General features: G+C 37.2%; 1 protein-coding gene across 1 annotated transcript; it reads left to right on the top strand.

Annotated features, from left to right (window-relative positions):
- The first annotated feature begins 27463 nt into the window (after positions 1-27463).
- PRMT10 (protein arginine methyltransferase 10) lies at positions 27464-130941 on the top strand. The gene is made up of 7 exons (XM_089791313.1): positions 27464-28029; positions 92814-93006; positions 93406-93511; positions 128441-128630; positions 129812-129997; positions 130119-130202; positions 130313-130941. The coding sequence occupies exons 1-7, from the start codon at positions 27811-27813 to the stop codon at positions 130487-130489; spliced, it is 1155 nt and encodes a 384-aa protein (XP_089647439.1). The 5' UTR covers positions 27464-27810; the 3' UTR covers positions 130490-130941.
- The last annotated feature ends 13238 nt before the right edge of the window (positions 130942-144179 follow it).

The following is a 144179-nucleotide window of genomic DNA, read 5'->3' as shown; positions in this document are numbered from 1 at the left end:
CACACTGAATATATTACAGTTAGGTCCTTCAACATAGTAAGCATTATCACATAAAATAATTTTTGTGATTTTGAAAAAATCTTTTCTTTTTATCAAACCTGGTGCATCATTACCAAATCTTACACTATTTCCATCATAACAGTTTAAGGTAATGAACATGCTTTTATCTCCAGTCATGTGATGTGAACATCCACTGTCAATGATCCATCTACCATTCCTTTTCATGCAAGACACAAGTGTAGTTGCCTCATCTTCACTAGACTTGTCCTTCATTACAACATTCACCACTTCATCATCATGTTCATCAAATTCATCTCTTATTTCCTCTTCAAAAATGTAGTAGGACTTCTTGTCTTTGTCTTTGTAGTCCTTGCTATCTTCATCTCTACTAATTTTTAATTTGTCACCACCTTTGTAATTCTTCTTCTCTGAACATCTAGCAACAATATGACCAACTTCATTGCAATTAAAACAAATGATAGGTAATTTACCTTTAAACTTGCCTTTACCTCTATGAAATCTCCTTGCCAGTAGTGCTTCAAGTTGATCTACATCTTCCTCATCTATATCATTGTCACTAGACACATATTTTATCTTTGTCTTCTTCTTCTTCTCATCAAGTTCCTTCAATGATGGCTTATCTTTGAAAGCAAATTCAATATTTTTAGGTTTCTAATTAAAATTAGATAGCTCAAAGGCACTGAGTCTGCCTAATAGACCTTCAAGAATTAGATCATTCCCTAGTATACATCTTAGTTCTTGAATTGCAGAAACTCTAATAGCATATATAGGTAGTAGTGTTCTTAAAACTCTGCTTAGTACAGTATCATCATCTATTTTACCAGTAGCTCTTCTTATTTCATTAACAAAAATTTTTATCCTTGAGCAATATTTTCACCTTCTCGCATTCTCATATCATCAAACTTACCTCTAAGACTTTTAGATTTGGCTCTTAGGATATTCTCGTCTCCTCCATAGATAGTGTGTAAAGCATCCCACGTTTTATTTTCATTGTCAAGACTTTTGATATCATCAAACTCAACATAGCTTAGGGCAGAGGCAATCTCCAGCATTGTCTGGTTGTGTTCTTTCTTCTTTTTCAAATACTCAGCAATTAGGGCTCCAGCAGTATCAACATGCTCAGTAGTAATGATAGATTGTGCATGATCTCTAAGTCCTCTAAGGTGTAGCTTCATCAAAATTTTCCATGTAGGAAAGTTATCTCCGTTAAGCTTGGGTACATCTCTTTTTGACATCTTGATCTTTGTGCTTCTAGTACCTTCAAACTAGTCATCTTAAGTAGATGGCTCTAATACCAATTGTTGGAATTCTTTAGAATAACTAAGAGGGGGGTGAATTAGTTATCCAAGGTCCAAATGTGTAAATAAAACTTTTCACATCTTAGTGAACCCATGAAACATTTATCATCATGCATGCATCCTTAAGATTATCCAATCACTTAAAACTTGTAGGTTACTATCAAATCAATTTGTAGAAATGTAAACATGAAACATAATAGATTCAACAACACAGTTGACATAGTGATTTACATGAAAACCTAATTTGGTGAAAACCACCAGTAACATTCTACTATTTTTCAGTCTTCTGAAGTGATGCCCTGTGAAAGGCCAAAACTATTAAAGGTTACAATACACACTGTTAAATATGACCCTATTAAAGGTTTTCAATCACCCTGTTAGGAGTGAGCCTTACCAGAGGACTTTAGACCAGTCACTTGGAATGTCACCCGATTAAAGGATTTACAAATGATTGTTAGGTTAACCTTAATCCAAAGGATTTACCCTAGTCTGATACAATTATTAGAGAGTAACAGTAAGGTTTGATCTAATAACAACTAACAACTCCACTTTCAAATTAAAAATCTATGTTTCAGTCCTTCGTTATGCTTGGCTTTCACATATTTTAGCTTTGATCACTTGTTCACACTTCAAGCATCCATACCCTTAAGCCTTCTTGCTTAACTTGCCAATGCAGACTCTTAGTGAGGTCACTTGATGAAGCAATACCCTAGACTCCTTGTCTTCCTTAGGTTCTCACACATGGCAACCCTTGCTTTTGACCAACCATCCCTATAAATAGAGAATTAAGATCTTTTTTCATTCATTCTCCATCATCCAATTTAGGGTTAGGACAAATTAGGTAGGATTCAATGAATCTACCCCTCATTTCATATCACTTCTAGAAACTCCTTTAATCTTCTTTGAATTCACCTCAAAAATAGTTTACCATGAATTCTATACCACCAGCTCATTAATTTTATCTTCCACCTGGTTCACACAATCCAAGAAAATAGACTCGTTAGCTCAAATCCATCGAATTCACAATCTTTTTAATAATGCTGACACTCGACATTAACTTGCTTCTAATGCTTGACACAAATTGTGTTGCTCAGAATCCTCTAAAAAATCACTTGGCATGAACTAAAGTTTATAGTTGCTTGGCATCAACTAAACTTTACTCGGCATCCTCTATTTTTCTCGGCATACACTAAAATGAACTTTTACTCAGCTCCAACTAATTTTATGCTCGACTTGCACTATCTTTGCTCAGCACTTACTATCTATTCAGTCAAGCTTTGTAGACAAACTTTTTTTAACTTGTTCTTCTAAACTTGCGTAGTGTAACCAATCTCTACAACCTTAAGTAGATTATCAATGCACTATGATATCACTATCTTAGCTAATTCTTGTACTCCATTTTTATATCATAACTCAACCTTTGCTCTAAGTGTTATTGTTACATCTTTTGATCAAATCCTCTTCATCAATCAAATAAGTGATAGTACTTAAATCATATAAGTAGTTGTCTTACTAGCAAAATAGTAGGTTTGACATTAGTGACAAAACAATAATTGAAACATAGTTATCATACTTGTATCAATCTATTTTCAATAATCTCCCTCTTTCAACAATACTTTTGCACAAATGTCTCAATAACATTGCACTAGATGGGAAAACTTGCACAATAAATTTGATTAGTAACTTATTTTTCTGAAAAAATAGGTGATTATTGACTTATAATGATTTTTTAAAGACTTTTAATTTGAAATATCTAAAAATGTAATCTTCATCTCTTTTGAATAACCTGTAACAATCGTGGAATGAAGCTTTTGTGTTTTGAAGCAATCTTTTTATTTTTGTCTATGAATTTGTCTCATATGGTTAAATGTTTGAGAATTTTCTTGAGATAATATTTAAATGTGAGAACATTCAATCATGTTTATGTGTAAGTTACCACTTTTGAGCCCTCACATAATGCTTAAATATGAACTAAATATCACTATTATGACAAGGGAGAGGAGACGATATGGAACTTTGGGTTCTCAAAATCTATGTGGAAGTCTCAAATTACTCTCAATCTTTTACACCATATCCAAAAAAAAATTCAAGTCCACATGGTCAAATATAATGTCACATCAACATGCTTTTTTGTAAAGGTGTCCAAAATAATCTCAAGAGGTGAAAAGACCAATAGTTACACACCAAGTCAGGTTTAATGGTGCATTGATGTTGCACCACATGAATGACTATTTTTAAAAATTTAGAGGCAAATTTTTGGAGATATGCATTAACGGGACATTTTTAATACACAATTATAGGCCTATCCTATTTACATAACATTTATGAGACTGAAGATGTATTATTAACTCCTCTCCCCCGCTACTATGAGACTTAAATGGTATATTTTTGAGAATTTTCATACGGAAGTTTTTACTAGTTGGAAAAGTAATGTTAAAGACATTAAAGATAGTGTGGTTCCATTCTCACAATAATTTCTATCATTTTTTATTGGGTTAAATAATATTTGTCTAGTTATATTTTTAAATAATTTTTAATGTATATTTTTCTAGACTATATATAGTTTTATTTTATGCTTTTAATGATCATATTTTATGGTACAAAATAATTAAAATATTTATCAGATTGTAATAAGTGAACTTTAATCACAATTAATACTTTATATAGATAATGTATATAACATTTCCAAATTTCATGGCCATTTTATGTTTTATTTTTTTGTCTTCTTTGTAAAAAATAAACATTTTATTGAAATTTCTCCACACTATATATGAAACATGCCCGACTTCTTGGAGGTGAAGGGTGGACCAGGGGTGAATCCATAAAGGTTAGTGAGACTGAATTAACAGCTACCTAGATCAAGACATGAGGGACCCATACTATTGAGTTTAGATATGTTGGTAGTGGCCTACCCCTTACTATTCTATAGGCTATACACTTCCATGAAATGCTAGAATTATAATTAATATTACATGTCAATTAGCATAGAGTTAATGTGAAGATTGTAAATTTAGTTTTATTTTTATATTTATACTATAATTAAGGTTGCATTTATATTTTATTTTATGACAGTGAGTTAAATGAATATAGATTCAGTTATAGTGACAATTACAATTAGATTTAGAGGTTGCATTTGTATTAGGGTCAAAGATACATTCAAACAAGCTATACTTAGTGTAAACATTAGTAGATTAAACAAATAGCCTAATCTCTAAACCCTACTTTCATCCTGAGCTTCATTCCACCTTATTCCAAATAGTAATTATAATTGAGCCCTTATCAAATCTCAACCCTAATGACACAATAGTAACTCTAACTTCCTAATAATAATCTTCTTTAAACTATGAATAAAATTATTTTAACTCTAAGCCTAACATCAACCCTTATGTTTAACTTTATTTCTTGAACTAACACTGTAATTGTAAACCTATTAATACTTCTAATTTTAATCCTACATGTACTTCTCATCCTAGAAATTAATACTTCTAATTTTAATCCTAAATGTACTTAATAAATGAGTAAATATATTATGCTATTGTTTGAATATGGAAATGTACATAAAATTTAGATTTTGAATACCTTAAGTACTTAAGTGAAATCTAGTTAGATAGAAATAGTTTTTCAAATAAAGTTAAGAACTCAATTAACAAACAAATTTAATTCTATACATAAATTCTAAAACAAAACATCCCTATAATACAAATTAATGTAAACCAATTATATTTAAATGTTTAGAATAACTGAGAGAGAGGGGGGCGTGAATCAATTGCTCAAGGTCCATAAGTACCAATTGAACAATCAAACAATTAAACATGATATGTTTTGCTTATCCTAGTATAACTCAATCTCTACTATAATCTGAATAATAATATTAACTAGTGGTTCACTATCCTAATATAACATACTTGCTAAATGTAAACATTTAAAATGTAAAACACCATAAAAAATTCAAAACAAGTTTGACACTAGGATTTAACGTAGAAACCCAATTTAGGAAAAACCACCAACAACATTTCACCACTTTTTCACTCTTCTGAAGTGAGCCCTGTAAGGAGCCAACCCTATTAGAGGTTGCAATACACACTATTAAATGTGACCTAGTCAGAGGATTTAATCACCCTGTTAGGAGTGGCCTTGCTAGAGGACTTTAGAACATTCCATTAGAATATCACCCTATTAAAGGATTTACACGAATTGTTAAGTCCTTAATGACTATTAGGTCAACCTTTGATTAAAAGGATTTCAATACAAATTATTTATAATAATTAGAAAGAAAATAATAGGGTTTGATCTGCATGATTACAACTCACTTTGAAGTTTCAAATCTTTGTTCAGTTCATGTGTTGATTCCCTGATAAGCCTTCATTGTCACCTCTATCCTCAATTTTCTTGGCAACACTTCAAGCATTCACCCTTCTCTTCTCAACAAACTTAAGCCTTTTGCTTAGATTTGTTTATCAACTTTAGTAGCTTTGTTCCATCTTACTAGAAATCTCATAAATACACACAACTTCTCTATTATTTTCTCTTCTTCACATATCTTATTCACGCTATCTCTCATGTTCACAAGAATTCTATCCATGTGCCTCCTTAAATAGGTAATTATGGTCCTTATACCATTTTTCATAATCACCATAGATCTTATAGTTTGCAATCTAACCCAACAAATTCATTGTATTTGTTCATCTCCTTCTTTTCTAGAAACTTCCCATGAAATTCATTTACCTAATCATCTCCTTGAATTAAATGATCCAACATGTCAATTTTTATCTTCAACTTGCTTTCCATATCCCAAGAAATCAATTGAGTCAATTGGAAATCATGATTTCTCATATGCATTCAAAATACTATCACTCAATCATCATTAAGTTCTAACACTTAGTCATCACTAATTTGCTTAGCTGCTATATAGATTCTAGCTCAGCATCAACACTATTCGCTTGGTGAATATTGATGCTCAATCAACATTGAATTTGCTTGACACTTACTATGGCTTGGTTGACACTAGCATCACTCAACATGAACTTCAAGTTCCTTAATCTTCTATTGTATTCCTTGGTCAGGCTCAAACAATCTAACAGTCTTTTCTCATGTCTTCATAATGTAAATAATCAAATTATCTTATCAAAGTCTAACTATCAATTGTAGCTTCCTTTTCATAACTCAACCTTCCTCTAGGTGCTTCTGTTATGAGTAACTTCTCAAATCCTCTTCATCAATCAAATAGATATGACATTTAGATCAGATAGCAACATGTCTCATTAGTAGATTTAACATCAATGACAATATAACAATTGTTTCAATTGTAGTTTCCAACACTTAATAAATGAGTAAATATTTTATGCTATTATTTGAACATGGTAATGTACATAAAATTTAGACTTTGAATACCTTAAGTACTTAAGTGGAATCTAGTTAGATAGAAATATTTTTTCAAATAAAGTTAAAAAGTCAATTAACAAACAAGTTTAATTCTATACATAAATTCCAAAAAAAAATCACTATAACACAAATTTATGTAAACCAATCATATTTCAAATAATATTTTTTATTAAAAATATGTATAAATATAAATTGGAACTTCATAAAAACTATGATCATTTTTTTGATAGGTAATGGGGTGAAGCCTAGATTATTTATTATTATTTATTGAAATTAATTATCATTATATGTTAAGCTTGAGTATATTCAAACCCAAGACCTCCAAATTGAGAGGTTTAGAATTTACCATGCTCTTGCTTTAAAACTATGATCATTTTAAAAACAAACAAACAAAAAAAAGATTTTCATTGGTGGAAATTCATTCACTAATTAACACAAGCGAATGAATAGTATTGCCTACGACAAGTACAATAACTAATATTAAAATATATTCATAAATCCAATTCAATTATCATTTGTAAAATTATTATCAAGCGTTTCACAAATATTGAGAATCTAGCTTATTTAACTTAATTAATTATTATTGTTTATTTAATTAAATATTTTTAAATATTATTTTATTTAAATTAAAAACTATTTATAATTTAATTTATTCATAAGATTTTTATTTAATTTATGAATTTTATTTTATCTCAACTTTTACCTCATATACTCCATGTTTATTTAACTTTTGATTTTAAAAATTGATTAAAGTTTTACCTTTGAAATTATTTTAATTTATTTTTTAAATTAGTTAATTTTTTCACTTTACTATTTTTTAATATTTCTCATATTAATTTTTTATCTTAATTTTTTTTTAAATCACTAAACGACCTAAGCCTTTAGGTTATATTAATAAATTAGAGAAATTTCAATGCTGAGTACCTCTATTCAAACATGCACTAGTAGGAAAGAATGGAGAAGAAAACCTCCAGTCTAGCCTGGGACCATAGTCCTATATAGAATTCAAGAATAAAAGGGGCATACCCTAGTTCTTTTTAAAATATTACATTTCTTTTAATTATTTTAAATATTTTTATACTTTAGAACTTAATAAATTTGTTTCTAAAAAGCCATGCTTCCTTAATGTTTATATGATCTTAGATTGAAGACTGAATCCTTCACCCTTCTTTCAGATAATCTAGTTGTTCCAATTAGGGGCAGTTTATAGAAATTATGCAATCACAACCACTACATACTTGTTTAGAAAGTTAGTACACTTTATATAAAAATTTGGACACTATATTACTTCAAGACTAGTAATCTAGTAGAAATTAAACTTAACTAGAGTACAACATATACAAATAAAGGAGTGAGGTAAGCTAATAGATCATGTAGTATGATCCAAAACGTTGATGGTAAAAAATGCACACAATCAAATCCAGAAAACAATTTATTTACAAATGGATTGTGGAAATTTGATAATGTTAATATACTCAATGCTTGCTAAATACTAAAAAATACTTATCTTGGATAAGAAACGCATAGGCAGATCTTAAAAGATGATATTTAGAAACCTATTATAAGTTTGAATATAAATTGAACTCAATTCTTCTAATAGATATAATTTATATTAGTATTGAATTTAGTATGCCTTAAAAAAGGCCTTATATTGAAATGGGTGTTTGTTCTTATTCTAATTTTGTTTGATCTAATTTGGAATAATGCTTTAAATAATTATATTGGACTAAATATCGATTCCCCTTCAAATCTTATTACAGCTTGTTAATATACTTTAATTAAGATCTACACACCTACAATCATTGACAAACAATCTCACATCTCTCCATAACAAGGACACGAGAGAGAGAGAGAGAGAGAGAGAGAGAGAGAGAGAGAGAGAGAGAGAGAGCAAAGGATGAAAAAACAAAGGAAAATGTCTAAACCTATCTTGAGTGATAGAGCCCCCATAAAGAACTACTAAAAACTACCACCCCTCTAGACAGAAAAATGGAAAAATGAAAGCAAAAGAAACTGAAGCTAAAAAACTAAGAGTGAATGGTTCCTATCCTACCTAAAGAGCAGAAAAAAAAAACTAAAAGATTGAAGAGAGTACTAAAAATTAGACCTAATGTAAAATAGAGGATATGATAGACTTAGTTAAAAACCCATTCCAAAATACCAACTAACACTGAAATCTTAGCTACGATCATCATGATTCCTCTAGTAGAAGTAACTTAGTTAGTGATGAGTTTCATTTAGTCTTATAATTATTCTAAACTGAACTAATAATTATAATTTCTAGAGCAAATTATACCATAAAAACTAAAAACTCATAAGGGAAAAGAGGTGAACAATACCAAAAGCATAAGATGTTTATATTTCTGATAATATTTGTCTCAAGAGAAGATGACCAATATATATAGTATAAATGGAATCAAAAGGGATGAACCAACAAGATGCCCAAAAGGCTTACAAAAACATCATGGAAGATAATAGTCGAAAACCCTAAAGAAGAAATAAAACAACCAGACGAAGACCAAAAAATAGGAAACTTCTAGCAGAAAAAAGGTCTAGGTCTCTCTGTTATCTTCCAACCAACCATAATGATGTCTGCAGCTTTATCCAAGTCATCTGCATTAGAATTTATAAGAAACACATATGCTAGTTGCTCTTTGCTGGATTTTATCATTTTAGGCAATATGAATTCTAGTTTATCAAGATCATCAAAAGAAACTCTAGGGTCAATGTAGGCCTCAAACACCTAGAGAAAATAGACTAACCACTCCTTACCCTAGTCTTCTAAAATTCCCCTCTAGCAAAGCAGGAACTAAATGCTAGCCTCCATTTTTGGCCAAGCAAAGAAAAATTGGACGTTATCTTAAATATATAGTGAAGGTATCCTAGCCACAATGGCAAGCCCAAGGCTATCTGAAGGATGAGCCATATAGACTTTTATAAGTGGGATTTTGAGTTTCTAATCAATACTGAGCACTACTTCCTCTAGTCCTACTAACCAAGTCAAGTCGAAAACATCATGACGTAGCCAAATAATCTCCCCACTGCCTATGTTTTCCCTAGAAAGACACTCTATAAAGGAGCTAATTACTAAGCTATTGGTGCACCATGTGTAATCATAGTTGAAAGCCTTCTCACCTATGACCCAGCTAATCACAAACCTCAACAAATTGTCAAGAGGGTTAAGGATCCTATTCCAACATTTAGGCTTTACAGACCCCCTAAAAGCCATGGTTCTAACCTCCAATGAGTGAAATAGTGAAATGTATAACTCCATGAAGATTCAAAAGGGAGGCAAAAAAAAAGACAAGATGCACAAATCTACAGAGCCAAAGAGACCCTTTTAAATAAACACCAGATCTAAAGGAGTGTCTAGATACAAAATCAAAGAAAAGGAAAAAATCACTCTTCCCATAAAAAAATCATGACCTAACAATTTGCAAACTTAACAACTCATAATTACCACATCACAAGTTAATAAATGTTATAGTACTTTGAAGTAAGGGGTCACCTAGTAATGATAATTCATTAACAAATAAAGAGGGCTAATAAATATTTTATTGAGAGAGAAGAAGCAGCCGATAAAAAAGGATAAAGTTGTCCAATTAAAAACTAGTATCTTATAATGTAGATTGGAGGATAAAATACTCACCCCTTCAAATATTGTGTGTGTGTGTGTGTGTGTTGAAATCTGATTTCATCAAATAGGTCTATTAGGTTAAGAACATCTTCAAGTTTAGAATTCATCAACCAATTTAGAGTTTGACATTTTCTAATAGCATTAATAATAATTTGGGAGTCTCCTTCTATAATTAGTTTGGATATCTTGTTATTTAAACTTAATTGTAATCCTTCCCGAAGGGGTTCTGATTCCACTATGTTGTTTGTAGCAATACCTAGAGCTTTAGATCTTTTGATAATCCACTCTCCTAATTCTCACCTAATCATACATCCTATTCCTACTTTTCTTGCATCACCTCTTGATGCTCCATCCAAGTTTAGTTTCATCCATCTTATTGGAGGAGCTTCTCATTTACAATCTTTCCTAGCTTTTTGTTTAAAATGGATTGCATCCTGAGTTCTGAATTACTAAAGATGTGCCTATTTCTATCATTCCAAATTCCACACATTAGTATTACAAGGGATATGTTCTAGAGTTTATCATCTACACTAAAATTGTTCTTAGTAGGCCACCCTAATAGGTGACTAGATAAATTCTCTAGGAGAGGAGAATACCAGATAAGTTTATGTCGAAGCCAATGCCAACATTCTTGAGTGAATGGGAAATTATAAAGGAGGTGCTCAGTTGTCTCAGAATTTTCTTTATAGAGACGACATCTAGATGGTCCTTCAAATCCCATTTTTATGAATGTGTCCATTGGTAGGATTCTTTTTTGTATCATATCCCATAGAAAGATGCCTGCCTTAGGAGGCATGTTGCATCCTAGGATAACTTCAAAGGTAAGTTGATGTTTTCCCACCTCTGTGAAATAATAATTAGATTAAATGTAGTGCTTCTCGTGTTTGTAGTCTATACCTTGTTTATTTTAATCCAAGAGATACTTGCTACTCATGTTATTATTACATTTGAGATGACCTAAGGGTTGAATGTTATACTTTGATTTCAGTATCATAGATGTTAGACTACTAGGTTGTTTAGTTGATCATATTTGCATGATGATGCCATTTTGAGATGACAGTAGGTTTTATGATGACAGATGGTTATCCGGTATTTGGATAAATCTCTAATTAGGTTATACATTGGATTAAATGTAATGGTTATTTACTTCATTCTTGCTTTGTGATGCTTTATGCAAACATGAGTGATGTAAATGGATTATTTCAGTATAATTGAGAAAATGGTTAAATTAGGTTATTTAATGCATTTATTGCTTTGACTATGTTATTATATGGAATTGCACTTGATCATGTGTTTTAGTGTGCAAGATTTATATCCCTGCTAATGATATATGGAGTTGGTGATTCAACTATTCATATTTACCAATGTCATCCCTGCATGGTTGACATATCTTATTTAAATTTTTTAATTAAATCTTACAGTGTTTTGATAAATCCAGACTCATTTGCATTATGTGATTTGACCTATGAATGTGTCTCTGCATTTTTTGGTTCACATTGTCGCTAAAGTTGTTAAGGAAATTTCCATGATTTTTGGGTTTATGGGCTTTATTTTAATTGATTTTTTTAAATTTTTGGCAGCTTTTCCATAGATGAATTCCAATTACTTGGAAGGAATAGCCTATTTTCATTTGGGTTGATTTAAGATTTAACTAGTCTTCCTGGTTATTTTCCCTTATCAGTTATTCAATCGAAAAGTGAATAAGTATCCAAAGAGGGAATTAATTCCAAACTTCTCACTTTTAGAAATTGAGAATTTGAGCACTTTTTCCAAAATCCTCTTCTAGAGGATTATGTTTATGTTCATTGTGAGAGCTATAGGCATGGAATCTTCATGAGATCAGTCTCATTGGATCTAGCTTAGGGAGACCTTTGCTTTGCCACCACTTTCATTTATCTAGCAGTTTTCTATTTCTGCCCCTTTTGTTGTCAGGTAGGGCTCTCTCATTTTGTGTTTTAGCTTCATTTCTAGTTTTTTTTCTAGTAGTTATTTGTTAGGAGGCTGAGAACTAGCATTCCCCTCTATTTCTGTTTGTTGGTTCTACCCAGTTGGTCGGGTATGAACGTTTTCCTAGTTTTTGAAATGAGGGTTTGGGGTTTCACACTATTATGCTGGCCATTTTTGCATACAGTGTCCAAACCTAAATTTTATTGGATTTTCATGGCTTTTGTGCCTTAAGACCAATTGGGTTTTATTTTTGAAGTTTTGAAGTTTTGGGTTGTTTACCTCGATTTGCATGCCACCCAATTTTCTCAAGTTTTTCTAGGCATGATGTTGGTCGTGGACTTGGATCATCCGTAGGATGTCAGTCAAACTATTGTTGCACTTTTATGTTGCATTGCGATGTGTGTCACAACCGTCCTCTTGAGCTTATATTTAGTTGAGTGTTATTTTGCTTGTGTTCTCATCCAATACTTGTGTTATACTCTTTGTGATGGTGGTACACCACACACAAGCACATGTATGTGCAATTATTAGGTGACTCACGAGGCCTGATCTTCCATGATATTTTGGGAGTTATGATCATTAGGGTTGGGTTGGGAATATGTATTCCTACAGATACTCATCGTTGGATGAGCGTGGGGAGGGCAGGGTAGCACCATGGAGGGGGCTTTTATTTCCACATCCTGGTGACTATTTCTTGAGCATTGGGGTGCAACAATTTTAATCAAGTGATAACTGAATAAAATATTGAGTTGTAATAAAACTAAGATAAAAAAAAGATTTTGGATTTTGCTTCTTTCATTGGGAAGTGTGAGTTGCCAATACTAGCTTGGGCTTTTTGATGCCAAGTGACTCTCCATGCAGCGAATCCCTACATAGTTATCCATTGAGTGTCTAACCAGGACCTGTAGTATTTTCATTTTCTCATGATCTTGGTTTTAGTCATTTTATTGTCTAGCATGAGTGTTAGCCATGGATGTCTGCTTTATGTGTGTTTTTGGTTGGATCATTATCTCCATCAACACAACAGGAGTGGACCTATGGGTTTCATGTGGTTGGGAGGCATAGCTACCTATACCATTGCTAGGAACCGATGTACAAAGATAGTCTATTGTTCTAGTGTGACTGTTGCTTGATGATTTATTTGGTATTTTAGGATTTTAAAGTATGATTCCTTTTGATTTATGCTTTCATTGGAATGTATGGATATCTTGTTTAGATGATGTTAGTTTATTTGATGCATTCCTGGATTATGATGTTTGGCATATGATTATATGATGGATCTTGATTAGTTGGAATATCTATTGCTTTACTTGTTAGCATGTTAGATTTCCTTGTCCTTATGATGTTATTACACTTTAGTAGTGATGCCCTCATAAGACAACTCTGACTATCTAGTTTGTAGTTTGGGATGTTACATATAGGGGATGGCTAGGGCCTTCATGGTCTCATGATGCTATAATGGTTAGGAGGAACTATGCATGAGTTTTGTTATGTTTATTTTGTACATTGTGATGTTGCTTTCAATATATTTCCTTTACTGCTCTGTTTTAGATGGTTAGATGTAGTTTCCATTTTCAGTTATTAGGTTTGAGTGCTTTGACCTTGATTTGTGGATCTGGTACTCCTTAGTGTGGAGGAATTATCTTTCTGCCTTTTCATCTCTTGGTTTTCTTGATTATTGTAATGGTTCCTTACATGGGATTGTACTTCCTCATGTGAGAGTTTGGGAGTTTTGTGTGGTTTTGTGCATTTCTTCATGTGGCTTATTGCACTTCCTTATGCAAAACACAATGCCAATACAATGTATTTTAGTTGTTGCATCAAGGGTTTCTTTGTGTGAAAGGCAAATTCTCGCATGGCTTGTTGCACTTTCTCATGTAGAAGGGTACTTCCTCATGTAAAACTATAAGTTGGGATTCTCTCATGTGGAAAATAGGGGGTATCTCCATTATTTTCTAGAGAATGCATTTTGGTGATTTGAGTACCTTTTGGGATTGCTTGTATTTCCATACTTTGACAGATCTTAGATTTTAAGTTCTATTGTCATCTTTGGATTTTGTTTTCTATTTGAGCATGTCAGTTTGGTAATGGTATTTGGAGATTCACTGGTTATCAGGATTGTGTTTAAGTCTTCCATTGTGATCTTTGTGATCCTTGTATGTTGATTGTCATGTGCATCCATACTTGCTAAAAAAAAATATTGGCTTATATTGAATCCTTGTTCCAAGGATTTGTGGGTGGAGCATTACATCTGGTATCTGAGCCCATGTTGCAACATTGAGATCTCTATGTTATTCTTCCACTATGTTTTGTTTATGTGTGTGTATTGTTATCTTATGTTTATTATTTTGATATCTCATTGTGGTTTATGCTTTTGACTATATGCTTGTGATGTATCATTCTAACCCTTATCTTGTGATTCCTTAGTGATACCTCCTACACGTGGACCTAGTGGTTGGGTGGTAACCGACAAAATAACCATGAAGAAGAGCACTAAGAGGAAGGACGCCAAGTTGGTGGGGGAGAACAAGGTGACAATGATCAGGGTCATTGGGGTATTGATTCCCTTGCTATAGGAGATCATATGTTAGTTGGGCCCTTATGTAGAGGAGAACCAATGTGACTATAGTTAGGAGGAGGAATCTCATCATGGAGATTCCCACATGTCTGAGCATAAAGAGGAGTTTGAGCATAAACATTCTCATACACCACCTAGTGGTAGAGGGCACTTATGGAGAGGTCGTGGTTAGAAGGATGATGAATTGACCCATGTGGAGATGATGCAAGGACTTCAAAGGTCTAAACCATCACTATTTGATGGCCAAGGGACATGACTCAAGGTTGAGACCTAGGCACTAGATATGGGGCATTATTTTTCGTTATTACCCTATGAAAGCAACTTGAAGGCCCATTGTGCTATCACATAGCTAAGAAACCATGGATCTATGGGGTGGGATATGGAGAGTGAGAAGCTCTATATCGATGTGGTGGATCTCACTTGGGTGATCTTTGAGGAGAAGTTCAGGGAGAAATTCCTTTCTCTGTAGTACTATGAGGCCCGTACTGATGAATTTCAAGAGCTCAAGCAAGGGAATATGATAGTGGATCAGTATGAGAAGTAGTTTCTTGGGTTAAGGAAGTATTCAAGTTACCATCATGATGAAGCACTCCTCACCCAACATTTTGTTAGGGGCTTAGAGACTCTATCATTAGAGATGTTTATGTTCACCAGCTAAGAACGCTTGCACTTGCTATGGAGAAACCATCCTAAGAACAATGTGGCTAGGGGGTTCAATGGTAAATCAGGTTCTTAGAACCAACGTTCATGGAGTTCAGGGTAGCCCAGTCAGCACTCTCTCAGGGTGGACATCATCGTAAGCATCAAAATGGGTTTTGGACCAAGGGTGGACAAGATTAGGTACCTCAAGGAAGAAAGGAGATGAATAGAGGCATGGACAAAAGTCTCAGCAAGATCGCCTTCCTTAGAGTATTCAACAGAACTCTAGCAAAGGAAGTGCACCATATTCTAGTGTTGTGCAGGGTGGTTAGGGAACTAGTTCCAGCTTTGCAGGAAATTATTATTCTTGTGGCCAACCTGGCCATAAATATTTGGGATATCCTAATAAACCATCTTTAGGACCTAGTAGAGGTGTAACTAGATTAGATCCTACTATGGGAGATGCAAGTCATAGTCATCGAGTGTTTTTGGCAGTTGATAACCGTCAAGCTGAGCATCAAGGTATCATAGTCAAGGCTACATGTATGTTGCATGGTATTTCATCTTCAATATTATTTGACTTAGGTGCTTCAGATTCTTCTATTTCACCATCTCTTGTTTAGTCATGTGGGCTGGTGGTGGCACATCAGGTCAATAGGTGGCAAGTTGGGTTAGTCATAAGATCCAAAGTGATTGTTGACTCCTTGGTCAGTGGTTATAGTTTGAATTTGGGCACCTTCACCACCACAGTGGATCTTCGCATCGTACCACTAGGATCATATGACATTGTGTTAGGAATGGATTGGTTAGCTTCCCATCACGAAAATATATATTGCCACCATAAGTCGGTATAGTGTGTTGATGACACAAGTGGGCAGGTGGAGTTGTTAGGAGTCCAAAGACTAGTCTCACTTTAGATGATCTTAGCTAATTAGCTAAAGCATAGTGTATGGAATGGATGTCAAATATTTGTTATTTCTGTTAGTGATCTTGAGGAAGTCGAGAGTCGTACAATGACACTTGATGATCACCCAATTCTTCATGAGTATACAGATGTGTTTCTCGATGAGATACCAAGTATGCCACCATAGTGTGACATTAATTTTTAGATCAATCTCATACCAAGAGCAAAGTCGATTTCACGAGCTCCTTACCACATGACTACTCAGGAGTTGAGTGAGCTAAGATTACAATTGGAGGAATTGTTGGCAATTCATCCTAGTGTATCCTCATGGGGTACACCAGTCATCTTTGTGAAGAAGAAAGATGGATCATTGTGTTTATGCATTGACTATTAGTAATTGAATAAGGTGATGGTGAAGAACCAATATCCTTTGCCGAGGATTGATGATTTGTTCGATCAAATGAAGGGAGCACGAGTGTTCTCGAAGATTGATCTTAAATTGGGATACCATTAGCTTCATATTCAGGAAGTTGACATTTATCAGACAACTTTTCGTACATGATATGGGCATTATGAGTTCACGGTTGTACCCTTTGGGTTAACCAATGTGTCATCGGTGTTCATAAGTTTAATGAATGGAGTATTTCTTACGTACTTTGATCAATGTGTTATTGTATTCTTCAATGACATAATTGATCTATTAGAAGATTGTTTGAGGAGCATGAGGTCCAATTATGCCAAGTGTTGCAAAGCTTGTGAGACCACCAGTTGTATGTCAACTTGGGTAAATGTGGATTCTTCCAGTCAGGGGTAAGTATTTGGGGCATATCATCATAGGTGATGGTCTTGCGATAGATTTGGAGAAGATTTGAGCTATTATGGATTGGTCAATACCCACTAATGTTTTTTGGGTTCATAGTTTCATGGGATTGATGAGCTATTATTGTTGCTTCGTGAAAGATTTCTCAAGTGTGGCTCATCCCATCACTTCTCTTCAATGAAAAGGGAAGAATTTTGTTTGGTTAGACTAGTCTGAGGAAACTTTTAATGCTCTTAAGGAGTGTTTGACTAGTGCACCAGTCCTTGCAGTGCTCAATCCTTTAGGTGACTTTATGGTTTGCACAGATGCTTCGTTGGAAGGTGTGGGCACAATGTTGATGTAGGATGGTCAAGTGATTGCCTACGAGTCTAGAAAACTCAAGGACCACGAGCTTAACTATCCCACTCATGATTTGGAACTTGCAACCATGTTGCATGCTCTTTGTTGGGTAAAACTAAGGTTCAATTGGATGGTCTTTATATGGATATAGTTGAATCAAAAATTACCCTAAGAATGTCAATCCGAGAATCATAGACTTATGAGAGATATCATGGCTATTTGCTCAAGCGGCGAGGATAATAAATCAAGAGGTTTATGAATGCAATTAATACTTGCCAATAAATTGAATTGTTCAAAATTCCACATATTTAAGATTACTTTTTGCAGAAAGAACTCTAATCTAATGTTTACACTTTAATAGTTGCACACAATGTCTTTATAAATACTATGGATATTATTAACACACCTCTAAATAATTCACAAATACTCCTTTAATTAATTAATTATAATGTCTTCACAAATACTATTATAGAGTTTTGCCCGAATAAAAAGTTGGTCTGATTTTACTTGAACTGCGACAAGAGGTTTAGTGGCAGCAAGAAGTTATTTGCAATAAACTGAGTGCAGTAGGAAGTATGATAAGAGTAATAGGGAGTATGCTTAGTGCGACAAGAAATATGGTGAATAGGACAAGAAGTGGTTTAGTGAATGGATGGAGATTCAAGTAATGATAAAGCAATGATAGGTGAAATAGATACAAATGCTTCAACCAACTTTTCGTTGAGCAATAAAATCTTTGATTAACAATAATAGGCATCAATGAATTCTAATAATTGAGAAATATGTAAATACACACATTCAATTTAATCTATAGAAAGATGCATAAAGAATTTGTCACTACAAAATACTCACAAAATAAACTAAAGTGATCTCACCAAGCTTCCCAAAAGGGGGCCCTCCTCTGGTTCACAGGGTGAGAGATGTCTAGAAATCGGCTACTGCAGAGACTACATGTTCTCAATATCATAGATTTCCAAAGATAATATAAGGAGAGTATTTTTCATATATCATGCGTTATCTGTCTTTGCGATTTACATTCACTTATATAGACTTAACAAGTTTTAACCGAATCAATTAAACTGGAATGACAAATGGCCTATTCCCTAAATATAGAAGATAATTTGTTTTGGCCACTAGCCATATAACTGCTTTACAAAACAATCTTGGCCCAAAATAATATACAGCCAGAAACTATTCTGTTTTAAACATTCAAACTATTTACTAAAAATATCATAGTAAAACTATAATTTTCAAATTGTTCCTCCAGTCAAATGGTTGGCTCCACTCTTACGCATCCTTTTTTTACTTAGCTCCTGTAGCAACATCAATCACAATGTATCATTTTCATAAAATTAATAACTTTTTAAGAACTATTCTTCCCTCTTTAAAGAAGTACTTAAATATTCTAATTTCCTATCAATAGTTTAGCAAAAAGGGAATTTTATGCCAAAGAAGTGGGAAATGTATGAGGCAAAAGATTAACAAAAATAGAGCATTGTCAGGACTCATCACTCTTTTCATTGGAGGCATTTCCTTTTGGGACACAAGTTTGAGTTGCATAGCAATCATAGAAACTTGCAATATATCTTTACTTAGCCAAACTTGAATGCACGATAGCATCGTTGGATGGATTTCCTCTCTGAATATGACTTTGATGTTCACTACATTAAAGAGAAGGAGAATGTCATCATGGATGCCTTGAGTAGGAGGTGACATGAGATAACAATCTTGTCATTGGGAGTGGACTTGCGAGGTCGTACCATGGAGGCCTTGCTTAGTGACACATGGTATTGAGAGGTGAGGGTAGAGATCAAGTCTAGATGTACCCTTGAGGGGAGGTTTTTAGGTTATTTGCTTGAGTTTGATGGACTATTATGACACTTGGGGCATATTTATGTACTAGTATTGGGTGATCTTCGTACCTTGGTTTTGTTAGAAGCACACTATACACCATATTTTGCACATCGTGGCATCAAGAAGATGCATGCTAATCTTAAACAATTGTACTTTTAGATAGGGATAAGGTGTGATGTTGTTGATTTTTTTGCTTGATGTCTCGAGTGCCAAAGAGTGAAGGTACAACACCAGCATTCAGCGGGTCTTTTACAGCCGTATACCATGTGCCAAAGTAGAAGTGGGATACAATATCTATTTATTTTATCACTGGGTTGCCTATGTCATCACAACGACATGACTGTATCATGGTGATAGTGGACAAGTTGTCCAAGGTAGCACATTTTTCACCCACGAGGACATCCTACACAATTACTTTTGTAGCTCATGTTTTCTTGGTGGACATTGTTTGTTTGCATGGGATCCCTTGTTGAATATTTCAGATAGAGATTCAATGTTTACTTCAACACAATGGACGTCTCTCTAGCATTCTTTGGGTGCTCAACTCAATTTTAGTTTGACTTATCACCCAAAGATTGATGGTCAAACAGAGAGAGTGAACTAGGTTCTAAAAGACATGCTTCACATGCATGTGATGGACAAGCAAGTGAAGTGGGAGGATTATTTATACCTTGTTGATTTTTCTTATAACAATGGGTATCATAGTTCTCTTGGTATGACACCTTTTTAGGCCTTGTACAGTAGACCATGTCATACCCCTTTGAGTTGGGATCATTTGGAAGACCATGTACTTTTAGGGCCAACAATGCTTCAAGATATGGAGCAGCAAATTGTTCATATTAGAGAGCATTTGGTTATTGCTAAGGACATGTAGAAGAAGTATGCAAATGCCCATAGGTTAGATCATCATTGAGAGTGTGTTCGAGGAAGAATACCATCCATTATGGGAAAGGCTCTAAGTTGGCGCCATGTTTTGTTAGTCCATTTGAGATCCTCGAGCGGATCGGTCCTATTACTTATCAACTAGTATTGCCACCTAGCTTATTGCACATCCATGATGTTTTCTATGTTTTTGTTTTGAGATAGTATATTCCCAATGTGACCCATGTTCTTGATTGGGATGCCTTGCAGGTGGAGGACGAGCAACTTTTTTTGGAGCCCATATGTATCCTTTAGCATCAAAGACTGACTTTAAGACATCAAGGCATAGAGTAGCTAAGGGTCCAGTGAGACTTGAGCAATGAGACTTTTGCTACTTAGGAAGATGCTACATGGTTGAGATATTTGTATCCTTATCTTTTTGCAAGCTTCTAGGAGTAAGCTTGTGCCTAGTGAGGGAAGATGTAGTATTTCTCATGTTTGTAGTTTGTACCTTGCTTATTTTGATCTGAGAGATACTTGTTACTTATGTTATTGTTAAATTTGAGATGACCTAAGGGTCGAATGTTGTACTTTGATTTCGTTATCATAGATCTTAGTCTACTATGTTGTTTAGTTGATCATATTTTCATGATGATGCCATTTTGAGATGATAGTAGGTTTTATGATGATAGCTAGTTATTCTAGTATTTGGGCATATCTTTAATTAGGTTATATTGTGGATTAAATGTAATGGTTATTTGTTTCATTATTGCTTTGTGATTCTTTATGCGAACATGAGTGATGTAAATGGATTATTTTGGTATAATTGAGTAAATGGTTAAATTAGGTTATTTAATGCATTTATTGCTTTGACTGTGTTATTATATGCAATTGCAGTTGATCACGTGTCTTAGTTGGCAAGATTTATATCCTTGGCAGTGGCATATGGAGTTAGTGATTTAGCTATTCATATTTACTAATGTCATCCCTGTATGGTTGGTGTATCTTATTTAATTGTTTTAATTAAACCTTCAAGTGATTTGATAAATCTGGACTCATTTGCATTATGTGATTAGACCTGTGAACATGTCTGTGCATTTAGAGGTTCACATTATTGCTAAAGTTGTTAAGGGAATTTCTATGATTTTGGATTTTTGGGCTTTATTTTAATTGATTTTTTAATTTTTAGCAACTTTTCCATAGATGAATTCCAATTACTTGGAATAACCTATTTTTATTTGGGTTGATTTAGGATTTAACTAGTCTTTCTAGTTATTTGGCCTAATCGATTATTCACTCGAAAAGCGAATAAGTATCCAAAGAGGGAATTAATTCCTCATTTCTCACTTTTGGAAATTGAGAAATTGAGAGTTTTTTTCAAAATCCTTTTCTGGAGGATTATGTTTATGTTCATTGTGAGAGCTATAGGGGTGGGATCTTTACGAAATTGGTCTTGTTGGATCCAGCTTGGGTAGACCTTACTTTGTTGTGGTTTTTGATAATTTTTGTAGGATATTTATTTTATTTGGTAGTTTTTTGTTTCTACCCCTTTTGTTGTCAGGTAGGGCTCTCCCATTTTTGTGTTTCAACTCTATTTCTATTTTTCATTTATGGTAGCTATTTGTTAGGAGGTTGAGAACTAGTGTTCCCCTTCATTTCTATATGTTGGTTCTACTCAGTTGGTCAGGTATGAATGTTTTCCTAGTTTTCAAGATGAGGGTTTGGCATTTTGCATCGTTATGCTAGCCATTTTTGCATATGGTGTCCAAACCTACATTTTATTAGATTTTCATGGCTTTTGTGTCTTAAGACCAATTGGGTTTTATTTTTGAATTTTTGAATTTTTGGGGGTTTTACCTTGATTTGTGTGCCACCTAGTTTTCTCAAGTTTTTCTTGGCATGATGTTCGTCGTGGACTTGGATCATTTGTAGGATGTCATTCAAACCATTATTGCACTTTTATGTTGCATTGGGATGCATGTCACATCCGTCCTCTTGAACTTGTATTCGGTTGAGTGTTATTTTTCTTGTGTTCTCATCCAGTCTTTGTGTTATGATTTGTGTGATTGTGGTGGACCACACACAAGCACATGCATGTGGAATTGTTTGGTGACTTACAAGGCTCGATCTTCTGTGGTATTCTAGGAGTTATGATCATTGGGGTTAGGTTTGGAATATGCATGCCTATGGGCACTCATCATTGGATGAGCATGGGTAGGGTAGGGTAGCACCATGGAGGGGTCTTCTATTTCTACAGCCTAGTGACTATTTCCTGAGGGTTGGCATGTAGAAATTTTAATCAAGTGATAACTAAATAAAATATTGGGTGGTAATAAAACTAAGATAATAAAAAGATTCTGGATTTTGCTCCTTCCATTGGGAAGTGTGAGCTGTCAATACTAGCTTGGGCTTTTCGATGCCAACCGACTCTCTATGCAGCAGGTCGCTACATAGTTATCCATTGAGTGTCTGACCAAGACCTGTAGTACTTGCATTGTCTCATAATCTTGGTTTCAATTATTTTACTATCTAGCGTGAGTGTTAGCCATGAATGCTTGCTTTATGTGTATTTGTGGTTGGATCATTATCTCCATCAGCATGGCGAGAGTGGACCTATCAATTTCACATGGTTGGGAGGTGTAGCTACCTATACCACTACTAGGGACCAGTGTACAGAGACAATCTATTGTTCTAGTTCGACTGTTGCTTGATGATTCACTTGATATTTTAGGATTCTGGAGTATGCTTCCTTGTGATTTATGCTTTCATTGGAATGTGTGGATATCTTGTTTAGATGATGTTAGTTTATTTGATGCATTCCTAGATTATGATGTTTGGCATATGATTATATGATGTATCTTGATTAGTTGGAATATCTATTGCTTTACTTGTTAGCATGTTAGATTTCCTTGTTCTTATGATGTTATTACGCTTTAGTAGTGACGCCTTCATAAGACAATTTCGGGTATCTAGTTAGCAATTTGGTATGCTATGTGTGGGGGATGGCTAGGGCCTTCGTGGTCTCATGATGATTTTGAATTAAAAGTAGCCAAAAAGTAGGGGGTTGGCCCATTAAATAGTCAAACTGGTGAACCATTAGCAGGTTACCACCAACCAAAATTACCTCCTACCAATTTAAAACACAAAAGCATAGTTCGGGAACATAACTAAAAGAGTTTCAACAAGAATAACATAACTACTGCCTATACTAGAACTAAAAAAAAGTTAAGGAAATATAAAAACAAAGGCAATACCACCTTAAACTCAACCAAGTTCAATAACCAGTAGAAAAAAAACATAAAAAAACCATAAGGAGAGAGCCCTAAGGCTTCTTGGTCTTCTTCCTCCCCAGGAGGATATTGGCCCAGTCTTTCGCCAAGAAGTGAAACAACATTTTGGAGTCCTCCTTTGGCAAATCACCCCCCTAGTCTTTAAGTAGGTGTAATGTGGTTGTAGCTACATGTGTCAACTTGATAGTAAATTTTGTCATATGGTCTCATGATGTTATTATGGTTGGGAGGAACCGCACATGAGTTTTGTTATGTTCATTTTGTACATTGTGATGTTGCTTTCAATATATTTCCTTTACTACTATGTTTTAGATGGTTAGATGTAGTTTCCATTTTTAATTATTGGGTTCAAGTGTTCTAACCTCGATTTGTGGATCTAGTACTCCCTAGTGTGGAGGAATTATCTTTCTACCTTTTTATCTCTTGGCTTTCTTGATTGTTGTAATGGTTCCTTGCACGAGATTGTACTTCCTCATATGAGAGTTTGGGAGTTTCACATGGTTTTGTACATTTCTTCGCGTGGCTTATTGCACTTCCTCACAAAACTCAACACTAGTGCAATGCATTTTAGCTGTTGCATCAAGCATTTCTTTGCGCGAAAGGCAGATCCTCACATGGCTTGTTGCACTTTCTCATGTGGAAGGGTACTTCCTAGCTTGAAACTACCGATTGGGATTCTCTCGCATAGCAAATAGGGGGTATCTCTATTGTTTTTCAGAGAACACATTTTGGAGATTTGAGTACCCTTTGAGATTGCTTGTATTTCCATGCTTCGATAGATCTGAGATTTTAAGTTCTGTTGTTGCCTTTGAATTTCATTTTCTGTTTGAGTGTGTCAGTTTGGTAGTGGCATAGGGAGATTTGTTGGTTGTCGGGATTGTGGTTAAGTCTTTCTTTGCGATCTTTGCGATCCTTATATGTTGATTGTCATGTGCATCCATACTTGTTTAAAAAAAAAAAATCTTTCTTTGTATTGAATCCTTGTTCCAAGGATCTCCTGGTGGAGCATTACATTAAATCCTAACTTACCTTTGTATATTCCATGTTTAGAAGCTCCCCATATAGGTTTATCTTCCCTAATTTTATGATTCACTTGCCAATCCTTGAGGATGTTTTCCACATTTTGTTTGTCTATAGGAGAAATATCTACATTCTCTAGAGATTTCTAGGCCCAAGTGTCAACCCCATTAACCTTTTTTAGGTATTTGTAGTCTAAAACCTTCAAACCCTATATATTGATATGCACATTTTTGACCTCTTCAGTTATAATGGTATTAGTAAGAGGGGGTTGACCATCCCAGGAATCTTCCTAGAAGAGAGCATCATCTCCTCTTACAAGATCCCAAGTGACAAATTTACTAATCATTGATTGACATCTTACCATGAAATTCTAAGTTTCTGATCTAGCTAGTGGGTTCCTAACTTTAAATAAAGATGTTGGATCATTCGGATTTAAGAATTTATTATACAACATTTTAGCCCATTTATTTTCCCTTTCTTGATACATTCTACATACTACTTTTGCTCCCACCACCTCATTTTTCCAACTAGAGTTCTTAATACCTAATCCCCCTTGGTCTTTCAGACGACATATCTTATCCCACTTTATTAATGCTAGTTTCTTTTTTTCTTCTGTACCACTCTAAGAGAAATTTCCAAGATTTCCTTCCAATTTTTATTTACCTTATTAGGTAAAGGATGACAAGACAATTGATAAGTAGGAATAGTTAATAGAACTAATTTAATTTTAGTTTCTCTACCCACTTTATTTAGCCATTTTCCTTTCCATGTCTCTGTCTGTTTATCAATTTTGTCTAAGATATTGTCCCATCCTTTATGCTTCCTTACACCTTTTTCTAAGTGAATCCCAAGGTACTTGCAAGGGAAGGTACCTTTCTTATATCCCATTTGATTACATATATACTCTTCTATTTCTCCTGATGTGTTGAGGAAGAATATTTTTGATTTCTCCACATTTACTTTCTGTCTAGAGGCTGTAGTATATTCTAGTATGATTTGTTTGAAGGTTTGTGTTTCTTCCTTAAAACTTACACTAGGGAGAATGATGTCATTCACAAACTATTGATGAGTTATATTTGGAATGTTATTTGCCATAGTGACTCCTCTGATTTTACCTACTTCTTGAACCTTTTTTATTGATCTCCCAAATGCTTCAACCATAATTATAAAAAGGAAGGGCGACATTAGATCACCTTATTGGATCCCTCTTGAAATATTAAAGTATCCTTTTGGGGTTCCATTTATTAAAAGAGAAATCTTGGGTGTTGATATACAATTGAAAATTACATTAATCCATCAACAAGAAAAACCAAAAACTTCTAGAGATTTACATAGGAATCTCCAATCCACTACACCATATGCTTTCTGGATATCTAGTTTCATGAACATGCATGCTTCCTTGTTGATGACTGCTAAATGGATAGTTTCCTATATTATTGATATCCCATCCATAATTGATATTCCTAGCATAAAACCAGTTTGTTCTTCTAAGATAATTCTTGGAAGAATTATTTTAGTACGATTTGCTAATGCTTTTGAATAGATTTTATAGATAGTGTAATATAGTGCTCTGGTTCTAAAGTCACATGGTGAATCTGCTATTGATGTTTTGGGAATCAAAGCAAGAAAAATATGATTAATTTTAGTTAGCATTGATCCTTCATTTTTGGAGGCCTCAATTGCCCTCCATAGTTCTTCTCCTAGGATATCCTAACATTTTTGAAAGAAGGCCTGAAACCCATCCGACCCCAGAGGTTTGTGTGGATTAAGATTAAAGAAGGCTGACTTAATTTCCTCTTTGGTGGAAGGTTTCTTAAGAGCTGTGTTGTTAGCTTCTCTTACCACTTTGGGGATAAACCTTAACACCTTTTCCTAAGCAATTTAGTTGGATAAATTAAAATTGTTGAGTAAATTTTCATAATAAGTTATAAATATATCCACTATTTCTGATGGGTTATCTTCCATATTTCCATCCCCATCTTTGATTTTAGTTATTGTATTGATAGTTCATTTTTCATAATAGATTTTTTATGAATATTTTTTAAATGATTAATTTATTCACATATTTAAGCTAATCTACTTAAATTGGTTTAATTTTTAGTTTTTATAATTATTTTACTTTATTTTTTACTCTTCACTTTAAGTGTGCTATATTTTTCATATTATTTTCCCATTAATTTTTCATAATAGATCTTTTATGTGAAGATTTGTTTAGATGATAGTATATTAATATGTGAATAATTAAATTAAATATTTATTTAATTTATTAAAAAATATATTTTAAACTTATCTAAAATAGACTTTTAAAAATCTTTTTATTTCACAAGAAAACCAAAGATCTATTGTCATAACTTTTATTTTTATATTTATAATAATTCAATTAAAAAAATTATTGTCATAACTTTTATTTTTATATTTATAATAATTCAATTAAAAAAATATTTTAAAATTATTTGAATAAAAATTGAATTTCATAAGACAAGAGCCTAACATGTGAGAGGTTGGTGTTTAAATGCTTTAACATGTATAAACCCATTAAGATCCTCACATGAAAAAAGGCATTCCAACATTCCTACTAATGGAAAACATTCTATATTTAAAAATTCAAAAATTTAAGTCACTAATGCATATTCAATTACAAAACAAATATCTTTTAAATTATTTATATAAAAATTGAATTTGAATAAAACAATTTAGGCAAACACGAAAGGAAAAAACAAAAAAATCTCCTTAGTCGTCTACATAGAAAAAAGCACATAATTGATACACTCATAAAAATAGGTGACGTTTCCTCCCACTGCAAAAGGCACGCGAACATTCCCACTGATGGAGAACACCCTCATTATATATTTATAAATCCAAAAATTTAGGTCAGTAATGCAATGCCCTTCATTGACGCTTGATTCCTAATGTTGCAAACTTCAACGCTCGCAAATTTTCTCGCTGATTTTCTTTCCTATCTTACTGGTTCGGTCTTTCCTCAAGAAAACCCTGTTTCTTCATTACAGTCAACTCGACCCATTTATGATTACAATCAGCTTGCACACTATATTTTGCTTGGAAGAAGTGTACTCTTAACTCCTCATTCAACAATTCCTAGAATCCATTTCAGTTCTCCTTTGCTGTAGAGACATTGCCCTCCAAGTATCTTAATTTCTTATCATCTCATTCTACTCCATAGACATTAATACTGCAAGGAAGCTCTGTTTTATTTGAAGAGATGAGTGGGACTTTCAATATGGCCGACCAGCAACAAGCTTTATCATCAGGCCGGGCAGGAGGAGGAGGAGGAGGTGTTGTGGACAAAGGTGCAGACTTTGCCAATTATTTTTGCACTTATGCATTTCTATATCACCAGAAAGAAATGCTTTCTGATAGAGTGAGGATGGATGCATACTACACCGCTATTTTCGAGAACAAGCATCACTTCGAAGGCAAGGTAGACTTCAGAAACTAATACCATTTTCTTCACAATGAGTTAGTGTTGAGAAGATGAATGTTCACATGTTGTTCTACGTTTATGATTGGTGCGGGTCTTTTTGTTCAATGTCACGAATTATTTAACCTAAGCTTGGTACACCTATAAAGGTTTAAAGCTCGCAGATAAAATGGTCAGGGTAAGTACTTTCATTTCCCCGCGTTTATAACATTATGAGACATACTTCTGGAAACGACCATGTAGATTTTCTTAAATTTCCAGAAGCACGCTTTATAATCGTAACGACGAGGAAAGCCTTATGGCTTTGATAGAATAGTATGTTTTATCTGGCGTGCTAAATGGCGGGTAAACTTATTGATGGCAGCTGTTACATGGTGGGTGAACTTCTTTGTTAAGATTTATAAATTTAGGTTGCACCTGAATGTGCGACCTAACTGCAATGCTACAGCATATCCACTGCAGCGACGGACGACATTAGTACGAAAATATAAAAGTCTAATGCCTCTAACATACTAAATTTTTTTCATTTGGCATGGTAAATGTTTGGTGGGGCTATTGAGGGGCAGCTTTGACACGGAGTGAAGTAACCTTGAACTCAATTTTTAAGATTATTAAATTTAGGTCATACTCGAGTCTGCCTCTAATCATTGCACTGTAATGTCACAATCCACAGCAGTAATGAACGACTTTTGTATAATATAGAAATCTGTATATTTTGGCCAAGCTTGAATGTAATCCATGATATTCACACAGCAACTTGACGGTCTATCTGGTGAAGTGATGGATTGCATTGCTCTATTGAGCTGGATTTGTGAGGAATCCTTTCTGCAGACTTTGAGTTTAGGTTACACCTGATTGTATATAGTTTTTATAACGAGGCCTCACCATGTGCCCATTGGAGGGACAGATGGCCTTATTGAGTCAGGGGAATCTAGGCCATGCTCTTACAGATACTCCCAGTACCAATAATGACATTTCCTTGGGACATAATAATCACCTTTGAATAGCATAACTTTGTTTTTTCTCTGTCTGATAGACTGGTTCAGAATAAGGAATCGTTGGATTCTGTTTAGTTCTGAAAAATGACAATGTACTGTAAGTAGATAAAATAATTAAATAACTACCTTTCTCCTTACATATGAATATTTGGTTTTCATATATTTGATATTTTTCTTATGTTCTTTGTGTACCGTCTTAAAATGGACGCTCTTCATTTTGAGACCTTTTATCCCTCCTTAGTGTGGTTTTGGTCTCTTTTTCTGCTCTCCCCTTTTATTCCATACTTCTTCATCATCTCTAACTTTCCGACATGGTATTCTAGGTGTCGCTCTGCTACCCTCTTGACCATATTTCCTGGCAGGCCTGTTATCTTTCAGTTTTACTTGCACCTCCTTCTGGACCTTTCTGTGGCCTCCCTGGCTTGTCCATTGGGACCAGGTCAACCTGGTCTAGGCTAGGTTGATCTAAGTTGACCTAGTGTCGACCTAAGTTGATGTATTCCTTGGTGGTTGTGGGGTTTGGGACCCGAAAGTCCTCCAGTTTACCAATTAGTTTATTTAACTCCCCAGTCAGCCTGGGTTATTTTCCTGCCCGAAAACTACTATAAAAAGAGGCTTGGGGGCTTCATTTTCATATCTCATGTTCTCAATATCATGCATTCTCAAGACATCCACAAGCAAGCAAGTAATCAAGACATTCTTCAAGCAAGCATCTTCAAGCATTCAAGTCCAAGCATCTCCTTCTTGCATCAAGCTTCTTTGTTCAAGATGGTAGTGGAGTTTGGCTCTGAGGAAAAGATTCATCATTCCAATCCATTCAAGCTCTTCTATTATTCATCCATAGCATGTCACATACATTTCCATACACGAGGTTTTGGCTTCTTTGATTCTTTTATGGTTTCTTTGAGTCAAGGTTATTACAATTACATACTTGATCACATATCAAAGTCAATTTGCATCTTCAAAGGTAATTGTATCTTTTATTTGATATTATTCAGATCTACTACATGCAAGCATTTCCTTTATCAATTATATTTCAATTAGCGGTTAATTCCTTAACGTAGGGCTTGACCAAGGCAAACCCTTGTCCAAGCCAATGTTGTCAGTAAATTCTATATTGTAGTCGACGGGTAGAAGTGTATCTGAAAGGGTGCGTGACGGTTGAGTCACCTATTCAGACAAGTATATGTACACCATTTGAAAGGGACTATTGAGGGATCATCATAACCATATTTTAATCATTGGAGTGCATTTTTCGTATATGAATAAAGTATCTGCTATGTGTTATATCCTATCATACTACATGAGATAACTATCCTTTTACCCTGTACGGTAAACATTTGGCATTGTTGCCACTCAAATCTGGAACAAGAGAAGTGTTATGAAGATTAATGCTGAATTTGCTTAATAAAGATAGGAATAAGATAAAGATAAGGATGAAATACGCACAACACAAGAAGTTTTAATTTTAGCACAACAGGTGGAGTGCAGATAGAAGCTTCAGCAGCTTATCGATGGACACTCAGGGGGTGAAGGAGTACAAGCGAAGGGAGTGTATTCACCTAGCAGATTGAGGAGTGCTGAGGAATTGCTAGAAGAGACTCGACAACGATTGAATTTGGTGAAAGAGACAAGGGAGGAGTTCCTTAACTTGTATACGCCAAGGGTAAAGAATTCGAATGGAAGGGAAGTAACTCGCATGGCTCGAAGTGCCGAAGGAGCACAAGCATAGAGTGAACTCTTCATTCTCGATACACTCGATGAACAAATACAGGCAGAGAAACGAACAACTTTGTTTGGGGAAGATCTTTTCTCACTGGGTAATGCGGTTGTCCAAAGTAGGGTGGTTGTTCAAAGCAGCGTGGTTGTGCAAAACAACGCGGGTACTCAGAACAACACGGGTACTCAGAACAACGCGGGTACACAACAAGTACCATAGAATCATAAGAAAGTAACAATGGCAGGACCACAGGAAAAATTGCCGAAGTTCAACGGTGATGGGATGGTAGATCTAATCAGACACTGCAAAACATGCGAAACAATATGGATGACAAATAGTGTAAAGGACCAGGATGACTAGGTTTGACAGTTCCCAACTATTGTGATTGATTGGTTTTTAGATGTCGATCTACAAAAATTAACTACATGGATAGAAGTCAGGAAGGAATTCATATCAGAGTTCCGACTATTAAGGGACGATAATGAAATTGTGGCAGGAATATATAGTACGAAGCAGGAAAAAATGAAACGATCTGTGGGTCTGCAAGAAGGTTGAAAGAGTTGGTGGGAAAGATGGAGAGCCCACTAGTGGACGAATTAAAGAAACGATGGTTTGTTAAAGGGCTACGACCAACACTAAAGAGAAAATTAAGATTGTACCTCCAACATTGTACATAGATGCATATAATCGGGCGATGGATGTGGAGAGTGAGCAAAAAACAAGCAAGAAGAAAAATCACAAATCGTCAGACTCAAACAATTCATCTTCTGAAAGTAGCAATAGTGACGAAGAATCAAGTAAGAAAGTTCGAGCGTTGTAGAAAGATATGTTACGGATGATGAAGGAATTTAAAAATCTGAAAAAAAATCCTGACTTGGTGAAAGGGGAATTGCGGTGTATGGACTGTAAGGAGGAGGGCTGCACAAAGGGCTCCTGCCTGAAAAAACAATTTTGCGATATTTGCCAGATTGTAGGACATTCCACAAAGGAATGCCCATTCAATATGAAGTCAAAGGGACACCAACAAGTGTTATTGACGTAGGAAGTGTCCACTGGAACGAACACGAACAATGATGCAACCTTAGGAGGATATTGTAACAATAACTAGCGTGGACGAGGTGATAATGATAATAACAATAACAATGGAGGCCGAAGTCGAATACAGTACGACTTGAGTGGACGACCGATGATACAATGTCGTGTGTGCAACCTCTAGGGGCACTTCGCTAGAGATTGTACCACGAAGGAAATGCCACAACTGTTATGTAGATGGTGTGGTTTAGGAGACCATAAGGATTCGAAATGCTCGAAGCAAGGGGTGAACTTGTCAAGCATCGAAACATGTGACAAGGAGATACTAGCCATCACTCGCAAAGAAGCAAAGAAGATAATATACCCAGATGCAGAGGAAGAAAAGAAGAGGTTGTAGCAAGCACGCACGGAGTTGGAAAAATAAATGGAAATGGAAAAATTACAAGCAAAAGACACTGTTGACATTTCGAAGAGAAACCTAGTAGAACAAAACATGATAAGGCAGGTAATGCAAATATAAGTACCTATCCTTCTTACAATGCCTCAATTGCGGACAGTGATATTGAACATGACACCACTCCCGAAAGCAACGGAAGAGTCAGGAAAGGATGGCAACAGAGCAATTGCAACAAACCCAATGCTACTGGCACTCACTACAGGAAGACATTTGACAATAGTAGAGATGGGTATCTTGGAAACTATACTTACGGACACAATCGTCGACAGAGGGTTAGGAATAAATGTACTATCGGAGGATATATGGAAAAAGTTGGGACAACCTATGTTATGGCCACCTATATTTCAATTAGTCACTGCAAATCAGCACGGGATCAAGCCCTTAGGGACCCTGATGGCACAACCTGTAACTATCGACACACTACCATTCTTATTAGATTTCATGGTTATTTCGTTAATTAGAAAAAGGTATGACACCATCCTCGGACGGGACTGGCTGGTGCAGGCAAAAGCGAAACATGATTGGAAGTGTAATACCCTGTCCATGGAAGGCAAAGGCTGGAGATTTATAATTGACCTGCACACACAGATGGTAGGTGAGGAAGTAGCGTCGTTGGATTTTGAAGGCAAAGGCGACGACAAGGGAAAGAAGAGAATGGAACTTGACGAGAAAGGAGTATTGAGATTAGAAGGAGGGTCGAATGATGACGACTTGGACTCGATGAATCACTTACTCTATTGGCAGATGGGGGATTACGAGCTCTTTTCGAGCTGTAACATGTTGGGAGTCAAAGAGGGAAAAGAAGGGAACAAGTTTCCAACAGAGTATAGCAAAGTGAAGGAGGGAGAAGCACATGTAGATGAAACACCAACGCATATGTTTAGTGATGACAAACCTATAAAGTATGAAGAGCCTACTGTAAAAACAATGAACTTAGGAGATGAAGCCAATCTGAAAAATATCTTTGTGGGAGATGACTGGAATCTAGTCCTGAAAGCAGCAACATTCAAAAAATTTATGGAGTACAAGGACATCTTTGTATGGGCGTATAAGGATTTGAGAGAAGTACCACCGGAGTTATGTGTCCACTGGATATTGTAAGGTGCAGTACTTGTATGGAAGTGATTGTATAGGATGAACAAAAATTATGCCACACGAGTCACTGATGAGATTGACCAGATTTTGGAAGTAGGAATTATTTTTAGGGTGCAGACAAGTGGGTGGGTATCACCAATTGTGATATCTCTGAAAAAAGACACCACACAGATAAGAATATGCGTAGACTTTCGATGCCGAAATGCAATAACAATCAAAGATCCATTTCCGATACCATTCACCGATAGAATTCTGGAAGAAGTTGCGAGGCATGAAATTTATTCATTCATGGATGGGTTCTTTGGATACAACCAGATATCCATCGCGGAAGAAGATAGGCTGAAAAAAAATTCATGGTGGAAGATGGAGCATATGCCTATAATATGATGCCGTTCGGATTGTGTAATGCTTTGGCAAAGTTCCAGAGAATTATCTTACACATATTTGATAAAATGTCTATCGGAAACTTTAAAGCATTCCTAGATGATTGTTCAATTTTTAGCGCAGAGGATAAACATATAACAACGCTCGGAGAATGTATGGAGAGATGCGGACGGGCGAGACTGGCACTGAATCTGAAGAAGTGCATGTTCATGGTACCACAGGGAAAGCTATTAGGACACATAGTTTGCAAAGTAGGATTGAAGATGGATCCTAACAAAATTTGTGTAATTTTGGATATGCCACCATCGATAGATGTATTAGAAGTAAAATCATTCCTCGGACATATTGGATACTACCGGAGGTTCATCAAGAACTTTGTGAAAATATCCTACCCGCTGGACAAACTTACCTGCAAGGGTGAACCTTATAAATGGGAAGTGGAGTAGAATGAAGCTTTCGATGGACTGAAAACGAGGTTGGCCACAACACCGATTCTAGCTTATCCGAACTGGGATAAGGAGTTTCATGTTCATGTTGATGCATCGAACTATGTGATTGGAGCAACACTGGCATAGACAAGTGATCATGGATTGGATCATCTCGTATACTTTGTGAGTAGATTGTTATCTAAAGCAGAGAAAAATTACAGTACGATAGAATGAGGAGCACTCGAAATGGTGTACGTAGTACAAAAATTTAGGCATTATCTACTGGCGACACCGTTCGTGTTTTATGTGGATCATCAAGCATTGTTATACCTTGTGAATAAGCTGATAGTCCATGGAAAGATAAGCAGGTGGTTGTTACTATTGCAAGAATTCACATTCAAAATTGTGGTATGGCCAAGAAAGAGTCATGTGTGGATCATTTGTTGAGGATAAAATTAGGAGAGCCATCGCAGGAAGTCAACGATGATTTTCCTGACGCGCAACTATTTCAGATTGTCATATTGCCATTCTGGTACACACGTATCGGAGAGTATCTCTCGACGGGATAGTTTCCTAGCGAAATGTTGCCGAACGAGAGGAGGAAACTGGTGCTAAGGAGCCGAACATTTCAATTGATCAACGGGTTACTGTACAAAATGGGACCTGACTAGATTTTAAGGCGATGCAAGAAGAAATACCGAAGGTGTTGAAGGAAGCGCATGAAGGACTAGTAGGAGGACACATGGGATCGGATACAACTATTTGGAAGATACTACTAGCAGGGTTATGGTGGCCAACTATGCACAACAACGCCAGGGAGTGGGTCGTTGCCTGCGATACATTTCAGAGAGCTGGAAAACCATTGAAAAGAGACTTCATGCCTTTGAATCCTTCACACGCACAAGAGTTATTTGGAAGATGGGGGTTGGACTTTGTTGGACCTCTCAAGGTAAGTAAAACTAGAAGATGCAGGTACATTGTGGTGGCGATAGAATGTCTAACCAAGTGGGTGGAGGCACGGGCACTACCAAACAACTTTATGGTAAGCACAACTAAATTTATTTATGAGCAAATAATCTTAGGTACGGGATTCTGCTAAAATTGACAAGTGATCGTGGGTGACAATTTGTCAATCATGTCATCCGACTACTCACTATGTAGTTCAAAATTTATCATTCACTGTCGAGCCTGTACTACTCAAGAGCCAACGAACAAGTAGAAACTATGAACAAGATCTTGGTCGGGGTGATTTACAAATCTTGTGCAGTCGAGGGAGAAGGTTGGGAAGGAAAACTACCACCAGCATTATAGGCGTACCACACTTCATATAAAGTAACTATGGGACACACTCCATTTAAGTTGATGTATGGGCAGGAGGCTGTGGTACCGATCGAACTTATGGTATCGAGTCTAAGGATCGCGGTCGAAAACAAATTGGGAGATATGGAAAGTTTGAGAGAGAGGTTGTACAATTTAAATGAACTTGATGAGCAATGACTACAAACGCAATGGGCCACTGAAGTTTCACAAAATAGGCATAAGGTATGGCATGACAAGTATTTAAAATTGAATAAATTTCAACCAAGCCAATTAGTTTTGAAGTATAGTGGGTGGAACGAGATCAGACCAGGAAAGTTCAAAGCGAAGTGGGTAGGACCATACAAGAGACGCGAAGTTGGCGATAATGGAGCAATCAAATTATGGACGCTCAACAGGAAGGAAGTAGCCGATGCAATGAATGGTTCGAAGCTAAAAGTCTATCATGAGAAAAATAACGTGTCTTGGTAGACGAACACTTCAAAAACAGTATAAAAGGGAATAAAAAGCAATAATGTATATATGTAAGATAAGTAGATGTAAATAATGTATAAACATTAGTAAATATAAAAGAAAATTATAATATAAAGCTGTAAGATAAGTAGATGTAAATAACATATAAAGTTAAACATTAGCAAATATAAAAGAAAATTTTATATAAAGCAAACTGAAGGCTATATAAGGTACTGTATGACCATGGAAGACTGGAGATAACCATACTGTACGATTGCAATAAATCATATGCATGAATGTAGGAGGAGATTGAGCGCCACCGTATAGACACCAAGGAGAAAAATGACAACAAGGAGATATAGCATATTGTACTGTATGATATGATGGAAGCATGACCAATGGAAGATATATAATACCGTACAGTCCTAGGAGTGTTTTGAATTGCTTTTAAATGACATTGCATGGCTAGTAGTTGGAGGAAGAGATCACCGTATAGCTCGTGCAATCTCAGGAACGATACCATTCATAGAAGCAATCATTGTACGACCACACGGACAAGAGAATACTATTAGAAACACACCGTACGACAAGCAATTTACTGGAGAACATAAAACAAAAGTAGACGTATGGACTTAGGAAGCACAAGAAGTTCACTATACACTATATGGTAGAGAAAATAACACCGTATGGCCGAGAAGGTTGTAGGAGGGCTCGTAAGCACACTGTATGGCCGTACGGTCAAAGTAATACAAAGTGCATGAAGATTGAGGTGGGGGCCGTTTTTGTTCCCAAAACCACAAATTGGAATCCTATGAGCCTTGCCTGCTCGATACTGGGATATGCAATCAGGTTTGGAGCTTCAGATGGAGGCTAAAGTAGAATTGAAAGTACAGAAGGAGCAAGTGTATAAGCTATGAGTAGAGTTGAACGAGAGGCACAAACGACTACTACACCAGGGATGCATCCCTCTTATTAGTGTTTAAATATTGATGTAATTAATTGTTTTGGTTGTAATGTTGTCTCTATTTTGTCGTTTGGAGACGACTTTACTTGTTGGGGGGATGATGTTGTCGGTAAATTCTATATTGTAGTCGATGGGTAGAAGTGTATCTGAAAGGACGCATGACGATTGAGTCACCCCTTCGGGAAAGTATATGTACACTATCTGGAAGGGACTATTGAGGGATCATCATAATCATATTGTAAGCATTGGAGTGCATATTGGGTATATGAATAAAGTATATGTTCTGTGTTATATTTTACTGTACTACATGCGATAAGTATTCTTTTACCCTATACAGTAAACACCCAACCACAAAAACCCTTCTTTTTTGTGTGTAGAAACATGATATAGTTGCTTGCTTTGTGGGAGCTTTCTGGAGAAGTTTGTTGCAGTGTCGTTGGACTATGTTAACCATTTTGTAAGACGTCATTCCAACAGGTCAACTTAGTCCTTTTTGCCTTCTTGCTGAACAATTTTTGGGTTTATTCCTTTCGTCATTTCATTTCGGGAGTTGCGGTTGGATATTCAGAAAAAGGTTCAAATCTGTGACTCTCGGAGCTAAAATACATCTTCCTCTATGTATTTTAAGGTGAGTCTTTCATATTTCGTTTCCTTTCATATCCTTACCCTAGATCTATATCTTAATTGGGTTAATTGTATACACATAGCATCTAGATTTACATTATTTAAGCGATTGGTTCAATTTTACATACACATTATCCTATAAGGGCCAAAGAGTACATTTCCTTCTATTGCATTATCTTTATAATTCAAATTTGGTATTAGCACCCTTCTCCCCTTGGGTTAAAGCTAAACTAATTTGGATTGCAAGTGGAATCATATTTGGAAATCACTCTCTTTCCCTCACATACATATATGAATGGCTTAGTGGCCTGGAAAGTGGAGATCTACAACCCTATTAAAGTGTCTTCCTTTCCCCCCTAAACACTTGTCCTTAATTAAATTGGTCCTTTCAAGGACTTATATTCTTAGTGAAGAAATATGTAGAGTTGGGTGCTGTAACATCTGGTTTTCCCGGGTCTAAATTACCATTCAACATACTTAAAGAATACAGTTATACTAGATTTCATAGGAAGGTAGTTACATCATTTATGTTCATGTGAAAGATATCGTTAAAATCAGTTAGACAAAATTTCTTAACTAAAAACTTGGGTTACCAGTAAATGAAATAACTAGAGAGATTAAAGTCCACATACCTCGGGAACTGAGATTGAAAACATAACTAAGGATGCTTTTGCAATCACCTGGGCTAGTCTACAAATACACTACAACAATTTCACAAGTCGACTGTCATCTAAAAACCGCTATCTTAAAAATCATATGATGATTACAACTAAATACCTCTATAAATTTAAATTAGGGCATCACAAATCATTGTACCAATTAGGGCATCAATTACCATGGGTTCATTTAGGGCTCTTAATACCGCTTTACCACTTAGGTCTTCCACGACCACAGATTCATTTTAGGGCTTCCGCAACGACGGATACAACTAGGGCTTTGATACCATAGATCCAATTAGGGCTTCCAATAGCACTGTATCATTTAAGGTTCGAGCTATCATACAATCAATTAGGGCTTCGGATTTCTTTTCCTTCCAATTACTTATTTGTGATAGTAACTCAAGACTAGAAATATATTTATATTCGATATTTATATAAATGAAAAATAATTTATGAATCTATAACGATAACAATGAAATAACTCAATTTAATCTTACCTCCTCATAAATAGATGTGATATTACCTATTTCCGATAAACAAATGAATGCATAGCTTATCTCTTTCTGACGCCTAAGGCGAAACATTGTTAGGGGCTTTACCACCCAACTGCGAACCACAACTTATCCCCACACGATCTCTCTGACGAGAAAGGCCCTCCCTACCCGGAATTGACAGGGGTCATCTTGCCATCCATTGGGCTTCCTGACTCACCACATGACTCGGTAGCAGAAGATCACAATAACAGGAATGTGCATGAACTATTATTTCATTTTAAATGATAAATATTGGAGTATCTTTTCTGATACAGATTTGATTATTACAGAATTCCACTTAAAGATCTCAACAATTTGACAACATTTTTCATGAGTGAAACATGCATGAGCTAATGTTATTATTTATCATATTTTATCTTATGCTGATGACAATTTTGATTTCTGCACCTCCTCACCTTTCCCAGGCCAACAACCGGTGACTCCCTGATGCTAACATATTAATTTACTGTGGTCTCATAAAGACTTGCCTCATTTTTCTTACCATGGTTGATTGGTATTCATTTTGTATGTTTGTTGAAAAACTCTGATTTATTAACTTATCTCTGATTTAAACATGATTTCAAATTGCATGATATATGCTATACAAGAAGATGGTCTTTTAAGATAAAAGAAATTTAAGAGAAATTGTCTATTTGGGTATCATGTAGTTATTGATTTGAATAGAAAATATGACTCAATGAATCAACTGATCTTCAACAGGATTTATATATAATAAATTGAGAGGGATAACTGTGGACGGCTTCATCTGGGACTTAAATCATAACAAGAAATAAAGACAAAAAGGATTTACATTTGGCTCTTGAACAGTTTGATGATACAAAAACATTGGTTATATGGTCGGCTTATAGGAATGATTGCATATTATTATCATTAAGAAAAGGAAGAGAAAGCGTTTTTTCATAAAATACAAAAGATATCTCATCTGACCTAGCCCTGTGATAAAGTGACTCGAAATTCTGGAATGACTACAGTCAGCTTTATATATTACATCCATTACAAAATAAATTAAAACGCTGAATAGAAAAACGCATGGCTTCATACCTTCAATAACAATGCAAATCGTATGCCAAACCTGCATAGGTTTAAACGTGTCTTAATGCAATATCAAGTGGGCGGATACTTGGGGTGAAAACGTCTTCCTTGCTCTGGTTTCCACGTCTAAGAACCTAGGTAAATGGTATGGGTGTGAACTGTCAACAAGAAGGATTTAAAACCGAGTTCTGCTGATACAACACACAGTTCAAAAGAATTTCGGACTTGAGGATTATCAATTCGACCAGAATGTAAAAAAGAAAGCCGTAAAACAAAAGGTAAAATCGCTGAGATATGACAAGGTTTGCATATAAAATGTTGAGCCGACCATATGGCTACCCAGCAGTTACGAAGATCACTCAAATTTTCAATCAATTCGGCTAAGGCAAGAAAGAAAGAAAAGAAGATACAAGGTTTTAAAAAGTTATTTTTTAAAATTATTAAAAACTAATAAGCAACATCACTTATTAAATAAATAATAAGAGCACGACTCTATGGCTTCCATTAGTTACAAGAAAATTCCAATGAAAATCAAGATGACCATTCGGAAATCAAAATATTAAATTGACTAAAAGAAAAGAATAAGAAGTTGGAAAGAATTGGAAAAAATTAAAATTCGAAGATTATAATTATACAATTATTATAATCCACATTATTATTAAGTACAACTATTAAATTAATGGTGCCAAATCAAGGTTATATTTAGATGAACATTTATAAACAATTATAAAAAATACTACAACAAAAGATAATTTAAAATCCTTTAAGATACAATTTACAAATAATTTAATTAATTATTAATAACTCAATTATTTTAATTAAACTATTTATTAAAATAACTCATGCGATTCCACAGATGTATTCTGTTCCAAGTTGCTAGGTCCTCTACTTGTCTACCTAGTGATGGTGATGCCTTGCCTAATTCTTTTCTGACAATGCTTCCACCTCTTCGGCATGCTCCCTGCAAGAATTTTCTCCGTAATTAAATTATAAATTATATAACCATAAATAATCATAATAGTTAACCTTTCATCCTAATTCCATGAATTCGTGATTATCGATCAACTAACATGTCATCTGTACTTGAAATCATAACAACCAAATAACTTACCATTTCGCGAGATTATATCAAATTAAACTGCCAACTGACTTCATGTGAACCTCAACGTCTATATTCCAAGCTAGGTCAAAAATTGGGATGTAACAGGGGCTTCTCACCATTTAGATCTGTACTGGCATTTGGATAACCCTTAGTTCTTTAAGGCACATAAATGGCTACTAATGCCTACACAAGCTTAGGGTCATCTACATGCAACATCCAGGTAACATGGCGAAGGGGCTGGTTAATGATAGCAATTACAGTTGCTGAAATTTTCTTCATGCATGTGTCAAAGGATAATTTTGGTAGACACAAATTCCTTGTTTACAAAAGTCAGCTCAACTGCTTACAACAGCCACTTAGTTAGTGGGAGGTCTTGGAGGTCTTGGGTTCTAGACTCTCAGCTGAAACACTGTAATGTTACACATAGCCAACAGGGTATCATATATATGCTTGCTGGTTACAAAAGATGCAGAATGCTTCTTTGTTTTGCCTTCAAGGAATTAAGCAGATTCACAAAGTTCAATTAATCCCAACTCTTTTACGGGGTCAGAGACTAAGCAGGTGCAAAGTATATTTGTGCATGTGGGTGTTGTATTTTCGTTGTGTGTGCGTGTCCTTTTATAACAGTACTAGTATGAATTTCATTTATATTTAATGGGTATAGCTGTTTGCTTTCTTTATATATCTACTTAAACATTTGTTATGCTGTCTTTTGGAACAGTTGAATTGGACAGACCTGCTCTGGCTCTAGTAAATTTAGTTAGGGGAAGACTGACTTGTACAGTTTTAATTTTCTCTGTTTGAAAATTGATTATATTGGACTTTGGAGAAAGTTAAGGATTTGGGAAGGGAGCAAATTTTATCATTATGATATTTTTCTCTGACTTCTTGACAGCATCTTGATCCTTTTGCTTCATAATTTGCTATAACACTAATTACTAATCTATGGCTAGTGCTGCCATAGGTAGAGTAGTATTGATGAACCATATTTTTCTGAAACCAGTGCTCACGGCATTGCAGATACTCTTTTCCAGCTTTTTCAACTTCACAATTATATAATAAATAATTTATGTCCTGGACTATATTCCTCAATTATACAGTGTGCAACTCTGCTCTCATCAGCAGTTATTTACAGAAAATGGCTACCTGGAAGACTTTTCACAGTGTAAATGTAAGTGTTAAGAATCTATGCAATTGTTTGGGCAGGTATGAGATCTCTATTATTAGTCTCATCTTGCTTGCTTTTAAGATGTTCTTATTTTACATCAGGATCGCACAAAGGTTTGAAATGAAATCAGAAAAAAAAAATTAATCCCTAGAGAACTGGTTTTTTTTTGGTGATATGTTTTAAATCCATCTTTCTTTTCATATTTCTTGATATTTCATTAAAACAATACATTCCAATACTGGGTTGTATTCAGAAGCAGTTTTCAGAAAAGCAGACTGCTATTTCTAGTTATTTTGTCTTAAGCTGTGAAAGCTACTACCTTGGACTTATTCTTACAATTCATAATTCCATCTCTATTCTTTCTTTTAGATAAGTTAGCAGCAGTTCTATTGGCCCCACTGCAGATGCAGAATGTTCTTATCACATTCAGGATTGCAATGCCATCAGATAGACAAACACATACAATTAAAAGGTACAATGACAATTTAATATGCAGACCAGACTAGAGGAATGCCATCATAAATGGCACAAGATTGATATCCATGCAAGAACTGAAATTGCAAAAAAATCAAAATGAACAACTAGCCACAATCGAGCAGCCCCAGAGATTAAACAACATGCTAGATCATTCTTTTGCTACTCATCTCCTCAGCAATCACATCCATGATTGCTTCTGCTACACCCCCAGCTCCTCTTGATGCACCCTGCTCATTCCTGTACCTAATACAACCTGCCACAGAGCGAAAACAGACACCCCTCCCAAAAGTGATGGATATATCCTGTGTGCAACACTGGGATGGTGTATTCTCTTGCCACCTTTAACCGCTCATGTTCTGGGACACATGGAGCCTTATTGATATGTTACCTATATCACTACATCATGCACTCAGAAGGCACCAATTCTCAATTTATTGCTTCATACTTTTCCATTCTGTATATGTGTTGTCCCACGAGAGACAATGAGGCTGCTGCATCCATTTTCAATAACCCGCAAGATTTGAGACCAGCATCTCATTTATGTCTTTTGCTCTTCCCTATATCTTCAGGTAGGAAAATTTTGAGTAATTGGAGGCAAAGGTAGCCATCCACAACTGCAAAACCCAGGTTAGCCAATAAATCGCCCTTTATAACTGACTTCGGCTTTATGCTAATTTTAATCAATCCCCCCCAGCACACCATGCTCAAACCCTAGCACTGCCATTGGTATCACAAGAAAATATTTATCTAATTTAGTGATTTGACATAGCCTGTCTCCTGATCTTCTCCTTACTCTTATGTACCGTGTTGGAGCTAGCTGTAGTGGCCCACACAAGAAGCACAACACCATTTACACAGCTCTATTTCTGACACCAAGCATTTCTGCAATAACCAAACAGAAACTGTTGAGACTTAAATGCTCTTCCAGATTAATGACACATCCAAAACTTACCATTCAATGTGTAATTACTCTCTATATCTCCAATGCCATGATTTCTTCCTACAGCCTTGTACTGGGCATTTAAACATTCTTGATATGTAATGCCCTGCCAAGAAACCTGTTGTGAGGTTTTCAATCCATCGCCCCTTTGCAAATGGGAACCCCCTCTTTTGTTTTAGCAAGTAGGAGTCTTTGTCTTAGGTGATTTTAGCTGGCAACATTTTCAAGTCTCCAAGTCCGGGATGAGTTTGAGTGATTTTGACCGTTTAGGAAGCAATTATTTTGTCCTAGTTTTGTGCGAGTATTTTGGTGCTATTTTTAGGAATTTTTGTGGCCCAAGTCTAAGTGGACGGTGGAATTTTAGTTCAAGAGAGAAGGGTTTGCATGTTTGAGAAATGGGATGACGTTTGTGAGCAAACCAGGTGCAGGGGGAATTTCACATCTCTCAAGTATTTCCCTCCTAGGGAAATTTCACATCTCTCAAGAATTTCCCTCCTGGGGCAATTTCACTTCTCTCAGGAAATTCCCTCTTGGGGAAATTTCACATTTCTCAGGAATTTCTCTCCTAGGGAAATTTCACTTCTCTCAAGAATTTCCTTCTTGGAGAAATTTCACATCTCATTAATTTCCCTCTTGGGGAAATTTCATATCTTTTGGGAATTCATGATGCTTAGAATTTTCCCCAGCCAACTCATCCTTTATCTGTACCTCTCCTCAAAACAAAAATAAATTGAGAGAGAGTGACGAAAATAAAAAATAAAAAATAAAAAAATTAATAAAAAATGGTTTTGGATTGAGGTTAGATAAAAATTTGCCTCGTCTTTGCAATATGGTTGGCTCTGAAATGGGATGAATATTGTTTATTATTCATGTGATTTTATTTTCAATTTTTTTCCACAAGATTAATGCTTTTCTCCTTTGTTTTTGCAAGGTGAACTCAACAAGGAGAAGGGTTGAATTGAAGCTCATTCTCGGAAAATATTAGAAAATTAGAGCATTGTAATGTCCCCATTTTAGCAGTTGACCAAGTGTGTGTGTGTTAGCCTTGTTCTACATGGTCCCGAGGGCTAACAAAGGGTTTAATGGGACCCGGGAGTGTTTTGGCCTAGTCATTTCCAGTTTGGGCCAAAACGAAGTTGATTTACTCAGTTTCAGGCATACTTACTATTTTTAGTAAGTCGGCAGGACACAGTGCAGGTCAATTTTGGTGATTGGATTCGATACTCCTCGGTGAGAGCTTTTCGATGAGCTATCACTCGCATTATTCGGAGTCCGATTGCTAATACATTTTAATGCCTGAAGTTTTATTAAAGTAACGTCTAATTTAATTGTAAAATATTAAAGTGTTACTTTAATATTTATTTTATGGTGATGTGTACCCAAGGGAGACATAAGGGGTATTTTAATATATGTTTTATATATTACACATCTTTTATCCCACATTGCCCATATGAGTTGAGCGGACCCTTGGAAATAGAATAAAAGGAAGCATTTGTGGCTTCATTAGGCAGGTTGAATATGAGAAGAAATTGGTGTGTGAGTTGCAGCTCCGTTCTTGGCATTTGAGGACGTTTATCCTCTCTTGTAACATTCTAGACGTCATTCCCTTGGGGTTTGGCGTTTGGAATTCTTTGTTATCGGCTTCCTTATCAGGCAGTTTAGTTGCATTTCCGACTACAGGCGGATTTGGTATTTTGCTCATATCTTCTTCACTATTTGTCCGATGCTTATGCCGCTTTGAGAGAATGATATTATGAAGGTAGTGGACTGATTGAAGGACAAAGTACTATAGCAGCAAGTTCGAAAGCATGGGCTGGAGTATTATGTCAATAATGCTAAAGTAATTAGTGAGTTGATAAATCTGCCATGTATTTGGTTTTATGAATTCTAAAAATAACATTTATTTGGCTGTAGTTCATTTCCACTTTGCATATTATTGTAGTTTCTTTCTTGTTTATGTTGTATGATACCAATTCTATGCACAAACACAACAAACAAATAAACGTTTGATTTCTGGAGTTATAAGGGGTTTAAAACATTAAACGGAGAAATAAGAGGTTGAATGCAAACTGTTTGACATAATTCTTTTCAGCAATTTGGTTTAGTTTTTGGGACATTCAGGGGTGCCCACTATAGTGGTATCAGAGCTATAAGTCCTGCCATCCTGTGGAGGTCTTATAGGGAATTTGGAACAGCCGGATAGAGGGAAAAAGTGTTTGACGAAATGTCAAAACACTAAAATCAGAAATAAGTAAAAAACACAGGCTAAGCATTTATGTTTGAGCATGCGACAGGGGTCTTATAATTTCTGCGATACCAGAGCAAGACAAAATAGGATTTCAGACTTGCAAAGCAAACAGTCTTGTACATCCGTGTAGGTGGACATTGAATCCAACCATACAGACACAGAGGAGATATTCTTTGATCAGGACAATAATATGGGTGATCGAGATGACAGGAATACAGGATTAGGCGGAGGCGGAAATGTTGGTCCAGATCAGGGGGAGGTACTGTTCAGACAGTTACTGGATATATTAGAGCAGGGGCAACGTATTCAGCAGGAGCGGAATAGGCGAATGGACATGATGTTGCAGCTCATGGCTAGATAGATGGGTGTCAATATTAATCCAGGTGATGCCAACAACAGAAACAATAACAACGAGGGAAACAATAACAACGGGGGAAACAATAACCATGGAGGCCAAGGCAACAACAATGGTCCTGAGAATAACATTAATGGTAATAATGGACACGGCAACAATGGGAATGAGGCTGATAACTTTAGACACGTTGCACGCCCAGCACGGACTGCGAGCTTGAGACCTCTTCTACCCACTTTCCCACCTAGAGATCCGGTTCAACCAGTAAACGAACTGCAGATTACCGAGTTACAGGATCAGTTCAGGAGGGACTGGGAGGCTAGTGGACCGGAGTTTTAGGCGGATATTTCCCTTAGAGATTATATGGACTTGAGGATGAGACACATGCCTAAAGCAGGAGGGAGGAATCAAAACTTTGAGCTGAGGAAGAAAGTTGGAAAACTTTCTTTACCTTATTATGATGCTTCAGGGAAGATGACTGCATGAGCTTGGGTGCAGAAGGTAGATACATACTTGCAGCTAAATCCTATGCCTGAGGAGGAGGCTATCAAGTATGCGGCTATGCACTTGGATGGCGTTGCACATGAATGGTGGCATCATGGCATGGTGACTTTGGGGCATAATCAGATTACATCCTATGAGGAATTCACCGAAACATTGATTGAGAGATTTGACACTAAGGATCCGAGTTACATTTCAAGGAGCTAGCACAGTTAAAACAGTCAGGTTCTGTGGATGCTTACATTGCCGAGTTTTAGCGCTTGTCTGTACTTGTTACTGATATCTCTCCTAGGAGATTGGTGGTGTTATTTTGTGATGGTCTTGCTGATCCATTACGAGGTTGGGTGAAGGGACATGATCCACTCACCTTAGCTGAAGCAACTAAAAAGGCACGAGATTTAGCCCCTCCGGTATACAAAGGAAAAAACCATTCCATAGATTCTTCCTACCGCAAGGACAAAGACAAAAAACCGTTTCAGAAAGAGTATAGCAAACCCAAAGAAGGATCAAAAGGACTAGACAATGAAACCTTGAATGAACTTCGAAAGAAGAAGCTGTGCTTCCATTGTAGAGAGCCTTGGGACTTATCTCATAAATGTTCTCTCAAGGCTAAGGCAAATCAAATGGAGTATTTTTCAGCAAAAGAGTCAGAGTCAGAAGGGGAGGATCAGCACTCCGATTCATATGAGGGTAACACTATAGAGGAGAGCAACATTCCTAAGGATGATAGATTGTTGGCACGCTTGACAGGGGCCCAAAAGGCAATCACATTTAAGGTCAGGGGTACTATCCAGGGGCAGAAAGTGATATCTCTTATTGACACTGGGGCTACACATAACTTCATAGATGCACAGTTGGTAGCCAGGAGAGGGTTACAGACAGAGGAGCATGATGGGTTTAGAGTCATGGTGGCTAACGGTGATAAGTTATTATGCACTCGGAAGATATCTAATCTTCGCATCAGGTTTGGAGATGGCTACGAGTTGGAGGATGAGTTCTATGTTGTGGACATGGGAGATTATGATGTCATCCTCGGGATGACATGGATGGCTTCACTAGTTGAGTTCACACTCAATCTAGCGAAATTGGAGATGAGATTCCAGCATGAGGGAGGGTAGAACTGTGGTACTTAGAGGACTTTCAGATGGAGGTTGCAGAGCAGTGTCCTTGAGGAGAATGCAGAGACTTTTTCGTCATGATGACATAGAGTGGGCAGCAGAGTGCTACATTATGCCAACTTCACCAGAGCCACAAGAAAAGAGTCATCCACCAGATATCCAGAAGATACTTGATAGACACGCTAAAGTATTTAGCGATATTCCTCATGGGGTTCCTCCTGACAGAGGGATGGAACATGTTATTGAGCTCGAGGAGGGAGCCAAACCAGTTATGATTACTCCCTATCATCATCCTAAGAAACACAAGGATGAGATAGAGAAGGCGATTAAGGATTTGTTGGAGATGGGGCATGTCAGGCCCAGTAAGAGCCCCTTTGCTTCAGCAATAGTATTGGTAAAGAAGAAGGACGGGACGATGCGCATGTGCATCGATTACAGGGCACTGAATAAGAAAACAATTAAAAACAGGGATCCCATTCCTAGGATTGATGAGCTGATTGATGAGTTGCATGGGGCATGCTTCTTCACCAAAATTGATTTGCGATTCGGATACCATCAGATCAGGATGAGAGCAAAGGACATTGAGAAAACAGCCTTCCGATGTCACTATAGCCACTTTGAGTTCATGGTTATGCCATTTGGTCTAACCAATGCACCTGCTACATTTCAGAGTTGTATGAACCAGGTATTCAGGAAGCAGCTGAGGAGATTTGTCTTGATCTTCTTTGATGACATCTTGGTCTTCAGTAAGACCTGGGAGGAGCACTTACATCATTTGGAGGAGGTGTTATCTATTCTGGAACGAGAGTCATTGTATGCCAAGGAATCTAAATGTGAGTTTGGCATGACTGAGCTCCTTTACCTTGGGCATATCATTAGTGCAGATGGCGTTCGGGTTGATCCCGAAAAGATTAGAGCTATTGTAGAGTGGCCTACTCCCACAAACCTTACATAGCTTAAGGGATTCTTTGGTTTATGTGGTTTTTATAGGAGGTTTGTTAAGGGATTCTCACAGATTGCTACACCCTTGACAGATCTTACTAGGAAAGGAGCCTTCGTGTGGACAGGGGCAACACAAAGGTGTTTTGAGCATTTCAAGCAGGTAATGTCTTCATGTCCAGTTCTAGCTCTACCGGATTTCACGAAGCCTTTTGAGCTTCATTGTGATGCATCAGGTGATGGGATTGGAGCAGTATTGATGCAGGAGAAGCATCCCATTGCATTCGAGAGTAGGAAGCTTCGGGGAGTTGAGAAAAGTTATTCTATCTATGACCGGGAGATGTTGGCCATAATTCATGCATTGGCCAAATTTCGATCTTATTTGGTAGGTGGCCTTATCTCGAAGATCTCATTTATGTGCTCTGGCAGAGATTTCAGGAGATTGGAGAGATTGGATTATAGCAGAGTATGTCGGAGATGCTTGGGCTTCTGGATTGATTTCAGGTACCATACAGGATGATCGCTATGAGGTGATAGATGGGTTGATCAGAGTTCAGGATAGGGTTTATTTGATTTCGTCATCACATTTGAGAGAGGCGATACTGAAGGCATTTCATGATGCACCCACAGCTGGACATTCGGGGGTCTTCAAGACCTACAAGCAGATCCGAGAGCGGTTTTCATGGAAAGGGCTCAAGGATGATGTTCAGAGGTATGTCAGGGAGTGTGTGGTTTGTCAACAAAATAAGGGAGAGCACACATTTCCTGCAGGTTTATTACAGCCCTTACCCATTCCTGATAGGAAATGGGAAAGTATTTCGATGGACTTCATCACTGGTTTACTATGAGTGCAGGGAAGGGATTGCATCTATGTGGTGGTGGACCGCTTGACGAAGTTTGCTCACTTCTTTGCTATTCTGTCCACTTACACAGCAGCACAGGTGGCAGATCTTTTCTTTAGAGAGATATTCAGGTTACATGGGCTGCCCAGATTCATTGTCAGCGACCGGGATAGTAAGTTTATGAGTGTTTTTTGGCAAGAGTTGTTTAGGTTGTGTGGTACAGATCTTACACCTAGCACTAGTTATCATCCACAAACAGATGGGCAAACAGAGATTGTGAATAAATGGGCGGAAGGATATTTGAGGAACTATGTAACTACACAACAAAAGGCTTGAATCAGATGGTTGCATATGGGAGAGTATTGTTATAACACCACTTATCATATGTCCATCAAGATGACTCCTTTCATGGCACTCTATGGTTATGAAGCACCTAGCTTCATGGATTTAGTTTTGGGGGACAGTAGAGTGCCCAAAGCCAAAAACTTATTGCAGGATAGTCAGGACATCCTGAAAATGCTCAAAGAGAATATACAACAGGCCCAGAATCAACAGAAATTGTATGCTGATCAACACCGAATAGAGCGTAGCTTCGAGGTAGGGGATATGGTTTACTTGAGGCTACAACCATATAGACAGTCATCGCTCAAGAAGAGCGGAGCTGAAAAGTTGAAACCTAGATTTTATGGTCCCTACAGGGTGATTCGCAAAGTGGGCAAAGTCGCCTATGAGCTTGAGCTTCCAGAGGGCAATCGAGTGCACAATGTGTTTCATGTGTCTAGGCTTAAGAAAGCCATTGGTCATAGTGTAGTGCCTTCTGCAAATTTACCCCCTTTGGATGAGGAGGGGAAGCTTGTGTTAGTACCTGAGGCTATTCTGGACACCAGAGAGAGGAAGCTTAGAAACAGGATAGTGAAGGAGTATTTGGTCAAATGGAAAGACCTACCGGAAGAAGATTCTACATGGGAGAGTGAGCAGGTTATTCAACAGGCTGGACTGAGATTGCTTGACGACAAGCAATTTCAAGGGGGGTGGACTGTAATGTCCCCATTTTAGCAGTTGACCAAGTGTGTGTGCGTTAGCCTTGTTCTACATGGTCCCGAGGGCTAACGAAGGGTTTAATGGGACCCTGGAGTGTTTTGGCCTAGTCATTTCTAGTTTGGGCCAAAATGAAGTTGATTTACTCAGTTTCAGGCATACTTACTATTTTTAGTAAGTCGGCAGGACACAGTGCAGGTGAATTTTGGTGATTCGATTCGATACTCCTCGATGAGAGCTTTCCGATGAGCTATCACTCGCATTATTCGGAGTCCGATTGCTAATACATTTTAATGCCTGAAGTTTTATTAAAGTAACGTCTAATTTAATTGTAAAATATTAAAATGTTACTTTAATATTTATTTTATGGTGATGTGTACCCAAGGGAGACATAAGGGGTATTTTAATATATGTTTTATATATTACACATCTTTTATCCCACATTGCCCATATGAGTTGAGCGGACCCTTGGAAATAGAATAAAAGGAAGCATTTGTGGCTTCATTAGGCAGGTTGAATATGAGAAGAAATTGGTGTGTGAGTTGCAGCTCCGTTCTTGGCATTTGAGAACGTTTATCCTCTCTTGTAACATTCTAGACGTCATTCCCTTGGGGTTTGGCCTTTGGAATTCTTTGTTATCGGCTTCATTATCAGGCAGTTTAGTTGCATTTCCGGCTACAGGCAGATTTGGTATTTTGCTCATATCTTCTTCACTACTTGTCTGACGCTTATGCCGCTTTGAGAGAATGATATTACGAAGGTAGTGGACTGATTGAAGGACAAAGTACTGTAGCAGCAAGTTTGAAAGCATGGGCTGGAGTATTATGTCAATAATGCTGAAGTAATTAGTGAGTTGATAAATTTGCCATGTATTTGGTTTTATGAATTCTGAAAATAACATTTATTTGGCTGTAGTTCATTTCCACTTTGCATATTATTGTAGTTTCTTTCTTGTTTATGTTGTATGATACCAATTCCATGCACAAACACAACAAACAAATAAACGTTTGATTTCTGGAGTTATAAGGGGTTTAAAACATTAAACGGAGAAATAAGAGGTTGAATGCAAACTGTTTGACATAATTCCTTTCAGCAATTTGGTTTAGTTTTTGGGACATTTAGGGGTGCCCACTACAAGCATTGTTGGTGCACATGCCGTCCATCATTGCACCAACAAAAAATGGCACTAGAAAGGGAAGCTTGAGGGCAAGGGTGATGATCAAGTTCTCAAGACTTTAAGTGGATACTACAAGGAGATGGCTTCAACCCGAGGATTCAAGTGAGGAGGAAGGATTCATGTTCAAGCTATCAACCTGCAAATTCAGATTGCAATCAAGTGTAAGGAAACTTGGCAATAAAGAATATAACCGTTTCCACATAACCCATAATAGATCTGAAATAAACACGGAATTAAAATCCACATGCAAGAGAATAGACAACATACCCATAAAATGTGACACAAGATATACCCTGGAAAACTCTCATTGAGGGAAAAACCCAGCCTCCAAAAGCATCCATCACCATGTATTATTCAGCAAAAATATCATTGCCATACAACCATGGAAGCCTTCATGGCCATAGCCACAATCGAGCAAACTATGTGAACAAGCATGAATCCACACATCCCATGCCATGCTTTCAAACTTCACAAATGCTCCCTTGGCTAATCTGTCAAGCCTTGTCCCGCTCAACTCTTTTCTTTTGTCTTCTCCTTGTCACTCTTACTCTCTCACCAACAACTACCCTTGTGGCTGCTTATATAGTAGTAAGTCCCACAAAACCACCAAGTGGTATTACATAAATCATGTGCTACGTAACCCACTGACCCCACATTTAATATTGGGCATTTAATTCTTTTTTTTTCCAATATTAAATAATTACATGAAATATTATTACAATGTTATAATACAACTCGTCAAAAAATATTCTATGGGAATCTTTATATGTTGCACGTCCATCTAGGCACAACATTACATAATAAAATAAAATAATAAAATAACAATATTATGCAATGTGTGCAACACCCATTATCTCAACAATCTCCCACTTGTTGTATACATTGTATAGGGTCAATCTGTAGCCACATAAATGAACAAGGGAACAATCCCTCCTAGCACATCCACCGTCATGGATCAAAATACACCAAGTGCTCCATCCTGGTACCTGCAACAAAATCAAAGTATCTAGCATCTCAAACATGAATGATCTCACCTCCTATTATGCCACTACCACTGGACATACATAGAAGCCATCCAAAGAGAAAGCCACCCAACCTGTCGCATTAGAAGATCATAAAATCCTGTACCAACTGAAATTCCAAGCACAAAAACTTGATCCAAAGGTAATCACATGTATCCGTAGTTGTCAAAATATCCATAACTGAAATAGCACCCACAGCAAGTGCCAAACCCATCCAACTATCCATACCTCAAAGGTATAACAAGTGAATCTCATATCACTGACATATCCAATCTATAACCTGCAATCACAAGCCTCGAGCAATACTTGCCACATATATACCAAGAAGCTCCCACTGCAAAAGATAATGTCAAATCTATAACCAATCCACTCACAACATCTCAAAGAAGTGAATCCATGTAGTATCAAGGACATCCACAATACATAAACTGATATCCTGCAAGAACAACTCTCATAACAAGTCTCCAATGCTCTCCCAAGTTCTCCACAACCAACAGAAGAAAGAGATAAAGGAATAACCATGTCATCTCTCACATGACATACATGAACACAAACCAGTGATCACAATCTCTAACCAATCTCAAATCCAATGTAGGCAAAACTGAACATCTAGGAAGATAACCAAGACCAGAGAAACCATGCAAATCATAACCTGTATCATGTCCTTCTACAGACACCTCTAGATGTAAACTGTGCAAGTATGATCTCCTCCATAAAACCCCAACAAGAAGCCTCAACAACACCCAAACCATACCATATAACTAATCATGGATGTAAGCCTCTCACAAGAAGATCAAACTCATAAACCCATTCCTAAATCAAGGAATAACCATTCCTAATCCAAGGAATATGCCCAATAAAACCATCTCCCAAACTCAACCAGCATAACAACATATGCACATGGAGATAACTAATGCTAAACCATCTCTCAAATGAACCCTCCTGAACTAACTCATGTACCATAGCTCAAGATCCATATCCATGAAAGACAAGCATAAATATAATGCACTTGAGAAAAACAATGGGCTATACCTCTCAAGTAGCAAACCGCTGAGTAGATCAAGAGTGGGGAATGAGAATGCTCATCAAGATACCCAAGTCTCCAACCAAGACTCATCTAAGAACAATCCCCTCTCAAGTCCATATCAGGTGACTGCCCCTCGGACTTCCTGCTGAAACCATCAACTGTCCCAACAAATAATTCTCTATTCCAAGAGAAATCAACGTCACCACCGTCTCTAAGTATCCATGAACACCTGTAACCAATCAATCCATGCCAACTCCAAATGCAACATAGCAATATCATGAAGTATCCAGCTTATGATCAGTGTACTCAATACCAAGAAACTAAACCAAGATCAATGTCAAAGTTCCAACCATGGCCTCAGGAACATAAACATGACAACATGATCTTACCATCTCAACAAAATAGATAACATGCTCCACATGAACATACTATAACATGTCACAACTCTAAACGCGTATCAAGAGTATACCATGACATAATAATGAAACCATCCCCATACCAAGGATAACATGCCAAATAAAAGCATAAACCACACTTTTGCCAAGAACCCTGTGAGTCCTCAAGATGCAACCATCTCCACACACCATGAAGAAAACCATCTCCACATACAATGAAGAACCATCTCCACATACCATAAAGATAACCAAGAACTCCATGAGTCCTCAAGATCTAACCATCTTCAAACACCATGAAGATAACAAGTGCACCATGCAAATGTCAAAGACGCTTCTGCAGCAACAGGATCTAAGACAAACCTCCAACATCTGCAAACACTCAATAAATATATCAATGCCAACAACTCCCACTCAACTGTGGTACTAAGTCACCTATGGCACCATAAAAATCTATCTCCTATATGAAGATCCAAAACAAACCAGGAACTAATCCTACACTGTCTCCCCATCACTATCACAAGCTCCCACTAAACCATGTATCCAAACTATTCATGACATAATGATGAAAAATACCATCTTCTAACCATGAGAATCAACCAAGGCATCAAACCATCAAAGAACTCAAAGTGCACATCATGAGCTCCTCAAAAGAAACCAAATAACCATGATCCTCAACCAAGAAGATATACCACCATAACCAAATAAGAAAATCCAAGCTAATGAACATCAAGGATGTACCTGTATAACCAATCATGTCATGCCAAAATCTATGACACCATGATCACATCTATGAACCAAGCATCTGGCTCTCAAAGTGTTCAACCTGTCAGCATAAAATAGTCAACCACAATCCTCCACCATGACTATACCTGGTAACAACATCTCATCCCTTCTACATGAAGATAAAATCATGTGACTTAGGGCATAGACAACCCAAATCCAAGCCACCAATCTGAATATGCATCAATAATGAAAGATCAATGGGCAAAGACAACCCATAACCAAGCTATAAATGCAACTTGTAAGTATAGACCGCTTACAACACTGCACAACTTGTAGACCCAACAAGTCATCATGCATATCCAAACCAAACACTGATAACCATATCATCATGAGACCAATCTGAATATGAATTGAGTATACAATGACATCAAATCTTAAATCTTCCAATGTCATAAACTCACAATGTTACCATAGTCAAAATATACCTATAAACTGTTCAGATCAATATATCATCAAATAAATCATGCCAAACTTGCACCAAATCTGAATCAATGTGTAGAGCTCTCCAATAGCTTTCCATTGACTACTTGAAGTCCAAAATCCGACTTCGTATGCCCAAGTTACGCCCCAATTCGTGCTCAAAATAAACAACATCTGACTTTAGGGCTCTGAAAACCTGACAAAAACTCAAAATCACAGAACCAAACCTACACCATGTTGTAGTGCTCTGAATTAGCTTTCCAACGCCTATAAGAACTCTAAAATCCGTTATTCCGAGAGAAAGTTATGGCCGTTTTACTAAGACAGTCTTTTTACCATTTTCAGTACGATTTTTTATTTTTTATTTTTTCAGTGACGAAAATTCTGACGGGATTAAATTTGACGGCCATCATGGGCTGTAACCAAAAAATTTTTTCATTTCCTCTGAACATGGCCAAACTAGGGCATATTATATATCAAAATTTATGGAAATGTCGACCCGGATCCAATGGTGAGGTCTTTTTTTACCTAGGAGGTCATTTCTGCAAGCTACCCTCCAAAACCCTCATTTAAATGAAACATCCGAAAAACTCTTTTGTCCAACAATTTCACATGCCCAAATATTTTAACATTCCATCATAATAGCAAACCCAAAACCCTTAGATCTGCAATAAATTATTCATATATCTTGCCCTTTCTATTATCCTCTCATGCATTCCCATGGATTCAATCTAGGGTTACAATAATAAAATCATAGCTCTGATACCACTTGTAAGGAAACTTGGCAATAAAGAATATAACCGTTTCCACATAACCCATAATAAATCTGAAATAAACACGGAATTATAATCCACATGCAAGAGAATAGACAACATACCCATAAAATGTGACACAAGATATACCCCGGGAAACCCTCATTGAGGGAAAAACTCAGCCTCCAAAAGCATCCATCACCATGTATTATTCAGCAAAAATATCATTGCCATACAACCGTGGAAGCCTTCATGGCCATAGTCACAACCGAGCAAACTATGTGAACAAGCATGAATCCACACATCCCATGCCATGCTTTCAAACTTCACAAATGCTCCCATGGCTAACCTGTCAAGCCTTGTCCTGCTCAACTCTTTCCTTTTGTCTTCTCCTTGTCACTCTTACTCTCTCACCAACAACTACCCTTGTGGCTGCTTATATAGTAGCAAGTCCCACAAAACCACTAAGTGGTATTACATAAACCATGTGCTACGTAACCCACTGACCCCACATTTAATATTGGGCATTTAATTATTTTTTTCCCCAATATTAAATAATTACATGAAATATTATTACAATGTTACAATACAACTCATCAAAAAATATTCTATGAGAATCTTTACATGTTGCACGTCCATCTAGGCACAACATTACATAATAAAATAAAATAATAAAATAACAATATTATGCAATGTGTGCAACACCCATTATCTCAACATCAAGAGGAAATTCAGGAAAGCAAAGAAAATCCAGCTACATGAGGACATATTCAAAGAAATCAAGAGAGATCAAATTATGACATTGCTATCAGGATTTAACTATGTGATAGCAATATCATAATTTGATTTGCTGTGGAAATTATCTTCTACTTATCAATTGATGAGCTTAAGGGGCTTTCTAATAAATTGTTCATAAGGCACAACACTTGGTGAAGGTTTTGCAAATGGGGTTGCAAGCTTTGGGTTTAACTATGGAGGAAACTCCATAGTTAAGCGCGCTCAGGCTAGAGTAGTACTGGGATGGGTGACCTCCCGGGAAGTCTCAGTGCTTCACCCCTGTGAACATCACCTAGATCCAATGAGTGCTAAGTGTTCCATTTATTCTCATGAGAGATGGATTCGTGTTGAATCACTACTCATGAAATATGGGTCAATGAGCTTGACTCAAAAATCACACAGTTAGATCCTGATAGCAATATCATAATTTGACGTGTTGTGGAAATTATCTCCTACTTATTAAGAGAGATCAAGTTCACAAGTTCATGCAGATGGAAGCAATTCAAGTCAATTCCATGAGGGAGAATTCCAAAGAATGATGACGTGGCAATGGATTGCCTCCTCCAATTCGAAAATATCAGTTTCAAGCAAAATCAATCAAATCATGCAAAGTGTCCCATTTTCTCATTGGCTATCAAAATCATTGTAATTTTCTAATTGGCCCACAAATTGGTGCTTTCATGTAATTGGTTGCAAATTTGGCAACCCTAATTAGGGTTTTTGGGAGAAATCTTGACCCTTGATCTTGGCCCTTCGTTGTAATGGAACTACTATAAAAGGCCTAGGCCTTCTCATTTGTAATTCATGAGATGCGCTTAGGAGATTAGATTGGTTTAGGAAGCGAGATTATAGAGCTATAATAGAGTAGGATAGTTAAGAGAGAGACTTGATGAAGTTGTTTCTATAATACTTGTTAAAGTAATTGATAATTCATTGTTGGCTCTTCAAGGGGAATTACTTCTTTTTGCTTTGGTTCCATGGTTTCTTCAATCTTTCACTTGGAGTAGATTTCTTTTCATGTTGAAATTAGTTTGGTTGAATGGAAGTGTTGTAGAAGTTTAGTTGTTTGACTCAAACAAATGGCTACTATTTTCTTGCCGATGGTAAGGGTGCCTTGTGTGGTAAGCCGATGATTGAATGCACTTAACTCTTAAATGATGTTGAATCTTTAATTTCCATCCATTCTATGATAGCCTCTTGTCTATGGTAAGGGTGCTTTATGTGGTAAGCCGATAATTGAATGCACTTAACTTCAATTGATGTTGAATCTTTGATTTGCATCCATTTGATGAGATTGCAAAGGAGATATTGTTTTGAAAACTAGTCGAGTGTTCCTTAGAAGCTTGCCACTAGGTGGGTGGACCCGTTGGTGAGATTACACCTAGTAGAGTCCAAATCATCCATGGTTCCTTGCATTCGTAGTTATAAGTAAAAGTAGGAGTAGAAATGCAAGTTAGAAGTTTGAGTTGGAATTGAAGTGGAAAAGTTGAGCCATATTTTCATTGTAGATTGTGAAGCTAAATCTTTAGAAGTACAAGAGTTGATATCCATTGGATGAATAGTGTAAGTCCTTTTGTAATAACCAACATATTACATCACAAAATTGAGTGAAGTCCACAATTAAGAAGGAACCTTGAAGTCATTTTATGATCTTACTTTGCAAGCTTAGCATGAAAGATGACCTTATATCAAGAGAGGATTGAGTGTTTGGTGTTTCTCCTTGAAACATTAAGTATTTGATTTTGCATGTTGTAGTGGAAGAAAACTCACATTAACGGAACCCTCGGAACGAAGGATCAAACATGCATTAATATTTCTTGTTAAACAATAAGAACACCATCAATGACAAGTGCATCATCAAAACACCATTGCAATATAAATAAGGAAACACACAATAGTCACCACATGATTGAACACAAGTGAAAGTCTTACAATCACTTCCAAGGGTTCTATGACAACCCCATACACTAACAAGAACAAACATTCATGTTCTTAAGACACCTTGTGAGAGCTCGTGCAACGTTAATAAACCTCTAGGGATAGAAATGGACCATTGTCCATAGTTGGCAATCATGGAGACAAGTTCTATCCTCGATATAGTCTATCACTAGGTCCATTTAAAACCAAATCAAAAGTGAGTTAGACTATATCAAGCCATATTGGAAAACATAAAGTGAATACATGAAAATGACCTTGAGAGAATAGCGAAACCTAATCCAACGTGCATTTTTACACACCCTTGGGAACTAGTCTTTGGCACAAATGTGCAAGAATAGAGTAGTTTGTTAGAACAAATGCATGTGAAATTTGAATGAATGCACAAGAAATTGTAATAAATGTGTAGTTTTGCATACATATTTGTAGGAGTAATAAATTTAGGCGAAGAACTGCCTAGAAGGTGAAAGTTGCAAAAATACAAGTTCAAGTACGAGGCCTCATGCCTAGGCAATCAATGATGCAATTATGAGAAGCCACCCTAAGTATTGCATTTTTCCTAAGGAGATACACAAACTGCTTTCTTTCACACAATTAATGGGTATACCAGATGACAACGACGATGATTTGGTTTCTGGAAGTTCACATCAGTAGCAAAGAAAGAAAGAAGAATTAAAAGATCGAAAAGAAAGCAGATAGAAGAAAAGCATGTTGAAGATGTCATTGAAGCAAGTGATTGGGAAACAAATATTGAACCAATAATTGAAAAAGAGCCAACAAATAAAGACAAACTTAATTCACAGGTTACAGGGTATCCCAAAAAGAGCAAGAAAGAGAATGAAGAACAAATAGTTTGAGCTGATGGTCTAATTCAAGGAGGAATCATGTTAGTCCCAAGATGCAATGGCAACATGCAACTGTTAGCATCATAGTATAACTTTTGTGGAGGATGCAATAAGGCGGGACGAGAGGGAACACAATTCTGATTTCCTGAATGCAATCAGTAGCTCTTTATCAGTAGATGAGCAATCTACTGAGGACAACAGGTTTAGATTGATAAACACACTACAAAAGTGAGAGATGTTGGCTACTTACACTCTTGTTAAATTATTTCATAACAAGTAAAGAAGAGTAGGAACAAGGTATGGTTACAAATCAACCTTAGAAGAGCCACAAATTACATCCTTGGGTTTTTGTCATGATCACAAAGTTGAAGAATATGCACTAGAATTTGCCGACCCCCTGCATCTTAACGGCTTGCTTCATTAGCTTGCTTTCAGAATATTAAAAAGGGGCTGCCCTGGAGAGTTCTATTCTTCTTGTTTGAATTGCTTATGAACCAAATCGAGAAAGTTTTTCTGCATCAGATTGTGCACTTTAGTACTCTCCACCCGTTATATTGCCCACTCTTGCATTGGTGTGTGTAGAGTTCCCCACCCAATAATGCGGTGAATGTAGGGGGACCTTGCATGTGAACAGGTCGAAAGGATTTTCTGCACCGGTGCAAATGCAAGAGTGCCATTGGGGGTGTGCAATCACAATTGAGCATATTGACTTTATAGGTTTTATTCCTAGTGGATCAGTCACTCATGAATTTCTTTGGAGTGTTATGGAAAACATCTACCTTACAAACTTGATGTGGGTACACATTCCTTATGATATGACAGCCTTGGTACATGGTGATAGTAGTGATATAATATCTTCATGTTATGATACTTCATGCTTGGCTATGGGACTTAGTAAAAGTATGCATTCAAAAAATTCATTGGTAGCAAAATAGTTGCCTCCTCACTTGATAACCTTAGTGGATACATCACTTGAAGGAGCCCTTGATGTAGCAAATATGCTTGATGGTTCTAGATTAATTTGACTATATGGGTATTTGTGCGGGGTCATAGCTGATTAGTATTCTTTATGGTGAATGGTTTATACATGTTGTTATTAGCTTGCAATTGAGTATGCAAGAGTGTCATTGGGGCTGGGTGTTGGGAGGTTCTCACACCATCGCTCCAAAACTTTAGGGACCCCCTTTTTTCAGTGGCCTTGGCAAATTTTTGAAGTTGTCCAAAAATTTTGATTTGATTTTTGAAAATTTTAAGTTTTGGACACCTTTAGGGCCAGTGGGGAGAGGGTTAGATTTATTTTCACCCGGTTCCAACTTGATTTTCTAGAACGACCAATTTCATCCTTAGGTCAGACAAAAATTTCAAAGAACAACACTTGGCAGGATAAAATTGTAAAATTTGTACTTAGATGATTTCTTTTGAAAATTTGGATAATTTTCAAAAGGTGAAATTTTGGATAATTTTCAAAAGGTGAAATTTTGTTAGATTTGAATTTTTTTGGAAAATCTTGAATTTCTTTGGTTTGAAAATTTTTTCTTTTGTGAAGATGAAATCAAATTGCAAAATCGATTTTAGACTCTAGAAATGATTTTATTTTTGTCAAAAACTAAAATTGCTTGGCAAAATCGATTTGAATTAAATTGCAAAAATTGGCTTAAATGGATTAAAATTGCCTTGAAATTTTTTAAGTCTTTAATGAAATTAGTAATTTAATATTGAAAAAATGGCTTTTGGCTAGCCAAAATCTGATTTTAATGATATATTAATTACTAAATCATCATTAAATGGAAACATTTAGCATCTCCAAGGCATTATTTACTTTATTTTTGCAATCTTGCTCTAATTGGCAATTTAAAAAAGTAAATTTCATCTTGGCAAAATTAATTTTAGGCTAAGCATGTAATTGGGGGCCATGTCTTGTGTTCTAATTAATTTATTTTTTCTCTCAGAGTCCCAGTCGGCCAACTAGGAAGGAGAGGCAAGTTGGGTATAAGAGAAAACTCTTTCCCTTTTTCTCCTCATTCCTCACTCCTCTTTGGTGCTTAGGCGATTTTTGGCTTGGAGCAGATTTTCCCTTCCTTGAGCGATTTTCCTAAGGCAGATTGGCATCTTCTTTGGGTGATTTTTCTAGCTAGGCCAGATTGGCATTATTGTTGGCAAATTTCTTCATGGTAGAGATCTCTATGTTTGGCGATTTTCCATGATTGAGGGCAGAGCTGCGCTCTTCTTGCTTGGCGAATTTTGTGGGAGCCGAATTTTGAGGGAGCTGAAATTTGTGGAAGACAAAATTTTGACTTTTTTGAAAGGCTATGATTCTTCTTCTAGAGATTGGGCGATTTTATTTGGAAGAGGTTATTGTGATCAAAGGTCTGATTTCTTTGGGGCAAATGGTGGACAAGTCCTCGAGCACTAAATTTTGATTTTTCCAGCTAGGGCATCAAGATTTGCAAGGGATTTGAAATTCTCAAGTCTGATCCTCAATTCCAAAAGGGAGATCTGGCTATTGGTAAAGGTAATTTTAAATCATTTAGAGTTGAAAGGGGTCCTTAAGCTGATTTCCTTCTTTCATTCTTGTCTAGATATTGTCTCCCTTGGTTATTCTTGCATTCATTGTCCACCACTTTACCATCCCGTAATAGGGCGACGAGATGGATGGTAGTGCAAGCAAGAATCCTAAGGGAACAAACACTAAGAAAGACAGAGAGGATATGATGTCCAAAACAACTTTTTTCTCAAAAATGAAATGAATAACCGATACCAATGTCGGTATACTAAACATGATACAGGTAAAAATCCAAAAGAGACCTGGCTATTGGTAAAGGGTAACTTTAAATCATTTAGAGTTGAAAGGGGTCCTTAAGCTGATTTCCTTCTTTCGATCTTGTCTAGATATTGTCTCCCTTGGTTCTTCTTGCATTCATTATCCACTGCTTCACCATCCTATCATAGGTTGACAAGATGGTAGATGTTAGTGCAAACAAGAATCTTAAGGGAACAAACACTAAGAAAGACAAAGAGGATATGATGCCCAAAACAACTTTCTTCTTGAAAATGAAGCGAATGATCGATACCAATGTCGGTACAATAAATATGCTATAGATAAAGGATAGACTAAAGGAAGGACAATCCCTCTTGGCAAAGAAGAGATAAAGAAGGCGGTTGCACATCATAGCGCAGGCGTCAACACTTCCATGTCAACCATGATGAGCGATGTTGGGGTGGCACTTGATTTTGAAGACATCAGAGAAGAGGATATCAATGAGACAAGATCTGGATCAAGATTGGATGAGTTAGGAAAGGTTGCTATCAAGAAGAAACATTTGAACACTCTTTCCTCCCTCAATGCCTTTATCGGATTTGCAAAAGAATATGAGAAGGAACATGAGAAGACACTACAGGCAGCAAGCAGCATGATGAAATCGGTTGAGCTCAAGATAAAGCATACACCTTGTCCTCCCATGGAAGAAGTCAATGAAAGACTAGTTAGCTGAAAGAATGAAAGAGAAAGGGAGATTTATATTAGAAGATCATTTGATGTAAGCTCAAGTGGCAATTTCCCTTTCTTCTAGGATAGGACAAGTGTCTAATTCTGATTGGCCACCATTTTGGTGCCTTCTCATTGGTTGCCACTTTTCCACTTTTTTCATTGGTCCATTGACAAGGTGGCATCTTCTCATTGGCCGATGGGGTGGCAACCCTAATTTGGGTTTCTAAGATTCAATCTAGATTGTCGATTTTGCCTTTTGATCTCTACCGTCGGTTGTAATTTTGGCCTCTATATAAGGCCATTTTGCTCTCATTTGTGAGGGAGTTATGTTGGAGAATTGTTGCCAAAATACTATCAAAATTGTTCCTTATTCATTGTTGTGGCTTTTATGGTGGATAGACATGATCATTTTGGTGTATTGCATGGTTCTTCTCATCTCTCAAATCAAAGTAGGGTTTCATTTTATGTTGTTAGAGTAGAAGTAGATGGCTAATTGTATGGTGATGTTAGTGAATGTTTGATAGGGATCTACAACTAGGCCACTAGCATCTTAGCCGATGTTTAGGGAGCCTTGTGTGGTAAACTAGTTCTCTTTTCTTTTGAATTATTGCATTTATGGAGGTGGAGCTGCTGGTTAGCTTTCATTAGATTCGATCCCTGTCCATTTGCTAATCTTTCCATTCATAGGAGTAGGAGTAGAATAGCAAGTAGTTTGATGGTTGGAGTTCATTCTTAGAAAGTTAGAAAGGAAGGTTAAAGTCATCGAAGCGTTATTGCCTCCACCTCGCGCAATCAACATCATTGGCAAACACACCCTCTATCACCATCACCATCACCATCAACATTATCTATCACTCGCACATTTCACAAAATCATCACCATCTCACCAAAAACCCAAGTCATCCTCGAATGAATAGCGTAAGGCCGCCTACTTGATTACCAGCAAATCACATTGATAAAACTGAGTTAGTATCCACAAGTGTAAGGAACATTGGAGTTATTCTCATATCTCATGAGCATTAACTTTTCAAGAGAGGAATTGTGTGTTCGATACTCCGTATCAGATATTCAATTGCTAATATGTTATGTAGTGGTATGAAACTTACATCAACACTGTGCAATCACAATTGAGCATATTGACTTTATAGGTTTTATTCCTGGTGGATCAGCCACTAGTGAATTTCTTTGGGGTGTTATGGAAGACATCTACCTTACAAACTTGATGTGGGCACACATTCCTTATGACATGACAGCCTTGGTACATGCTGAAAGCAGTGATATAATATCTTCATGTGATGATACTTCATGCTTGGTAGTGGGACTTACTAAAAGTATACATTTAGAAAATTCATTGGTAGCAAAAGAATTGCCTTCTCAGTTGATAACTGTTGGCTATTTTCGCCCCCATTCAGCCCAACATTGACAACCGATCTGGGAGATCTCCAGCGGGCTGAATGCCTTGCAGACAAGATCCGATGACGCTTGTGTTTTTGCTAGCTATTTGCCCATCTCCCCGAAAGTGCGAGATGCTTCCATGCGTCGCCATTCCAGTGTTTCCTCATACCTAAATGCTTTCTTGAGGCTCCAAGGTCTGTAACTACGTTACTTATGCTGAGTACTCCAAGTAAGCTAGCTCCGGTTGGTTTGCGGGTGACAGAGTCTTGTTGTCCGCGATTGGTCCACGTACTTCCATATCAGCAGCTGGCGGGGTCTAGAGTTTCATACGCATGCAAATGAGATGCTGCCACGCGTCTCCATTCTGACGTTTCTTCATGTTGTGGAGTCTCAGCAAGGCTCGAATGTTCGGAATTGTGCCACGTGCTGGAGGGTCCCATGTTCGACGCTTGTTTTTAGCCCAATATGCACATACGTAGATTGATGGTGGAGATTCAACGGAAGATTAAAAGATTGCCATCCGTTCTGTCAAATGGCAAGGCACATCAACGACCCACGTGCTTCGGTGAGATGGTCTTCTCGTCTCACGAAAGTGCAAGATGCTGCCAAGTGTCGTCATTTTGGTGTTTCCTCATACGCCAGTTTCTCCGTGAGACTTCAAAGCCCGACATTGCGCGAGATGGTGCTACGCGTCACCATTCCGGTGTTTTCTTTATCCTGCAGGGTTCTGCTAGGTTCCAAAGCTTGGAATTGCATGACAATCATTGGATTTGGCGCATCTTTGGGCTCTCCTCCTTGCATCTCAACTGTCCATTTCAAATGAAAGATCTACATTGACGGTTGCGACTTAATCCTTCGTTGGGAGGAGTTTCCTCGCTGCATTTGGGCCGTTCATCTTGAGGGGAAGCTTTGCATTGATGGTGGCGACTTAATTGTCATTGGGGGAGATTCTCGTTGCATTTGGGCGGTTCATTTCAATGGAGGATCTATATTGACGACCAACATTCAATTTCAGGAAAATTAGATTTTCCCTTGCGGTCAACCTTGCATGTTGTGGGTGGGTAACATGTCCTGTTATCCCTCTCTGTGTTTTTTGCCAGTGGCATGAATCAGCTTCGGCGCTAGTTCTTCAATGCCGACTGACTTCTTGGGCCTTGTTTGCATGACGCCAATGCCCTCCGTGCCTCTTTAATGCATGAAATGATCAGATTTTCGGTGATTTGATCCCTTGCCACCGAATGCTTTCTTTGGCCCTTCTTGTCACTTCACTGAATCAAGTGGTAATGGAAATCAGATTTCTTTCTAATTCTTCATTTATTATGTTCTCTGTAACCTCAACTCCATTGTTGTTGGTTTGAACCCAAGGTTATATTTGGGTTATGCCTGCACCCCATAAAGGCAAGTTTTGTAGTTATTCTCGACAGTTCTTTTCTCCGATCTTTTCCAGATTTATACTCTATAAATGCTTTTGCCTCTTATTCAATAGAAATTACTACTGTTTCATCCATTCTCAGCCAGTTAAATTTGTGCAATCTGTTATGCCTCGTTTTCTTGGATGTACTTTGGCAATTGTAGCACCTTATGACTATGTTCATTTCAATTAATTGATTTGTTAAGTGAATCTATTGCATTCCTTGCATGGTTATGTTGATTTCTTGGCTTATTTTATGGTGTTAAGGTTGAAAGAATACAAATAGTGGTATGTATTGTAGGCTCTATTGGATTTTAGTATAGTTATTGGAAGAAGTAGATCAACAATCTATCTGGTGCATCACCACATTTTCCCCTTCTGCATTTTGAATTTCTGTTTCCTTCTCCCTATTCCCAAGTCTTAGTTAGGTGCACCCTAGATTGTGGGCAAGCCGACCTTCTCTGGAGATTCAATCTCTGATTGCAAAGTCCTACACTTATTGAGATTGTTTCCATGTTACACAAGGTCATTTGAGGGTCATACCTCAAGTAGGGGTGCAGACTTTTGTGTCAACAATAACCTTAGCGGATACATCACTTGAAGCAGCTCTTGATGCAGTGAATATGCTTGATGGCATTGCTGTTCTAGATTAATTTGACTATATGGGTATTTGTGTGGGGTCATATCTGATCAGTATTCTTTATGGGGAATGGTCTATACATGCTGTTATTGGCTTGCAACTGAGTAATTGTGCATGGGATGATGGTTTGTTTTTACGGATAGTAGATGTTAGGACATATTTGGGTGACCTTTATCATCTTTTCTTTTTTGGAAAGTGGTATAGTGTTCGAGCTAGATCACTTCTTGACTCGAAGAGCTTTGGCTTGGTCATATGGAGGAATGCACTTCTATGGTTATATGCTGTTCCAATTATACCAACAATGTTGGGTAGATGATTCATGGTGACTTGCTGATATATTACTTCTTCATCCTATACAACAGGTTTATATTTTGTTTTGGAATTGGGGTATTGAATTGTTGGATGCATTGTCACACATGCACCCTACCATATTGCTTCATGGTTTGGGGAGCTTGGACATTTATAGTAGAGTAGAGTAGCGGATTGTTTGGTGTTTGCTCAAGGACAAGCAACCCTAGGAAGGGAGGACTGTAATGCCCCCTTTTGCTTGATAATTGACCCGGATGAATTTTTTAGCTTCTTCTATTCGTGGAGGAGGTTAGAAAATAAAATAAATAATAAGGGAATACTGAGAATAATTAAGTATAAATAGCAAAAAGCTAAAGTTATTATTCTTGTCACTTAATCATTCACTCTGGGTCATTAAAGAGGCCAATTTAGGTTATATTGTTATCATCCCTAGGCCATGGTGGCGATTTAACTAATATGAAGTAAATATTAATAAATACAGGAGTCAAAACGCAAGAAACAAAGGAGGTCTACTGTATTATGGGCCGGAGATTATGATTGATTGGGGTTCAGTGATGGATTCATTCTAATCTGATCAAATAGCTTTATTTCTTCAAATTTTTCCCAAGAAAGCTTCCTAGGACACCAACCCTATGAAGAGAATCTTATGGACACAATGCTAGGAGACTTAGAATAATTATCACAGTGAACAAGGGGTTCGAATCTCGTCATTCTGGTGGTGAATTTACATATTGTTGAAGGCAAAGAAACAACTTGAAGTTATTATTGACAATTTGCAATAACCCAGGATACTTATGTGACTCAAGACATTTCTGTGGTCTAATCTATACGCTGGCAATCAGTATGTTTTTCTCAGCACCGGGAAATGGAAGTCGCAGCATGCATGAGGGTCTAGGACCCAAGAATGAAGAAGCATGAGGTCTGCCATAAGTCCAAGACAACCATTGCAGACAGCAATCAGGACATAGTTAGTGGTATGTTTGACATAGTTACTAGTATGTTTGAGGTCTGGCATAAGTCTTGTTGTGAGGTTTTCACACATCGCCCCAAAATCTTGGGGACCCCCTTTTTAATCGCCTTTAGGGCCAGTGGAGAAGGTTAGATGTATTTTTCACCCGATTTCAACTTGATTTTCCAGAAGCTATCAGTTCTATCCTTAGGCCGAATAAGTTCAAAATTGATTTCAACTTGGCAGGATAAGATTGTGAATTTTGTACTTAGACGATTTCTTTTGAAAATTTGGATTTAATTGTAAATTTGAATGATTTTCAAATAAGGAAATTTTTCGTTAGACTTAGGTTCTTGGAAAATCTTTTTTTTTTTTTTTTGGTGAAATAGAATTTAATTTTGTAAGATGAAGTTAAATTGCAAAATCGATTTTTACTCTAGAGGCAATTTTTTTTTTTGTCATAAAATTTTAATTATTTAGCAAAATCGATTTAGAGGAAAATTGCAAAAATTGGCTTTAATAGATTAAATTTGCCTTGAAAGCTTTTGGTATTTAATGAAATTGGTAAATTAATATTAAGGAATGGCTTTTGGTTAGCCAAAATTCAACTTCAAGGATGTATTAATTAGCAAACCCTCATTAAATAGAAATTTTTAGCATCCCCAAGGCACCATTCAATTTCGTTTTGCAATTTGTGGTTAATTAGCAAATTAAAAGTGCAGTTTTCATTTTAGAAAATTAAAATTTTGGCAAAGTATTTAAAGTGGGCCACTAACTTAGCTTTAATTTTGGTTTTTTTGTCCTCTATAGGACCAAGTCGGCCAGCCTGGGAGGAAGGTGAAAGCGGCTATAAAGGGAGTCCCCTCCCATTTCATTTTCATCAATTCATTTGCTCCTCATGCTTGGGCGAATTTGAAGCAAGGGCAGATTTCCAGACTTGGCCGAAATTGGTGGAAGGCAGTTTTTTGGCGATTTTTGGGCAATTTCTCCATTGCCATTGTTGGGCGATTTGTCTAAGGGCCAGATTTTTTGCGTTTTTGGGGATTTTTGCTCCACTTTGTGGGCTGCGATTTGTGCCCTAGGTGGCAGATTTTACAGATTTTGCTCCTCCTTTGCTCGGGCGAATTTTGTGGAAGGGCAGATTTTTTTTCATGCTTAGCCGAATTTTGTGGGAGCCGAATTTTGTGGGGGCCGAAATTTGTGTAAGACAAAATTCTGATTTTCTAGAGGGGCTGCAATTTTTATATCAGATTTGGGCAATTTTGTTGGGAGAAGAGATACATATGAAAGTTTGATTTTTGCATAGAAGGCAAGTGTTGGATAAGCTTAGAGGCTTTGTTTTCTAATTTGCAAAGGGATTTGTAATTCTTTGATGTCATATCCCGGGTTCCGAAAAGTTGCTGTAAGATTATTAGTTAAGGTGAAAGTCATCATCTAGAGTTGCAAGGAGTGCTTAAGCTGACATCCATTCTTTCGCTCTTTTCTAAGAATTGCACTACTTGGTTCTTCTTGCCTTTTGGTCCACCACTCTACCATCCCGTAATAGGGCGACGAGCATGGAGGATGATAGTGCAAGTAAGAATCCCAAGCGGGCAAACGCTAAGAAAGACAAAGAGGATATGACGCCCAAAACTTCCTTCTTCTCGAAAATGAAGAAAATAACCGATACTAATATCGCTACAGTGGACATGATACGGATGAGGGATAGACTAAAGGAAGGACAATCCCCCTTGGCAAAGAGGATATACAAGAGCGGAATTGTACATGCAGCAGCTTTTCCTCCTACTTTGCCTTGTCCGGAATTGATTATGGAGTGCATCCAGATTTGATCTAGACAGTAAATCCATCATTTTTGGCGAAGGGAAGAGAGTGTTGGCCAACATTGGCGAACAAGCAATTGAAGAGACATTTAATATTCCCCAGAGCAAGGGCATGACAGTTGTAATGGTGGATCAGGCAGCCAAATCATTTCAAGGTAACCAAGAGGCCTACTTCTCACATCTAAAGCGGAATTGGATACACGAAGGAAGGAAAGGAGTTAACAAATCAACAAGGCTTACAGTGGCAGATTTCAAGCCGGAATATGGCGATCTCATTGTTCTTCTCAGTCGGATCATGGGCCTAGCTCAAGCTATGCAATTCGAAAACTGGATGTACTTCTTCATTTATGAAATTGAAAAGGGAAAAGGAAAATTTGATTGGGCTAGGATCATAAGTGAAAATTTAGAGTTGCAACTTAGAACAGTTCAAAACCAAAGGCAATTCTACATGGGATCCTATCTGTTTTACTTAATTGCTAGATTGTATGAGAGTCCGGGACTTAGGGCCTTAGGAGAGATTGGTAATGGGCCGGGGCAATATTTGGTGCATGAATGCTATCCGCAGTTTCATTTGCACAATAACAAGGATTACAAGATGTTTTGCGATGCATTCGCCATGAAGACAGTAAGGGTATTACAAGGGGCGCCTGCTAAGAGACTTTCATCGGAAGCAGAAGCAAGGATTAAGAAGTTTGGGAGTTGGTTCATCCAATTCCCGCAATTCACATACATTAGAGTGGTAGGAAGTACAGTTTGTCCCAAGAGGCTTCCAAGATACCCGCCCGACAAGGTAGTTTTGATGGAATTGGCTAGGCAGCTTGAGCACTATGATAGAGTAATGAGGAATGAGGGGAAAACAGGCGTTTCCTTCTCAATTATAATTGGCAATGATAGTTGCCCAAATCGGGCCGCCTTTGAGGCTGCGGAAAAGGAATTGGAGTGGTATCATCTAGAATGGTACAGAGCAAGGCAAGGATTCGACCCTGTTGGTCTTATCAAGGCATCTCATGAAAGCGAATTTAAGCATGTTCCCACTATAGAGGACTTTTGGGCCAATGCAAAGGATGATTTTCACGTGAGAAAGCTAGCTTTCTCGAGATTGTCGGTGAACATGATGAGAGATATCAGATGGAGAGGCCTTGATATTCCCGATCAATTGGAAGATGATCGTAGTGTGTTGAGAGAAGACTATGAGACAGTAGTTGGAACAGAGTTGAATCCAGTGGATTGGGACGATCATCAGGATCCTTCCTTGGAGGCAGTCACAAGGACAGTAGATTTGCATACCGAGTCGTGGTATAATGCCAAGTTGAGAAAGCTACAAAGACAAAAGGTTCTCCTTACTTATGAGATGATGAAATCGAAGGAAGGTCTAGTAGAATCAATCGGACAGAAGGGTGAAGGAAGTGGCCGGCAATCGGAGGCAGTTAGAAATAGCAAGAAGAGGGCTTTGGAGGTAGAGAAAAGCCAAGAACGTTCGGAACCTCCAGCCAAGAGACAGCGGGCAGCGCCGTCAAGGGAGAGTATAACTAAGGCTAGAAGCCAAGAGGTCAATTCGAGTGATAAAGGGGCCGCAATGGAGGTGAGCTCTGATTCGGAATCAAGTGGCTACAGTGAAAGTACGGAGTACTCCCCTCTCTCGGAGAACCAGCCAGGAAATATGGCAGAAACTAGTAGAGAAGAAGATGGGCCGATTGATATTGAAGAGATAAGTCAGGCGTCTAAGGCCGTTGGTGATGCTTTGTTGGTCAAACCGAATCCGGATTTGGGGAGATGCACTGCACCACTATGGTTAAGGCAAATGCTTATGCCGAGAGGCGAGGTGGTAATGGCTCACGCAGTTGATGATATCCAAGGACTAATAGAAAAGGATGATAGCGAGAACCAAAAACAGATGGCAAATACGGTGGCAAGGGTAATCAGAAGCCACAGTGATGGTCACCGAAGGGTTCAGATTGCTATACCAACAGTCAATAAGGCAGCGGATGAGATTGCAGCCCGGGAGTACGAAATAGTAGAACATAATTTGGGAAGAAATACAGATGATATGGAATGTGAGGAGGTTCAGGAAGGCATAGCATCAATCAGAGAAAGATTGAGGAAGGCAAACGAAAGGATAGTAAAGTTGGAGGCCGAAAACAAATATTGGAGAGATTGCCAGCCAATCCAACAGCTGCATCAGGCAGCCCTTCCTCAAGACAGCGGGAGCAATTCAGAAGAGGTATCAGCTCAGTTACATGAAGTAAGGGGTTGGATCTATGATACAATCCAAGATGGGCGAAATTTCTTGCCCTCCTTCATCTCAACATTCCAGTCATTGGTGACTGTTAGAAACAAATTCAGATTATTTGAAGAGGAATGGAAGAATTTTCTTCCCATCAAGGATTTGGTTATTCCTAGGCTGCAGGCGTTCATTAGGCTACCGGAGGCATATTTGGAAAGAGCTCGGTTGGTTGATGAGAGAGGATTGAGCATAGTTGAATCTTGGTATGTCGCATTGACTACCAGATTCAAAACACTTGAAGAAATTCATGATGAGATTGCACAACACGGCCCAAGCGTCGACACTTCCATTTCGACCATGATGAGCGACGTTGGGGTGGCGCTTGATTTTGAGGGTATTAGAGAGGAGGATGTCAGTGAGACAGGATTTGGATCGAGATTGGATGAGTTAGGAAAGGCTGCCGTCAAAAGGAAACATCTAAACACCCTTTCCTCACTCAATGCTTTTATTGGGTTTGCAAAGGAATATGAGAAGGATCACAAAAGGATACTACAAGCAGCAAACAGCGTGGCAAAGTCAACAGAACTCCGAGCGAAGCACACACCTTGTCCTCCTATGGAAGAAGTTAACGAAAGGCTAGCTAAGTTCATTGCCTTAGCTAAAAGAACAAAAGAAAAAGGAAGAATTATATTAGAAGATCATCTTATGTAAGCCCAAGTGGCAACTTTCTCTTTCTTCTAGAATTGGACAAGTGTTTGTTTCTGATTGGCCACCATTTTGGTGCCTTCTCATTGGTTGCCACTTTTTCACTTTTTTCATTGGTCCATTGATGAGGTGGCATCTTCTCATTGGCCGATGGGGTGGCAACCCTAATTAGGGTTTTTGGATCCAATCTGGATCGTCGATCTTGTTTTGATCTCTACCGTCCATTGTATTTTGGACCTCTATATAAGGCCATTGGCTCTCATTTGTAAAGGAGAGGGGTTGGAGAAATTGTTGCGAAAATAATACCAAAGTGCTCTCTTTTTCATTGCATGTTGACTAAGAACATTGGGTGTTATTGCATGTTTTCTACTTCCACATAGTTAAATTTTCTTTTCAAGTTGAAGCAATTTTATTTCAAGTTGTTAGAGTAAGAGTAAAATAAAATGGATTGTTGCATGGTAGCTTTGGTAGATGTTTGATAGGGGTCAACACTAGGCCACTAGTATCCTAGCGGCTGGTTGGGAGGCTTTGTGTGGTGATCTAGTTTACTTTCCTTTGAAGCGTTGCATCTATGGAGGTAGGGCCGCTGGTTAGCCTTCATTAGATTCGATCCCCGTCCATCTGCTAACCTTCCATTCTTAGGAGTAGGAGTAGTTGAGTAGCCAAATTTCATGCTTAGAAGAGGTTAGTTAGAGAAGTAAACCAAAACATCGGCATTCTCACCTTCCATCGCCATTCACCCTACATTGCCATCATCACGCTATCAACATCATCTAGCATTCACACCGAACCACCATCTCCATTTTCTCACCAAGATCCAAATTTTTCTCAAACAAGAAAACGTAAGGCCGCCTACGTGATTACCAGCAAATCACATTGATAAAACTGAGCGAGTATCCAACGGTGTAAGGAACATTGGAGTTATACTCATGTCCCATGAGAGAGAACTTTTCAAGAGAGGAATTGTGTATTTGATATTCTGTATCAAGCATCCAATTACTAATATGTTATGTAGTGACAGAAAACTCGCATCAACATTATCTGGCGCTAGAAGGAGGGCAAGAAATTTTCCCTTTTGAGAAACTTTCAAGATAAGTATGAAGAAGAATGGTGCTTCCTAGATCAAATCAACCTAGAGCAACTTGGAGAACACTTCAGGATCACCTTGTAGCCAGTTTGGGCTCAATTGCTTGGGAGGAAAGTGAAAACACCAGAGAGTATTTGGACACCATTGAAGTATTGAATCAAGAAGAAAGGAAAGCAAGAGCTATTGAAAGGAGAATTCAAAGGAAGTTGGAACGCCAAAGAGAATTGGAAAGGAAGCTTGAGAGAGAAAGAAAGGCGCAAAGACAAGCTCAAGCTATTATCAAAGAAAACTCGAATTAGAGAATCACTTGAGTCGGGTCTGAACTATATTCAAGCTGGATAGAAAGATTGGATCTTTTTACCCTGAAAGATTTGAGAGATTGATATCGGATAAGAGACAGAGGATATTGAGAAATACACCACACCAAGAAGAAGACTTGTGTTAGAATCTCCCAAAAGGTCAAGGAATCGTTAGGTAGCTGATATCTCAAACTTAGCTAGCTCCTCAAGTGGTCAAACAATCCAAGCTTTGGTTAATTCGCCAGTTCAAGTTCAAGTTCAAGTTCAAGCCAATCAACCAACAATGGCTCAACCACCATGGATTCAAAACAATGCTTCACCCATTTCATTCCAACAGTACCATGATCTACCTAAGAATCCTGAGGTTTTTTGCTCCAAGTTTTTTGTCAATAACCCTAACCGCACAGCAGAAGAGCATATCAAAGTGTTTCAAGAGGCATTATGCAACAGAAGAATTCAAGAAGAAGATGTTGCATGTAGGCTTTTCCCCTATTCATTGAGTGAGGAACCATATTACTGGTTTGTCAATTTGCCAGCATCATCAATAACGGGATGGGTTCAACTCAAGGAAGCCTTTATTGCAAAGTTTGGTATGCCCACCACACCACTGGAGTTACATAGAATGTTTGTGGACATCAGGAGACATGATAAAGAGTCAATAAGTTCCTTCAATGATCGTTTCCATAAGGCTTACACGAGATTGCAAGCTCCTTACACAATAACAGAGGCGGGTGCATTGGAAGCATACTACAGTGCCTTAGATAGCCAGACGGCTATGTTCACAAGGATGGCGAATCCTGCTCCTACAACGCTAACTGAGGCTTACACTAAAGCAATTAAGATTGGGAGGCAATTAGGCCAACAAGGAATAGAACCTCAAGGTGTAAGTTATCCGAACAATCCAGTTCCACAACTTGCTTACCAAGCTCCTACAAATCAATTGGTGGTACACCCGGGACCTCCATTATCTCAAGCACCACCCTCAGTACCAGTTTATCTACAAGGTGCAGGTTCCTCCACGAGGACACAAGAAGAGAAGGATGAGATGAAAGAGTTGATTGACCAAGTCAAGAAGCTATCCACGGAAGTCACCTATTTGAGAAATCAGAACAATCAACTCCAAAGTTCCCATAGAAACAACCAAGGAAGCAATTATCAGAACCAAGGGAATAATTACCAGAATCAAGGTGGAAGTTATCAAGGAGGGTATCAAAGAAACCATCAAGAAGGGGGATACCAAAGAAATTATCAGGATAGAGACTACCAAAGAAACAATCAAGGTGGTGGTTATCAAAGGAATTATCAAAACAACAACTATCAAGGTAACAATCAGTCACAAGATCAAGGATATAGCAATCAGTCTAACCAAAGGAAGACTTGGAACACAGGCCCGAACAATGGAAATGTGGTGTCGCCACTTGATAATCAGGCCTCAGCGGACAGTAGACCGGTAGATAGAATATTTCTAGCTGAGTCCGCTATGTCCAAATATTGCAGATTTCATGAGACTGATTTACATTCGGAGTTAGGATGTGCTGAGTTCAAGAGGGCATCTAACCTGTTTCAAAACATAATAGATGAGGCAAATAGTCAGGAAGATGTGAAGGTCACGGGGTATGAGATTGTTCCATCCCCGGGATATGATCAGTGTTTGACTTTTGAGGAGTTTTTATTCCCGCCAGAATTTGAAGCATATAAAGAGCACCAAGGAAGATTTCCACCCGAATCAGCCAATGGGCCAGTTAGCGAGGTGATAAATCAAAATGAATATAACAATGAGTCGGATTTTTCTTTCCCACCTTTGGAGGATACTGTTCTAGTTCAAGGAACAGGTGGGAATCAAACATTTCAACAACCGGCTAGCAACGCAAGATTTTATCAGAGAAACAACAGGAGGAATGACGGACCCTTCACATCCTCCATTCCCCCGAATAATTTCAATACACCTCCACACCCCAATGCGAGCAATGTACCAAATGCTTCAAGGGATGCCCCTGAATACAGACAGAGTAACCATAGCAGTGGGAATGGACAACAGAATTTTCAACAGGGTACACAAAAGAACAATCAAGATGTTCAAAGATCACAGAATGTCCAGTCGACACAAGAAACAAATAGAGGAAGAACGGGAAACAACACTGTCAATAACGAAGAATTGAAGAAGTTGGGACAAAGTGTGACAGAGGAGATGAGGAAGATCAAGATCAGTCTCCCTTTGTTCGAATTACTGAAGATAGCAGAGGTTAGGGATACGTTCCTTAACAATTTGAAGGATAACAAACCACAAGGATCTCAAACTCAAAGTACAGTAACACATACTCAAGGGAGGTCTCCTCCTAATTCGGTGCATGTAATCCAAGACGCTCTAGGAGCGAATATGACAAATTCATCTCAAGAAATTTCGTATGGTGAGGGGGAGAACCCTACACAAGAGGTTGCATATGGCGACATTAGCAGTTTCAATGGCCAGTTAGGGCCTCGACCAATTTATGTGGCTCAAGGATCGACGCCTATAGAACAACAAACTCAAAAGAGTCAAAATCCGGTGAACAATAAAGAAAAAGTGAAGAAGGAAGAGATTACTCAAACAATAGATTTCGGAGTGAAGCCAAAGCAAGCACATAAGACACCTGTGGTATATTATCAAGGGAAAGAGGAACCAGCCCCATTCTTGTTGTCAGTAAGGATGTTCGGGAAGTTGCTTCACAATTGTTTGATAGATTCAGGAGCATCAAGCAACGTCATGCCTTTGAACATTTGCAGAAGGTTAGGAATCACGCCTTTGGACTCCAACAGAAGAGTTACTCAATTGGATAAAACGGAAGTGCCAGTGGTAGGAGAATTACACAATATACATATGCAGTTGGCATCTGATCCGAGGATGGAACACATGGTAGACATTTCAGTAGTGGATGTAGCCGATACCTACGGATTGATCCTAGGGAGAGATTGGGCTAGAAAATTGAATGGATATATGGCTACTGACTTCTCCCACATGTGGCTCCCATGGAAAGGTTTGGCGAATCAAATTAGAATTGATAGCACCCCAAGGTTGAGATTGACAGTGACCGAAAATGGGGAGTCAAACGAAATATTGTTTGTGGAGACAAATATGAGCACCTACAGACCAAAGAAAGTAGAACTATTGACAATGAATATCATAAGCAAAGGAAGGGATTCCACTGAGATTCTGATTGAGGCAGATCCAGATGCTTCGTCCGATGAGGGTGAAGGCATGTTTGAAAATTTCAAGAATTTCGTGACTAGGACCGTGCAACAAGGAATGGAGTTGGGTAACCGAACACCAGTAAGAGACTTATTATTACCCAATTGGTGCAGAATTCACAATGCATTCCACTCGGAGTTATCTTGCTCTCTGTGTACAGTAGCCTTAGAACAAGTGGAAAAGAGAATACCAGGGGCTCTAAAACGAGAAGATCAACATGGTAAACAGAAGGTTGAGATTCAACAAGTTGAGAAGGTTGAGATTCAACAAGTTGATGAAGCAGAAAGCAACATGATGGGTGAAACAAAGAACCAAATTACACCACCCAGTGCGGAAATAAAAGAAGATGATGAAATAGACGAGTCGGAGAGTCTCCAAAGGGAGAAGCATCTAGAAAGAAATGGAGTATGGACTCTAAGATTCGATGGTTCCAGAACCAAACAAGGAGCTGGAGCCGGATTTGAGTTAGTCAGCCCAACAGGGACAACATATTTAGAGGCACATAGATTGCAATTCTCATGCACTAACAATGTGGCAGAATATGAAGCTTTGATTTTAGGATTGTTATGCGCTATCAAGAAAGGTGCCAAAATACTACATGTTCTTGGGGACTCCTATTTGATAATTGAGCAGATAAAACAGAAGTTCGCCTGCTATGACAAGAGACTGAAGAGATATAGAAACAGGGTTTGGGATTTGATAGAGGACTTCGATGCCTTCAATATCAAGTTTAGCTATAGAGCGAACAATCAGGTGGCAAATGCCCTCGCACAGACTGCAAGCTCGCTGGCACCAATTAAGTTGGATGGTTTGAAGAAATTCAGAGTTGAGTTGGCATCGGTTCCATCAGTACCGGACAATGTCAAGAATTTCCAAGTGTTTGAAGATGATAGACATATCCTCAAATTCTTGACCAATTCAGATGTTTTCACAGCGCAAATCATAGATGGTGAAGTGGATGAAGAAGCAGAGATTGATGCAGAAGGAATTATGAGCTTAAAAGAAAATACTATTCCAAAGGGGATTATTGAGTTAGAAAGGATATTTGACATGGACCAGTTCCACAAAATGCAGTATCAACCCACGGGGGGCGATGAGTGTGAAAAGGTTAATTTGGGGACAGAAGATTGTCCCAAAATAGTTCACATTGGGAAAGTTTGCACACCTAAGGAGAAGGCAGATATATTGAGTTTGATGAAGGAATTCCCAGAAGTAATCGCTTGGGGATATGGAGATTTGAAAACATATGATCCTTCTATCATCACACATACAATTCCACTGAAGGAAGGGAGTAAGCCATTCAGGCAGCGGCAGAGGCCAGTCAATCCTTTGTTAGAACCATTGATATATCAAGAAGTAAAGAAGTTGCTAGATGCGCGGATCATTTTCCCAGTGAGACATTCAACGTGGGTCGCCAATCTTGTCCCAGTAAGGAAGAAGAACGGAGAGATAAGACTATGTGTAGATTTCAGAAATTTGAACAGAGCCTCAGAAAAAGACAATTATCCATTGCCATCACTAGACGAGGTTTTGCAAATTGTAAATGGAGCCCAAATGATGTCATTTATGGATGGATACTTGGGATACAATCAAGTGATAGTCGAAGAAGAAGATAGGTTAAAAACGGCTTTCACCACGAAGTGGGGAACATTTGCATACAGAAGGATGCCTTTTGGCTTGATCAATGCAGGCGCAACATTTCAAAGAGCCATGGATTATGCTTTCAAGGACTTAAAAGACAAGTGCATTATAATCTACATGGATGACATAACCGTATTTTCAAAGAACAGAGAAGATCACATTCTGGATTTGAGGAAAGTTTTCAGGAAATGTAATAGGTATGGAATTTCTCTGAACCCGAAGAAATGTATGTTTGGAGTCACCGAGGGTAAATTGCTAGGACATATAATTTCAGAAAGAGGTATCATGATAGATCCAGAGAGGGTGGAAGCAATTTCCAAACTTGGCATGCCAGGAAGTAAGAAGGAGCTCAAATCATTCTTTGGAAAGATCAACTTTGTGAGAAAGTTCATATCTGCATTTGCTGAGATCGTGAAGCCAATGAATGACATGTTGAAAAAGGATGCAAAAGTGGATTGGACTCCAGTAGCTAAGAAGGCATTTGAAGAGATAAAACATGCTATCATCAATGCACCAGTTCTAGTGAGTCCAGATTATGAGAGGCCATTCAATATATATTCTTTCGCCTCTGATCATGCATGCGCGGCTATTTTAACACAGAAGAATGAAGAAGATGAAGAGCACCCGATAGCCTTCATGAGTGCACCTTTCAGAGAAGCTGAATTGAATTATCCAAATGTGGAGAAGCAAGCTTATGCCTTGGTGAAGGCAATGAAGAAATTCAGGCACTACATCTTGAGAAGTAAAGTACGTGCAATTGTACCTGATATAGCAGTGAAGACGCTACTGATGCAGAGTGAGCTTGGAGAAAGAAGAGGCAAGTGGGTCGCCACTATCCAAGAATATGACATAGAAATCCTACCAATGAAATTGGTTAGAGGACAACAATTGGCACAGACCATGGCATCAGAGGGGCCTGGACTTGTGCAACAAGTTTATGAATTGGAGGATGTACATCCCGATGAATGGTACCACGACATAACCAACTATTTGTTAAATCATCGGTGCCCTTCACATTTGAATCCAGTACAGAAGCGAGCATTGAGATTCAAGAGTTGAAGATATATGTTACAAGGAGCAGTATTATACAAGCAAAATCATGAAGGGATATATTTGAGATGTGTCGGAAAGGAAGAAGCCAGAAATATTTTGGAACATTTTCATGATAAATGGGGAACAGGACACGGATCAGACTTGGCCACAGCACATTGGATACTAAGAGCAGGATATTATTGGCCAACTTTGTTCAAGGATACTCACGAGCACGTAAAGATTTGTCATGTTTGCCAAACTTCGGCAAAACGACAAAGGAATCCGGCAATGCCTCTGCGGCCAATCATTGAGGTGAGACCTTTCGCGATGTGGGGACTTGACTTCATCGGTCCTATCAATCCACCTTTCTCAGCACAACACAGGTATATTCTAACCGCAACTGACTACTGTACTCGGTGGTCAGAAGCCCAAGCTTTCAAGAATTGCACTGCTGAGATTGTTATCAAATTTTTAGAGGAAAGAATCACTACCAGGTTTGGGTGTCCTTCTGCTTTTGTTTGTGATAATGGTTCTGCTTTCACTTCTTTGAAATTTCATACATGGGCATTTGATCACGGGATTATTTTAAAATTTTCATCAGGTTACTATCCCCAGGGAAATGGCCTAGCAGAATCCACAAACAAGAACCTTTTGACTGTGATTGGAAAACTTTTAGACAGGAACCCAAAAGATTGGCACACACAACTGAGATACGCTTTGTGGGCAGATAGAACAAGAGTTAAAGAGTCCATAGGGATCACTCCTTTTCATATGGTTTATGGACAAGACCCTGTATTCCCAATTCAATTGAAAATTCCAACTTTAAGGTTCATACAGGAATACTATGATGAGAACGAAGACAGAGTCCAAGTCAGGTTGACTCAACTGATGCAGTTAGATGAGAAAAGAGACCAAGCCCTGGAAAAATTTGCAAAACATCAAGGGGTAGTAAAACGTTGGTTTGACAGAAAAGCACAAAACAAGGCCTTCAGGATTTCTGACTTGGTCTTATATTGGGACAAAGCCCATGAAAAGAAAGGACAACATAATAAATTCGACAAACTTTGGAAAGGTCCTTTCCAGATTGCTGAGATCATCGGAGATAATGCATTTAGACTCAAGACACTCATTGGAGGAGATGTCCCATTGCCCGTCAATGGGCAATTCCTCAAGCATTATTTCCAAGCCTAGGACTCTGTCCGAAGCCCTTTGTACATAGTTAGTTTAGGTTTGCTTTTAGTTGTTAGTTTAGGTTTGCTTTCAGTTGTTAGTTTAGGTTTGCTTTCAGTTCTTTAGAATAGAGTTTATCTTGGACCATTTGGCCCAAGGGTTAGAGTAGTTTCCCTTTCAATTGTTTAGAGTAGTTTTCTTTTAGTTGCTTAGTTTAGGTGTTTTGAGGGAGCTTGAATTTGATTTGCATCAAGTCATTTGACTTGAGATCTTTTTGCTTCCCTCAGTCGGAGAGTAGTTTTGGTTTTGGACCTTTGCAAGTGCAAAGGAGGGTTCCATGTTATCACTCATGGGTGAGGTGTGTAGATTTTATATTATATTGGGACAAAACGGAGTCTGTCTTGTTCATTTCTCGAGTGCATTTAACAAGGTTCAGAGATTAAAGGATGTGTTTAGTCGTTGGTCTATGGTAGGACTTGTACTAGATTTGGGTTAGACTCTATAGAGGTTCTTAAGTTATCTTTTGACATGGTTACAACATTCTACTCACACTTAATTGCTCTGAGTTCTTGGTGTTTTAAAGTGAAGTTGGACTTAGTAAAAATCATACACTTGCTTCAGCGCCACTGTGGTCTTCCAAACCCTCCGCAAGCTTCATTGCCTGCAAACCAAACAAAAGATTGAAAAGAGAGAAGAAAAAGAGAAAATATCAGGAGAAAAGAGAAAAGGCAATATTAAAGTGAAAATAAAGATAAAATTTGGTTAAAGGGTGTGCAGTCATCTCTGCCGGTGCTATAAAGATAATCACTAAAGGCAGAACCGTGATTGTGGTGCCATAGCGATAACTCCGTCGGGGCTATAGACGCCTGACTGGCAGCGGAGCTCTATCCGGGTTGCTTTTGAAGTAAGGATATTTATAATAGCTAAGTTTAATGGATCTGAGAGACTATCAACTTCTTGTCGAGCGGGTAATAAATCAATTGCACACACGTGAGTAACTTATGGTCAGAGTGCTTAGGTTCAACTTGAGAGTCCTTTCCCTTGTTGAGTGCTCGTCCTTAAGTGATTTGCGGATAGGCCATCCTGAGATTTTGTTCTAAGTTACTTGTTTCTTGAAATGTTCAGGAACATTTCACCCGTCGAGTCGCCAGATGATGTGAGGTTTTCACACATCGCCCCAAAATCTTGGGGACCCCCTTTTTAATCGCCTTTAGGGCTAGTGGAGAAGGTTAGATGTATTTTTCACCCGGTTTCAACTTGATTTTCCAGAAGCTATCAGTTCTATCCTTAGGCCGAATAAGTTCAAAATTGATTTCAACTTGGCAGGATAAGATTGTGAATTTTGTACTTAGACGATTTCTTTTGAAAATTTGGATTTAATTGTAAATTTGAATGATTTTCAAATAAGGAAATTTTTCGTTAGACTTAGGTTCTTGGAAAATCTTATTTTTTTTTTTTGGTGAAATAGAATTTAATTTTGTAAGATGAAGTTAAATTGCAAAATCGATTTTTACTCTAGAGGCAATTTTATTTTTTGTCATAAAATTTTAATTATTTAGCAAAATCGATTTAGAGGAAAATTGCAAAAATTGGCTTTAATAGATTAAATTTGCCTTGAAAGCTTTTGGTATTTAATGAAATTGGTAAATTAATATTAAGGAATGGCTTTTGGTTAGCCAAAATTCAACTTCAAGGATGTATTAATTAGCAAACTCTCATTAAATAGAAATTTTTAGCATCCCCAAGGCACCATTCAATTTCGTTTTGCAATTTGTGGTTAATTAGCAAATTAAAAGTGCAGTTTTCATTTTAGAAAATTAAAATTTTGGCAAAGTATTTAAAGTGGGCCACTAACTTAGCTTTAATTTTGGTTTTTTTGTCCTTTATAGGACCAAGTCGGCCAGCCTGGGAGGAAGGTGAAAGCTGCTATAAAGGGAGTCCCCTCCCATTTCATTTTCATCAATTCATTTGCTCCTCATGCTTGGGCGAATTTGAAGCAAGGGCAGATTTCCAGACTTGGCCGAAATTGGTGGAAGGCAGTTTTTTGGCGATTTTTGGGCAATTTCTCCATTGCCATTGTTGGGCGATTTGTCTAAGGGCCAGATCTTTTGCGTTTTTGGGGATTTTTGCTCCACTTTGTGGGCTGCGATTTGTGCCCTAGGTGGCAGATTTTACAGATTTTGCTCCTTCTTTGCTTGGGCGAATTTTGTGGAAGGGCAGATTTTTTTTCATGCTTAGCCGAATTTTGTGGGAGCCGAATTTTGTGGGGGCCGAAATTTGTGGAAGACAAAATTCTGATTTTCTAGAGGGGCTGCAATTTTATATCAGATTTGGGCAATTTTGTTGGGAGAAGAGATACATATGAAAGTTTGATTTTTGCATAGAAGGCAAGTGTTGGATAAGCTTAGAGGCTTTGTTTTCTAATTTGCAAAGGGATTTGTAATTCTTTGATGTCATATCTCGGGTTCCGAAAAGTTGCTGTAAGATTATTAGTTAAGGTGAAAGTCATCATCTAGAGTTGCAAGGAGTGCTTAAGCTGACATCCATTCTTTCGCTCTTTTCTAAGAATTGCACTACTTGGTTCTTCTTGCCTTTTGGTCCACCACTCTACCATCCCGTAATAGGGCGACGAGCATGGAGGATGATAGTGCAAGTAAGAATCCCAAGCGGGCAAATGCTAAGAAAGACAAAGAGGATATGACGCCCAAAACTTCCTTCTTCTCGAAAATGAAGAAAATAACCGATACTAATATCGCTACAGTGGACATGATACGGATGAGGGACAGACTAAAGGAAGGACAATCCCCCTTGGCAAAGAGGATATACAAGAGCGGAATTGTACATGCAGCAGCTTTTCCTCCTACTTTGCCTTGTCCGGAATTGATTATGGAGTGTGCATCCAGATTTGATCTAGACAGTAAATCCATCATTTTTGGCGAAGGGAAGAGAGTGTTGGCCAACATTGGCGAACAAGCAATTGAAGAGACATTTAATATTCCCCAGAGCAAGGGCATGACAGTTGTAATGGTGGATCAGGCAGCCAAATCATTTCAAGGTAACCAAGAGGCCTACTTCTCACATCTAAAGCGGAATTGGATACACGAAGGAAGGAAAGGAGTTAACAAATCAACAAGGCTTACAGTGGCAGATTTCAAGCCGGAATATGGCGATCTCATTGTTCTTCTCAGCCGGATCATGGGCCTAGCTCAAGCTATGCAATTCAAAAACTGGATGTACTTCTTCATTGATGAAATTGAAAAGGGAAAAGGAAAATTTGATTGGGCTAGGATCATAAGTGAAAATTTAGAGTTGCAACTTAGAACAGTTCAAAACCAAAGGCAATTCTACATGGGATCCTATCTGTTTTACTTAATTGCTAGATTGTATGAGAGTCCGGGACTTAGGGCCTTAGGAGAGATTGGTAATGGGCCGGGGCAATATTTGGTGCATGAATGCTATCCGCAGCTTCATTTGCACAATAACAAGGATTACAAGATGTTTTGCGATGCATTCGCCATGAAGACAGTAAGGGTATTACAAGGGGCGCCTGCTAAGAGACTTTCATCGGAAGCAGAAGCAAGGATTAAGAAGTTTGGGAGTTGGTTCATCCAATTCCCGTAATTCACATACATTAGAGTGGCAGGAAGTACAGTTTGTCCCAAGAGGCTTCCAAGATACCCACCCGACAAGGTAGTTTTGATGGAATTGGCTAGGCAGCTTGAGCACTATGATAGAGTAATGAGGAATGAGGGGAAAACAGGCGTTTCCTTCTCAATTATAATTGGCAATGATAGTTGCCCAAATCGGGCCGCCTTTGAGGCTGCGGAAAAGGAATTGGAGTGGTATCATCTAGAATGGTACAGAGCAAGGCAAGGATTCGACCCTGTTGGTCTTATCAAGGCATCTCATGAAAGCGAATTTAAGCATGTTCCCACTATAGAGGACTTTTGGGCCAATGCAAAGGATGATTTTCACGTGAGAAAGCTAGCTTTCTCGAGATTGTCGGTGAACATGATGAGAGATATCAGATGGAGAGGCCTTGATATTCCCGATCAATTGGAAGATGATCGTAGTGTGTTGAGAGAAGACTATGAGACAGTAGTTGGAACAGAGTTGAATCCAGTGGATTGGGACGATCATCAGGATCCTTCCTTGGAGGCAGTCACAAGGACAGTAGATTTGCATACCGAGTCGTGGTATAATGCCAAGTTGAGAAAGCTACAAAGACAAAAGGTTCTCCTTACTTATGAGATGATGAAATCGAAGGAAGGTCTAGTAGAATCAATCGGACAGAAGGGTGAAGGAAGTGGCCGGCAATCGGAGGCAGTTAGAAATAGCAAGAAGAGGGCTTTGGAGGTAGAGAAAAGCCAAGAACGTTCGGAACCTCCAGCCAAGAGACAGCGGGCAGCGCCGTCAAGGGAGAGTATAACTAAGGCTAGAAGCCAAGAGGTCAATTCGAGTGATAAAGGGGCCGCAGTGGAGGTGAGCTCTGATTCGGAATCAAGTGGCTACAGTGAAAGTACGGAGTACTCCCCTCTCTCGGAGAACCAGCCAGGAAATATGGCAGAAACTAGTAGAGAAGAAGATGGGCCGATTGATATTGAAGAGATAAGTCAGGCGTCTAAGGCCGTTGGTGATGCTTTGTTGGTCAAACCGAATCCGGATTTGGGGAGATGCACTGCACCACTATGGTTAAGGCAAATGCTTATGCCGAGAGGCGAGGTGGTAATGGCTCACCAATTGATGATATCCAAGGACTAATAGAAAAGGATGATAGCGAGAACCAAAAACAAATGGCAAATACGGTGGCAAGGGTAATCAGAAGCCACAGTGATGGTCACCGAAGGGTTCAGATTGCTATACCAACAGTCAATAAGGCAGTGGATGAGATTGCAGCCCGGGAGTACGAAATAGTAGAACATAATTTGGGAAGAAATACAGATGATATGGAATGTGAGGAGGTTCAGGAAGGCATAGCATCAATCAGAGAAAGATTGAGGAAGGCAAACGAAAGGATAGTAAAGTTGGAGGCCGAAAACAAATATTGGAGAGATTGCCAGCCAATCCAACAGCTGCATCAGGCAGCCCTTCCTCAAGACAGCGGGAGCAATTCAGAAGAGGTATCAGCTCAGTTACATGAAGTAAGGGGTTGGATCTATGATACAATCCAAGATGGGCGAAATTTCTTGCCCTCCTTCATCTCAACATTCCAGTCATTGGTGACTGTTAGAAACAAATTCAGATTATTTGAAGAGGAATGGAAGAATTTTCTTCCCATCAAGGATTTGGTTATTCCTAGGCTGCAGGCGTTCATTAGGCTACCGGAGGCATATTTGGAAAGAGCCCGGTTGGTTGATGAGAGAGGATTGAGCAGAGTTGAATCTTGGTATGTCGCATTGACTACCAGATTCAAAACACTTGAAGAAATTCATGATGAGATTGCACAACACGGCCCAAGCGTCGACACTTCCATTTCGACCATGATGAGCGACGTTGGGGTGGCGCTTGATTTTGAGGGTATTAGAGAGGAGGATGTCAGTGAGACAGGATTTGGATCGAGATTGGATGAGTTAGGAAAGGCTGCCGTCAAAAGGAAACATCTAAACACCCTTTCCTCACTCAATGCTTTTATTGGGTTTGCAAAGGAATATGAGAAGGATCACAAAAGGATACTACAAGCAGCAAACAGCATGGCAAAGTCAACAGAACTCCGAGCGAAGCACACACCTTGTCCTCCTATGGAAGAAGTTAACGAAAGGCTAGCTAAGTTCATTGCCTTAGCTAAAAGAACAAAAGAAAAAGGAAGAATTATATTAGAAGATCATCTTATGTAAGCCCAAGTGGCAACTTTCTCTTTCTTCTAGAATAGGACAAGTGTTTGTTTCTGATTGGCCACCATTTTGGTGCCTTCTCATTGGTTGCCACTTTTTCACTTTTTTCATTGGTCCATTGATGAGGTGGCATCTTCTCATTGGCCGATGGAGTGGCAACCCTAATTAGGGTTTTTGGATCCAATCTGGATCGTCGATCTTGTTTTGATCTCTACCGTCCATTGTATTTTGGACCTCTATATAAGGCCATTGGCTCTCATTTGTAAAGGAGAGGGGTTGGAGAAATTGTTGCGAAAATAATACCAAAGTGCTCTCTTTTTCATTGCATGTTGACTAAGAACATTGGGTGTTATTGCATGTTTTCTACTTCCACATAGTTAAATTTTCTTTTCAAGTTGAAGCAATTTTATTTCAAGTTGTTAGAGTAAGAGTAAAATAAAATGGATTGTTGCATGGTAGCTTTGGTAGATGTTTGATAGGGGTCAACACTAGGCCACTAGCATCCTAGCGGCTGGTTGGGAGGCTTTGTGTGGTGATCTAGTTTACTTTTCTTTGAAGCGTTGCATCTATGGAGGTAGGGCCGCTGGTTAGCCTTCATTAGATTCGATCCCCGTCCATCTGCTAACCTTCCATTCTTAGGAGTAGGAGTAGTTGAGTAGCCAAATTTCATGCTTAGAAGAGGTTAGTTAGAGAAGTAAACCAAAACATCGGCATTCTCACCTTCCATCGCCATTCACCCTACATTGCCATCATCACGCTATCAACATCATCTAGCATTCACACCGAACCACCATCTCCATTTTCTCACCAAGATCCAAATTTTTCTCAAACAAGAAAACGTAAGGCCGCCTACGTGATTACCAGCAAATCACATTGATAAAACTGAGCGAGTATCCAACGGTGTAAGGAACATTGGAGTTATACTCGTGTCCCATGAGAGATAACTTTTCAAGAGAGGAATTGTGTATTTGATATTCTGTATCAAGCATCCAATTACTAATATGTTATGTAGTGACACAAAACTCGCATCAACAAGTCTGTGTAATTAGCTTCCTGAAATCTCAAGAAAAGTTAATAATGATTACTCAGCATTGTCGTAGTTTTTTATCTGTTTGGAACTGTGAATCAATTTCTTATTGCTGTGAATCAATTTGATTTAAGTGAATAGCAGTATATTGCATAAGTTTGAAATGAATAGAGAAAAGGATATTTTACTGCCCCCCTTTGGCAGAAGTGGATCATCCAATGATAACCACTAGCCACTATGGTCAGCGCCAAATAGTAAACATTTTTCAAACTAAATAAAGTACAATCATATAAAGAAACAAAACAGTGCATTTGTTAATTTCAAAACTCAAAAATGAAAGCTTTCTAGCAAAATATTGAGACTTGGACTTTGCATGACTCAGAAAATTAAAGAGATGTGACTTCTAATTGTGTATTTCATTGATTATATTTGTTTCTCATACGTTTCAAAACAGTATAGCTATTTTGATTCTCAGACATTTGAAATTTGAGTATATTGTTTTGATTCTCATATGGAGATCAGAAGCAAACCAAATTAAAAATTCATTATTTTTTGTTTTTCTAAGCAAGGAAACCTCCCGTCATTTGTGGACGACTAGCTGTCCCCTTGGTGTGCCCTAGCTGTTTTTTGGGGATGACTGGCAGTCCGAAAATGGAAGGGTATGTTTCTTGGCATTTTGGAGGGTTGAGCAGTAATCAAGGACAACAGGGGACATTCCCTTGGCAGCCCCCCATCCTCAAAATGGCTAGGGATTGAGTACAAGGACACTAGGTTTTGGGGCAGGAGATGTGCCCCCATGTATCCTTGTTATTTTATTTATTCAGTGAAGGGACTGTAGAAGCCAGATATCAAATCAAAGGTAATTTATTTTGACAGTTGTCCCTTAATTATTTAATGCGACATTAGGAGGTTAAAAATGGAATTGATTCTTATTAAATGGAATCAAAAAAGCATTCCTAAATAAATAGCAAAAGACTATTCCTCAAAAAATTGCCAAAAAAACATTACTGGAAAAACTGTGGAAAAAATATTCTTGAAAAAATAGTGGAAAGAAAATCCTTCGAAATATATCTGATAAAAGCATTCTCAAAAAAATGGGGAAAAGCAAATTAGGTTTTTTTTTGAGAAAAGCAACTAAAAAACTATAAAAGGAGGATTGGGGATCTTATTTGGACATTTTGAATGTTTTCCCTGCTTATGCTTTTGTTCTTGAAGGGACTTTGCTTCTTGCTGGTTTCTAAGGAGGAAAGCCCTTGTAGGTGACATTCTCCACATTGTTGAGAGATACAATCTGGAGGATTGATTGGGTAAGAGTCACATTGGAGAGCTTATTCGGATTTTTTTTATTCAATCTTCACTGGTGAATATGGCAGATCTGAATTATTTCGTGACCATTGTGAGGAGTTTGGCAGGTGTGACCGTTGCCGTATTTATTGCTGTTTCTACATCATTCGTGGCACTTTGGTGATTTATTGATGTGAGCTAGGTTTGAAGCTATATTTGCTGATTATAATTGCTGCAGACATTTATATTTATTTTTACTATTTTAGCAAATGGATATGTTGAATTTATGCTTATAATCTGATTTAATCATCTGAGTTACAGTGTGCAATATTATTTCATCTTCAGATTTTTATCAGATTTTGGGTGATTAAGGGTTTTTAGCATATTATTTCTATATTTCTTTACAATATAGATATGCCCTTATATTCTAGCTTCCCTCTTTAAGTATTCTTAAGAAACACATGAAAACATCAAATTCAAAAAATAAGACCAGAACAAGGCTGCATACTACAATGGGTATCTGAGCTAGTATCATACCATCCTGGAATGTTTACTATGATAGAACCGTGACATGAAAGATCTCAATCACCATATACATTTCATTATTATTGGAATAGGCCAGCCCAAGATTTGAGGGATGAAGAACAAAGAGAACACACCATGGGATATAGGGATGCTAGACAAGGAGAAGAAGGTTTTCATAGGAATGCAAGAGGAGGACCAAACAGATGATTTGTAATTCTGTTGGATGTTCTTGTTAGGGGACAAAACACAATGAGAGGGTGGATTTATTGACTCAGATGACAACTTGATGGATGAGATTGAATGCTGGCACAGATGGTAATAATAATAGGGTTAATGGAGGCAACAATAGTCATGGAGAGAATTCAGTTCATGGTGGACATTCTAATCAGCACACTAGAACTATTAGTTTTAGACCACTATGCCCACCTTTCCACCTAGGCCACCCATCCAAGCAGATAATTTGCTAGACATCATCGAGTTACTGAACTAGTATTGACAAGATTGGGAGAGTGGAAGCCGAGAGTTCAAGTGGCCATATTTTTGAGGATTGCATGGATGTCAAGATGAAACATAGACCCCGTATTGGTGGTAGGGTGTAGATTTATGATTTATGGAAGGTAGGCAAATTCACATTTCCTTTAAATGATGGGTCTAGAAGACCACAACTAGAGCATGGCTATAGAAGGTGGATACATATTTTGAGCTCAATCTGATGTTGAAGGAGGATACTATAAAGATACAACAATACACTTAGATCGTATTGCACACGAGTGGTAGTATCATATGATGATTACCATGGGTCATGGTAGGATGACTTCTCATGAGTAATTTACGAAGAGATTGATCAGGAGATCGAAAACTCCTTTTGAAGGAGTTAGCATACTTGAAGCAATGGAGCTCAGTGGATGCATACATTGCAGGCTTTTAGAGGTTGCTCATCTTGATGACATATATTTTAGTGCTCTTTGTGGATGGGCTATCAAATTTGTTGAAAAAAGTGTTCAAAGCTCTCGAACCACTTCTTTTGAAAGAGACCATTAAAAATGTAAGAGATATGAGGCTTCTACATCTAGAAGCGATTCAAGCTAATGACTTTCCCTCAAAGAAAGACAAAGATAAGAGGCCACTCCACAAGGAATTATGTAAGCCATTGAGTGATTCAAAAATATTGGACGATGAGTGGTTAAATGACCTCAGAAGAAGGACCTTGTGTTTCCAATGTAGGGAGCTTTGGGACCCTTCCAATAAGTTCAATGTTAAGGCTAATGTCAAATAGTTGGAATACTTTTCTGCCAAGGAGTTTGCATCAAGAAATTCAAATCAACAGTCTAAGTTTGATGACGAGGAAGAGGAAAACAAGTGGGAAGCATTGCCCAACACATGAGTACTGAAAAAGCTATTGAATTTAAGGTGAGAGGAGTAATCCAGCTGTAGGGATTGGTAGCATTGATAGGTATAGGTTCCAGACACTTCATTGATGAGAAGGTTGCAGCAAATGGAGTGTTGCAGACAAAAGAACATGGGGGATTCAACATGATGGGTGCAGGTGGACAATCACTCTCTTGTGTGCGGAAGATTCCAAATTTAAGTATTTAGATTGGAGATTATGAGTTGAAGGAGGTCTTTATAGTGGACGTGCGAGACAATGATGTCATTTTGTGTATGAGATGGATGTTGTGACTTGTTGAGTGTGCCTTCAATCTATAGAGTTTAGATATGAGATTTGGGCATTAGGGAATAAAGGTAGTTTCTCAGGGGAATTTTCGATGGAAGTCCAAGAGTAGTATCACTAAAGCGAATGGAAAGATTGTTCAAGCATAATCAGGTATAATGGGTCAGAGAGTGTCTTGTTATGCCTTTAGTGCCTACCGAGCGACAAATGGCCAGTTACCATCGAGATGTTCAAAAATTGACATCCAAATCTAGTGTGTTGTTTGGAAGCATTGTTCACCAAGAACCTTGTGAGAGAGGGATTGAGCATGTGACAAAGTTGGGGGAAGGAGCCAAACCAGTGACTATCACCCTATACAGACATCTAAAGAAACATAAGAATGAGATAGAGAAAGCAATTAAGGAAATACTAGAGATGGGTCAGATTAGATCTATTAAGAGTCCCTTTTCATCGATAATTGTATTGGTGAAGAAAAAAGACAATGCTATACTGATGTGCAACTAACCACAGGGGTCTAAACAAAAGCACACCAAAAAAAAAAAAAAAAGGTATGTGATTCCTGGGATAGATGATCTTATAGATGAGTTGTATGGTGCATATTACTTTTCCAAGATAGATTTGAGATTGGGGTTCCACCAGATACAGATGCCTGTGGAGGATATTGAGATAGGATAAGATAAATTTATTAACGTCCAATAAGAAACCAACAAGGGTCTAAGGGACTGCAGACAGTAAATCAGGGCTAACGGCAGCAAGGAGAGCAACAGATGGTGTCCGCTGAAAGAACAGTAAAGAAAAAGAAACAGAGAAACAAACAAGAGAAGGAAACTAAGTGCTCCTCACAGATGAGTAGTTGTTCATAACAGAAGGGTACAGTCCAGGCAATGTGTGAAAAGGTCAGCACAATACATCCTGTTCATAAATACCTGGTAAAATCAGAGTCTCATTGTGTAGATGATAAACTCTTATCTGGTGAGGGGTTAAAATGGAGAAAGTTGGAGTGGGGCATCACATCTTCACTTCATTTGTCATCTACAAATGTAACCCTGTCAGTAATATATTTCTAATATTATATTATGTGTCAATGAACATAATGATTGATGCCGTAAAATTTAGAATATCTAGGTTCTAGCAACCCTTTGTAAATTAAATTATTTTCAGTGTATAAATTGGCAATAATCTGAAATGTGGCATTAGGCCTCTCCATACTAGGAAAGAAACTCTGGTTGACCAGTTCTGCTATTTTAAGTGAAAAACATATTTTCAATATTCCTTTTCAGTTGTATACGAGGAAGTCTAGGAAAACAATTGTGCCTGGAAAATCCAGGCCAAATTTATCTGGCAAAGATAGGCTGTACCTTGTCTGTAAGTTGAAGTTCATTGTTCTTGAATTGCTTTAATTTTGTCAGAAATGTAGAGCTTTGCAGTATTTAATATTAAAGACTGTATGTCTGTATAATTGTTTTGGGATGAAGACTGTTTTGGATGTAGGCACGGGTAGTGGCATCTTAGCGATTTGGTGTGCGCAAGCTGGTGCCAGGAAAGTATATGCTGTTGAAGCAACCAAAATGGCAGATCATGCTCATCAACTTGTGGCAGGAAATGGCATGACTGATATCATTGATGTAATCGTAGGATCAATGGAAGATATCACCTTACCGGAGAAAGGTTAGAATATTTGATTCCCAAAATTCACAGAACTTATGCTAAAATGATCTGTAGGCTGCTTTGTCCTAGATACATATTTGATTTCTTATTTTCAATAATCGTTCATCCTGCTTCTTGTAGTCTCATGTAGATGCACATTCTTCCTTTTCCTCTTTATCCTCCTTTCTCTCTCATTTGCTTGATTTATGAATTCTTTGCATCTGTTCCAGCGACCTTAAATGTTGTGGGTGTTCTGGACTTGGCTTCAATTTAAATAAATGATGGGCTACCTTTGTTCAATTCCAAGATCATCCAATTAGAGTTTTAATTTTATTTCATAGTGAACAAGAATATCTTCATCATGATGCACGATTGGTTGTCCATGTTCTCTGATAATACTGTGGGATCCTTTGTTCACAGTTGATGTTATTATCTCTGAGTGGATGGGATATTTCCTCTTACGCGAGTCTATGTTCGATTCTGTGATTTGTGCCCGTGATCGGTGGTTAAAACCTGATGGAGTTATGTATGTTTCTCATACTTCTTTTGCCATAAACTATACATTTTAAATAGCTGGATAATTTGATTGCTTATTCTGATGAATTTATCTACTTTATTTTGTATCTTGAAACCAAATGAAAGTTGTTGATTGATGATTCAAGAGCTAATACATTAGGAAAACCGATCAGGTTTGCAATGTTAGGCTGAATGTACTTCTAGATGTGAACTACTGAGTGATTAGAAAATTAAATCCGTCTTTTAAAAAATTTATACCCCTTTAGTATGTTTTTAAACTAAAAATCACACAATGATCAGATTTCCATTGTTTAGGTGAAAACTCATTTATGAAGTTCCATTGCACTCTGATATTAATTGTTTCCAACTTTGCATAGAAAATTTGTTCTGGCTGCACAGGTATAGCTAACTTGTTTGACAGCTGGCATTCATGGATTTGATCTTTTGTTTCGAAATGACACAATATGCCAATTCCTTGGAGACTTCCTTTGCTTAAAAGTAAACTTCTTGTATTTCAGTTAGCTGTTTTACTTGATCAATCTACAATCTGAATTCAATAATTAGATAGATCTGGAATTTGAGTTGGTGAATTCATTTGTGGTCTTTGCAATCCCTAACCTAATTATTGCCCTTTTTTCCTTTCCTATATGCTGTTATCCCTAAAACTATTCTGAAAAGTTAAATTTGGATTTGAGAGAGTCTTTAATCAATTTTTTTCCCTCTTGGTTTTTTGTGGCTGGCAAGGATAGAGTTTTGAAGATTATTCATATTTTGGTAATGCCAATCTTGTAGTTGCTTGATCATGTCAATACATACAATGCAAAAGACATTTGTATAATTTTCACTTACCTTTTACAATCATTCTTGCTCTTGGTATTCGTATCAGTTACATTTTACAAACGGTGAGGAGTCAACTGATACTTGCTGGTATAAAAGCTTGCTAAATGCATTTCAAATTGCTGCAGCATTGTCTGCCCTTGCCTTGTTGCTTTATCGTTTTTCTGCCTTTTGTGCAAAAAGCACTACTGTAACTATTTGGCTGTCCCACTGCAAATTCTGTGGCCTGAAGTGACTCCTTACTGTCAAACCTAAGATGGCACTTGAACTGTCACGTACATGCTAACAGTGGAGGTGGAGTCTGATGCTACAACACTCTCCTTGCCTATATTTCGTGGTCCTAATTCTACGCTGCACCCTCACCCCTCTCTCCCTGCTACACACCATCCCCCACACACACATGCTTCTTCAACTTTATTCATACGGTCTATTGTGTCCGCCATTGATTCATTCATTCATCTGGCGTTGGACTTAGAGGACAAACAGGAATCACTAAGGGAAATCCATGGACTAATATCAAGTTTTCAGTCTCTAACTCTCATGACTTCTGTCTGAAAAGAAATCAGTCAAATCTGAAGGGATGAAATACATGTAGCAGTAGCCTCACAAAACCATACTTGGTCCCACATTGCCAGAAAAAATAGAAAAAGAAGCAATATGAATAGAGATTCCTCCAAAATTACGGTTCTTTATGGATGAAATGGAGTGAGTGGTCAATTTCACATGATTTGGGATAAACATTGCACCTAGGATTGACTTAAGATACAGAAATGTTAATGTTAGTGAAAGGAATCAATGCTTGGATACACGGGTTAAAGTTAGACATGATAAATGGGTAAAGAATCATAGTATATGTAATGCCCTGCCAGAGAACCTGAAAGGATAAGTCTAAATGTTACTAAGTTTGGTGAGTAATTTTTTTTTAAAACATTCTTTGTTTGTTAAGCTCATTAACCATAAATGTAAAGTCCTAACAGGTTCCCTCATATCACCTTTAACACCATTAGTGTCCAAGCTTAAGAGTTAAACTTTTATTATCTAATCAACTCAACAAATATTCTTCATTCATTGCTTGCTTAATTTCTTTACCAACATTTATCCTTACTACTTAAGTTAATCCATCTATTTGTTTTACGTCTACTTGTGATTTGATACATTATCCATCCTTATTACCATTTACAAATTAGGAACTAATGTCTTAATCCATATAATCAAATACATCTATTTGAAATGCAATAAAGACATATGAAATAGATTTAAACCATCAATCGTACATGTAAACCTAATCATCTTTTATTCACTAATTACTTAGATTGTTAATTTGATAACATAATGATGAGTATGTGGTTCATCATACTTTTATCTAGATACAAGGAAATATTCTATGTCATGGCATCATCATAATTTCTTTTATCTTTTGAAAAAATACAATATGTTCATATTTCCCTTTATTTCTCCTACCTTTTACCCTTTTACATAGCTTTTCAATTCATGGTACACATACATATGATCTTTTACTTTCTTCAAGAATATTACAATATTATGTAGATTTCTTCCAAAGAGATGCAACACATAGACTTAAAGAATTTATCTTTAACAACTGCTCAACAAGGATCCATATAATCCATCCATGAAAACTCAAACAATACCTTGAAAATATTTACCACCCAACTATGTGGAGCCACAAATGGTCCACTTCCCCGAGCTAGGAGATAAGACCATGATCCACATAGGTTCTAAGGTAATCTAAGGCTTACACCCCAAAATCAAAGTACGGAGGTAACATAAAGCCACACAAGTAATAAAGCCCGAAAATGAAATCACAAGGCAAATGAACAACCTGAGGCAAAAGCAGAATTAGGGGTTCAACCGCATCTAGATGAATGTCATCGCATACCCCTCAAACGTTGGGATCAACCTCAAGAATCAATGTCATCCTGCCGCATTCAGGCCTTATACAAAATGACATATGGTCCTAGTACTTCAATAGGTATATGCAACCTTATCATACTTTCCTTAATGTTGGGATCAACCTTCTGAACCATTGTCACCTTGCCGCATCAAGACATTATATAGGATGACATATGGCCCTAGTACTACAAGAGGACAAGTGTGCCCAATATCACTTATCTTGATTAATGTGTTAACCCAAACCCCCAATAACCCATTTATTTAATTAATATTTCCACTTGATTACAAACTTGCATGTCGAGCCAGCCTACTAAAGGCTTTGGTCTCTACTACATAGGATCCTCTAGTGACCACTTTTGTGTCCCAACACCTATGGCGAGCTACTCACCTAGGGCCTCTACCCTACTCAAAAAATCTAAAACCAAAATCATAGAAAATTTAAGGGCACAACATTGTTAGGGTCCCATATCACCTAGTTTAACAAAACCTTAACACATTATATAAGCATCGCAATGCATAAACAATAAAAAAAGGAACAAAGAATACAAGCATATGCATTTACAAGCATTTTCAATGCTAAACATAATTGGTATATATCACATAAAAATTTGACATGCCTCTGGTGTCTTAAACAACAATTGGGAGCATGAAAACCCAAGAAAAAGGTCAAATTGGTTAAAAAACCCCAAATCAAGTATATAATTCCAAAGCATATAATAGAATCATGTAGCATGCGCAAGAAACCATGGGTAAAAACACATGAAAGATATCACAATACAATAATTCATGACTTGAGTTACCAACAACAATCTAACAGAAAATAATATATCTCCAAAAACTAGTGACTAAATACCATAGGAAAATACATAGAATTTTTTACAAATAGATACTCAAAACATCTAAATATCTAGAAATTAATTATACAGTTACAGTACATAAGGAGAATATATAAATAGATCTATATTTAGTCAGATAAATAATGCAATTAATAATTTCAATCCATACCTCAAGTCCTACGAAGATTCAGCAGAAGCTAGAGCAAGGAGACAAATAGAGTAAAATAGATCCACTTGAGATGCATCTTTCAAACCCACTCTAATTTCACAAACCTCCATGGCTGAAGAAGAATCCATCCCACAAAAATAAGTCCCTCTCTCAACTCTTTAAACTCTCTCTCCAAAAGAAAATAAACTTACAAATCCTCAAAGAATTATATTCATAAACTCCCCCTCACATATCATCAATTTTTCTCCATAAAAATATTCATAAATAGTACAACCAATCTCTCTTTTACTTTTCAGCCATCCCTCCCCTTCACATTTACATTTGACACCACATATATATGTTCTTGAATAGCTTTCAGACCCTTTTAGGGGAAAAGACACCACCCTTTTAAATAAAAATAATTCGAAAACCCGAAATTCCTTTATTTTATGTAATTAACTACTATTTTACAACTTGTTTATGCATATTAGGGGTAAATGAAGGCTATTATAGGGGTATATAATGAATAAATGGTCCAAAAATGATGTAAATACCTTCTTTGGTGCTTTGTAACCCTTTTTATGCCGGTCATAGTATTTATGTTTTGATATCATATTCTTCCACATGGGTAACACAAATTACCTTTTTTTATCTTAAATGCATGCTATAACTCCCCTTCTAAATACTTATGCTATTTATTTTATTCCTTTTCATTTATTTATATATTCTAATAAATTTCTTTTTATATCTAAGTGTATAAATAATTCACTTACAATCAATTTATAACATACACAAATACTTAAATACATTAACCATGTAACGATGTATATTTATATAGGTATATATGCGTACTTCCATATATGCTCGTATATATTTACCAAACAAATATCATGGACAATTTATATAAAAATACAAATATCAAGATCATGAACACATAATTCTAAACAATAGAGTTAACTAATCAAACCATAAAAGGAAATGATAAAAACATAATGCTCGGACTAGGTGGCTGACTTCCTATTAGATTTTTGAGGATATAAGGATGCCTGTATGGATCATGGTTTCATCTCCTTTTAATAACAACTGGTTCGAGGATTTTGAGGTATGCTCAGACCTTTGTAGCTAGGTGGAGTTGATGCATGGTACTTGCACACACTTGCATCACAAATTGACAAGATACAATACAAAAATACACACACACACACACACACACAAACAACGATAGACAAGGTGGAGTGCAACATCATGTAGATCTCCCAAAGAAGTGACTCCGATTACCTCCACTCATCCAAAAGACACACCAAGCAGAGCAAATGCACACATATATAAGCTATCATGGGTTAGATGGGTTAGCTTAAGAAGAAATAATAATCAGAACATTATAAACAAGGTATTGAAAGCATAAATAATGAATTTAGAACAACATATAAAGCATGATATAATTCAACCACATACCTAATCTCCTAAAGACATTATATAGAATATATGATCAAGTGTCTAATGCAAAGTAATATCTAACATCATAAGTAAGAAATAATGTGTATGATAAGTATAAACATATTATAGCATAAGAACCTAGTTGATTACCGGTTTTAGAGTAGTTAGGTACCATTTTTTTGTGTTAAGTACGTGAGATGTTATCTTAGTTTTACCTATGTATGAATTTGTAAAATTGTGAAGTCAAAGAGTACCAAAAGTAACCTTATCACCCAAACTAGTTCAAGTTTACTTATACTATCTTCTAAACCCCTCTTAATACTTGTTAAGATAAGAGGGGTGTTACATCCTCCACCCCTAAAATTTTACTTAAAGTAACCTTATCTCCCAAACTAGTTCAAGTGTACTTATACTATCTTCTAAACCCCACTTAATACTTGTTAAGATAAGAGGGGTGTTACATCCTCCATCCCTAAAATTTGACTTACTCCTAGAAGTCATCATAATCTGGTTATCAAATTTCATGTTAACCTATTTTAATTAAACCATCTGATCATAATTAAATAGAGTCCTTTATTAGGAGGCAAGGTTTCTTAGTTTATTTCTACGAGTTAGTTGTCTAGTTTACCTAATTAGATTCCAGGGTTGGAAAATTCTTTATTCTTTGCTATATCTGAAACCCTAGTTCATGTATTAATGAGATTTATCTAGAGACCTTTACCTTTCCTAATCTCTCGTGTCGAGAAGGAAAAAAATAGTTAAGTAGGTACTCATACTTGATTCACATGATAGAGCATCAAAATCTTATATTCCTATTCTACCTTCTTTATTTACAATTTCCTTAAATGAACTTTTGGGAGATTTTTAATGTTTTTTGTCTTGAGTTCTATGCTGTAGTGTAGACATTGATCTATAATCCACAAGTGTAATAGGCTGCTAGCAGTCTTAGAATAAATAAAAGGAGGCTATTTGACAACTTCTGGGCTAGGTCAGAATGCATAAGATCTATGGTCTACTATGAATATGTGCCTGAATCAGAAATTAATGGACTTTTCAGCTTTTTTAACTGGTTTTTTTGTATATATGGGAGCTCGACTGAATGTTTTAATGTTCTGTATAGGCTTGGGGCCTGCTTTGACCTCTTCACACCATCATCCCATTGCAAATGGGAATCCCCTCTTCTAGCTCGTTGTGCTTAGGTTAGCTTGGTTTTGCCAGTAAATTTGGCTGCTCATAGCATTAAAAGACTGATGGATGGTAGAGAATTCAAGTGGTCCAATTGTGTCTTTAGGGCAGGAATGTTAAAATTGATGTCTTTTGGGGTCAAGTTATAGTCGGTTCCACGTAAAATCCAAATATATTTAAATTTTGGCTAGTCAATTAGTCCAAAACATGTTACAAAGGCATATTTTGTGCATAAGGGCCTCAAAATCCTTATATAACTTGATTTTCCATACTTCAAATTGCCGAAATCCTAAGGAAAATAAGATTTTCTTTATAAAAATACCAGTGTTACTCAAGGTTGCATTTCCAGCAGAATTTGATGTGTTGCAGAAATAGGGATGTCTCGCGAATTGGAAGACCCATCCTTTGGCTGCCCCATAATTAAATGTTTGAATTTTGATTATTTGTTTGACTTCCACTCTCACATGAGCTCTCAATTTAAATTATTTGCACATATTGTGTATGAGCATTCTTTATCCATGTGTCCATACAAATATTTAAAATTTCCCTATATTTATATTAAACTTTACCTATTTTTTATATAGCTGTTCCCACTGCCGTCCCCTGCCATCCCCTAGTCTGAGGAAAAAATTAGTCCTAGAAACTAGTTTCTTAGTCTCTCCATCTCGGAAACTTGGGGTAACATAGAAAAATACACAAAATCCGGACTTAGAACAAATTCCCCCACTTAATTTGGGCAAAATCTGGAATTAATATGAATTTCCTCACTTATTTTGATCAAAATCCGGACTTACTATGAATTTCCCCCTTATTTTGATCAAAACCTGGACATAGCATGAAATCCTCCACTTTAATTGACATTTCCTTGAAAATTTGAAATGTTGGGGATAAAATCTGGACATGCTATGAGTTTCTCCACTTATTTTGATCAAAATCCATATTTAACATGAATTTCCTTGCTTATTTTGAACCAAATCTAGACATAGCATGAAATTACCCACTTTAATTGACATTTCCTTGAAAATTTGTAAATGTTGGGGATAAAATCTGGGCATACTATGAATTTCTCCACTCATTGATCAAAATCCACACTTACTATGAATTTCCCCACTTATTTTGATCAAAATCTGGACATACATGAAATTCCCCACTTTAATTGACATTTTCATGAAAATTTCCAAGTGTTGGGGATAAAATCTGGACATACTATGAATTTCCCCACTTTAGATGGCATTTACTTGAAATCGTTAAGTGTTGGGATTATGTAGACATGGTTTGTTTTTCACCACTTGGAATCTAGAGATAGAAATAGAAAATGAAGAGTCTAGTACAAGACAAATTTTCTACTTGGTCAAATTTTGGAAAGCAGAGTATGAACTTGTCTAGACCCAAGTCATTTTCCCCTTTGAAGATGACTAATGAAAGCGGAATTTTTTCTAATTGTGGAATTCAATTGTCCACTGATGGGTTGAATTTCCCCTTTAAGAGCAAACAAGATAAATTTTTTTAAAGTGTGAAAAATGAGTGCTATCCTTACAATGGTCCACTCCCTTCTTGGGATGAGTGAATACAATGTGTGGATGTCCCTTTTGATCTATGGATGGCATGTTTGGAATAACAATAGGGACATTCATTTTTGGAAGGATCCATCCATGGATCGATTTTCCCATTAAGGCATTTTTTATTAATAAAAAAATTAAGCATTGGAAATTAATTAAATAAAAGAGGAAGCTAACCTCAGGCAATACATGCCATTTAAAAAGAACGTTTTACATATATATTGAAATGTATGAATATATGCTAAGTTGCTGGTTCGAATTCCGGTATAGGTACGGATGCAGGTTTTCGAATTTGTCCAATTTTTTTTTTGGGTTGGGTTTGGATTTGTTGTGGGTTCGTTTGTACAAGATTTTTATTTTATATGTGTATGTGTGTGTGCAGTAGCAAATAGTTTGTACACTACTATGCCAATAAGAATGCAACATAGCCAAATACACTAGAATATATGTGTGTGTGTATTAACATTTTAGTTGACATAACAAGATGCCAAAAATGCACCTTCATTTCAATGTTTTGGTTCAAATCTTTAAAACAATAATGTCAACATGCCATTGCACTTCTCATGTGGGAAGATATGATCATAACGTTTGTAATTGCAAACATGCCAAATATAGACAAGTGTTTAAGATCGTTGGAAGCAATGTCGTGTTGGGTAATTGGATGCCTACTAATATGAGAAACATGACGTGGACTTTTTGCAATGCTTGGGCCACTTTTGTGATAAGTTTTATCTCTAATGTTCAGTGCCTTTTCTGTTTTGTTTTATTGAAGGAACTGAATTGACCTTCAATAATGTATTGATCTTAATCTTGGGTTGTTATTAGTTTTGTAAGAAGACATTGACAAAAGGGAGTATCATACCAGGACAAACCAATGGTGGTCAACTTTGATAGGGAGAATAGTTTGTGTTGGGCACTAGATAATGACCATAACCCAACAATGCTTAATGATTATGCCAATTCTGATTATATGGAAACAATATTTCGGAAGGTGTCTTGCAGTTATGATTGTCACTCCACCATTGCTTTCTTTGTCATAGGGACGATCTTGGGCCCTATTCACCAGGTTGTGGAATAATATAAATCTAATCATGTAGTGCACTAAGTTGGCAATCTTTCTCTAAGTTTGTTGATACAAAAATAGTTTTATTCTATTGATCAACATAGTATAGGGAGTACACCAAAACTGAATTTTATTATTGTTCAGGCGGAAAATGGAAGTAATCGATTAGTTAATGTAAAGTAGATGTGATATGTTCATTAGTTAAACATCTTCACCCTAAGCCATTTAATACAAGAGAAAGAGGGAATTCCAAATATAACTCTCAATACAACCCAAGTTAGAATAGCACAATCCAGGTGAGGTGAAGGGATGCCAACAATAAACCCAAATTATACCAAGGAAGTACGCAAGCAAGTCCTCTTTCATGCATGTTTATTAACTTTAGATTTGCAATGTGATTATATTGAATTGATTGATTAAATGCTAGATTGTTTAACTTTCCTAGGGCTAGTTGATTTAAATGCAAAGGATGCATATACAACCTATTGAAGCAAGAAAATCAAATTTGAGACACAAGGACAAGAGAGAGAAAGTGTCTAACCTCGAAGATGTATAGTGGAAGACACCTTTTAGCTTTGAAAACAACAGAGTGGAAACTACAAGACAAAAAATTGAAACCAGATCTAGAATTAGGACGAAAAACCTAGAAATCTCATAAAATTGCAGATCTATAGGTATATGTTCCACCAAGTCGACATGGTCTCAGAAATGCAATTGACCTTGAATCTCCCAAAAGCTTTTGACAATATGTTTCCAATTTCGAAATTGTAATTCTTTAAATTGTTCTTGCATGCAAGAAAAATGGTATTTTCTTAGGGGGGAGGGGCTTTCCTTGATCAAGCCTTTGTTTAGTAATTAACCTTGAAAGAGACAAGTATGTAAAAAAATAATTCACCTTATTTGATGAAACCCTTTTTAGGAAGAGCTTCGCGATGCCAGATGTTGTTGATGTTGAGTTTCAATGAGAAATGCAAGAAATTTTCACAAATACAATAGATCTAATCAATACCAAATCATAGAGCCATGTATGTAGATGTGCACAAAGGAAGAAGAAGAATGCCAAGATGTAGATCTTGTCTGCTGATGGACAACAAAAATGCTAGATCTTGAAGACAAAATGCTCACAATGAATCCTTGAACCTTGAGAAATGCTTGCCAATACTATTGCTAAACCCTTTGATAAATGTTTTGTAAAAGATAACCAATCAATGAAAATATCTTACCTCTGTAGCACTCCTTGGAGTAGGCCATTCAAGGATAGCATTCACATTCTTAGGGTCCACTTTCAAACCTTCTACTGAAACTACAAATCCCAACACCAATTCCTTCATGAAACTACACTTTTCGGATTTATCAGCAATTATTTTTCCCTCAACTTCTCAAACACTTTACAAATATGCATTATATGATCCTCCATTGTCTTTCTAAAGATCAAAATATCATTAAGGTAAACAATGACAAACTTATCTAGAAATTCCTTCAGTACCTTATTCATGAGGTGCATGAAAGTGTTCGGTGCATTGGTTAGCCCAAAAGGCATGCTTTGAGAACTAGATGTATGCTTTGAATGGTTTCCTTGCATGTGTATAATGTGTGATTGATATCTTATGTGTGAGTGTGGCATGAAAATGAAGTGCACAAGCTCTCTTATATACTAGTTTTTGAGGTAAAAAACAAGTGAGCCGACTGGAGCACCAAATAAAACAATTTAAACACCTAAGGCAATCCCGGTCCCAAGACGAAAAAGGGCCTGGGTATAGGTCTACCTATACCAAGGTTATCTCGAGGAGAGATAATTTTGGGGTCTTGGGGATGGAAAAAAAAAGAATTGGGAAAAAGATGAGTAAAAGAAGAATGCATCCATAGACCATGAATCACTAAATGGCGGGAGCTAAAATGTCTTAAATGATTGGGCGCTTTCATTTTAAGATGCTACATTTTGTCTCCACTTTAGCGAAAGTATGAGCCTACCTTATATACTCATTTTGAAGTAGATAAAGAACAAGAGCTGATCTGATGCTCCTGCATCATGGTTGTAAGGGCAATCTTGCATCACCCAAAATATTTTAGGTTTGTTTTTTCAACAAGAGTTATTTCAGTGCATAGTTGCTACTTTTGGAAGCTTACTTTTTTTTAGTAATTTGGTCATTTGAGTTCAGATTGTTCTAATTTCTTCCTTGGAGGTTCACTTTTGGATAGATTAGCCTTCCAGTGAAGTTTCATTGCAAGATCAAGTCTATTTTTGAAGATATTGATTTTTTGTTATTGACAACAGGGTATAAAAACTTTGAACTCAGTTTTGAAGGCTTTAGAGGCTCCAAAAAGGGGTCAAACTTTGACTGACTAGAGCTTGCAATCGAAAATGGGGTCATAGAGGAGTCATAATAGACAATCAGAGCAGCTAGCGATGAGTTATGGTCTCCGAAAGTTCCACCACCTGAAATAGACAAAAATAAATTTCCTTGAATTTCTTTTGAGATTCAAATGTTGTTGTGGGCTACTCTAATGTAATAAAATATAAATAATAATATCTTAGGGTTGGTCAACCTAAAAGTTTAGGGTTAAAATTTGTAGAATCTTCTTGGGCTGTTGAAAATTATATATATAAGGAAGGATTGTAGGGTTGTCTAGGACAGTTCTCTGGATGTATATGGTGGCTCTGACTTGCATAATATTGTAAAGAAAAATACCCATGTGGCTTTACATGTCATATTTTTGAATATTGTAATTCTATATTTTTGGAGATAATAAGAACCCAATTGTATGTTTAGTGTTAATAAGGGGTGTACCCTTCATCAAGTGGCATTAGAGCAACAGATCTTGAGTATGTCGATAGACAGCCGAACGTGAGGTAGTTTGCATCGGGATGGTGGTTGTGGGTCTTAATGATAAGCACAAAAATCCCTTTATGAAGGAACTGTAAAAAAAGAGTTGGAGGTGTGACATAAGAGGGTTTTAGAGCCCTCTAAAGAAAAATACAAGTATTGCAAGAGGAGATTTGGGAATGAATATTGTGGCAAGAGATGAAAGTGAAGACAAATTTGAAGAAGGCTATGTTGAACATGAAGGAGCAAAAGTAGCGAGGGATCTTGAGGGGGATAGGTTTTTCAGTGTCGTTCCTAGGAGTGGAAAAACACCCAAGATTGAAGTTCCCACTTTTTTGGGAAAACTTAACCTAAAGGAACTGAAGAATTGGATCAATGAATTAGAAAATTATTTTGAGTATGAAGATATCAAAGATCTTGAGAGGGTCAAATTTGCGAAGGCCAATATGAGGGGTCATACAACAATTTGGTGGTAGGAGATTCAGTTGGAGCAAAATAGAAGAGGAAAAGAGAAAATAAAAAAATGGGATTGGATGATGGAGAAATTGAAGAGATAATTCATTCCTGTCAATTATGAGCTTGATTTGGTGAAGAAAATGCGAGGGTTGAAGCAAGTGGGAAGATATATTTAAGGGTATACAAAAGAGTTCTATCGAGTCCTCATCCCAACAAGCCATGCAAAAGCTAACAAAGAGAAAGTTGCCCATTACCTTAATGGGTTAAGGCTGAGTGTGTAGGAGGAATAGAGTTTGGTTAGAATGAACAGTAGTGAAGAGGCATACTAGTTTGCTTAAGGGTGGAAGAAAAGTTGAACAAGAAGTTCAAAAGCAAGCAAGGTGGAAGATCCAGCGGAAGGTCTTACGGAGGTCGAAATGAAGATAAAAAAATGATGGGTCTAGTAGCAATTAGAATCATAAGAGAAATAATTTCAATTGTTCCTTTGATCAAAATAATAAGGATTAGGGAGGAAAAGGAAGAGAGCAGGATTAGGAAGAGGAGGCCTTTGTGGGACATGTTTCCATTGCAGAGAAGGTCATAGAGCTTATGAGTGTCCAACATCAAGGGAGAACTAACATAAGATTAGAAGGCAATTCACGAGATGCCCATGTAGACAAAGATGCCAAGTCATCACATTCTGAAGATGTTGAAAGAGGAGAAGTCACAATTACCAAAAGAGCCTTGCTGAGTGATGAGAATGAACTTGAGTAAAGGAAGAATTTGTTTTGCACAAGGTGTATCTGCAATGGTAAAGTCCGCGATGTCAATATTGATAGTGGTAGCACAAACAATCTTTCTTTTGAGGAAATGGTTAATAAGTTAAGTTAGAGAGAGAAAAATCCAAATCCCTACCGGATTACTTGGTTGCAAAAGGATCTTAAGGCCTTGTTTAATAAATAATGTTTGGTAAAGTTCAAGATTGAGAACTATCATGATGAGGTATTGTGTGATATTATGCCTATAGATGTTTAGCATTTGTTGTTAGGGAGGCTTTGATAGTTTGATCGTTGTGTAATATCTGATGGGTATGCAAATACCCATTCTTTGATGAAGGATGGAGTGAGACATAAGATGGAGCCATTAAAGGACGTATAAGAAAAGGTATGTAGTAATGCCAAAATATGTTTAGTTGATGGAAGGAAGTTCCTAGAAGGTATGAGGTATGAGCATATATATTTTGCTTTAATTCCAAAAGCTTGTCAAGAGAAAGTAGAAGATGTACTTGCAAAAGTCACGGATTTGTTTGTTGTATCAAAAAATGTGACTGATGGATTGCCCTCTGAGAGAAAGATTTGTGATCAGATGGACATAATTTCAGGAGCCAATTTGCTGAATAAGGCAACACATAAAATGAGACTAGAAAAAAGTGAAGAGTTGAACAAACAAGTGGAAGAGTCGTTGCAGAAGGGGTTGATTATAGAGTTTGAGTTCATGTGTTGTACCAATAACATTAGCACCAAAGAAAAATGGAGAATGAAGGATTCATATAGATTCTTGAGCTATCAACAAGATCACTATCAAGTACACATTCCCTTGCCAAGCATGGACGACCTGTGTATTTCACAAAGATAGATGTGAAGAGTGGATATCATCAAATCCAAATTAGAGAAGGAGATGAATGGAAGACGACTTTCAAGACAAAGGAGGGCTTGTATGAGTGGTTAGTTATGCCTTTTAAGATGACCAATGCAACAAGCACATTCATGTGACTCATGAACGAGGTATTGAAATAGTTTTTGGGTAAGTTTGTCACTATTTAATTGGATGATATTTTTATCTTCATTTAACACATTGGAAGATCATATAATGCATACTCATAGGGTCTTTGAGAGGTTAAGGAAGAAAAATTGTTGATTAATTTGAATAACTACAATTTTGTGAAGGAGTTAGTGTATCTAGGATTTGTAGTTTCAATAGGTCTTAAAATAGACCTAGAGAAGGTGAAGGCTATCCTCGAATGACCTACTCCAAGGAGTTTTAGTGAGGTAAGATCTTTTCACGGTTGGGCTAGCTTTTACAAAAAGTTTGTCAGAAGTTTTAGCAACGTCTGTGGACCCTTTGATTGAAACAATGAGAGAGGATAGGAAAGAGTTTAAGTGGACTGAAGGAGTAGACAAGAGTTTTGAACTGTTAAAACAAAACGTTGCAGAACAACCTATTTTAAAATTCCTTGATTTTAATAAGGTGTTGTGATGCTAGTGGTAGTGTCAGTGCAACTGTTTTGAGTCAAGATGGTAGACCTGTTGCTTATTTCAATGAGAAGTTAAGTGATGTCAAAATAAAATATTCTATTTATGATCAGGAATTCAATGTTGTAGTTTAGGCATTAAAGTAGATACATTATCTTTTGCCTAAGCATTTTGTTTTATTTATTGGTCATCAAGTTTTGCAATATTTGAATAGTCAAGGAAAATTGATTCAAAGGCATTTAAAATGGGTTGATTTTTTACAGCCACACAATTGTTTTGAAATGCAAGAGTGGGAAGTCTAATCGGGTTGTTGATGTTCTTAGCACGAGACAAATTTTGCTGACAAAGGTGTAGATTGAGGTTGTTGGGTTCAAGGAACTCAAGACTTTGTATCTAGAGGATCTTGATTTGGTGAAGCTTGGAAAGTTTGTATAGAACCTATTACTTTAGGCAGAACCAAGTGGTTGGATTTCATCATCTAGGATGGTATGTTATTCAGAGGTAGTCAATTGTGCTTTCCAAGGAGTTCTATGAAGTAGAATCTCATCAAGGAGAAGCATAGTGGAAGGCTGGCTAGGCATTTTGGTCGAGATAAAACCTAAGTTATTGGTTCATATTCAGGTTCAGATGCGGGTTTAAAACCTGTTCAATTTTATTTTGGGTGGGTTCAGATTCATTTTGGGTTTGTGTGTACAAAAAAACATGTATTTTTAAAAATATTTGTGTATGTATGTGTGTGTGTGTGTGTTTGTAGATATGCAGCCAAAAATAAGTTCATACACCACCATGCTAATAGTAAAGGTGTACTGTCTTAAATTGGATGGACTTCAATATATGACCTTTTAGCTCCTCTTTAGTGTGTTTGCATTTCACAATTTCACTTTGAGCACACACTTTCCCTCTCTTCTCTTCTTTCTCCTAGGTGAAATTGAGGTAGGACTTAATAAATCCTCCTTGATTTCCCACTCACACATTGGCTGAGGTAGGTTCTAATTTCTAGGAATCCTCCACCTTCTAGGCCTCATATCTCGAATCTAGTTTCATATTATCAAACTCTGATATATGTTACACCTAGAATCTCTGCAATTCTTGAAGTTGGAACAATGGGACCCAAAAATTTGATCTCCTTGGGAATAGGCCAACTTCAACCTCTTCCTGGACTAGGTTGACCTATGCTAGAACAGGTCAACTTGTTCCAAAGGGTCTTGTGATTTTAGGCGCAGACGTAATTTACTCTCAATAAAATCCTGCTCATTGCAATTAGCTCCCACGGGGTAATTTTGGAAAATTCACTATAAAAGGACATCAAACCCTTCATTTGCACATGAAGGAAGCACATGTGGACACCCCAATCTAACATGGAGCAATTGCAAGGTGAAAGCAAAGGGCCGGTTTCTTATTCTTCATTGCAAAGTGAGGTTATCATTCTACACCAAACATTCAAGTACAACATATCATGGAGATGCAAGGGGATCATGAAGATGGTTTTTGTACTTTGGCCTTGGGGGTTTGATATGATTTCTATATTATATTTAGATCTAATTCTTTGCATCTTCATACACTTAACATACTTGTTAGGGTTTCACATATATAGTAGATTCTTAGCATTTTTAGCACTTTTACATTCTAGATCTACAATTTACGATACACAGACACCACATGCGTACACAACATCTTTCCTAATTGTTATTTGTGGAGGCAAAAATCACCAAAGTAGGAGAGGGGAGGTTGTTGACTAAGCCAAAACCCTTTATAGCCTCCCATACACACCAGATCTGTTATAGCATTGTAGGATGTCAAATTTGGCAGTCTCGGATCTGAAATCTACTCCCCTAGACCTTTTTGGAGAAGTTAGGTCAACCTTTCTATAGTGCCCTAGGAACACGATGACATTGCAGGAATCGTTCTAGAATGATTACCACCAGGTCAACTTGTTCTTTGCTCCTCGACTAGAAAATTAGTTTCTGGGTTTTTCATTTCATTCGGGAATTTGTAGTCAGATATTTAGAAAGAAGTCGAGATCTGCTGTTTTTCGAGTAAAGAGTTACTTTTTCGAACACATTAAGGTGAGTCCATCATTTATTTCATCCTTTAGTATTTAGTTATTTTAATATCTATATTGGCTTGTTTGTACACATTTAAGATCTATAGTATCTTCTTGCTCCTAATTGATCATGTAGACATTGCATGAAATATGTCTTGCTAGTATACTTAATAAGTCTTTAGGTCTCGTATTGGCATCCCTTTATCACACTTTGGCTTTGCTAATCAAATCTAGGTCTTATTGAGAGTTATGCTTGGAAGCCCCTCTTTCTTTGGTATTGAACTTGTTACATCTAGTTTGCGTTGTTATCATTGATGCCATTTCCCCTCTGAACATTCTAGTGAACCCAACATGAACCCTCCTTCTTTGATCTTGGTAGTTAGATCTCTCTTTTGACATGCATTGCATTTATAAACATAAAATACAAATTTTGTTTGCATTATTATGCTTTGCATTTCACTTTTTAAAAGGAAAACACAAAAATATTTGCATTTCATTTTCATTTTGAGTAGTTTGTTTTATTTTCAAAATTTATAATCTCTTTCATGAGTACTTTGATGATGTGTTTGTTAGTGGACCCCTAAAGGTGTCTAGTAGTGAAGGGTTGGATGAAAGAATTAGATCTTAATTGAATCGATTCCTCTAATGTCTTCCTCTACATCTTTCAAGAAAAACCTTAACTGTTTCATGAATTCCTTTGTGTGACACTGTTTCTAACATTGAACCTGTGTGATATTCCCAACCTCTTATCACTCTTAAAGGATGTCCTCCTCAACAACCCATTATCACTCTTAAGGGATCTCCTCAAGAGGATAGGCCTCTTATAGTTCTTAAGGGAAAACCCAATTACACTTCTGTTGCTCATGCTTATCGAACAAAGAATAATCCTCAACCTACTATTTTCCTTCCTTATTCTTAATCGGTGCTTCCCAACCACCTTGTTTGCCTAGTTCCTTAGGAAATGAGTATGATCTAGTTGAGCAGTTACACCTTACTCCTACTAAGATCTCCTTATGGGAACTTCTTTAAACATCTCCTACACATCACGAGGCTTTGTAAAAGTCTTTGTCTACTCTTCTTGTGCCACCTCCTAATCAAGTCAATATTAAATGTTTCTTGGAGTGTATGCATGTTGTGTCTACTCAAATTGTTTTTATTGAAGATGATCTACCTTCTAAAGAGATGCAAAATGAATACAATGCTCTTATGGTTGCAGTTCTCATCAACAAGAACCTCATTCATAGAACCTTAATTGATAATGAATCAGGGTTGAATGTGTGTAGCTTGGACATGTTGAAAGCTATCAAAACTGATATGTCCAGCATAAAACATGATAGCATCCCTATTCATGGCTTTGATAACATTGCTAAGAAGACTTTGGGAATCATAACTTTACCTATAAAAGTTGGTCCGGTTGTATTGGATACTCAAATTCATGTGACGCTTGGACCTCTCAATTACAACCTTCTTTTGGGAAGACCATGGTTGGATAACATGCATGCTATTCCCTCTGTCCTTCATCCCAAAGTTAAGTTCATCTTCAACAACGTGATGTATACACTTCATGTAGATGATAAGCCTAATAGTTGTTTGAATGTCGAATCTTCTAAGGTGTTAGAACCTAGGGAGAAAAAACAAGAGGTAAAACTTGGAATTGAAAATCAAATTAGTGAGGAACCTTCTTCTTCTTCTTCTTTATTCAAGGATGATTGGGATACTCTAGATTCAACCCTACATTTAATAGTGAATATTGGGTTTTCGACCTTTCTTTCATGAAAGAACCCAAACCACCTAAGCATGAAAAGGTTGCTTCGATTCCCTTTTTAGGAGAGTTAAATAATAACTTTGTTGTTGCTTCATCTAATAAAACCATTGAAATTATGAAGTTTGATTGTTACGACATAGTGACCTACGAAGCTCCTTTAACTCTTTCCAATATGGGGTGATTGTTATGGTCCTGCATAGCGTTTGCTCACTGAGGATGGATTAATGGTCAAATATATCAAATGATGATTGTGAACATACTTATGGTTTGGTATTTAATCCTTATAAGCAATCTCCTTTCTTTCCAAATGTGAATCATATCTGCAGTGGTCCTTTGAAATTATCAAACTCACATCTTATAACATTTGATCAGAAACCATCTTTAAATGTCTTTTCCTTTGATGACACTTTGGCTGATTTTCTTGGAGTCTATGAGGATTTACCTTCTTTCCATCATCATAAGAAAAACCATTGTTTGGATACTAACCGATATTTTGGAGAGGAAGAGGAATCTGAACCGTATCTTGACCCTCTCCCTCATATGGAAGAATCACAAAAGATTAATCTCTTGATCACCAAAACAATAGACGTATAGGTTGATCCTAACGATCCTGAAAGGGTTATTAAGTTTTGGAAATGTTTGGATGAGGATGAGTGAAAGCAACTCACTGAAGTTCTTGAGTTCTTTGATAACTAGATGAAAATAAGATAAGGATGTGTACTAATTTTTTCGTGACTTGAACATGGATTCCTTGAAGGATGATTTTTCCTTGCCTAACATCGACATGATAGTGGATTCCACAACGGGGCACACATTATTAGCTTTTATGGATAGATTCTCTGGATATAATCAGATTTTGCATTTCCTCTTATGAACAATATAAGACCGCTTTAATTATTCAATGGGGAACCTTTTGTTGCGTGATGATGCCTTTTGGACTAAGGAATGTAGGTGCTACTTATCAACAGGTGCTATGACATTGATATTTCACGGTTGCAATGTAAGATTCTCGAAGATTATGTTGATGACATTCTGGCTAAATTTGTGAAACGTAGTGAACATGTCCCTACTCTTAGACAAATCTTTGAAAGGTTACGAAATTATAATATGCGTTTGAATCCATAGAAATGTGCCTTTGGGGTTGATAGTGGGAAACTCCTACGGTTCATCATCTCTAATAGAGGTATCAAGGTACATACAAAGAAAATCAATGCTATTGTTGATACGCCTCCTCAAAATATCTCGTAACTTTGCAGTTTATAGGGAAAGATACACTAGCTATTCATAGATTTGTTTCTTATTTGGTGGATCGTACCATCCCTTTTAGTTCATTGCTAAAGAAAGATTCCATATTCTCTTGGAATGAAGACTGTAAGCTCTCATTTGAACAATTCAAGACTTATCTCGCTACTCTCATCTTACAATTGACTCAACCAAATAAGCCATTCTTTCTTTATACCTTTATTTCTTCTAAGGTGCCGAGTGTTGTCTTAGCTCAGCATGATCAAGATGGTAGAGAGCATGTTGTTTATTAAATAAGTCATCCATTAATTGATTATGAGACATTTTATGCAAGGATAGAAAAACCATGTCTTGCTCTAGTTTTTGCTTGTCAGAATTTTTGGCATTATCTCATAAATGTAGAAGTTGATGTTTATTTGAAGTTTGATCCTTTGAAGCATCTTTTCTAAAAAAAAAACTTATGAGGACATCTTGCTAAATGGGTCACGCCCTTGACAGAGTTTGACTTAAAATTTATTTCTCATAAATTTATTAAAGGGCAAGCCTTGACTGACCATTTGGTTGAGACTCCTCTCCCTACATCAAAACCAATTGATTTCCTTGATGAGTTTGTCTTGCTTATTGAGATGGATGAAGCATAGGAATTGTACTTTGATGGATCTAGATGTCAAACTGGATTTGGTGCAGGTGTCATATTGATACCTCCATCTAAGAAGTCTATTCCTTTATCCTATAAGCTTAATTTATCTTGTACTAATAACATAGCTGGGTACGAAGCACTCGTCACAAGATTAAAGGTGACTTTGTCTTTACAAATTAAACACGTTAAAATCTTTGGTGATTCACAACTTCTTGTGCAACGGATTAATGTCATGTATCAGACCATGAATGATAAATTGACCAAATATGGAGAACTTGCAATTGGCTTGCTTGGGAAAGCTTCTTCTTTCTCCACTCAAGCCTTACCTCAAAAAGATAATCGACATGCTGATGCTATGGCTAGTTCAACATCTCTTATTACTTTAGAGGAAGGTGTGCTAAATTTTCAATTCACTATTCAAACTGTCAAGTCCCGCAATTTCTCAAGACACCACATTAGATGTATCTTGTCTTAATTTGCATCTTGGCGAGTGGTATTCGCATATCTATCATTATCTCAAAGATGGATCATTTCACGAGTTAGTGACTAGGAATTATAGAAGTAGAATCCGAAAGAACGCAACTCATTATATAATTCTTGCCAATGCTCTTTACAAGTGCTCTTATGATGGCCTTCTGCTTAGGTTTCTTAATAAAAATGAAATCCCTATGGCTTTGCAAGAAGCTCATGCTAGATCATGTGTGGGGCATTTTGGTGGGAAGTCATTAGTTAACAAACTTCTTCCCATGAGATACCATTGGCAAACTATGGAACAAGATTCATTTGAGTTTGTAAAAAAGTGTCCGCAGTGTTAGCATCATAATAATCTCATCCATGCTCCAACATATCCCTTGCGATCTCAAGTTCCACCCTGGCCTTTTAATGTGTGGGTTTTTGATCTTATTGGTAAGATTTCTCCTCCTTCCTCTCAAGGACATATGTACATTCTCACGAATACAGATTACTTTCCTAAGTGGATTGAATTTGTTCCTATTTGTTCAACTACAATGGATGTTATTTGTGATTTCATTCTTTAAAATATCATCGTTTGATTTGGTATTCCAATGGCAATTATTTTAGATAATGGAGCTCATTTAAAAAACAAAGAAGTAAAAGCTTTTTTTGGAGAAATACCGTATTCGTCATCGTTTCTCTACTCCTTACTTTCCTGAATCTAATGGTCAAGATTAAGCTTCTAACAAGGTTATCGAATAGATCCTTTGGAATATAGTTGATAAACATGTTAAAGATTGGCACACTCAGTCTTATGCTTTATGGGCTTATAAAACTAGTGTTCAAATTGTGATTGGGACATCTCCTTATAATCTGGTTTATGGGGTAGATGCAGTTATGCCTTTAGAATTAGAGATTTCTTCTTTGAGAGTTTCTCTCATAATTGGCAAGGACACTTTTTGAGAACAATTTTTGCAAGAGCTTGAAATGTTGGATGAACAATGGATCAATGTTTTGGAACATATCATGGTTTATCACAAAACTGTCAATAAAAGGTATAGTGGTAAAATGATTGAATGATCCTTTTTGGTAGGTGACTTAGTTCTTTATGAGAATCAGAGGAATGTAAATGCTTTACAAGGTGAAAAAGGGAAGTTTAGTCCTAACTGGTTAGGTCCTTATATTTCTATAGAAGTATATGGGTATGTGCATACAAAATTGCAGATATGAATGGGGTACCTTTTAAGGAACCTATTAATATTTTGCATTTATGTTGCTTCTATGTTTAATTATTCAGTTTCATCATATGTGCTTACATTTTTCCTTCAAAGTAATATTTTTATCTGGTCTCAAATGTGATTTAAATGTTAAGTACATTTTCTTTCTCTTACCATTGCATTTTTATGAATTTTGCTTTTTATGTAATTAATTATGCAAATACATTAATCATAGAAAGAGATAGTAAAGAATGTAATATCCACATATGTGCCTTGGTTACTGATTCGGGATATGAGTCTGATTTGGGCACATGAATAGGATTCGTGGATTTGTGATTTTTTATTTTTCCCATTATGTAGGATTTGTGAGTACACACACACACACACACACACACACACATATATATACATACATTATATGTATTTATTCCATGTTTGGCCTTTGGGTCCTTGGGGATTCGTGATGTATTCACGAGTGTCTGCATGGATTCGTGCATGGCCCGGGTTTGACACCGTTGATTCATTCAGATTCGCAGTCCACGGATCTAGACGAAACCACAATCCAAAACAAGGACCCTACCTGAATCTAGATGATTCTAGGCACGAATCTTGATGTAGATCAGACTTGGACTTGAATCCGGCCTCCCGGGCACAAATCCAATATCTAGGATATATGCCCTAAAAACCATTTTGGTATACAAAGTAGGCATTAAGTACACAATGTGCCCTATAGCAAAATAGTGTATCAAGCCTTGTCCATTGGACAATGCGAGATCTCTTTGATCTAGGGTGAGATGACAGAGTTGCTCTCTGTGTAGTGGAAACATATCTATGACTCCTGGGAGTTCTTTTCTCTAACTAACCGTGAGATCTGCATCGATTCTCTCATACCCTGCCTTGCTGTTCTAGCCACTCTTTCTCATCAAATCTAGCTTTATTGCCATAGGCATAAAGATGTGTAAGTGTCTACCACACTCTTATCTCCTAACATAATGGATCTGGGAAGTGGAAAGAGTCCTTGCCTCTGTGGCCATGTCTGTGCGGACATCTCTAACAAACGATCTCCACTCCTTCGTGCTCGCTGCATATATAACATTTCTCTCATTACAATTACATATTACATATCATTCACAATGTTACATCCCAATTTTCGACCCAATTTAAAATGTTCATATAGCCGTTGAGGTTCACATGAAGTCAGTTGACAGTTAAATTTGTTATAATCCTGCAAAATGGTAAGATGGTTAATCGTTATAACTTCATATGAAGATGACATGCTAGTTAATTGTTATGATACTATTATATTGTTATCTTGAAATCTCAAAAATTGGTTATTCATCATGGGAACTGGGATGGTGGTTTGCCATTATGGTGGTTTATGAATAATAATTTGTTATGGTAAATTGTTATTATATTGAGGAATATAATATAATCAACGAGAATTCCCTTGCAGGAGCACGTCGAAGAGGGGAAGCATTACCAGAAAGGAATTGGGCATGGAGGGGCACCACCATCACTGAGCAAATAGGTACAAGCTCCGAACCACCAGGGTTAAGGATAACGACTAGGCAGGCAAGAGTGTACGTTGGGCGACCATTAGGTAACTCGTTAAATTACATATCATTTAATAGTAAAAGAGATTTCTAAGCATGAATTGGAAATTGAATGAGTATGTACCTTTGTAATTGTGTTGTTGATTGGAACCTTCTAATGTATAATCATGTCTTATCATGTCGACATTGATACCTACATATCTATACATGTACATACATGTATGTGTACATACGCAAACTAACTTTATATATATAAGGACGTATACGCATACTCGATATTTGGTGTATACATTAGAAATATCTGGTTGGGATTTACATGTACACGTATATGCATACATACATATATAGGTATCTATAGATACCATGATGCTACATACTAAGACATTATTACTTCTTTCACCTTGGCGGTGGTCTATTATTATTTCATGCATGGCCACCTTTCTTATTTTATTTTATTCTCCATCGGGCCTTATATTTATTGAGATGGGCATTTAAATATTTGGGGGTGATGACTTCTTGTTGGTACTGTAACTCCTCCACTGCCACCTTTTCTTTCTTCTAACTGAGACTCCTACTGCCAGGGAGGGAGATATACCTCAACTTGCTCCCTATTGTGAATCATTAAAAAAAAGATCCTTGCGTTTGTTCTGCGTGAAACTTGATCACAGTCTAGTGATAGTGTCTTGGTATTTCTCTTTGAACAGAGTTTTAATCCTCTCTCACGATTGGAGAGTATCGATGCATATACATTTTGTTCCATGTTTGGACTATTGGTCAAGCACCTATCTCTCAGCCGAGCTTGATCCACGATATTGTTTCAACCCCTGACTACTTCTTTTATGGCTTCCATGGTATAACTATTTGCTTGTTTGTTCATGATTTTATTGGGCCTCAATATCTGCTACTTCTCCATATTGATTGTCATCGATCATGTGTTGGATTGCTATCTATATGGTCATTTGTGGACATGAATGGCTGTCCTGAATACTTTTCGCTTCTGTTGGTGGTTATTTTACATGCAACATTCATATGCTTTTAGATTGCTACTGATATTGTGAGTTATGTATCCTTGTGGTATTTGCATATAATCTGCTGCTTGTGTATGATCTTCATGATCCCTCTTCAAATGTTTAATATTGGAAAGGATTATAATATTTCATCTATAATGCCATAGAGCAGATTTGAGCGTTAATGAGATATTAGTACCTTATAAACAATAATCAAATTCCTTAATGGAATTACCCAAGAACTCATCTGCAAGGACCAGCATGGTCAAGATGAAGGGTGAGAACGAAAATACTCCTGCATGATAAAGTGAACATAAATCAGAAGCAAATAATTACATATAAATATTTGAGACAGCTCATGATAATCCATTGTTCAGATCTTGTTGCCTAGTCGAGTGGTGGAAACAAGTACCAAGATGCTCAGTAGGTAGTTGAGTTGCTCCATGTTTATTTCCAGGTAGGGAGGGCCTTTCTTGTTAGAGACTGTGTGGGGATAAATTATGGTCCGAGGTTCGGAGGTTAAGCCTCTGACAATGTTTCCCCCTTTCACAAGATGTCAGGATGTGCATCAGATAAAGATAAGTTGAGCATTTAAACATTTATTGGTAACATATATTTTTACTTTTTATGATATTTATACAAGTAGAATATATGATGGATTAATCTATATTGTTGAATTCGGTTATTTCCTCCGATGAAAGCAACCTTTCTCGTCAATGTAATTGGTAACCATTTAGATCGGTTGACCTTCCAACTGAATATGGAATATATCTATAGGATTGTTATTTCAGTCTTTCATTTATAAGAATAATGAGTATGAGCATATCTTCTAATCCTATGTTATTGCCACAGTTGGCAATAGGAACAAAAGGAATGAAACAAAGGTATCTGACGCCCCAAATGATTCAGTGGTATCTGACTCCCCTAATGATACAGTGGTATCTGATGCCCTATATGATCCAATGTTCCCTAATTGACATAGTGGAATGTGATGCCCTAAATAATCCAATGGCAATTGGTGCCCTAATTGATATAGTGGTAATTGATGGTAATCGTCATTTGATTTTGATATAGTGGTATTGGATGGTAATTGTCATTTGATCCTAAGTGGTATTTGTGGACTAACCTAGGTGTTTGCAAAAGCATCCCTAGATTGATTTTGGTTTTGAATTCCATAGTATGTAGATTTTAATTTCCATCGTAAATTCATTGATGGTGTTTTCAATTGTTAGTTATGAGATTTCCATTTAACTGATTATAACCGTTAATCTCATTCACATGAACGTAACTGATATAATTGTCTTCCTATGAAAGTGAAGTGATAACTGTATTTATTTGATATGTTAGTTGTTACTTAAGACCTAGAAAAAGTGGTTGTTACACACAATTATACATTAATCATTTATCATTTATCATTACTTTTATACCTAGATCTCTTGCCTAGTACCCAAGATCCATATCTTGTAGATGGGCCATGGGTGGTGGACAACTAGACTCTCCATGCTCTGCCTATTTGGTCCAACGTGGGTGCATCTCGACTTGAGCTTGTGCCATGTGGGACCATAGTGGCCTAGCTGCTATGGGGGATGGTGGTCTCTCATCTGCTCTCTTGCCCACTACTAGTGTATCATTCCAGTCCTGTGCCTCCATTGCATCTGCGCTTGGTAGAGGATCCTCATCATCATCCTCATTTATCGCCTCTTGTGCTCGCTGTACATTGAAGTATGGACTTGGATCACAGGATAGTCATCTAGGAACATAGGTCTCACACCTTGTACACCGAAATACCGAAGAGATGGTGTGCAATGATCTAGCAAGTGTGTGTAACATGCTAATCAACCCATCGCAAATGAATGAAATGGTCTAGCAAGCGTGTGTGGCATGGTAGTCAGTCCATCAATGATTCATCTTTAAGGGACCCTGTGTCCCAAAAGGGGAACTTGCAAAAAAGGACCCTGGCATAAGGGATCAGAAAAAACATAAGAGCCAAGATCAAGCTTCCTGAATTGTTTGGTAATCCAAGGAAGGATCAACAAGCAAAGATCAGGTCTTGTGGATCATTTGGTAATCCAAAGAGGGAGGCATCACTACAAATCTTGCCACATGGTATTAATAAAATTTGCTTCTCGATTTCAGGTGTCTGTGTGAAAAAAGATGGTAGGAAGTAATAATGTGCATCAATATGAGCACATGAAGCATTGAAGATTGATAAAAGAAAGAGTCATTCGTAGAGGTTCGATTCCGCCCTTCAACAAGGATTTTATCCTCTCATATTTTTGCATAGTTACATCGCCTTGTGAGGCGGGGGGATGGTGGGATGGGGGGACAAGTTTCCGAGATGGGGGGGACATAGGGGCTTGATTTGGGGATGGTGGGGGGAGCAGGGGTGTATATACTGTACATATGGTACTTAAAATGCTAGTTATGAAAAGATGTACTACAATTTTACAATATAAGATATAAAGATGTAAAAAAACTTTAACATTGAACATTGCATTGAAGTTTTGAATTGGAACATCATGATTCATGATCAAATGACAAATAATGAACATTAAACATCAACAAATGAAAGGGTGTCAAATTATATAATTTTAAATTTATATTATATATCAGTCTTCAGATATAGAAATGAAAATGTGAATAAAAATAAAGAATAGAAGGCTTTTGAACAAAGGAGGAAGGAATGGGCCCCACATCCCATGACAACAAAATAAGAACCAAAAAAATATTAAAACAATGCCTTATTTAAATTTTTTTTTAATGTCCCCCATCTTGTTGCTACAAGAGACATCTCGGCGTCCCCCCTCGCATTCCCCCACACCCACAGGGGATATAGAGACATCTCGTCGTCTCTGGCGAAAGTGGCACTGCTTGAGACGTCGAGACGCCATCGCCCAGTCTCGGGTGCGGCCTAGTTTTGGTGGGAGGACACATCCTTGTGTTACACTGTATTTTTGATCTCAGTCCAAAGAAAACATCTTTGCCTCCTCCCCTACCACTTCCTCCTTGCTTATAATGGAATTATATCTTGTGCAGGTGACTAAATAAATGGCAAAAAATCTTCTTAGATCACGAGCAATGTTAGGAGTGAGGTGTGATAGTGAAGACAATTAAGTTGAAATCGATTTTGCCAGGGCACGAGGATTTTATCTTCCCACCACTTTGATTTCCGCTATGATTTCGTGTGAGGTATGCAAAGTTGATAAGAATTAGAGTTGGTGGTCATAAAAGTCAATAAGAGAAATTCCTCATAAGAAGGGGGATTCCTCTCTTATGTCAAATCTCTACTCTATATCTGAGTCATCTATGACATAAACTCAACTGTGTTTTGAAAGGAAATAAAATAAACACTTGAAACATCAAAAACTCCTTGGCCCATTGGCTTGTATGGCCCAATTTGATTTAATAAAAATGGTATTTCATTGGCCAAAGACAAGCCAAGTCGTTCTACAAGTAGGGTATCGTGCCTTATCAATAAATCGGCTATATAATGGGGGAAAGCAAATTCATTTTAACACAATCTCAAAACATTCTATCTTTGCATTGGTAAAGATCTAGGAAGGTACCAAATTAGCAATGAAGGGTCAAGTTTGAGTCATCCTAGTAGCTGGCATACTAGTTGACTTGCTAAGTTCGTTGCACAGTATCAAGGGGTTGTGATTTTAATTGATGTTAAGAGGGCTTGCGATATCCTTTTATTTGAGAGGGTGAGGAATGAGATTTGAATATCTATTTCCCCACTTAGCATTCCTTGATTTGGTCCTATTGAAAACTCAGTGCAGATCGGAGTTGCTTGTGATTAAATTTACAATTTCCTTCACTCAAAATACTTTAGTAAGTGTGGATTTAAAATGAAATTTAAATTCAAAGCTTTATTAAGGATATAGAGTCTCAATTGATTAAAGGGAGTGAAGTGGTTCTATTGCCATAAATAAATGTTTGGAACTTATATTTTCTTAATTTGAGGAAATTTTAACTTTTTTTTTACTTGGGCAATAAAATTCACCAAGGCATTCAAGAGATTTAGCAAGTCTAACTTATAAAATTTCGAATTCGAGTATTATCCTTGGCTTGCCAAAAAAAATTAATATTCTGAAGTCTAATTAATGATTTGCAATGATAGGAAGGAGGTGAAATTTAGAAGAAATTTAATTTCATGATGATTTGAAGTTTTTCTGTTGTCTCCTCATCATTCCATAATGTTAGTGCATTTTCCTCCCTTGGTTTTACAAGGCTAGTTTCATTGAAGGGGAAGGATGATGACAAGGTGAATGATCAAGACCTCAAGGATGTCAAATGCAAGCTATAGGAGAGAGGTAATCTTTAATTCTAAGGTTGAGGGCTCAAAGTGGAGGGAAAAGTTATTCTGTTGACATGCAAATCCAAATCAAGATTAAGATTATTCAAGATAAATCAAGATTCACAATTCGGAAAAATTTCATCGACTTGGATTTCCTCTTTGAGAAATCTCACTGCTATGAGTTTACGAATACAATCCAGCTTAATCAAGTTTACAATTTCAAGACGCAGGTTCAAGCTTGCTAATTCAAGCCAAGCCATGAGAAAACTTAAAAGAGGATGGAGACGATGACTTGAAAGATGTAGCAATTTGGGAATATGAGCCATCACAATCGTCCCCAAGATATTCCTAGTTTAAGAAGAGTTAATGAAAGTTAGAAAGTTGGACAATGTTGAGTATCAAGAGATTTTTTTTTCTTCATCAAAAGATCAAATAGATCTACACGATAAGGTTGATGATAAAGTAGATCTTTTACTTGGAGTAGTTTCCATGTCATGTTGAAGTTGCTTATTTGATGAAAGTTATGGTGGATGTTTTCTTGCTGCATTCAAACAAAGGTGATAGATTGATTTGAAAACCTCTAGTATATTCCATAGAAGCTTGCATTTGGTGGGTGGAGTTGTTGGCGAGATTACACCTAGTAGAGTCCAAAGCCGTAAACCCAAAATATATTTTCACTTTGAAAACAAAATGATTAGAATCAAGTGGATGAGTCTTGAATGAACTAACAAAGTCCCCTTGATGGTCAAACAAATCACATCATTTCCATTGAGCAAGTGTCCACAATAGAGAGAACCTTGAAGTCACCTTGTGATCTTATTTTGTAGGCTTAGCATAAGAAGTGACTTCTATCAAGAGAGAGTTGAGTATTTGATGTTTGACTTCGAAACATTGAGTGCTTGATTCTACATGTTGTAGTGGACTAAAAATCACATCAATAAGTACTTGGAGAAGCCTTTTAAACAAATTATAATTTGATAATTTCAAAAATCTCTCATGACACAATTCTGAGAAAAAGAATAGAGAATCATTCATACAAGAATTGTAAATATTCAAGGCAATTTCTCTTTAGACGATTACAATGACACAAAATTAGTCATACAATTGTCAATGTGCCTCCCAAAAAGTCTAAATTGTCAATAAATCCAATCACTATATATTTGCAAGGATTTTTTCCTTAGTTACTTGGGTTCGAACCAGTTCGAAATACTGGTTCGGTTTGAGCAAAATTCGGTCAGGGTTCCAATTCCTAGGGGGTGGTTTGAATCCATAGTCTAGAAAATCAAACGTGGGCGAATTTCATTGCCTAGATTGAATTTGAGGCGAACTTGGGCGAATTTGTAGTAGATAGCTTTGAAGTCATTTTTTATAATAAATTTGATAATGTTATTTTGAATGAAAATAGGTTATTTTGGCTTCTAACATCATTTGTGGTGTGCAAATAGGTGATTTTTTAAGCAAATAGGTGATTGAGCAAAAGTAAGTTTGTCTATGGAGTTGGAAGATTGGTTTGTGAGCTATATTGAAGTGTTTGCGTCTCATTGCTACATCTTTGCAAGCATACAATGGCAGGAAGAGGTAAGCTCTTGTTCTATTTTGCTTTTGTTTCAATGTTTTGTTTAATCTTTTTATTTTTTTCAATTGTCTTTCATTGCCAATAAGATCTAGCTATTATATTCCCTAAAAATTTATTTTTAATAACGATATGTCAATATGTATACAATTTCTTATCCTAGGAAAAGGAGCTTCAAAGGGATCTACATCTTCCTCAGAAGGCAATGCCAGTATCCCACAAAGAATAAAACTCCCATCTGATTCTCCTTTGTGGAAGTATGTGGATATTATAAAACCTCTTCTAGGAGGTGGTGTCTTCCGTTGGAAATGTCAGGGTTGTGATGTAGAAAGAAACAATTGATATTATCGTGTGGTGGGTCATTTATGTGGATACCCTGGTAGAAGAGTAAAGAAATGTCTTGGAAAAAAAATGCACTTGTAGGAAACTCATTAATATTAAAATATATTGAAGAGCATGAGCGAGCTGAGAGAGAGATGAAGTTAGACAAAATGACATGATGGCAATACAAATAAGAAAAGAGCAAAATGAATGAAATCCACCCTAGATGTTGTGACAGAAAATTACCCCTTCTATACTACCTCAGCTGTCGCTGATTCTCAAAATGAAGCGCCTATTTCACACAAAAGAAAGGGACCACTTGAAACTGCATTTCAAAATCAGAGTAGAGAAATTGCCGACATTGATGCGGCAAGATGCTTGTATGCAAATGGGCTGTCTTTTAATCTTGTTCGCTCTCCATATTTCAAGCAGATGTTGAGAAGTGCTAATAAAGCAGCTGCAGGGTATTTAGGTCCCAGTTTTGAGAGAGTATGAACCACTTTGTTGGAGGATGAGGTCAAGTTGATTGATGAGCAATTGAACCCCATCAAGGATTCATGGATCGAGATAGGGGTAGCAATTGTTTTAGACGGGTGAAAAGATGCTAGAAATCGTCCATGGCTCATCTGAATGCCCAACCCCATAGAATAGTAGGGTTTTGGCAGTGTCTCCTAAAGGGGTAATGTTTTTGAAAACAGTGGATTGTGAGGGGCAAGTAAAAGATGGGCCATTATTGATAATATCCTAATTGAAACCATTGAACAAGTGGGTGCAAGAACGTTGTCCAAGTTATAAGGAACAACACAAAGAATTGTAGAGCTGCTGGTTTGTTCGTTGAAGAGAGATACCGACATATTTTTTGACACCTTGTGCAGTTCACTCATTCAATCTTATGCAACAAAAGATTGGGAAGAGTATTCAGTGGATCAAGGAGGTGTATGCAGAAGCTAAGGAAATCTAGATGTTCATCACAAACCACCACATGATCCAAGGGATATTTAGAATGTTCTCATGTTTGGAGTGGCTGAAGGTAAGTAAACTTGAACTCAAGTTAGTTAATTTAAAAAAAATAGTATCTTACAATTTTTGATTTTTTGATTATATAATGATGTGTATTCTTCTATCAAGTATGTATCCAACAATTTGTATTATTTTTGCTCTATTTTATGTTACAGGTTGCTGAGACACATTTTGCATCAAATGTAATCGTCTTGAGACAACTTATGCAAGTGAAAGAGGCACTTACCAATATGGTAATCAACAACAATTGGGCTATATGGAGGCAAAGCAACACTGAGAGGGCAACCAAAATAAGGAAGAGGATATTGGATGAAAATTGGTGGGAACATGTGGAATATCTCATTAATCTCATTGCACCCATTATGATCATGCTTAGGTACATAGACATGGATAAGCCTTGCCTTGGAGAGATCTATGATGGCATAGACTCAATGCTTGAGAAGATCAGGCATTGCAAATGAGAAGGAACAAGATCCTCAAGAGACCTTCTTCAATTGTTATAGAAAGATGGAACAAAATGACCACTCCTCTACATTTGCTTGCCTATGCATTGACGCCCAAATACGATAGCACCCAGTATACTGTTCTACCAGGAAGGCTACCAGCCTATAGAGACATAGAAGTGTCTGATGGATATAAGGCAGCATTTGAAAGACTCTTTCCTGATGATGAAATGCTAGATTTGATTACGGATGAGTTCATACAATTTGTTGATTCAAAAGTTTTATGTAATTATGCTCTTTGTCATCAGTTTAGGAAGGATGCTCATAGTTGGTGGTACCTCCATGGCCAAAGATTCCAAACGTTGCAGCCCCTTGCAATCAAATTGATATCACAAGTATATTCTAAGATTCAAGATACATAATTTAAATTTTATTTTAATTGTTTACATGTTATGTTTTCATAGATTGCTATTTCATCCGCTTCAGAGAGGAATTGGAGCACATATTCTTTCATCCATTCAATGAAGCACAATTGGTTGCAATCAAAAAGCAGAGAACTTGGTGTTTGTGCATTACAACTTGTGTCGCCTTTTGCACAAGACTTAAGAATACAAATAAGGGGAGACAAAGAGGTGGGATGTAGATGCAGAGTTGGCGGACTTGGATGTTTCGGCTTCTCAGCTTACAATTGAAGACTTTGAAGATTTTGATGCCCATACTATTGTTGTTGGTGCTGATCCCATTGGCCTTGGCTCCATTGCTGAGTCAACTAATGCGGAAGGACTACGAGAAGAAGAAGAAGAAGATGAATATTAAACTTTTATGCATTATGGTTAGTTGAAACTTGAACTTGAAACAATGATACTTGAACTTGCTGCTATGATTTGTGGATCATGATTTAATTTTAATGTTTTGAATCTTTGATGTAGAACTTGAAAATTGAATTATATGATGGTATGATCTTGATTCATGATGCTATGATTACAACTAAAATGTTTAAAGTTTATGCCTATGGTGTTTTTGTTTAAATGATTAAATCATATGATATTATGATACTCTATGCTTCTAGGCTTCATATATATATATAAATTTTTTATAAAATAATTTTTACACGTTATTGTACGAACGAACCCAAAGGAACCCAAAACCCTTTCCAAACTTTTGCCGTACCGCCGAACCAGTTCTTTGAACCTGTATTTCGAATTGAACTCAAACCAGTAATTAGGGATTTTTGTATCATCCAAAATATCAGCATGAAACATTGTGCAAGCTTATTTTATTTATCTGCCTTCCTTTTTTGCCTTTTAATGCTTCTTACCCTAAGTTCTTTAGTGGGAGATGCCAATTATTGTTTGGTAGAGTTTGGAAATGGCAGCCAAAAAGACCATGTTCCTTGGGAAGTTTCCAGAGACGTCTGTGGTACTGGAGACACAACTCTGTCTCCAAGACGCATTTTAGGGGATGGTAGACAGGTTTTTAGGTTACCATGGAAATAAGTGCTTGTTTCAGACTTTGTATTGCAGTTATAATTAACATGGGTGTTAGTAGCTTTTATATAATCTCTGTTATTTAGGTCACGTGTTGTATTTGGGCTTTTTGCTCCCTGCTTTTAGAAGGGTGGGCTTTTTGCCACCATAACTTAGGTCACACATCAGTAAAAAGATATAAAATCTCATTTTGATAAGAAGTGCTTTATAAGCATTGTACCCTTGACCAAGAATCATAAAAACGCGTGTTTAGTTCTGTTTGTATTGCATAATGAAAACATATGTTTTCTTAGAAATTGCCAATGCTTGTTGCAAAGCAGGTTATTTCAAAGCACAATTTAAATAGGAAAATGACTGTTTGCTACACTGAAATGCAGCTTAACACTAGCCTCCCTATGCATCCTCAGTGAGTTTGTTAGCCAAAGCAATCCTAACTTTGCTTGAAGCTGTGAAGTGGCTTCATTTACTATTCACACCATATCTGAAGCCTCATGCGTTTTAATTGTTGAAGGAATGAAGAAGTTATCAACTCAGTGATGCGTAAGTTCAAGTTCATGAAACATGCCAGGATTTCGTATAACTTATTGGAATTCTACCATTCACACTTCCAAATTCTTGTGTAGAATTCTAATGCATTATACAATTTTCTGGCATGTTTCACTTTGAGCCCTTGCTAATTTCATGCAATGGTGGAAACAAATATTAGGGTATAAGATCTTATTTTCTTGTTTCCTGTTGCCACTCCTGTGTATAAGAATCATCTCTTTATATTCACAGAGTAGATTTGTATTAGTTTTTACAAGGCCAGTTGAGATTTTGAGTTAATGCTCCAGGTTTTCTTGTAACATATAAATTCATAAACACAATACTAATTTCCTTGTGTATAACTGTCGCTATTTCTTCAGTCAGCGTCTGGTTTGCTTTCTTTCAATTGTCTCTGAGTTGTAGAGTGCGCATTAGCAGGTTTTCATCTATTTCTTTTTGTTCCTTATTTTTTCCCATTTCTATATAGTGTCATATATTGTGCAGCATTTGATGGTTACTCTCGTTTTTGGTTAGCTACCACTGTTTCTCTTGGACATTGCCATGGAATTCTATATTATCTGCTTTTAAGAATCTTGAAATCTTCCTAAAATTATTCATCATGCAAATCTGCATTTTATCTTTGAGAAAAATTGCATTCTTGATGTTTATCTCACATTTCCATATTCTGTCTCATTTTTGCTGTGGCTGTTGTTCAACAAATTGGAGAAATGGTGTTATATGATATTTGATTGTCATTGTAATGGGCAAATTGTCTCAGGTTGTGACATATTCCAAACACTTAGAAACTTACTCCCATCCAAGAACATAATCTGTAGATAATAGAAAGCTTGCATCTTGCAGGTATCCCAGCCATGCACGAATGTGGTTAGCACCAATCAGATCTGGTCAAGGGGAACAAAAGTTGCTCGATTATGAAAATGCTGTGACAGACTGGAACAACTTTATAGAGGATACCAATGACTTTTATGGTGTTGATATGAGCATCCTAACACAGCCCTACTGTGAAGAACAAAAGAAGTATTATCTACAGGTGACAAATATAGTAATAGCTGATTTAGTTCTTTCAATTCAAGCAGCAGAAAGCTAAGAAATGAGATGGAACATATTGTGATCTTTATAGTAAACCAGATGTTTCTATAGGAATGATTGCCTTTTTGTAATTCTTGGCAGCATTTCTGTTGAGAATCGTTCCTCATAACTGGTACAAGATACATATATTTTTTCTGATCTAGATTTGCAAGTAGTCAAATATATGCTTTAAATTTTTATATTGTTTAAAATATATACTGTGTTCTGTACTAATAGATGTCATCCAATTTATCAGTTCATAGTACTCGCTGTTTTCTGTGAATTTTCATTTGTTTTTATGACAAAGTCACTACTTTTATTAATGTAAAGGTATGCCTGCCTCACCTCGGCATTTCCATTGCTACAGGATAGGCAAACCTTTACCAATACCAATTCATCAGTTCTTAGTACTCCCCTGTTTTCTGTGAATTTTCATTTTTTTTTATGGCACGCCACTACTTTTATTAATATAAAGGTAGCCCTCACCTCAGCATTTCCATTTCTACAGGATAGGCACACCTACTTTTGTCCTGAATGGTTGCTTTGAAAAGAGTCTTGGCTTGTGGTTTAAAGCTTTTAGTGAGAGATTGTGAAGTGTATGTACAAATGGAGTTGTCTAGCTATAGTATCTTTTGAGAGAAATCTGTAATAGATGTTTTAAAAGGTAAAAGATAAGTAGGTTGCCAAAGATTTATTTCCTTGACTTTTTTTTGGCTTTTGAATCAAAACGTTGTGGTTTCGCAAATGCTTCTTCGTGTAAGCTATTAGTGAGAGATTGTGAAGTGTATGTGCAAATGGAGTTGTCTAGCTATAGTATCTTTTGAGAGAAATCTCTAATAGATGTTTTAAAAGGTAAAAGATAAGTAGGTTGCCAAAGATTTAGTTCCTTGACTTTTTTGGCTTTTGAATCAAAACGTTGTGGTTTTGCATATGCTTCTTGGTATTTTGATGAATTACTTATACAGTTAGATGCCATATCATATCTATAATCTATTCCTTTCTCTATTCGGGCAAAATATTCTTGAAATTTAGGAATCTTTTTAAATCTCTTGTCAAGTTACATCTTAAGTGGTTTTTGCTCTCATTCTTATCTGGTATAGGAATTTTTACAGCTACACTGAATTTCAAAACAACTCTTTGCAGACCTCTCTTTGGAACAATCTTCATCCACACCAAATAATTGGCACCCCTGCCATTGTGAATGAAATTGATTGTTTGACTGCAACTGTAGATGAAATTTCTTGTGTGCAGTCGGAATATACAATTCCCTTTACTGTTGAACAGGGGAGATTCAGTGGATTTGCTGGATGGTTTGATGTTCATTTTCGAGTATGCAGGATAATTTCCTTTCCTTCAACATTCTTTCCATTTATTGGTTCATTTAAACTGTTTGTATTACAACTAGATTTGGCTTTTTGTATGATCAAATCTAAGGATTTTGTCTTACCAGGGAAGTGCTTCCAGTCCAGCAACTCGTGTAGTTGAATTAACAACTGCTCCTAGCATAGACAATCCAACTCACTGGGGTCAGCAGGTTTGGAAGTTATCTTGCTTCTTTCTAATATGATAAGATGTGTTTCTGATAGTAATTGCTCACCTTTGGTAAGTTGCTTAGACACAGTTACAATTTCTTGCTAAACACAGGTGTTTTTGTTCAATCCTTCTACACGAGTAAGCAGAGGGGATTTCTTAGGAGGAACTTTTACAATGACTCGCTCCAAAGAGAATCATCGTTTGATGGATATCCAGTTTCTATATAGATCAACACTTTCATCTGGAGAAACAGCTGATTCCGTAACCTTGAATTATTGCATAGAATAGCTTTTTCATCTCAATGAACTGGTATTATCTGAAATGATGGTGTCAAATGACACTCAGAATCGCATAAGCTGCTGATATATCAACCACATGGACCTTTTGAACGTTTTAAAAATTTCAAGCTGATACATCTCATTTGTAAATTAACTGAAAACACGAGGAAGTGAGGTCTTGATGATTGGGGCTATAGGTGCAGTTAAATTTTCAATCAACACAATAATGACTTAGGTTTGGCAAGCTGCCATTTTTGTCTCATGGGCGTGTTGGGTTTTAATTTTATGTGTACACATGAAGGGCATAGCTTTAAATTGAGCATTGGGTCTACAACATATGGCAGCCTTGAGTATTTTTACTTTTCAACTTTTGACGGGTCATAAATTTCTGATCGCTATAGATTGGTGAATCATGAAGCGCAAGGATTTTGTTCTCAGTAATGTAAGTTATATTTTTTTGTGTGCTGGTGTGAAACTTATTTTTGCGCTCTACATATGCTTTATTTTGTCTGTTGCCAATATTATTCTAAGCCTATTCTTTTGTTCATTTGTTTTTTCTTGCCAACATCTGTGCAAGCTTCATTTTCCTCCATGTTTATTTTTGGTCATTTATTTGTTGTAGTGATGTTTATAGTTCTGAATGAGGTATAAGAGATGAACCTCTCGTCAATTTTTTGACACCAAACTTGTTCTCGGATTATGCTGAAGTTTGCATAGGCCATAACTTCTTAGGTGTAAAAGTTCAAGGTTTGTCATGAAGCATTCTTATACAATGCCATGTAAATTCTTTTAAGAATATCTTGACGGTTCACTATCATCTAAAGCCATCTAAACTTGAAGGCAGAGTCAAGAATATGTCTATGTTTTGTAATTTGACGATTAAACCATAATTAGAAGTCATGTTTGTTAAGCTTGGTCCCATCAGCATTACATGTATGTTAATGTAATTGCAGGTGCTTGTGGACAGGACTTATTTAAGATCTTTCGTTTGTCTCCTTTTCATGGCAATTTGGAGCATTTAGTTGGCTGTTTAGAATAGTGTATCATTGCAGATAAGAAATGAAGCATATTCTTTTATTTATCATTTTACATACTGCAAAACAATTTCATGTTACACACCAGGATGCCACAGATGTGTCAGGAAGCATTGGATTAAGGCTAAAAAGATTGTTCTAATGTGATTATCTTACTTTTCACGTTTTAGCTTAAATATAAGGATTTAATTTTAAACCAAATCTCATATCTAGTACGTTTCTCATAATTTTATTTGCAGCCATGATTGTAGTATTTTGTTTACTTCCCATATTGGATCATACAAAAACTAAACAGATGCTTAAAAAATTTCTGATTTCTTTTAGCCTTGAAGAAATGAATACAAGAATCTATTCAGTCAAAGACAATGCTTATACATATCTTCAAAGAGTTCAAGAAATTAGGGATTTTTCAGGTAAATTGAGATTATGATGTCGAGAGGTTATTTCTACATGTTGAAATCCTTTAGGTTGATAAAGATATTAGTGGTACCTAAGGTTATTGCTACACCTGGAAATGAGAGACAATCAACGTGCTTTCCACTTTTTGATTACCCAAATCTTACGATGGGCAAGGTGAGAGCATACAGGATTACAATCAAATTTTGAAAGCAGCAATTGAGTATTACGAGATTCGTAATTACTGGAACATTTTCACTTATGTGTACACACACTGCTCAAAGAAGCACTTAACAAGCCAATTGAATCAGACCTCCACATGCTTATGGAGGGATCTACATGCCAAGTTAGAAGCAATGTAACATTGTAATAGTCCACAGCAAAAGCCATCACAACATATTTCTGGACCAGGATAACAACCGTGTAGAATTGCAACACAAATGATAGTTTCTAGAACACCTTGAATGATTTCTAGATCACTACAAATGCTGAATCAATCAACATATATATCAGTACACCTTCAACTCTAATTTTTGTATTAGAAATCTTATGGAAAGCACAAATAACACACAATTGACAACAATTGCATAATTTGTTTTTTTTTTTTTTCCTTCACTAAACCACAAAAATCCGAACTACGTAGACTTTCAGATATAGAAGTATAACCCTGAAGTATTATTAAATATTATCTTTACATAGTTAAACTATAGTACTAAAGGTGTACTTGTTTTCTATTGCACTGAAGCATTGAATACATACTCGTCATTGTACCAGAGTATTGAATACATACTTGTCTTCTAGTATTTTGTTTCCAAATATAGCAAACTTCCAGTTCCTCAATGTTTGAGCAAAGATGAACAGAATTTGAACACAATGTTTGATATCAATAATAACTGACAACAAAACATTTATCTCCATCAATCTACCCCATCGTCATTGATAACAAGCATCCACCAAAAATATTATGAACTAATCACTATCAATTCCAATATATTCGTTATCTTTCTCCCCTCTGCCATCAATGCCAAAGGCCAACAACACACTTATCACTAACAAGTCTGATAATCAAGCACAAACATCAGTCCTAAAAAATGTTGGAAAGCTCCCCGTAGACATGTACACCAACTTGATGCAATAATTTAGACAAAAGAGGGCCAACAACCAAGCATTTCTTAGAGATTCTTTAAACAATTCCAATTATACGATGAAATGTATCAACAATGATCTTTAACAAGCAAGAAATATTTTCTTGACATAAAAATACTTTATTTGAATAGACAAATGAATCCAACCCATAAATTGCAACCTCAAGCTCCATGTGCAAAATGGAGATTGAACACATACACGAACTCCCACTGCGTGGATAATGTCAGATCAGAAAGATCAAAGGCATATCGAGTCCACCAATAACAACACGAAGAAAGTGTAACCATGGACCATCCACAAAGATATGCAAAATCATGTAGCAAAGACGCATCAAGAAGCATCTCTCTCATCTAGTCTCCATAACTACCCCATGTTCTCCACATCCAACAAAGAAAAAGGATAAAGGAACCACTATCTCATTGCCAAAAATTAATGAAGTTAAATTGATAACATACAAGCACAAAAAGAGTGACCACTATAGCTCTAGCAAACCTCAAAAAATAATGTTATGTGAACCCAAACATCCAAGAAGATGACCAAAACCAAAGAGAGAACCTGCAGATCATAAGCATGGAGCACATCCTTCCACAAACATTTCTAAATGTTAGTTGTACAAAGTATGATCTCCTTCACAATCCCAAGAGAAAAGCTATCACAACAACATCCAAAACTTCAACCTCAAGAGATCAAACATAGCATGATATCATAAATCTATATAGGTGTAAGCCTCTTAACGAAGATAAAAAAAATTCATTTCCCATTTTAGGAAATCAGCCCACTACCATCTCCTACTATCATCATAAATGAAAATATACCTCAAGGGGAGATAACTATATTATCCATCTCTCATAATGAATCCTCCAGAACCATCTAATTGTAGCTCAAGATCCATGAATATGAAAGAAAACATAAAGCACATGAAAGTAATATTGGGCAATACCTCTCAAGTGATAAACTACTGATTAGACCAAGAGTGGGAAATGAGAATGCTCCTCCAAGATATGTGAGTCATCGTAACTTATCCAAAAAACAATCTCCTCATAGGTCTCTATTGAGCTTATGTCCAACCACGGTGTAGGATCCTTAGTCTTTTTGTTGAAATCTTATCAAGAGTATACATCTCAACAACATGTCTCTCATATCAAGAGAACCCAAGCCTCACCTAAGTCTCCTAGTATCCATGATCACCTTTAATCAATCACTCCATGCCAAACTCCAATGCAACATAACACTACCATGAAGTATCGAAAAATTGATCAAAGTACTCAATATCAAGAAACTAAACCAAGATCAATGTGAAAGCTCCAACGATGAAATAAGGAACATAAACATGACAACATGATCTAAACTATCTCCTCCAAAAACATAGCATGCTCCATGTGATCATATCAAATAACTACATCATGTCACAACTCTAAATTGGTAATCAATAGAAAACCATGATAGAAAAGCCACCATGATAACATATCAAATGTAAGCATAAACAACATCTTTGCCAAGGACCCCTTGAATCCTAAAGATGTCAAACTTCTCCAATCAAAGGAAGATACCATCTCCAACTAGTGAACCAACACACATGAAAGACCCTTCTATAGCAACAAGATCTAATGCATCCTTCAACACCTGTGACACTAAAAAAGATCATCCATCATCATGTGATGAATAGATAGTCACTTCTAAAGCTCCCACTAAATTGTGATATCAAGCTATCCAAGCATGTGACACACCATTCCCCAAATCTAAAAATCATCCAAGCCTGCACATCACATCGAGTGAAACCAGGATTTCCAAAATAAGGAAATTCACCATGCTATAGGACTCCATAATTGGCTATCCAAGTACTGAATTATCATTCATCCTCTCATCCTAAAGAAAACACACCAATGCACAAATAACTACAAAAAAGGTCAACTAACGAGTCTCCACCAACACTGAATCAAACCTGGCGGATATAGACAATCTACATCCAAGTTATCCCACTACAACTAAATGGGTGGCCTACACACTTGACTGCATAACTTGTAGATCTAATCATTGCAACATGCAAACCTACTATCACATTAGTGACATGTAAAAATGAGATAAAAAAGAATAACCATGTAGACAACATGACTCAAACACCAAATCAAGCACAAATTTGATTTGCCATTTATGTCTACATCAAGAACCACAATCTAGGAATCCGAAAAGTGTCACCATGGAAATGTTGAGTGACTGATCTCACGTTGCACAAAGAATGCATGCATGTAGAATTACAACTATCTCATCTAGTAACACCTTGAAGGAACCATGGTTTAGAAAACAACTCTTCAATAGATCCACAAAAACCATAAGTTTTTCCTTGATCATGTAAAACTTGCAAAACCAGCGTGTTAAAAAACACCCTGTTGGTCTGAATTTTCCAATGATAAAATTCCTTTGTCCAGGTATAGAAAATTTAGATTGTATCCATTAATGGTGAGTAGGGTTTCTAGCTAAGTCATCCTTTTCTTAGCCTTTGAAATTTTTTGTGAAAACCCTATGTCTCATTCCATTTAAAAATTTTCATGCGCGAAATATTTGAAAAATCAACTTGGGCAAATATTCTGTTTCCTTTTTATTTTTCTGCGCCCTTGAGTTACCTTTCCTCTCATATTCCCCGTCCGATCTAAATAGATCTACTGTTGTCGTTACCTCGCTATTAGAACATGAGCACTTTTTATGTATAGCGAGGTAGCAAGTGCCAAAAAGTTATAAAACAGGACTACAAAATGAAGATACAGTGGTCAAAGATTTGTCTTTTGGCCGACTTTTCAGTCACGTACACCTTGCAAGTACTATGAGAAATGGAAAAGGGACCCAGTAGAAGCAGTCAGAAGTCAATGTTGGAATGAGGGTCTTTTCAATGCCTCGCTACCTCGCTATCGAAAAAACTAAGCATCTTCTAATTAGAGAAGTAGCGAGGTGCCGTGAAATCAAAGACACAGTGGCCTCAAAATTTTTCGATAACCATGGTCTATCCAGGTGGCATGACAAGTAATAAGTACTATTGTCAGAAGTAGTTAGTAAGAGCGATGGTGATTCAATGGGTTATTATATTTCACGATGCCAAGTTTTATTAAAGTTACCAGAGCTCGCTACCTCGCTATCGAAAAAATTTGACATCTCACCATTAGCAAAGTAATGAGGTGTCATTAAATAAACAGCTGGTGGGACCTCAAGTAATGTGGATGGGTGATTAGGACTAAAGTAAGGTCATGTTAGGTGCTAGCAGGGCATAATTTCTTACGTCATCAATACCCTGGACCCACGCCCCATTCATAAAGTATATAAGGGATCCTGATCGTCAGATCAAATAAGAATCAACAGTCCTCGCTATCTTGCTATGGTAAGTTGCAAGTTGTTTACTCTATGCGACATAGCGAGTATGGGACCCACCACTCTTCAAGGTACTTGGTGCAGTTTCTCCACCTTTGATTTAGTCTCAGATCAACAGTCGTCATTGTCTCGCCATGAGGAGTTGCTCAGACAATATGTATAGCGAGGTAGTGAATGAGGGCCCACCACTGTTCTTCTAAGCAGTATAGTAATATATCATCCACAAGATCAAGATCAAATCGATGGTTGTCGCTGCTTCCCTATTGCAAGGTGCTTGTTCTTTATGTATAGCGAAGTAGCGAGCTGTTGACACGTGTCCTCAGTCCCCAGTGGGTCTAGACAGAAGTGCCATCAAGGAAGGAACTGTGTACGTGGGCAATTTTTATTGGATTGACTGGCCAACTTGTCAATTGCAACGCCAAGTTGTCTTTCTTTGTATCCCATGATCCTAGGATTTTTAAAGATCGATGGCGCTGTAATGTCCCCATTTTAGCAGTTGACCAAGTGTGTGCACGTTAGCCTTGTTCTACATGGTCTCGAGGGCTAACGAAGGGTTTAATGGGATTTTGGAGTGTTTTGGCCTAGTCATTTCCAGTTTGGGCCAAAACGAAGTTGATTTACTCATTCAGGCATACTTACTATTTTTAGTAAGTCAGCAGGACACAGTGCAAGTCAATTTTGGTGATTGGATTTGAAACTCCTCGGTGAGAGCTTTCCGATGAGCTATCACTCGCATTATTTGGAGTCCGATTGCTAATACATTTTAATGCTTGAAGTTTTATTAAAGTAACATCTAATTTAATTATAAAATATTAAAGTGTTACTTTAATATTTATTTTATGGGGATGTGTACCCAAGGGAGACATAAGGGGTATTTTAATATACGTTTTATATATTACACATCTTTTATCTCACATTGCCCATATGAGTTGAGCGGACCCTTGGAAATAGAATAAAAGGAAGCATTTGTGGCTTCATTAGACAGGTTGAATATGAGAAGAAATTGGTGTGTGAGTTGTAGCTCCGTTCTTGGCATTTGAGGACGTTTATCCTCTCTTGTAACATTCTAGACGTCATTCCCTTGGGGTTTGGCCTTTGGAATTCTTTGTTATCGGCTTCATTATCAGGCAGTTTAGTTGCATTTCCAGCTACAAGCAGATTTGGTATTTGGCTCATATCTTCTTCACTACTTGTCCGACGCTTATGCCGCTTTGAGGGAATGATATTACGAAAGTAGTGGACTGATTGAAGGATAAAGTACTATAGCAACACTATTCATGCGGCACTGTAGCAGCAAGTTCGAAAGCATGGGCTGGAGTATTATGTCAATAATGCTGAAGTAATTAGTGAGTTGATAAATCTACCATGTATTTGGTTTTATGAATTTTGAAAATAACATTTTATTGGCAGCAGTTCATTTCCACTTTGCATATTATTGTAGTTTCTTTCTTGTTTATGTTGTATGATACCAATTCCATGCACAAAACACAACAAATGAATAAACTTTTGATTTTCAGAGTTATAAGGGGTTTAAAAAATTAAACAGAGAAATAAGAGGTTGAATGCATACTGTTTGACATAATTCCTTTTAGCAATTTGGTTTAGTTTTTTGGGACATTCAGGGGTGCCCATTACAGTGGTATCAGAGCTATAAGTCCTGCCATCATGTGGAGGTCTTATAAGGAATTTGGAACAACCAGATAGAGGGAAAAGTGTTTGACAAAATGTCAAAACTCTAAAATCAGAAATAAATAAATAAAAACACAGGCTAAGCATTTATGTTTGAGCATGCGACAGGGGCCTTATAATTTTCGTGATACCAGAGCAAGACAAAATAGGATTTCAGACTTGCAAAGCAAACAGTCTAGTACATCCGTGTAGGTGGACATTGAATCCAGCCATACTGACACAGAGAAAATATTCTTTGATTAGGACATGGGTGATCGAGATGATAAGAATACAGGATTAGGCAGAGGTGGGAATGCCGGTCCAGATCAGGGGGAGGTAATGCTCAGACAGTTACTGCATACATTAGAGCAAGGGCAGCGTATGCAGCAGGAGCAGAATAGGCGAATGGACATGATGTTGCAGCTCATGGCTAGATAGATGGGTGTCAATATTAATCCAGGTGATGCCAACAACAGAAACAATAACAATGAGGGAAACAATAACAATGGGGGAAACAATAACCATGGAGGCCAAGGCAACAAAAATGGTCTTGAGAATAACATTAATGGTAATAATGGACACAACAACAATGGGAATGAGGCTGATAACTTTAGACATGTTTCCCAGTGCGGACTACGAGCTTGAGACCTCTTCTACCCACTTTCCCACCCAGAGATCTGGTTCAACTAGTAAATGAACCGCAGATTACCGAGTTACAGGATCAGTTCAGGAGGGACTGGGAGGCTAGTGGGCTGAAGTTTCAGGCAGATATTTCCCTCAGAGATTATATGGACTTGAGGATGAGACACATGCCTAGAGCAGGATGGAGGAATCAAAACTTTGAGCTGAGAAAGAAAGTTGGGAAACTTTCTTTACCTTATTATGATGTTTCAGGGAAGATGACTACATGAGCTTGGGTGCAGAAGGTAGATACATACTTGCAGCTAAATCCTATGCCTAAGGAGGAGGCTATCAAGTATGCGACTATGCACTTGGATGGCATTGCACATGAATGGTGGCATCATGGCATGGCCACTTTCAGGCATAATCAGATTACATCCTATGAGGTATTCACCGAAACATTGATAGAGAGATTTGACACTAGGGATCCTGAGTTACATTTCAAGGAGCTAGCATAGTTAAAATAGTCAGGTTCTGTGGATGCTTACATTGCCGAGTTTCAGCGCTTGTCTGTAATTGTTACTGATATCTCTTCGAGGAGATTGGTGGTGTTATTTTGTGATGGTCTTTCTGATCCATTACAAGGTTGGGTGAAGGGACATGATCGACTCACCTTAGCTGAAGCAACTAAAAAAGCACGAGATTTAGCCCCTTCGGTATACAAAGGAAAAAACCATTCAACAGATTCTTCCTACCGCAAGGACAAAGACAAAAAACCGTTTTAGAAAGAGTATAGAAAACCCAAAGAAGGATCAAAAGGACTAGACAATGAAACTTTGAATGAACTTCGAAAGAAGAAGCTGTGCTTCCATTGTAGAGAGCCTTGGGACTTATCTCATAAATGTTCTCTCAAGGTTAAGGCAAATTAAATGGAGTATTTTTCAGCAGAAGAGTTAGAGTTAGAGGTGGAGGATCAGCACTCCGATTCATATGAGGGTAACACTATAGAGGAGAGCAACATTCCTAAGGATGATAGATCATTGGCATGCTTGACAGGGGCCCAAAAAGAAATCACATATAAGATCAGGGGTACTATCCAGGGGCAGAAAGTGATATCTCTTATTGACACTGGGGCTACACATAACTTCATAAATGCATAGTTGGTAGCCAGGAGAGGGTTACAGACAGAGGAGCATGATGGGTTTAGAGTAATGGTGGCTAACGGTGACAAATTATTATGCACTCGAAAGATATCTAATCTTCGCATCAGGTTTGGAGATGGCTACGAGTTGGAGGATGAGTTCTATGTTGTGGACATGGGAGATTATGATGTCATCCTCGACATGACATGGATGGCTTCACTAGTTGAGTTCAAACTCAACCTAGCAAAATTGGAGATGAGATTCCAGCATGAGGGCAGAACTGTGGTACTTAGAGGACTTTCAGATGGAGGTTGCAGAGTAGTGTCCTTAAGGAGAATGCAGAGACTTTTTCGTCATGATGACATAGAGTGGGCAACAGAGTGCTACATTATGCCAACTTCACCAGAGCCACAAGAAAAGAGTCATCCACCCGATATCCAGAAGATACTTGATAGACACGCTAAAGTATTTAGCGATATTCCTCATGGGGTTCCTCCTGACAGAGGGATGGAACATGTTATTGAGCTCGAGGAGGGAGCCAAACCAGTTATTATTACTCCTTATCGTCATCCTAAGAAACACAAGGATGAGATAGAGAAGGCGATTAAGGATTTGTTGGAGATGGGGCATATCAGGCCTAGTAGGAGCCCCTTTTCTTCAGCAGTAGTATTGGTAAAGAAGAAGGATGGGACGATGTGCATGTGCATCGATTATAGGGCACTGAATAAGAAAATAATTAAAAACAGGTATCCCATTCCTAGGATTGATGAGCTGATTGATGAGTTGCATGGAGCATGCTTCTTCACCAAAATTGATTTGCGATCTGGATACCATCAGATCAGGATGAGAGAAAAGGACATTGAAAAAATAGCCTTCCGATGTCACTATGGCCACTTTGAGTTCATGGTTATGCCATTTGGTCTAACCAATGCACCTGCTACATTTCAGAGTTGTATGAACCAAGTATTCAGGAAGCAGCTGAGGAGATTTGTCTTGATCTTCTTTGATGACATCTTGGTCTTCAGTAAGACTTGGGAGGAGCACTTAAATCATCTGGAGGAGGTGTTATCTATTCTGGAGAGAGAGTCATTGTATGCCAAGGAATCTAAATGTGAGTTTGGCATGACTAAGCTCCTTTACCTTGGGCATATCATTAGTGCAGATGGCATTCGGGTTGATCCCAAAAAAATTAGAGCTATTATAGAGTGGCCTACTCCCACAAACCTTACACATCTTAAGGGATTCTTTGGTTTATGTGGTTTTTATAGGAGGTTTGTTAAGGGATTCTCACAGTTTGCTACACCCTTGATAGATCTTACCAAGAAAGGAGCCTTCGTGTGGACAGGGGCAACATAGAGGTGTTTTGAGCATTTCAAGCAGGTAATGTCTTCATGTCCAGTTCTAGCTCTACCAGATTTCACGAAGCCTTTTGAGCTTCATTGTGATGCATCAGGTGATGGGATTGGAGTAGTATTGATGCAGGAGAAGCATCCCATTGCATTCGAGAGTAAGAAGCTCTGGGGAGTTGAGAAGAGTTATTCTGTCTATGATCGGGAGGTTGGCTATAATGCATGCATTGGCCAAATTTTGATCATATTTGGTAGGTGGACGTTTTGTGATCAAGACTGATCACAACAGTATTAAATACTTCATGAGCCAGTGTGATCTTAATGATCGACAACAAAAATGGGTGACTAAATTGCAGGCTTATGACTTTGACATAGATTTTTTAAAAGGTAAGAGAAATGTGGTGGCTGATGCCTTATCTCGGAGACCTCACTTATGTGCTCTGGAAGAGATTTTAGGAGATTGGAGAGATCGGATTAGAGTAGAGTATGTCGGAGATGCTTGGGCTTTTGGATTGATTTCAAGTACCATACAGGATGATCACTATGAGGTGATAGATGGATTGATCAGAGTTCAGGACAGGGTTTATTTGATTTCGTCATCACATTTGAGAGAGATGATACTGAAGGCATTTCATGATGCACCCACAGCTGGACATCCAGGGGTCTTCAAGACCTACAGGCAGATCCGAGAGCAATTTTCATGGATAGGGCTCAAGGATGATGTTCAGAGGTATGTCAGGGAGTGTGTGGTTTGTCAATAGAATAAGGGAGAGCACACATTTCTTGTAGGTTTATTACAGGCCTTGCCCATTCCTGATAGGAAATGGGAAAGTATTTCGATGGACTTTATCACTAGTTTACCATGAGTGCAGGGAAGGGACTGCGTCTATGTGGTGGTGGACCGCTTGACAAAGTTTGCTCACTTCTTTGCTATTCTGTCCACTTATACATCAACACAAGTAGCAGATCTTTTCTTTAGAGAGATATTCAGGTTACATGGGCTACCCAGATTCAGTGTCAGTGACCGGGATAGTAAGTTTATGTGTGTTTTTTGGCAAGATTTGTTTAGGTTGTGTGGTAAAGATCTTACACCTAGCACTAGTTATCATCCACAAACAGATGGGCAAATAGAGATTGTGAATAAATGGGTGGAAGGATATTTGAGGAACTATGTAACTGCAAAACAAAAGGTTTGGATCAGATGCTTGCATATGGGAGAGTATTGTTATAACACCACTTATCATATGTCCATCAAGATGACTCCTTTAATGGCACTCTATGGTTATGAAGCACCTAGCTTCATGGATTTAGTTTTGGGGGACAGTAGAGTGCCCAAAGCCAAAAACTTATTGCAGGATAGTCAGGACATCCTGAAAGTGCTCAATGAGAATATACAAAAGGCACAAAATCAATAGAAATTGTATGCTAATCAACACAGAATAGAGCATAGCTTCAAGGTAGGGGATATGGTTTACTTGAGGCTACAACCATATAGACAACCATCGCTCAAGAAGAGCGGAGTTGAAAAGTTGAAACCTAGATTTTATGGTCCTTACAGGGTGATTTGCAAAGTGGGCAAAGTCGCCTATGAGCTTGAGCTTCCAGAGGGCAATCGAGTGCACAATGTGTTTCATGTGTCTAGGTTTAAGAAAGCCATTGGTCAGAGTGTAGCGCCTTCTACAGATTTACCCCCTTTTGATGAGGAGGGGAAGCTTGTGTTAGTACCTGAGGCTATTCTGGACACCAGAGAGAGGAAGCTTAGAGACAGGTTAGTGAAGGAGTATTTGGTCAGATGGAAAGACTTGCCGGAGGAAGATTCTACATGGGAGAGTGAGCAAGTTATTCAACAGGTTGGATTGAGATTGCTTGAGGACAAGCAATTTCAAGGGGGGCAGACTGTGATGTCCCCATTTTAGCAGTTGACCAAGTGTGTGTGCGTTAGCCTTGTTCTACATGGTCCCGAGGGCTAACGAAGGGTTTAATGGGATCCTGGAGTGTTTTGGCCTAGTCATTTCCAGTTTGGGCCAAAACGAAGTTGATTTACTCATTCAGGCATACTTACTATTTTTAGTAAGTCGGCAGGACACAGTGCAGGTCAATTTTGGTGATTGGATTTGATACTCCTCAGTGAGAGCTTTCCAATGAGCTATCACTCGCATTATTCAGAGTTCGATTGCTAATACATTTTAATGCCTGAAGTTTTATTAAAGTAACATCTAATTTAATTGTAAAATATTAAAGTGTTACTTTAATATTTATTTTATGGGGATGTGTACCCAAGGGAGACATAAGGGGTATTTTAATATATGTTTTATATATTACACATCTTATATCCCACATTTCCCATATGAGTTGAGTGGACCCTTGGAAATAGAATAAAAGGAAGCATTTGTGGCTTTAATAGACAGGTTGAATATGAGAAGAAATTGGTGTGTGAGTTGCAGCTCTGTTCTTGGCATTTGAGGATGTTTATCCTCTCCTGTAACATTCTAGACGTCATTCCCTTGGGGTTTGGCATTTGGAATTCTTTGTTATCAGCTTCATTATCAATCAGCTTAGTTGCATTTCCAGCTACAGGCAGATTTGGTATTTTTCTCATATCTTCTTCACTACTTGTCCGACGGTTATGCTGCTTTGAGGGAATGATATTATGAAAGTAGTGGACTGATTGAAGGACAAAGTACTGTAGCAGCACTATTCATGCAGCACTGTAGTAGCAAGTTCGAAAGCATGGGCTGGAGTATTATGTCAATAATGCTGAAGTAATTAGTGAGTTGATAAATCTGCCATGTATTTGGTTTTATGAATTCTGAAAATAACATTTTATTGGTAGCAGTTCATTTCCACTTTGCATATTATTGTAGTTTCTTTCTTGTTTATGTTGTATGATACCAATTCCATGCACAAAACACAACAAATGAATAAACGTTTGATTTTTGGAGTTATAAGGGGTTTAAAACATGAAATGGAGAAATAAGAGGTTGAAT

This window comes from Cupressus sempervirens, chromosome 7 (genome assembly GCF_028749045.1).
Source record: "Cupressus sempervirens isolate cs-2001-9-10 chromosome 7, ASM2874904v1, whole genome shotgun sequence".
Taxonomy (NCBI): domain Eukaryota; kingdom Viridiplantae; phylum Streptophyta; class Pinopsida; order Cupressales; family Cupressaceae; genus Cupressus; species Cupressus sempervirens.
The sequence above is the reverse complement of the archived record's forward strand: the minus strand, read 5'-3'. Positions and strand labels throughout refer to the sequence as shown.

What these genes read in the sequence shown, in the direction of transcription:
- PRMT10 (XM_089791313.1), top strand. Translation starts at nt 27,811, where the DNA reads ATGAGTGGGACTTTCAATATGGCCGACCAGCAACAAGCTTTATCATCA. An exon ending in TTAAAACCTGATGGAGTTAT is followed by an intron (nt 93,512 to 128,440) that starts GTATGTTTCTCA and finishes TGCATCTTGCAG; the next exon opens with GTATCCCAGCCATGCACGAA. An exon ending in GGTTTGATGTTCATTTTCGA is followed by an intron (nt 129,998 to 130,118) that starts GTATGCAGGATA and finishes TTGTCTTACCAG; the next exon opens with GGAAGTGCTTCCAGTCCAGC.